Here is a 142,020-nt window from a genome sequence, read left to right as displayed (position 1 = left end):
CTGTAAAATGAAAAGAAGAAGATAAATCAGAATCTTGAGTTCTTAGAGCAATAATAATAATCATACATATGCACAGACCCTGCATATGTATGCAGGGTCTGTGCATATGTACAGTGCATATGTACAGTGCATATGTACAGTGAGTACAGTCACTGAACAAGTGACTGTACTCACTTGTTCAGTCACAAAAGGGAGGGGTCATTAACATGAAATTGTTAATAATGCTAGTAAAAACAATTACTATTTTATAGGACAGTTATTTTACAGTTTTTATGTGTTGTAAGAGACACAAATAGAGTTGTGTCCTATAGGCAGTACTAAAGCTTCATTGTTTAAAGAGATGTTCTTGATGTAAGGGTCTAAGTTGTCTCCACCTGCTGCGGCTGAGATCCAGGACTCTTCTAAGGACGTTTCACGACACTGTGGTGGCATCTCCTATTTTTTATGCTATGGTCTGCTGGAGTGGTGGAATGGCAGAGAGGGACAGGGGGAAACTTAATAAACTGGTCAAGAGGGCCAGGTCTGTCCTGGACTGTCTGCTGAAGTCCATTGAGCAGGTTGGGGAGGAGAGCATGTTATCTAAGCTAACATCCATCATGGACAACACCTCCCACCCCCTGCATGACACTGTATGAGCACTGAGCAGCTCATTCAGCAATAGACTTTTACACCCACAGTTTAGGAAAGAGCGCTACCACAGGTCATTCTTACCAGTAGCTGTTAGACTCTATAACACAGTTTAACATGGTTATTTTACTGATCACCAGTTTAATTGACATATCATATGTTTTTAATTGCTGCTACTCATTTGCATCTTGTTTGCACACTGTATATTTCACCAGTATTCATACATCCCCACACACACTTGTGTACATATCTCTGTACACTTTTATACATATCACGGTACATTTTTATTCATGCATACAAATTTCGGTTGCTTATGTATATAAGACTACTTTATGTCTATATTCCTCTTGCTATAAGAGATAATAAAGGTCTATTCTATTCTATTCTATTCGTTCTGCAGAAAAGCTCCAGGTTCTAAGTTGTCTTTAAAAGAGCTGTTCATAATTTGAGATAAATCTGCTGCTGTGAACAAGTGTCATTTTACGAATGAATTTATGGTCAGCTGGAGCTGTGAAAACTGGCTCCTCATCTCCTTACCACATGTCAGCCAGACAGTAAGCTGGACCTTATGATGGAACTGCAGTCGGTGAATATATGGAAACCAGGAAGGAGCCTGACTGGGAACTCGATAAGGGAGAGGCTGCCAGGTTTCAGGTTTCTGTCACAGACTGTTCCTCTTCCTGCCTTCATGCAAAAAGGTACCAGAGTGCAGCAAAAGTAAAGTGCCAAATACATACCATAAAGAGAAACAAAATTAACACAGAGACACACAATTAGCTGTTGATGTGCAACAATCAACACAATCTGTGAAGTGTGACAGAAAAATCACCCCTCAGACAGCCAAACCCATCTGTTCTCTGATTGGACTGTTAAATTTGTGATTGACATGACATTGGTCAATCAGCTGAAAGGAATAAAAATTAGGTCAAAATTCGTACTCATAAGTTGAAATCTACACACAGCCAGGAAACCTGAGCACAGAGTTTTACACATAGTTTTTTGCTTTGTATCTGTAACCAGACCTTAACAACAAAAAAAAAAATCGTAACGTGTAAATATTTTTTACAAATACAAATCTTTTTTCTACACACACAAATTCTCATCTATAGATGCACAAACATAAATTTTTCTGATATTTTGGTTTACAAGGTCACAAAACACAGTTCACAAATATGCATCTGATTTACAAGTACAAAATATTTATGACCACAATTTGAGCCCATAAATATCCACAAAATGTGGCTTTTTTGGCTACAAATTAATAAAAAATAAACATGAATACAAATTCAAAACTTCTGCAAATGAGGTGAATCCTAAATAGATCCTGAATACATGTACACAGAGGGGCTGAGACCTCTGTGTCACAGTCTAGCTGCGAAGCTGACTGTGTGGAGTGAGGAGGTGGACCCAAGAGCAACACACGAAGAGACAAAACAAAACTTGAGTGTGGCAAACGAGCACTTTATTAAGGCTGGCAAAAAATAAATAAATAAATACAAAAACAAAAGGAAAAGACAAAAACTAAACAATAACCTAAACTGGGTGATCTAAGATTGAAAAATGAAGAAACCTTGAACATGGGACCAGGCATGGCTACATGGAAAAAAACTGGAACCATGACGTGAACTTGGCAGACGACCTGACGACGAATGACTGGAAACACACAGACTAAATGCACACATGAGGTGATCAGGGGAAGTGGAAACACATGGGGAAACAGCTGATATGAATGAACAGGGGGAGAGTAAAACTAAACACATTTGAACGTAGAAACACAAGATCTCATCAAAATAAAACAGGAAACATAATGAGATGCAGACATGACAACAAGAACTTGACAACACAAGACATGCAGACATGAAACACATGAAGGGTGAGGGAGACTTAACACAGGGGTTGAAGACACAAGGGGAATCTAATAACAAAGAACTATAACAGCAACCTAGGCATAATAGAAATGAACTTAGAAAACCTTAATGGACTTAAACATAAACCATGAATATCAAAATACACTAAAACTCAAAATGCTGGGTCAAAAAAAAACCCAGGATAGTGACACTCTGAGGTTTTTAGACAGCACCAGATTACAAATCATCAGAGTTGCTGAAAGGAGGGGTGGTTTCATGTCTGTTTATTAAAGGGGGTAACTGCATCAGAGGCAGAGCCAGGCTGCTGACCTTGAGTACCAGCTGCAGCTGAAGTTTGGACATTTTTATTTCTGCCTGCCAGGAACTGAGATACTACGAATGAGAGGATTCAGGTTTATCAGAGGGACTATGTGGAGTGTGACCAAGCCACTGCTACAGGAGTGTACACTCACCTTTATTGTGAGTTGATGCAAAACAACTAGAAATAAAATTAAAATGTGATTAAAACCCAAATAAAGTGGCTTTTTTGTCTGTTTGTTTGCATCTAAATCTGTGCTTTTAATTCAGCTTAAACCTGAACGTCACTGACGGACCGACCTGTCACCGTTACTCACCTGTCACCTGTTCTCTCCACAGACTGCTCTCAGCCATGACACAGGCGGTTCCTCCGATCCTCTCCGTCACCCCGAGTCGGGCTTTGGTTGATGAGAAGTTTCAAGTGTTGGTGGAGAATCTTCCCCCAGGATGTCCGGTAACCCTCTGCTCCCTCCACCACTCTGAGCCAAGGACGACTGGGAGGCGTATGGGCACTACGTCAGCGACCACAGAGGCGTCGTATCAGGTGGGTCACCGCTGACTGCAGAAGACTTAGGATGCTGTCTCAGAGCTGATCTTTGGAGGGTGAACAAGCTAAAAATGTTTGTGTTTGACACTTTTTATTTGAATGTGAACTCGTCTCCCTATGTGAGCAACTTCCTGTCGTGCTCATCATGCTTAATGAGATTCTCACTCTTTTTTTATCTCAGTAAGCTTTAAAACTCTTACCTGATGTTTTAGTTTGGGGTTTTGGCAGTTTCTTTTTCTTGGTTGATGCAGATGACTTCACTAAAACCGCTTTATTAGATTTTCTTTAATACAAAAAAGGCACTGTTGAATTTGGAGTGTGCTTTCTGAATTAATATGCAGTGATGGGAATAACGGCGTTACAAGTAACGGCATTACTAGCGGCGTTACTTTTTTCAGTAACGAGTAATCTAACTAATTACTATTCCTATCGTTACAACGCCGTTACAGTTACTAACAAGGAAACGCGGTCCGTTACTATTTTTCAACAAACAGACGGTTGAAGCTGTGTTCAGCTTACCGCATCTTATATCAGTAGCACGGAAGTAGCTGACTACGTAAGTGCAGCTTTAAGCAGCTGCGCGCGCTCCCGCGGACGCGAAAATCCCGATCACTGTCTAGCACAACACCTGGAGCTAAGGGGGCAAAACAATCGCATGAGTGCTGCTGTTTGACTGAGGAAGAATAAAGTAGTCGTGGTAAGCCAATCACATGACCACTTAAAGACAAAGCAACAAGGTGATATATACCAGTTTTAAATTGTGTTGATAGGCCACGTAAAACCAGAGTCATGATAAACAAGATATACGCAGCGTTTTTTCCTCAATAGTTTCGTCACGTTTACTGTCTAAGGACAGCACTAGCAAGCACTCTCTGCTTATGACCAAAACAAAAAAAAACAGCGGAAGTTTTAGGAGTGAGAGAGAGAGAGAGAGAGAGCAGAAAAAGAGAGAGAGCGAGTTTTGAGATGTGAGAGATTTGTGACGTTTAGCGTGTTTGAAGTGTGTAGTTAATGTGTTGTCTTGTGTAGTTAGTGTGTAGTGTTGTGGATAGTTTTGTGTTGTGTGTCAGAACAATAAGGTGACTGCTGTCTCCAGGTAGAAAACAGGAGTGATACACCTGCTGCTGTCAGACCTGCAGGTTTCAGGCTGTGATGTTCTCCTTTATAGTGGACAGAAATATTTGGAGTGGCACAAATAATTTGTGTGGCATCTTATTGAATGCAGAACAGCTGATTGTTCTGTAAATAGTTTGAAATGGTTAAAAAAAAGGGTAAAAGTAAACTTGTGCATAGGATTTTAAAATTGACAATTTATAGTTGCATTTAAAGTTATGAAATATGATTCATTAAAGATGTTTGTGGTTGTTACAGTAAAGAATATAACTTTTTCTACTCGGATTTTATGATTTTTGTCTGATTTCTCATGAGCTGTTGGAAAGAAATCGCCATCTTAATGCGGCTACCCCTCCGGCGCCAGCTGCGGGCTCAAGGCTGGAGCCGAACAAAACAATCCCTGATAACGACTGTGTTGACACTGTTCCTCCCCATTCTATGGACACGCAAACACATACACTTACACTGATAACCACACACTCATCCCCCTCCCTTGCCAAACGCCTTCGATGCTTGTTTCCTGTGGGGGAACACGGCGGGTCTACGTGCCGCGCTGGATAAGATAGCGCTGTGCGAGGCCGCTGCTGGGTTCGCTTCAGATTACTCCTTACCCATCACCCTACCGTGTGGCTTGTTATGTCTTCCCAATGTTGTGTTGTGGACATTTATGTGCTTTTTGTGCAGAGGAGTTTTTTTGTTTCCTGTTCTCATGCTGTCCTACCATGGAAGCACAGCATGAGAAGGGGTCTCTTTTTTTCCTCTTGTACTTTCCCATTGTAATGTACATTTCAATGTTTTTCTCCAGTGCTACCAATCTCCGACTTGTATCCCCATGTAATGTCTGTGTGTGTATGTAAGGTCGGGGGGGTCCCATTTCACTGCAGGGCAACCTGCATGTGACGAATAAAGCCTTGATTGATTGATTGATTGATTGATTGATTGATTTTAGATTAATTGTGTTAATACAGTATGTCAAAATGAAAACATAACTGTAAATTCAGACACGTGAGGTTGTGCTGAAAAGAATGATACCAAACAAGGCAAAGTAAATAGTTTTTAAAGGTAAAATGTAGAGGGAAAATCAAAAGTAGTTAAAATGGCCAGTTATACCCTGGACCCCAGAGGGTTAAACTTTTCTATTCCTACTTCCTAGGTTTTGTTCTTGTGCCCTCGTGTTTAGTGCAGGTTTGGTTCAGTGTCTAGTCTGCATCTTTGTAAATTGTTTCTTGTTCTCTGTTTTATTTTGAAGGTCCATGTCTTATGGCAATGCTTCTAGTTTCGCTTCTTCTGTCTCGTTAGGTCTTATTTCTCCCGGCTGTGTTCCCACCTGTTTCTCGTTCCCTCATATTCTTCTCTGTGTATTTATGGTGTGTATCCTCCAGTGTTCAGCGTCGCGTCATCCCTCATTGCTGTGTTACTCTCCTGCTGTTTCCTCCTGAACTTAGATTTCCCAGTATAGTTTTGTTTTGTATGCTTTTCCCCTGTCAGCAAATAAAGCTGTGGGGTTTTTTTTGTTTGTTTGTTTAAGTTACCGCCTCTGTGAGTCCTGCGTTTGTGTCCTTTCCTGCCTGCCTTCACACAGCACATTCACCGTGACAGAACTTCAAATACAGTCTTGTGCACCCTGGAAGATTCCCTCCCTGTCTGCCTTGATTTAGATAAAAACCACTGAAAACTGAACCACATCTCGACCTTAATAATCAATAAACTAACTTGTTACATTGCTTGATTTCAATTACTCAAAATATCATGCTCATGTATCATAATTAGGGAGTACTACTAAAATACTAAGTTTATTATTATTATTATTAGTAGTAGTAGTAGTAGTAGTAGCTGTATTAATAATTGTTGAAATTATGATGCTTTCATTGCTGTGGGAATATTTAAATCCATTTATTGTACCTTCACACAACATTGATATATATGTATATGTGTGTCTGTGTCTCTTCAAGGTGAGTATCACCTGCTAGTCTCTTAACAAGTGTCACTGGGTGACCTTGATCAAGTCCTATTCGTGAATCCTAGGAGGTGGAAGGGCAGGACTATGGGCAGATGATCAGACCACTGACTTCGTTTACATTATATACAACACTGAAAATGAATTTACCCATGGCCACCTAATAAACAGGGTCTTTCTCAGGATATGGGGGCTATTTTTGATTTTTTTTTGGTAAAGGCCATCTTCTGGATCCTATTTCTGTGATATGGTTTGGAAGCAATTCTGAGATTTTAGTTTGTTATTTAATCTCCAAAGCAAATGACTGGCACCTGTTAAAACCAGAGAAGTCTATGTACCAGTGTGGAATGGTCTACAACTGAAACCCGTCCAACTATCCATAAGATGTGCCTGGTCAACCCCTCCTCCTTCTTTTGTGTAGTTGTGTGTGTGTGCGTGTGTGCGTGTGCGTGTGTGTATGTGTTCCTGTCTAGCTATCTTTGTGAGGACTGAATTCTGCATTCTAGTATACTTGTGAGAACCAACAGTCACTTGTGAGGACACACAACCCAGTCCTCACAAATTTGAAGGCATTTAAAGGAATTTTTGAGGCTCAAAATGTGGTTTTAGTGTCAGGGTTACAATTAGGTTATGGTTAGGTTTAGGGTTAGGGTTAGGCATTCATTTTTAATGGTTAGGGTTAGGGTAAGGGGCTAGGGAAAGCATTATGTCAGTGAAGGTCCTCACTAAGATAGCTGAACAGGGTTTTTTTTGTGTGTGTGTGTGTGTGTGTGTGTGTGTGTGTGTGTGTGTGTAGTTGTATATATCTTCTTTTTAAAAAATTATCATCACTATGAGGTATATGCATAGGTCAGTATATGGTAGTTTATATGTATACCTGTGATTGTAGGACATCAGAAGATTGTGACTGTGAGCATTTAATTTGTCCCATTTGATCACTGGCAGAATATAGTTAAACCCACTCACACAGCACACTCATTCTTATATTCTTTATGTTGATATCCTCCTGTTACAGTGATTGTTTTCCAGGTTGTGTTGTTCTTGTCAGTCTTCTGTGTCCTTGGCACAGATATACGTTGTTCAAATGCTGTCCTGTTTTGTTAATTTAAAAAAGGGTGGGAAAGAAATTAAGATGGTAACTGATTATTGTCAGTGTGAGCTCTGCTCACAGACTTTTTACTGTGGTATTAATCAGTAAAGTAAGTAAGTAAAACTCTAAATGAAAAACAGTAAAAGAAAACACTAGAAAGAGTTAATTATGATACAATCAGATGGACTAGTAATGTAAAACGATATGAAATAAAAATGAAACAAAGTCAAATGGAATAAAATGGTTTTTATTTTCTTGTAGTTACTGAGGATTTGAGTTTTGGAGGCACGTATACGGGAAAAGAGCCCATGGGCTTGCTGTGGAGCATGCGGCCGGTCCCAGGCAGCCGCGAAGGCCTCAGGTAAGGATTTGGTGGTCATCTAGCCGAGCCCGTGGCATGGCTCTCTAAATGACTTCATGCATGCTCAATCATCCAGCTAAGTAAATCCCAAAAGTTTGATTCTGTTCATCTGGACATAGCGTTTTCAGTGGGAGAAACATTTCATCACTCATCAAAGTGATTTCTCCATCCTCCGCTGACTGCAGGTTTCCCCAACCTGATAAATAGTACATTTGCATGACTGAAACAAGCCCACTGAATGAACAGCTCCTTGATCACTGATATGCAACTTATCATGACCATTGATCAACGACCATTGATCATTGATCAAAGACCACTGATCAGTTGCTATGAGCTTAAATTATCACATCAATTTCATTTATATTGTTGATATCTAAAGGGTTTTTCCTGACTTGCAGGCCTTTCCGACGGTAACAACAGACATCACTAGGATGCATAAATCAAAGGTCTTTGTTTAGGAAAAATCCTGTCTGCATCATAAAGAAACAGCAGCCTTTAATAATAAAATCCTTCACTGGGAGGCACCAGATAGCATTTTTGCCATATAATCATCTGACCGATTTAAATCTGTGTTATTCAATTCAATTCAATTTTATTTATATAGCGCCAAATCACAACAGCAGTCGCCTCAAGGCGCTTTATATTGTACAGTAGATCGTACAATAATAGATACATACAGTGGGAAGGAAAAACTCCCTTTTAACAGGAAGAAACCTCCGACAGAACCAGGCTCAGGGAGGGGCGGCCAACTGCTGCGACCGGTTGGGGTGAGAGAAGGAAGACAGGATAAAGACATGCTGTGGAAGAGAGACAGAGATTAATAACTGTCATGGTATTGGGTCAGTGATCCAGTGTTTTTGGTTGTGTACTTTTACTTTTGATAGTTTTATGTATTATGACTGTTGTGTTTTGGTTTCCCAGGGTTTAGTTGTGTTTCCTCTGTTGGTGTTATCCCTGCCTGTGTATCCCCTTTTATGTAATAAGGTCTCTGTGTTTAGTTCGCGTTTCTTAGTCTGTGTCTTTGCGTGTATGTGTTCCTGTTTTACTTTGAAGGTCCCTGTCTGATGTCAGTGCGTTCTGTTTACGTTCCCCTGCCTCATCAGCTGTGATGTCTTCCAGGTGTGTTTCCCTCCTGTTTTCCATCCCTTGATTCCTGGTGTGTGTATTTATAGTGTGTGTTACCTCGTCCTCGTTGCTGGTTCGTCTGTGTCTCTCTGTCCGTCATTCTGTGTATTTCCCTGTGCCTCCCTGCATCTCTGTTTCTGGTTAGTTTCTATTAGTTTTTCCCAGTTTAGGTCTTCTTAGTTTCATGTTCACCCTCGCCATCTCTGTTGTATCCACATTTGGTTAATAAACTCACTTGCACCAGAGCTGCCACTTCTTGGGTCCTAAATAATCCACACACGGCTTGCCCCAGCAACCCGTGACAATAACAGATATGATTCAATGCAAAGAGGTCTATTAACACATAGTGAGTGAGAAAGGTGACTGGAAAGGAAAAACTCAATGCATCATGGGAATCCCCCAGCAGCCTACGTCTATTGCAGCATAACTAAGGGAGGATTCAGGGTCACCTGGTCCAGCCCTAACTATATGCTTTAGCAAAAAGGAAAGTTTTAAGCCTAATCTTGAAAGTAGAGATAGTGTCTGTCTCCCGAATCCAAACTGGAAGCTGGTTCCACAGAAGAGGGGCTTGAAAACTGAAGGCTCTCCCTCCCATTCTACTTTTAAATACTCTAGGAACAACAAGTAAGCCTGCGGCGTGAGAGCGAAGTGCTCTAATAGGGTGATATGGTACTACAAGGTGATTAAGATAAGATGGGGCCTGATTATTTAAGACCTTGTATATGAGGAGGAGGATTTTGAATTCAATTCTGGATTGAGCACAGAAACAGCTTTAGTGAAGGTTACAAATGATCTTCTTATGGCCTCTGACAGTGGACTCATCTCTGTGCTTGTCCTGCTAGACCTTAGTGCAGTGTTCGATACTGTCAACCATAATATTCTATTAGCGCGATTAGAGCAGGTACTGCGTTGCAGTGGTTTGTAATGTATGTAAATGGAGAGTCCTCTTCACACACTAAGGTCAATTATGGTGTTCCACAGGGTTCTGTGCTAGGACCAATTCTGTTTACATTATACATGCTTCCCTTAGGCAGTATCATTAGAAGACATAGCATACATTTTCACTGCTATGCAGATGACACCCAGCTCTATCTGTCCATGAAGCCAGGTAACACACACCAATTAGTTAAACTGCAGGAATGTCTTAAAGACATAAAGACCTGGATGGCCGCCAACTTTCTGCTTCTTATTTCAGATAAAACTGAGGTTATTTTACTCGGCCCTGAAAATCTTAGAAATATGGTGTCTAACCAGATTCTTACTCTGGATGGCATTACCTTGGCCTCCAGTAACACTGTGAGGAACCTTGGAGTCATTTTTGACCAAGACATGTCCTTCAATGCACATATTAAACAAATATGTAAGACTGCTTTCTTCCATTTGCGCAACATCTCTAAAATTAGAAATATCCTGTCTCAGAGTGACGCTGAAAAACTAGTTCATTCATTTATTACTTCCAGGCTGGACTACTGTAATTCATTATTATCAGGATATCCTAAAAACTCACTGAAAAGCCTTCAGTTAATCCAAAATGCTGCAGCAAGAGTACTGACAGGGACTAAAAAGAGAGAGCATATTTCTCCTGTATTGGCTTCCCTTAATTGGCTCCCTGTTAAATCCAGAACTGAATTCAAAATCCTGCTCCTCACATACAAGGTCTTAAATAATAAAGCCCCATCTTATCTTAATGACCTTGTAGTACCATATCACCCTATTAGAGCACTTTGCTCTCGCACTGCAGGCTTACTTGTTCCTAGAGTATTTAAAACTAGAATGGGAGGCAGAGCCTTCAGTTTTCAGGCCCCTCTTCTGTGGAACCAGCTTCCAGTTTGGATTCAGGAGACAGAGACTATCTCTACTTTTAAGATTAGGCTTAAAACTTTCCTTTTTGCTAAAGCATATAGTTAGGGCTGGACCAGGTGACCCTGAATCCTCCCTTAGTTATGCTGTAATAGGTATAGGCTGCTGGGGGATTCCTGTGATGCACTGAGTATTTCTTTTTCAGTCACCTTTTTCACTCACTATGTGTTAATAGACTTCTCTGCACTGAATTATACTTGTTATTAATCTCTGGCTCTCTTCCACAGTATTTCTTTTATCCTGTCTTCCTTCTCTCAGGGAGAGACCCGGTTGGGTCGCCATCGCAGCAGATGGCCGCCCCTCCCTGAGCCTGGTTCTGCTGGAGGTTTCTTCCTGTTAAAAGGGTGTTTTTTCATCCCCCTGTCGCCAAAGTGCTTGCTTGTAAGGGGTCATATGATTGTTGGGTTTTTCTATGTATGTATTATTGTAGGGTCTACCTTACAATATAAAGCGCCTTGAGGTGACTGTGATTTGGTGCTATATAATTAAAATTGAATGAAATTCAATGAGGCTGAGGAGGTGGAGACAGATTCGGAACCACACGACTTTCCCCAGCTGAAAAAGAAAGTGAGTGAAAGATGCAATCCTCCACTCTGAAAGTGCAACACGATAAGATATGGAGTCTATTCTGATGTGATAGCTTGAAACTCGTACGCTCTGATAAACGAACCTGAGATATTTTCTGTGTGGAGGATAAATGGCAATGTGAAAATATGCGTCTGAGAGGTCCATTATAACAAACCAATCGCCTCTGTGAACTGAGCGACAGAGCGTTTTGTGTGTGAGCATTCTGAACGTGTACTTTCTGAAATGCTTTTTTAACAAACTGTAGTCTGTAACCATGGGAAATGGTTGCCAAGACCCAGGGATGAACTGTGGATGTGCGCCTAGCAACAAGAGGGCCCCTGAAGACGCAATAGTGTGACGTCACCCCTGTCTCCCAGAAGGAGCTGGCGCTGTCCCCCTCGGGAAGAGGGTGAGCTCCCCCCAATGGGGGCAAGAGGAAATGACAGTGATTTTCTTTTACCTTTGCTTTTATTTTGAAACTTGGGGGATATTATGCCCTTGGGAAACTGCCTGGCTGCAGGAATGCACACTTGAAACCTTCCGGAGACTCTGAACCTTGGAGTGCTTTGGTTACCCCTTCCAACACCTTCCTTCTCTTTGGGGGAGACGAGAGGGGTGACACAGAATTTTGCCGGTGTGCTAGGCTAACGGTTTTCTTTTTCCTCTCTCTGGGGTCGACGGCTTGTTTGGATACCTGTCCCAAGGTCTTTAATTTTCTACTTTGACTTGATGGGCAGACTGCAGGCCTCCCGCTCCTCTCTGCATTCTGGCCCCACCCTGTCTACCTTTCACAGCTGCTGCTGTCGCCAAAGTCAGCTCTTGGCGCCTGCCGGGGTTGTGTGTTAGGCTTTCTGGGTAAGCAGAGATTGAATACTTCTCCGTCTTACTTTCTGTGGGTGCTTGTCTCTCTCACTTTCTCCAGGGCTGGGCCAAAGAGACGCTTTATTGGGTCACAGCCTGCGTCCATGACCTCAGCCTTCTGAGCATCATCTAACTCTGAAAGGTTTAGCCACAAGGCTCTCTCACCAGGGACTGCAAGGCCCATTACACGCCCACAACCTTGGACTGCTCCCCTGGAGGATGAGATCATTGACCCCGCAGATTTCCTCCCAGAGGGCTGGGTTTGGGGAACTTGAGTCCAGCTGACGGCCCATGTCTTCCAGAATTTCTGCCTGATATGCCGACAGCAGTGTGACTGCATTAAGCAAGCATACTGACTGTGCAGCATATTTGTACATCCTTTGATAAACAGATGCAGTGAGGCGATCTATCTTACTGGGCAAAGACATGCTGGAAAAGCTGAGATTGCCCTGCGGTTTGGGTGAAGGTGATAAGCCACTGAAGGCTCCACAGCTGAGGGTTCGGTTAGCCCCAGTTCACCCATCCCTTGGATCCCAAGCTTAGAGCAGTCCTTGGTCGGAAGCGTGCTTTTAAAAGGGCTTGACCAAAAGCAACTCATTTCTACCGCTGGAACAGGTTGCCTGACACGATTGCTGTTCTTTCGAAGTACTTCCATAGTTGGTCATGCCAAAGCGATTCCCATAGTGAAACACTGAGCGAAGTTAGAAATAGAATTTCAGTTTTCTCATTTTATTTTTAAAGCTACAGGTCTTTAACGCCATGCTTGTAGTTTAACCAACTGATTAGTGTCATCTGCTTCTAGATAGATATAACTGAGTATCATCTGGATAGCAATTAAAATGTATGCTACGTCTTCTAATAACATTGCCTTGAACCCCTCTGGCATCAGCACTCACAGAGAGATGGTACATGGCTCCTGGCCTCCAAAGAATTGATTTTAATGAGGAAGGAGTGCAAGGAACCCTGTTTATACCCCCAGGTACACCTAAAATAACACATTTACTTCTTTCTTTTTTTTTCTTTTTTCTTTTTTTTTTTGATTATATTTAATTATTATATTTGCCAACTCAACCACCCAAACAAAACGTCAGTGTAGCTACAAATTCATAATAATTATAGTATTTCATGCCAAATTTTTCTAAAAGTTTGACAGTTCAGACATTTAAAATAGAAGCTTGGTAGTTATTTGTATATAGTAACAAATACACTGACACGTCCGCTTTAGAATAAAAGTTAAGATGAAGACTTTTTTTTTTTGAATCAGTACAAAAAAAAACAAACAATGATGATACTGACACTTCTCAGCCGAGTATCAAAAGTGAAGATGTCCAGGCATAGGAGTGGAGTCCAAGCAAAATGATGAACTGATATGTTTTAGCCTCATGTCATATAAACACAAGAAGCGAAGGAGAAGTCTTAGTATACTTGTTTCCAGCTCCATATTTATATTACTAGAGTAGCTTTACATGACTAACATTTTAAGATAATGGTCCTGATACCGGGCCCCGGTGGAGCCTCTTAGTTCATCAGTTACCAGAAACAAGCTGTTTTAGCTTCTCCCACTTTGAGGCAACTTTCTTCTGATTGGCTGCCCCTCATAAACAGATAGATGGGTGAAACTTCTCTGCTTGAAATTACTACATGAGAAATATAATCTTTTCTGACATAGTAGAAAAAACTGTAATACTGTTTTTGATTCTGTGTTGTCCCTTCAGGTCCTGGCCCCTTCCCCGCACTGCTGGACTTGTGGGGAGGCGGTGGAGGGCTAGTGGAGTATCGTTCTGCCTTGTTGGCATCTCATGGTTATGTTTCTTTCACACTGGATTACCTCAGTTCTGAACACCCGTCAGCAGATGTAGAGTTAAAGTACTTTGAGGTTTGTGTGATTTACATACTACTGTGTTTATTGTTTTTAGAGAAAATAAATACTTTTTCTTATGTTTGTTACTTATATTTCCAGTTTTACATTATAGTAATTAAACTCTGGGTGAAATAATATAAAATTTAAAAAAAAAAAGAAGGAAAAAAAAGAAAAACGTCTTTCAATCTTCACTGTGAGTGGATAGCACAATTTATTTTTTTCTTCAATACCGTAATATCTAACATATTAAAACAGGGTTTCATTATTTAATCTAATTAATTCTCAATATCAATCTCCTGTTAGACAGTGTTTAATATTATTAAGGACCATCCTCAAGTGATACCAGACAGAGTTGGAATTTTTGGACTTTCCATGGGCTCCACAGTAACCTTCAATTTAACAGCCAACAGCACCATTATCAAGGTAAGTGTGATGGGTAAGATGTCTGTGAAGGTTCTCAGTCATCCAGGTCATTGTAGTCTAAGGAGCTTGGAAAGAAAAGCATCTGGACTTCTTTAAGTTTCCTTGAAGACGTTTCACCTCTCAAGAAGCTTCTTCAGTTCTAATAGCAATTGGTGGAGAGTTCCAGATTTTAAGCTCTATGAGGGTCAAGGACCCCCTATTGATCCTTTACCTAATCACATGAGCCAAGGTGTGAAAATCGGTGTGGGTCACAATCAGCCAAGGTTTTGGGTGAACCCATTGTGAAACCTAGCCCCACCCTATCATGTGATTTAGTGAGGCCAAATGGCCCAGGATGTGAGTGGGCATTAAGACAACTGGGAAAGCATCTCAAGAGTGGATTATTGTCACGGCTGACAAGGCAAGCCGTGTGGTGGTGAGCTAAGGACCCAAATGCAGACAGAGGTTGTGATGAGAACGAGCTTTATTCACAGGGAGTGCAGGATTCAACAGGAATGGAGATGGCATTCACAGAAACTCAGGAAACTCTAAACTGGAAAAACTAATGAAACCGAACTGAAACCAGAATACATAGGGGGACACGGGGGCTGGGGGGGACTTCAGGAAGAAACGCAGGGAAGAAACGCAGGGAGACAACACAGACGAACCAGCAACAAGTAGGAGAAAATACAGGGCTTATATACTCACAGGAGCAATCAGGAAATGGGTGACAGGAGGGGAAAACAGCTGGGAGAAATCAGAGCTGACAAGACAAGGAAGCAAAGCAGAATACACTAACATGAGACATAGGCTGTGTCCCAATTCAGCGACCGCACGCTTTGAGTACGCATTTTGAGACCTATTATGTCCCAGCGACGCGACGACGGCTGTCCCAATTCGAAGTGTACTCCAAATGCGTACTCCAAATGCACCGTCGATTTCCCCAAATATCAAGCATGGTCTGGTGCACGCTTCGTGCTCCCATATATCCCACAATTCATAGCGCGGCGGTGGGTGTGGATAATTTTGCCGCAAAATACGGCAGACGGCAGAAGCGGAGCGGCCAAAGAGTAAACTTGTAAAAGTAAGTACTGAATATAATGTCACTCCTGGGTTTTAATTGCACCTTAGAACACACATACATCAACACTACATATGAGCGAGTGGAGGGAGGTTTGGAGTCTTCTCACACCCCCGGTCTCTGCGGCCTGCTGGAGCGGGGGGGCTAGGAGGAGGAGTTGGGCATCTTTCTTCGCCTTTAGACAATAATTCTGATGGCAAAAGAGCCAAACGGGACAGGCAAAAAAAAAGAAAAAAAAAAGTAAGTACTGAATATTATGTCACTTATTTATGTGCAAATGTTTAATAACAAAGAACATTAAAACATTACTGTTGGCCACATGTCGGCAAAGTTATGCGACATTAGTGATGTTTGTACTTTCAGCGTTTACTTGGTTTTAAAGCCTTTACTTTAAAATATACGCCGTTCAATAGTTGACCTTAATCCTACAGAGAATGTGATGATTTTATAGATAATTAAAGTCAGTCATATATTCACAAACACAACAAGCTGAAAGTCAGTGATGCTGCTCGGTTTGCAGTCCTGAATATCACGGCACAAGCAGGATTCACTGCACTGTTAATGTTAGCTATGTTATATTGCTGCCTCTGTTCGGTGGTGTCGAGCCAAACGGACTTTAATGTGTGTTTGAACGAGCTGACGGTTCACTCGTTAAGCTGAAAGAAAGATGCTTTAATCACAGGAGTCACACATGTGTCCACTGTACCATCTGGGAACTCCTCTTGTTTAGCACTCGTAATAACACAAACACTAAATCCTCCTTCTCTTTTGCTGTTTTGTAGCAGTGTATACACCTGAGACTGTCACCTGTCTGTCCTGCACTCTCTCTCTTTTTCCTTCTCTCTGATTGTGGAATAAAAGTATGAACATGTATTTATAAGTTACACTTGTGTTTGAATCCTGCAGCTTATCACACATTTGATTTCCATGTGTGACAACTGCAAGTGTCCAGAGTGAGGACAGACTGAGGGACCCACTGCTGCACATCATCTGTGAGGCTTTGCACCCCTGATGATCCACCAGGACAAACTCAGCAGTGTGTGAGGAAGAGGAGGAGGAAGAGCCAGCAGCAGCTGACAGATGGAGAGAATAGACAGACTGTTCCCTGTTTGTGAAGGACTGCTAGAAAAGTTTAAAAGAACTAATTGTCTGTCCTGAATCAGTCTTATTAGGTAATGTTCAAATAATTTGATCATTCCAGTGTTTTCAGTGTGTGAGAAAGTACTCAGAGCCTTCAAGTTACACACTATGAAAGGCAGCAACAAGTTTAATGTTCAGAAACCTAAAGTGTGTATCAGCAGCAGAATGGACCTAAAAATAAATGTTTGTTTCAGTTCTATGGACCTTTGAGTATTTTGGATTAGTAGTACTGCTGTGTTTGTTGCATCATATTGCTGTAATTGTTTATGTGCTTTATACATTCTGAGGTAAGTTGATCTATAGTGCAATGTTCCCTCTAATTTTTCATGTGTCTGAGCGAACACACAAACTCCCTGAGCGATCCCTTGGACCACTGTGAGCAACATCAGACGTGTGCACTGTGGTCACGCCAGCATCTAATCCATCCAAGTTACATGGTTTATTAAAATAATCAAGTTACAGCAATTACATTTATGTTAGACTACTTTTAAACTGCTTTAGCCCACTTACAATGAAAATGTAAAAAAAAAATCTAGCCATTGGCCTGTGTAGTATGTTAACACTATTGGAAGTAAAAATAACTTGAACTCCAATTTCGAAAACACAACTTTCTTTTCTTTCTTTCTTTTTTTTTTTTTTAAATAAAGCTCTGACTTGTATTATGAGTCTGTGGTCTGGGAGAGAGTCCTGTAACTCTCTGTCTGCAAAATACAGTATATAATGACCAATGCTGGGCAATTAATCATATAGTTACTCCTCAAAAAAGTAACTCAGTTTGGCAAACAACAAAGTTTTTTGCAGCAATTTTTTTTTAAATGCAGCCAAGGCGTTTTTAAATAAACATTTCAAACTATTTACAGAACAATCAGCTGTTCTGCATTAAATTTGATGCCACACAAATTATTTTTGCCACTCCAAAAAATAATTTCTGTCCACTATGAGATAAAGGAGAACAACAGCCTGATACCTGCAGGCCTGACAACAGGAGATGTATCACTCCTGTAACACCTGTAACATTCAGCAGTCGCCTCATTGTTCTGACACACACAACAAAACTATTGACTACACTACACACTAACTACACAAGATTTGCGCTAAACGTCTCAAATCTCTCACATCTCAAAATACGCCGGCACTCCTAAAACTTCCCCCCGTTTCTTAACAACTAGATGCCACGTTGCCATAGCATTTTTTGATTGGTCGACATGGTACTTTTTTTGGACGAATAGGAAAGAGAGAGGGGGGTGGGGGTTTGTTTTTGCTCACAGGTGGAGAGCGCTTTCGAGCCTTTTTTCTTATAAAACGCAGTTTTTACCGTTTCTTCCCGCAGTAAATATAAACAACGATAGTATTCAGGAAGAAAACCAAACATTGCATGTATTTTTATCATAACTCTGGTTTTACGTGGCCTATCAACACAATTTAAAAACTGATATAAAGTCCACACTTTTTCCGTCAATTGTTCCGTCTGTCCTGCTCACATCTCCAATGGTTGTCCACGTTGTCATTAACGTGGCTTCACTCCACATCAGCCACGCCGCTTTGCTAGCTAAAACTCCAGTGTCGGCACATAAGGACGCTGTCATAGCCTGTCAACGACGTTGATTGGCTACGTGAATGTGAATCGCATTATTGGCTGGACTATGGGATAAGGTGGCATCGTTCTAATCCCATACGGGAGCAGCCAGTCACTCACTGACTAACACTGAAAAACAGAATTGTTAAAGTATTAATTTTAATTTCAATTCACGTTAGATTTTTTTTTTGTGCGCAACGCAGATTTTCTGTGCGCAGAGACCGTGCCAGCAGTGCGCAATTGCGCACGTGCGCAGCTTAGAGGGAACATTGCTATAGTGTTACATCATATTTTATAAGGATGTTATGTGTTTGTATACTTTCTGCCCAGTTTGACCCATTTAGCAGAAGTCAGCCTGTTTAAGGCTCTGATATCTATTCTGTATGACTTAAAGCAGTTATAACATGGGATGATTTTCTCACCCAATAAAGGAATATTTAATATATCAGTCTACTCTTCATTCTATCAGAAACAGTTTTCACAGCTCATACATTTGCTTTTTACACATATATATATAAGCATTGAGCCAAATTTAGTAATGCCAACACATTAAAAGAACAATATTTGTCTCTTATATATAATACATCTATATATACACTGTCAAAGATACTTGTCTTTGAGTGAAGATTTAAGGTGATTGGAAATATAAATAAATGCAACTTGAATCTTTACTGAAGCTCAGTATTTGACACAGAGTTCAAACTCACTGCTGTAATAACTAATAATGATTAATATAATAACTATAATATTGGCCATATTATATTTACATTACCAAAGTGAGATGACTTTAGTCTCATGGACAACATTAGCTAATTGTTATTTACTAGCTAATCTTAAAATGACTGTTCAGTACAGAAATGAAGCCCAACAATCATGTTTTACAGTCCTGTGGTCTCAGCCTCAGATACTTATTAAATCACACAGAGCTCATGTAGAAACAAATGAACAAAATATGTTCTCCTTCATTTCTGTCAAACAAAGCTGTATGAAACGTTTCCAGCTGTTAGTATCATGGTTGCTAGTAGGGATGGGTACCGGTTCTGACATAAACGGTAGTAACCAGACCGAAAAGCAGCGCACATTTCGGTGCTTTATTTCGGTGCTTTTTTTTTCCCCTGAGATGTCATACACTTTGGATTCTAGCCAATCATTTTACCTTTGCAAGCGTAGTAGGCGGGCCCAGGTACGTACGTTCTTTTAGAACAGAGCTACAGATTAAAAATGCCCAAGGCGAAGCGGTCAAAAGTCTGGCTGTACTTCACAGCAAAATATGCAAACTCAGCAGCCTGCAACAAGTGCTTCAAGGTGATACTGTGATACTGTGCAAAGGAGGTAACTTCTTGAATCTGATGAAACACCTAGCGACGTATAGCACCGTATTTGATAGCTTGCTGCGAGACCTCACACCGAGCACATCTACTGCGGGTGTGGTACCTGTTATCGGACCCGGAGTTAGCAACATCCCCCAAGAACCCGAAGAGTAGAGTCCTGGCCCCTAGCCCTGCCAGTGTAGCAGAAATGATGACGGATGATGATGATGGCAGCAGCAGCCGTTCGTCTCTGGGTCAGTAGCTTATGTTATGTAGCTTATGTTGTTCGTGTGTAATTTACGTTGAGTACGCTAACCACGTTATTAAATTAACGCATGTAAGGTGAACTAGCAAACACCGTCGTAGTTACATGCGGCTGTCTTCTTGTTTGATGGCAGGTACTCCCTTCACCCTGGCCAAAAAGGCTAAAATGACCAAAGAAAAAGAGGGGAAACAGCTAAACGTGAGAGGTTTTTGGACAAAGTTTGTGTTTTTTTTCCCATTGTTTAAGCACTGCTTCCAGCCAAGAGTGATACCATATATGCCCTATAGCTGCAGAAAAGGCTAACATTGTTATCTTTTTACAAAAAAAACAGCTAAACATGAGAGGTTTTTGGACAAAGTGTGTGTTCTCCATTCTTTAAGCACCGGTTCGAGCACCGTTTAAGCACCGGCACCGTTTCAAAAGTATTGGTTTGGTACTGGTATCGGATAATACCTAAACGATACCCATCCCTAGTTGCTAGGCAACCTGGCCAGGGCGACGGAGGCTAGACCGTCCCATTTCACAAGCCTCGCACTTCCGACCTTAGCGGTCTTTGAGTACGCGGCCCTTGAGGACCGTTAAGGCTGCAGACCCTGAATTGGGATACAGCCATAGTATGCACCGTACGTAGTACGCGTACTGCGCGTACTCCGAAGCGTGCGGTCGCTGGATTGGGACACAGCCATAGACCTTCAAAGTAAAACAGGAAGTACACAGAGACAGCCTGGAGGGAGAAAGAGAACATGGAGGAGCACATGACGGGATGAGAAAACACAGAACACAAGGAGTGGGCACCAGAACTAACATCACAATATAAACACACAGAGGGGAACTACATGAACTAAACAGAGAATACAGGAAACCTAAACTAGAACACTGGACACTATAGAATAAACTAAGAATAACAAAGAGGATCTTAAAGATCAATCATAATACAAAATCACAAAGACACAAGGAACTCAAAAAGCTGGGTTGAGAGACCCAGGATCCAGACAGTTATAGATGGCAGACAGTTGGTGTCGTAAGCAGTGTTGGGTGTAATGCATTACTAAGTAACACGTTACTGTAATTAAATTACTTTTCCACTGAAAAAGTAGAGTAACTAATTACTGTTCATTTTTAGGTATTTTAATTACAGTTACTTACAATGTACTTGCGTTACATTGTAAAATAATTAAACTCGCTGAATATCATTATTTAATTTCAATAATTTATCTTCTAAACGTAGAAGTAAACTCTGCCTCTTTAACATCGCTGTAGTGCAGGTGCACGTCATTTCGCGCCAGTTTGCTGCATAGTCGTATTCTAAAGCGGAAGCTGTCGGACTCGGCTGAAGCGTGTGGCTGTTTTATGAAATGGACATATTCCCGTCTCTTCACTTTTCTGAAACAAGCAGACAAGAATATTACAGTAATATGTAAGCTATGTCCTGGGGAGAAAAAACTATCGGCTGCTGTTAATAGCACGAGTAATCTACTGAAGCGCCTGACACGAGAGCATAGACCAGGGGTGGGCAATCTCAGTCCACGAGGGCCGGTGTCCCTGCAGGTTTTAGATGTGTCCTCGAACCAACACAGCTGATTTAAATGGCTAAATTAGCTCCTCAACATGTCCTGAAGTTCTCCAGAGGCCTGGTAACGAACTAATCATGTGATTCAGGTGTGTTGACCCAAGGTGAGATCTAAAACCTGCAGGGACACCGGCCCTCGTGGACTGAGATTGCCCACCCCTGGCATAGACAAACACTTCTGAGTGATCCCTGTTCATCATCCATGGATAACACCGCGGCAACTCCTGCTAAGCAGGCAAAACTTGATTTTACTTCAGCAGCACAGAAAGCGTCTGAAGGTGAGCTTAAAAAATGATTGCAGGCTACATTGTGGAAGACATGCTACCGCTGCGTACTGTAGAGTCTCCGTCTTTAAAAAAAATTATTTATTATTTTAAGAGTTTAATTTCTGTTTGTCCACTCAAGATTTATAGGGATTTTAAGAAGTATTTAGTTTAATTACTTATTTAGTAATTAAGTTACTTTTCTGACACAGTAATTAGATAAGTATTTTAAATACAATATTGACTAAGTAATTAGTAATTAATTACTTTTTAAAAGTAACTTACCCAACACTGGTCGTAAGCCTCTGTTCAAAGATGATCGTTCACAGTGACCATAGATGGCTTCTTTCACTCCTCTTTCAAATCATCTGTTTTCTTCCATAGTGTCCTTTGATGTGGTCTCTCTCGTCACTTGCATACCTACAACTGAGGTATGCAGTGGAGACTGTCAGAAAATGACTACAAAAAGACAGCTCCTTGTAAAACAGACCCAGGTTCACCCCTGATCAGATTTGCACACTGTTAGACCTCTGCCTTACCACTACATATTTTAAATACAAGGAGGATTTTTAGAGACAAAAACATGGACATGCCATGGGCTCCCCGGTGTCACCTATTGTAGCCAAGCTTTACATGGAGGAAGTGGAAAGAAACGCTCTGGCGCAGAGCCATTGCAGGAGGGGTGCGGTATGAAAAGGAAAAAAAAACACTTGGACACTGCTAGCATAATGGACAGGTTTCTGACGGGGCGCCCACACAAACGCAAAGCAGGAGATGAAGCATCACTGAGTATGTTTCCAAACCAACTTCATTCTAAGCCAAATGCTAGAAAATCTGGTGAAGCATATCTTCCCTTTGGCTTCACCTGCACAAGTGCCAAGGTAGGTTTCCCCTGCAGAATTGGTTTTCCAAAGCATGCGCTGGGCTCTCCAAATCACAGGCAAACAGTATCCCACATTCTTGATTTTTAGTTCACAAACACTTGTTGTAATGACTAACTACTCCTGACATTTCGGAGATGTTAACTTGTTATACAGTAAAGTTACAGTGGGACACAAATAATATCAGGCTGATCCTGCCACGATTTGTTCCCCCGGTTCAAATCATGGACAAACAGTATCCCACAGTTGTTTATGTCTTTGAACCCATTTTGCACAGAAAAGCTTTTTTTTTGAAAAATGTATTGATAGCAATGTTGAATATTATTACACAGGAAAGAACAACTGCATGTAAAATAATTACAACAAACATTTTTCTTGTAAAACAAAGGGGGGCCTAGCAAAAAAAGTTTGGGAACCACTGACCTAGCCACTGGTACTGATATGTTGATGACACCTGGGTCAAAATCAAAACCCCATCAACTCTGTGGATAAAAACATAAAGTTCACCAGGGAAGACACAAAAGATAACAGTTTGCCATTTCTGTACTGTGCCGTGCGCATTGAGAAGAATGGAAACCTCAACATTGAAGTTTACCGAAGCCCACACACACGAACCAGTACCTCCTCTTCAACTTCCACCACCCTCTGGAACACAAACTCGGAGTAATCAGAACCCTACAACACTGGGCAGAAAATGTTCCCTCCAAGCCAGAAGAGAAAAAAAGGGAACACACACATGTAAAGAAAGCTCTTAAAACGTGGTTATCCTAATTTGGCTTTTGTCAAATCAGCAAAGATGCACAGAAAAGAAGGTCAGACGCCATCTAGGGAGAATCAATAAGACAAAAGCAACAATATTGTCATCCCCCATGTAGCAGGTTTATCAGAGAAACTCAGGAGAGTCTTCTCCAAGCACGGCATCCCAGTGTACTTCAGACCCAGCCACACATTCAAACAAAAACTGGTTCATCCCAAAGACAAAACTCCTAAACACAAACTTAAAACGTAATGTATACTATACAGCACATGTGTCAAAGTCAAGGCCCGCGTATCCGGCCCAGCGTACATTTATATCCGGCCCGCGAGATCATTTTATATAGATGTATTATTATTGTTATGCATGGCCCGGCGATATGAGGCGTTAATAATATACAAACTACAGATCCCATAATGCAGCGCTGCAGCCTCCTTTCTGAACGCTAGGCTAACTGGGAACATTCCCATGTCAATCAAGTCATCCGCTCACAATGGTGGAGAGAAAAGTTGATTCTGAAAGCAGAGCCTTTCAGCGCCAGTGGGTGACTGAATATATGTTTACAGACATTGCTGGTAAACCCGTGTGTCTTATTAGTGGAGCTAATGTGGCTGTAATTAAGGAATTTAATTTAAGACGGCACTACGAGACAAAACGTCAGGATAAGCTGAAAAACCTAAATGCAGAGCAGAAACTAAAGAAGGTAGAAGAGCTAAAGAAGAATCTGACATTTCAGCAGACTTTTTTCACAGGAGCAAAATCACAAAGTGAAGCTGTTGTGAAAGCAAGTTTTATTGTAGCAGAGGAGACAGCCAAATCAGCCCGGTACCACTCTGAAGAGCTGTGCGATGTCTTGTGTCCAGACAAAACGCAGATTTTGGCAAATGTGAGCCTGAGCAGAAATACGATTGCTGATCGGGTTTGTGAGATGGCCACTGATTTAAGAACACAGTTGTGTGAAAGAAGCAAAAACTTTATTGCATACTCTCTTACTGTGGATGAAAGTATAGACATGATGGACATTGCACAGCTGGCCATCTTCATCCGTGGAGTGGAAATATTGGACATTAAATCGATGCACGGGACAACGACAGGAAAAGACATTTTTTTAAAACATATGTCAAAGTGTAACCGACATGAAACTGCCCTGGGACAAACTTGTTGGACTTACAACAGATGGAGCGCCGGTGTTGTGCGGTGAAAAAAGCGGACTAATCAGCAGGATGCGAGTAAAGATGCAGGAGGAGAACTGTACTGGTGAGTTAACAGCATATCACTGCATCATACACCAGGAAAGGCTGTGTGTTAAAGTCCTAAAAATGGAGCATGTAATGATCACCGTAACGCAAAAAGTAAATTTTATCCGAGCTAAAAGTTTATATCACTGAAAATTTCAGTCTTTTATGTGGGAAATAGATTCAGAGTTTGCCAACATTCCTTATCATACAGAGGTCCGTTGGCTGAGTTGGGGAAAAGTTCTCAATCGAGTTTTTGAGCTCAGCAAGGAAATCTGTCAGTTCATGTACATGGCATGTATGATGCGGTGAAGGCATTTCAAGTGAAGCTGTCACAAATGCACCAGTGCAACTTGCCTCACTTTCCCTGTTGCCAAGTAATGTTGAACCAAGTCAGCACACTTTGCTGAACTGCACCTGTGCAGATTCAGATGGAGCTGCACTGTAATGATACACTCAAGGCAAAGTACGACACTGAATGCAGAGTTTATTAGTTCCATTCCTGAAGCAATGCCCAGCTCCATCTACATGCAGCTCCAACCTTGTGTATGCTTTCATTTATTTTTTTCTAGGGTATTTGACAGCATGTTCATATTTCTAACTTGCATAATTCTGACAGGATATATTTTTATGAAGAGCAAAATATTTAAAGTTTATTTTTTTAAGTTTATTTAATCTGGAATAGTATTCCTGTCTGTTTTTATTCATATTTATGTTTAAAAATAATCGTTTTAGTGTGTTCAATAAATGTTTATCTTGTTTGGCCCGCGACCTAAAGTGTGCCTTGAGTTTTGGCCCCCGGTGCAATTGAGTTTGACACCCCTGCTGTACAGGATAGTGAGAGATGTTCAAACCGCTACATTGGAGAGACCAAACACCCACTTCATAAACGCATGACACAACATAGAAGAGCCGCCTCGATGGGACAAGTCTCGGCTGTCCATCTGCATCTAAAGGACAAAGGTCACTCTTTCAGGGATGCCAATGTTCACATCGGATGTTGACATTGGAGAAGACAGATGGTTTGAAAGAGGAGTGAAAAGAAGCCATCTATGTCTACCATGAATGGCCATCTATGAACAGAGGCAAAGAGAGAGAACTGAAGGAGCTTCTTGGATGAGAGGTGAAATATCTTCAAGGAAACTTAAAGAAGTCCAGACACTTTTCTTCCGAAGCTCCTTAGACTGTGGTGGGTTCCTTCATTTTTGATGTCTGGAAGCAATGATGTCATGGATCAACAATGATCAAACTGATTGTCAGTCTTTCATAGCATTGCTGGTGCTGGCAGGCCACGCAGAGGGCAGCCCTGGAAGCCATGGAAGAAGAATTGCCTTGAAACAATTCTAGCAAACCATCAGGTGACTCGTGTAGAGGAGGCAATGCTCTACTCACACTGTGTACAGTAGAGATGAGGTGTTGCTAACTTCAACTAAGGACACAGTCGGGCAGTCGAAGGGGTAGTTCAAGGGTCATCAGAATCCCACCTATTCGCCTTCTTTAGAGAAAGCAGAGGCAAGAAATGACGGGGATGACTTGCTCACCACTGGGGGGAGAGGTCAACCTCTTGATTTTTAGATCTTTATCCTCTCAAAGACATTCAAGGGTCCTTTGCTCAAACAGTCTGTATGTGTTCGTAGACTTGGAGAGGATATCCCTTGGGACATCCTGAGGAGGTTGGGATATCTGTCCAATTGCTGCAGGCTGTTCAGTCCCTGCCCAACTGTAATGGGAGCTCGATGCTTATTTCCAGCAATGAGTTGGACTCACTCATGATTTGAACTGAAGTCAGGCAGGTCTGCCTTTTATAACACATTCCCTTCATAATTTATGAAAAGAAATTCTAGGTGGAAACAAGTGGCAGGCATACCCCCTTTCAGTGGTCTCAGAATCATGTCTCTGTTTTTTGCAGATGATATGGTTCTTCTGGGTTCATCACCTAATAAACTCCAGCATGACTTGGGAGGTTCACAGCTGAGTGTGAACTTTCCTACTTGGAAAACAATGCAAAAGGTTTTGGTTGAAGTGCAACCTAATTTAGTATTTCCCATTAATGTGTCTATATTGGTTATACTAGCTTTACTCACATGTGCAGTTGGGGGGAAAAAAGACTTGTCTACATTTTTCAGTTCGACTAAAATAAGCACATAATTGAGATCTTCAGTTAAAATGGCTGGTCCAGGAGATTTAAACATTCCATGTTTTGTTGAAACAAAGTTGGAAGCTGGTCTTTGGGTCTTTTAATTCAACGTGTAACATCAAACATTTTGATTTATCATTGTGTTCCAGCCTCGCTGCATTGTTTGCATCAGCAGCAATCACTATCAGCCACCTGGGAACACCATGATGGCCGGGTTTAAAAAACTGAGCAAGTACGTACTATTTGTCATTAGAATTTAATGATAATACAAATTATTGTTACTAATATGTATCATAGGCATTTTCACAAGGCACATTTCGATGAGAACAACTATATTAGCTGGAGAAGTTTTGCTCTGGATCTTATCGCTGACCCCTCAAACAACGTGGAAGTGAGTGCTGTATTATACTGCATTATACTACCAGTAGACCTAATGACCTCTCCAAGCCTGAGCTGGACCTCTTAGTTCCTGTGGGATTTTTAAATCTGCTTTGTTGACAGGTGGGGAGAATTAACTGCCCGATGCTGCTGGTTAATGGCTGTGACGATCAGAACTGGCCTACAGTGGAGACAGCGGAGGAGGTTAGCGATGCTCTAAGACAGGGGTCTCAAACTCGTGGCCTGGGGTCCACTTATGGCCCACGTCATCCCTGCTTGCAGGCCGTATATTGACATGAAGAAATATAATGCAATTTGGCCTTTGAAGTTACTTTTTTTGTTAGGAAGAATTTGTTTTTTGTTGAAAGCAATATTAAAAAAGGTTCTTTAAAAAGCAAAACATTATTTAATATAAAGGCAATATGGGCACAGAGCCCAAACATGTTGAGGGACTGGCTGTGTTAGTTCAGTGAGAGAGTTATTTGTAAAGAAAACAATTTTCACTAGTAGTCCAAAACTAATGCGTACACTTATTTCTGCACTTTCATTTTGTTAAATACAAACAAAATTATAGCAGAAGTGCTGCCACGTGTCTGGCCATTAAGAGAGAGTACCAGTTTGTTTATTTGGTAGTTTAATGAAAGGCTTCAGTTAGTTAAGAGTGAGGGGGGGGGAAATTGCGTTCACGTTTGAATTTATGGCTTGTTATACAGTATTTGAAATTTAAAAAAAAAAAAAAAACCCAAAATGCTACAAATTTCAGAAATATTTGTACGTGGTTTCTTGTTTTGTTTTTTTTCTTTAAATTTGTTTGTTTTCTACTTGAACACTAAAGTGGCCCTCCAATGAGATGACAGTGCCAGCAATGGACCACAGCTCATTTAAGCTTGAGACCCCTGTTCTAAGAGCATTGGTTTAAAAGATATGTTCACACTCCAAAAACAATAAAAATTTCAGAATATGAACTTCGTTAAATCATGATGTCAGCATAAAATTAAAGTTGGCCTCTGACCTACAGGTGGCCAGGTTGTTGCGTGAAGGTGGAAAGGAACACCTGCTGAGCAGATTAGCGTGTCCGGGTGCTGGACACCTGATTGAGCCGCCATTCTCTCCTCATTTTAGAGCTACGAAGTTTATCATACTAAACAGTAAAGAGAAGGGTCAGTTTCTTTCTCTCTCTCACACACACATAAAAAGAAAAGTGTCAGTATGGCTCAAAGTCATGCGACACCAAAGGGGTTTGCAATACTTGATTCACCGCGATATGGACCTCTCAGCAAAGTGCAAGGATCTCCAAAACAGATTGAGACGTAACAATATTAGGATCTCAAAAGGAAGTGAAGGAAAGGATACGGTCAGGTTTGTGAAACAGCTACTTCAAGAATGATAGTGACGTTCCTCAATGCAGCAATAAAAGATAAGATTATAGAGCAAGCATGGAGCCAGAGACAGGTCTTCTTCCAAGATAAACGGATCTTCTTCGATCAAGACCACACTACCAATGTAGAAAAGAAAAGAGCTAAGGTTCACGAAATCATAAAAAACTAAAATAAAAAGAAAGTGCAGGCGAAATGTCTGTACTTGGCAGAAGTGAAAATTAAATTGGATACCACAGAGAAGACCTTTGCAACACTAACAGAGGCTGCTGAAGGAACTCGAAGTCAAAATGTGCTGCAGAGAAAGAGGGGCACGGAGCTGTCAACGCATAGTTAGACAGTTAAATATGTTTATTGTTTAAATAAGGGAAGCATATATTATTGTACAGAGATTATGACTTATTTAAATTTTGTAAATTATAATGTAAGCAGAATCATTAAATGGTAAATGGCCTGTATTTGTATAGCGCTTTATTTAGTCCCTAAGGACCCCAAGGCGCTTTACACTACATTCAGTCATTCACCCATTCACACACACATTCACACACTGGTGAATCCAATCAAGAGAAAAAAGCCTAAAGAAATTGCAGTGCTCTGTAGCCTTGATCCAAGAAACTCACCTACCTGAGATAGAGCATCTCATGAAGGTCGTTTTGTCATGGTAACTGGAACAATAGCAGGCATAAAAATAAAAATTTTAAATGTGTAAGCCCAAAATGAAGACTGCACTTTTTAAAAGGGATTGCACCTTTTGTGGCAGATAAAGGAGGAGGAATTATACTTAGGGGAGGAGATTTTAATTTGTACTCTGAATACTAAACTAGACATATTACTGGTAATAATAAAACCTCAGTCCAAAATGACCTACTAGGTATGATGACTGAACTGGAACTGGTGGATGTCTGGTGTCATTTTCATCCTAACAACAGAAATCTTACATTCGTGTCCCAAATACATGGAAGGTACACAAGGGTAGACTTTTCATGTCAAAAAACGACATGTATAGGATAAAACAGATGACAATTGAATCAATCATTGTTTCTGACCATAGCCCAGTTATTATGAAAATGAATATAAGATCAAATGACAATTTAAAGATAAAGTAAAAAGACTAGAGAGAGAACATAAACAATATACATTTAAAAAGCTAAAAGAAGCTAGACAACAATTAGATGAGCTACTACCATACAAGACAGAAGAGGGTCTCAGATATATTAATAAAAACTGTTATTGGCGTTTCAGCTCAGAAAAGCACAGTTCCTAAGATCAGAAATCCAGAATTGAAACTCAAACTAAAGAAATATTCAGTACTTATGTAAAATATTACAGACAGTTGTAAAGAAGGAAGCACAAAAACCTCAGAAACAAAAAAAATTAGAGTTCCTTAAACCCCTTAAATTGGCTAAAATGTCAAAGATGGAAGAAACTAAATTAGTAGTACCTATCACAGAAGCTGAAATAAAATAAAAGAGTCAATGCTAAATTTAAAAACAATAAATAAACCCCCATATTATGCAAAGTATATAACTCTACACTAAACTCAGGAGAGCCGCCAAAATCATGGCTGGATGTAATTATTACAGTCATGCATAAGGAAGGAAAAGATCCTATGCATTAGGGCTGGGCCATATACCGTTCACAGTAATAGCGGTATAATGTTGGGCAACGATAAGAAAATGAAATATCGCGATAGAATATGGGTAAAACGCGCATGCGCAGTGCCTTTGTTTTCATACGCACATGGCGGAAAAAGTATGGCGGCGACGGAGAATGAGAAGGGCGAAAGCGGATCGTTAAATGAAACGGATGAACCAGAATTGGTTTATAAAAATGCGAAAACTTCAGTGGTGTGGAACTGGTTTAGCTTTCGTCCGTCAGATACACAACAAAGCACTATTTTTGGTAGAGCATACTAGCGGGCCGTCGTTATTACCGTGTTTTTTGGAAAATACTGCACACTTAAAATCTGAAAATCGACAGTGCCCCTTATAATCCTGTGTGCCTTATGTATGAATTCTGGTTGTGTTTACTGACCTCGAAACGATTTTATGTGGTACATGGCGCTCGAAAATCTGTCAAATGTTTTAGTACGACTTTGCTAAGCTACGAAGCCGCACCGCTTGATGGATTGTCGAAGCATTACGGCTATCGTAGGCAGGAGCCTGCGGAGTGATACGTACTGTGCTTCAACATAATATTACCGTATTGAGTGTGGATAACCTCTTTTTAAGTTTTGTGGATATTATAAATGGTTATGCTGAGAATATGTCGGCCAATTTCCACTGGAAATGCCTTTTGGTTAAACTGTCAGCAAGGAATTTGCACTGTTAAATTTTTATATAACTTTAATGCACATAAAAAACAGCTGCTTGTTTAAGTGAAAATACATTGATTTTTTTTTTTTGCACTAATAAAGTTGTGGAATTGTAAAGTATTTTGTCTATTGTCAATTATATCGTCAGATATATCGTTATCGCAAATTTTCAAATGTATATCGTGATAAATATTTTTGGTCATATTGCCCTGCTCTATTATGCATTGTACTAGCTATTGCCCAGTAAGACTAATATGTGTGGACTAAAACATTTTAACATCTATTTTAGCCAAAAGAACCAAAATTATATAAAGAAGTTGAATTGAGGGGAGCTTTGTTTGTATTATTTTAAACTGAATGGTCCTATATCAGCAAATGTTGTCTTTCTGTGTTAAAAATTAAAAGAATGAAATAAAAAGTTAAACAGACGGTCCAAGAAGTTAACTTCTGGCTTCAGGAAATCAAAATGGTGATGGGCAGACAGCTTCAAACCATGGAGTCCCTCACGGTGGTTCCTTTATTATGTGCTTAGGAAAGCCAAGTACAGAACTAAATAAAAGTTGCATTTAAAACAGCTTCAGGTTATTAGGAGTGCACATCATTTGAACAGTCTTTACAGGCCAAGCATATATCTCCATCTCTCTGTCTAACAGTAAGATGTCTGTGATAAATAATAATCCAGAAACTTTAAGCAGAGCATCCCGAGGACTCCAAATCCTGCTTCCTTCACTGAGGATGCCTGTGTGTAAAGTGAAGGCTAGGAGCACGCTGGTGTTCAGTCACCTGAGCAGCATAAGAGTTCGAATGTGCTCGACAAGCCTCAGAGTGGGTCTGCTGATAGGATAGTGAGGTGGCAGCTTCACTTCAGAGCCCGACGGCATCACAGAGTATCTGCAGGACCGAAACAGATCTGAGCTGTCAGACTTTGAAGCATTTACACATTTCTTCTTTATAATAAGAAGTTAACGTGAGCACGTATGTACTTAGTGACTGTCGTGGCTGTCCTGAGCATACCTGAACTCCTCTCTGAAATGCGAGCGCAGGTGCTGAGCCAGCTGGCTGTTGTACTGCAGACAGGCCAGCAGGAGGTGGAGGCGCTGGAACAGCAGGACGGACTGAACGGGACTGAGGACCGACACTTGCAGGCCCGTCAGAACCAACACCACTTGTTGGACCTGGTAACCAATGAAGGAGAGCTGCGGGGGCGGAGAGGGTCAGCGTTTGAGTTATTCTTATCATTCTGACAGAAATCACAGTTAAATCTGATGAGACCTTTACCAGGTGGGGATGAGGCTGCAGGACTCTGAGGATCCAACCAACAGACAGGAAGTTGTCAGCAGAGACACACCTGCTGGTCTGAAACACGAAGAGTTGAACAAAAACTGTGTTTGTTTCTTGTTATGTGGATATTCAGAGCTTTCTTGGACCATATCATAGCAAATAACAAATGTTTTAAAGCTATGCAATCTGTATATAGCAGTTGAACTGTTTAGATAAGTCTTTATTGATTAAATATACAGTTTCTTTATGAACTACTGTGTACACAAGAATAAGAATAACTTAATGTATTAAGCTAAACTGGCTGACACTTTCATATTATTCTTGTGATTTCTTATTGGCCCTGTTTATTTAATGCAGGCCAGGTGACCCTTTTTTGGTTTAAAAAGGATGGCGAGCCAACGAAGGGCTGGGAGCAGGATTCTTAACACAACATTTCCCCCGTTTATGGACAATAGCGCTTGGACATTTCTCATGGACACCCAGATAAAAATCATGGACTTTCTCTCATCAGTGTGGACCAGTGTTTTTGAATTGGTGGTGTGTTATTTATGGGGAATATTATTGAACTTGAGAAACTGTATTGCTTGATCTAAGCTACAAGACTATTTAGTTGTCTTTGTGCACTTTAAACCGGGCACCACTGCACCAGGAGTAATTATTTAAGTTTTTCCTTTTCTTTCCTTGTTATTTTTCCTTGGTTTTGTTTAAATACATTGTACCTGCAACAGCGTTCTGTGTTGTGTGTATTTATTGATTACTGACCATCAGCTTCAGTAGCCGTTCTTTAATCTTCTGATTAGTAATATTCTGCTTAATACCTGACGTGTATTAATTCATTAGCGCTTCATCAGTGTTACAACTGTTTAGTTTTTGTAATTCCCAGGAGAGCCTGAGGTGTTGCATAAACACATTTGACTCACAGCTGAGAAGCGCCCCCGTTGTACGCTTTATCAAACTCACCACGTGGCCTACGAGCAGCAGTTCAAAGAGCAGAGAGGCGGCGGTGTCCAGATACTCAGCGAGTAAGGCCTGAAGCTGTAAGAGGCACAAGGTTTAATGCATCGAAGGCACATGAAAGACACTTGATGTGAGCAGAGAGCAGCTCACCTCTGAGTCCGTCAGAGATCCTCCGCTGTGAGTTTGTGGCTGAGGGTCACATATTAAGGCAAGCAGCATTCGGGAGGCCAGAGCACCTCTGCAGGGAGACAACAGTTAATGCAGAAAAGGGAAGGTGTGCTAACATCTGGAAATGAGCTTTATAACTTTTGTCCGGGTTTCACCAGACTGCAACAAAGGAAAGCAGCTCCAGCTGCAACCAAAGAAATGATAGAAAATGTCCCATTTATTTTCTCACTTTTTCTATTGTTAATAGATAAACCCTCACAAACACACTGGAGACACATTCATTCTTGTACTGTTTTCTCCTGTTTATTTCAGTTAGGGAGTTAGGTGTAGCACGTGTCTTTTGTTTGGTTTTTGTTTCACATAGGGTTTTAGATAGCACCTCCTCTCCTGACTTAACTTGTTTTGTTTGTTCACCCCGGAGCTTAGTTTTCAGTGTAGACAATAAACCACCTTTCACTTAAGAAATTGTTTTTTCTGTGTATGGTTTTGGGGACCAGGGCAGGGTCACTTCATTTTTAACCCTTATGCTACGCTCCTGTACCCCCTAGACTGGGGCGTAACATAAGAAAAGAAATTAAAGACTTCTCTGGATCTCAGACTGAATTCAGTTTTTTCCATCACACTGGCGTCATTATCCATCTATCGTTCAAGCCTGTATGATTCAGATTTATATCAGTTTTTACAAGAATTTTTCTTTTGTAATATTTCACAAAGACACCAGTCTTCTTTTGTAACCACATCCTCTTTAAAAAGGCCGAAATCCTAAACTTCAGCAGTACGGGGAAACTCATATCTCAGCATTTTAACTTTTCCTCAGATACTTTGGTTTCTGCACTGCCTCCAATGACTCAGACAATCTACTCCTGATCTCTTCCCATTTAACTTAATGTGTCCAGTATTCATTTCATTTTGATCCTAAGCCCCTGGAGTAGTTCTATAGTACAGTTCGTCACAGTGTATCATCACTGTGTCAGTTAGTGTATTGACTTCCTTAGATGTGGATCCCTCACTTTATTCCAATCTAAGCTCCTTTTAGGCCTTTACAGGAGCTGCCAACAGATATTTCAACATACCTGAAATAAGGACTGTTTTACGAAAGGAACAAACATACACTGTGTTCTGTTTACTTTTTGGCAGAGAGCAGGCTGAGTCTGGCAGCTTCGACCTCCGTCTCTCTGAACATGATGGCGAGCGTGTCAACAATCAGAGAGCTCAGTCTGAAACACAAACAGCAGAGCTTCAGTCACATGCTCATCATCATCGTCATAGCAACACACAGCAAGGAAGATATGACCTGCAGTTAGTTATTATATTGTTACTATAAATATTATCACAGTCGCAGATGGATTCTTTCAGTGTTTTAGGTAATATTGCGGTCTTCATCCACTCACTCTGGATTTGTTCCTGAACAAACTGAATCCTGTGAATACTGTTGTTGTTGGTATAACCGCACGCAACAATAACAGGGCCTGTCCTCTCTGTCCTCAGTACCGATAAGTGCGAACATTAGTGGGACTATAATGTAAACTTCAGCTCTTTACATGTTCTTTATTATCTACTTTATGAATGAGGAGGTGAAACTGCTTCAGGCTCGACAGGAGGAGGCAGAGAGAGGAAACCTGCCAGTGAGCAGGTTAGGTTCACAGTGTGTTATGCTGTTAATGCAAACTAAGTTTAAATTAGCTTGTTTAAAAGTTTTCACTAAACCCACTTTCTGGAAACAGCTGTGAAATAATGGACATCATCTCTGTAATCGCCACGTTGAATACAGTCAGAGAAACACCTTAATGAATCTGAAATCTCGCCTCTGTGGAGCTATGAACACCTGCTAAGGGGCTTACAGGAGCTGATCTGCTGTGTAGAGTCCACCGAGGCTCTGGCGGCCGTGAAGACATCCCTCCAGAGTGCAGAGCAGGAAAGTACACACCTCACTGGACTGGAAAACAGAAAATTAGTATTCACTGCAACTCACAGGCATGTTCTGTACGTCAAACACACAGTGCCGAGCAGATTTTATAAACCTTACCCTCCAGAAGAGCTGGCGCAGCGTAATGCTGCGGTGCGCGGCGGTCCTCAGCTCCTGCAGCAGCAGGTACATACTCTCCACGCTGATCCCGTCCTGCAGGAGCTCGGAGCTCAGCTGGCCAAATAGGTGAGCCGTCCGCTCCCAGCTTAAATATAACATCATCATTAACACCGACGTTTGAGCCTGTTAGCAATAACAAGTTTAAATGAGCCTAAACTCGTCACAGCCCGCTGTGATGAACCTTCAGGGCTCAGATGAGGTTTCTCAGAGCAGGTCGAAATCTCTGGAAATGTTTTTATATAAATCTTTATATTGGAATATGAGCGCTACAGCTCAGCACAGCCAAGATAAAATAATATTTCAGTTCATTAAAAACATTTCATGGTCTCATTATTTAAGCTCCACTCAAATGTAAACTAAACAAATGTACATGTTTGCAAATATTAAATGTGCAGTGAAACATCTGGAGCTGATGCAAAAGAGCTGCAGTTCTCCTGAATGTGAACTTCTGCATGATTATTGGTGGCTGATGCAGGCGGCTGTAGCTGCCAGCTGTCTGATAGGCTTCACCTCAGCTAACTGCAGTCACTGAGCTGGAGCTTTGTGGGGAGCTACCATACTGTAATCTACAGCTACTCCAGGACGCCTCGGCTTCAGTCTCAGAGAGTATCCGCAGCACTAATCAGTAGAGTGGAGTCCAAAACCAGTGGGTGCCGTCACAGTGGCTATGTCCATTGTATTCTATGAGTGAATGATTTCTGTTTCCACAGTAACAAACTGACCTGTGACCTTTATTCTGACTGGACAAGCAGGAAGTTGTGTGTCTGCAGTCTGCACAGAACAGTTTATTACCTGATGGCAGGAGCAGACAATGAAACGCAGTTCCTCCTTCTGTAGAGCGGATCTAACAAAAGGGTGGACCTCTGAACACACACACACACACACACACACACACACACACACACACACACACACACACACACACACACCTCAGAAATCTGAGCAAGTACACCATCAGACACATGTTTTATACTTTTTCATTTTATACTTCCTGTTTTTTCTTATTTCGTATTTTCTTTGTGTTTATGAGCCTTTCTGATCTTCTGGTTCTTGGTATTAGTTCTTTATCGTTATAACTAAACTAGTTCTCAGTGTAGTTACAGATCACTTTAGGGTGATTAGTTCCCTTTAGTGCTCTCATTCTGTCCTTTTGTCTTTCTCGTCCCCCTTTCAGTTGTGCCTCACTTCCTGCTTTATTTTGATAGTTGTTCCTTGTGTTTGCTTTCAGTTTTGCTTCTTTTGTCTCATCCTCTGTGATTTAGCTCAGCTGTGTTTTGTTCTCCCAACTATCTCCACTTCCCTGATTACCTTTCTGTGTGTGTGTGTAACAAACAGCTTGTCTTTTGTTATATGCAAAAGTTAATCCCTGTTTTCTGTGTCTGCATTTAAAGTCCATATCATTACACAGGACACGCTCTGTATAACCTGCACACTGTGACATTGACTTATCTACTCCAAAAATCCACAGGGCATCTTTAAGCTCCACTTTCATATAAATAACCACAACATTTCTAAAGCTAACAGTCAATGTGTTAAATATTCTTCATAGACAGTCTTCACTCACAATACTGAAGCTGTTCCACAAGCTCTGCAGGTGGAGGTAAAGTCTGGACGTCTCTGAGACGGCGTACAGGTGGAGCTCCGCCTCCCGCTCCTCCTCGCTGTCCACGCAGCCTCGTCTCAGCAGGCGTGACAGGACCGAACCGATCCTCCTTTGTAACTGCAACAGCACAGCGGCGGGGTCATGACAGGAAACAGAGCTCGACTAAATTTACAGAGACGTGTGACCCTTGTCTAAGTTACTTCAAATTAAATTTGAGTAGATCTTCATCGGAACAACCGCAAGTTTATACCTGACCACTCTCGAGGGTCTTCAGGCTTTTCTCTGAGAGCAATGGCGATGAGGCAGGTGAGACTGAGGGGAAGTAAAAGGGGGGAGGCTGCGGGACTCTTATGAGGCCGAGAGTCTCTGGGTTTGGGCATGAGGCTGAGCGGGTGTACTTTAACACTGGGGGGAGCTCCTCCTTCCTCCATTGGCTGCTGGAGAGAAGAAACAGTGCAGACATCAGGTTCATGGTTTCTGTGAAGTGTCTGCATCAACAACTGTGTGAGTTTCATGTTGTATTCCAGCTTAAGTGCTGCATAAAACAATTAAAAACACTTTCCTGATCAGTTAATGGTCTCGGTTGCTAGTTTGAGGTCTACCTGAACACAACACAAGCACAAGGTTCATGTAGTAAATTAACGTCACATTAGAGCCAAATAAGGCTCTAAAACATGCTTTGCTTTGGGATAGAGTTCCCTCTGCAGGCCTCATGGTCTCAGAACTTCTTTACTGTTTTTCTGCACAAATGTTGCAGCTTAAAAACAGAAAGAGCTCTCAGGTAGATTCACACAGTCACGATAGTCGTGCTCCTGAGACTTCACGCTGTCAGCTCATCCTTAGGTTCAACTTTACAAGCAGTCTAAGGTTTGAGAGTGGCAGTGAAAGAAAAGTGTGTACGTTTAATAACCTCCCGGGGGTGAGCACAGCTGAGCAGCAGGGAACATTAGCGTGAGACAGCTTTTACATTTTATGCTGTTTGCGTCTGTTTTACAGCGCTTCGTCGTTACCAGGCAACAGTTCGGTGACAGTAAATCTGTTCCTTCCTCCCTCCATCTCCTGCCTCATTCACAGAAGAACTCAAGGAGGATCGGAGCCCCGCATGCAACCAAGTAAAAATGCAAACTGTCCAGCAGCGAACCAGCAGGTTCTCTTGCTGTGTGAATTTATAAAAACGTGTTTGGAAAACACATCTCTACATTTCAATCATCAGTGGGCACATTCTGCTGAAAGAGGATAAATTATGGACCAGCAATACCAGGTGGGTGTTACCTGCTGCCTGGTGCGTGGATGAAGCACTGCAGGTGTGATATTGAGGAGCAACACTGGAGTCACTCTGTGAACATGTTAATGAGCAGCAGGTAAACTAGTCCCTGGAGTAAATAAGTCATGAGCTACCTGAGACACTGAGGTGGTCATTACATACTCAGGTAAAGTGGCTCAGCTGTTAACACGTTCACAACAGACAACCACATTACAGTGTTGAAGTATCCCACACATAAACTTTCACTGTCTGCCTCACTCCTGCACACTCTGCAGCTTCTAAAATGATTATAACCAAATTCAACACTGGCGTTACGTAATGTGTTTGCAGGGAGGACTTAAAAGCCTTTATGTGTGAGTATCCTAAAATAAAACATGCTTCTGAAGTGTATCTGTGTTTTACTCACCTCTCTGTGGAAAATCCTGTGGAGGAAATGGACACACAGGATGGCTAGAGTTACACATAAAGAAACAAGACGACACATAAACCTCACTGGTGTCTTTCCAAAGGATCAAATCTCTGAAGAGACCATTCCACATGTCTCTGACGCGTCTTACAAAAAGCATAAACTTCAGTCTGATAGCATTGCGTAGCATCATTAAATCACATAAACTGTCTCAGTTACCTTGTAATGTGCTTGTTATTTCAGGACAGTGGCTGTTTCTGCGAGAGGGCGGGGCTGCAGGAGGAAGGCCCTCTTTCTTGTCTCTCTTTAACCAATTGCGTTGCTTCGCTGCAGGTTTTTTGGTGACGTAGACGATCCGTATGTGCTGGCAGTGTTCCTGATGCTTCCCACTGAGGAAATCTGGGAGGTCGTTCACCTGTAAACACAATGCTGTAAAGATTATAAAATGTGACAATATGAGGGAGCCGAATCAGAAATAAGACAAAACCAAGCGGTGCAGAAACGAGCCGACAGAAAACTGACATTAGCTCATCGATTCTGATGATTGAATATTTTTCAAGCAAATTTTGGTTTTGTAGAAACTATTAATCAAACTATTAATAAAAAGATGAATCTATACATTATCATGAGTTTCAGCCCTTAAAACAATATCGGATATTTACAGAATAACAAGATTAAATAAAGATAATGTTTATATTTTGTGCCATATACAACCTTTGAACATATATACTGTGCATTTATAGAATACCCACTATAAGTGGATATTCTATAGTGGGTATTCTCACATCTTTCATGGACATTGATCATCTGCTGTAGACTGATTTTGATTCTGTGTGTAATAAAAGGATGTAGGATAATCCCACACTGCTTCAGTGATCCTGAGGTCCGGGCACTGGGGGGTCCAATCCATGACTGATATCACTCTACTGTGTGTTTTTCCCTCCTGACAACATTTCATCTCTCCCTCAGATGTGGTTCAACAATTTTCAGTCCAGTTCTTGTGTAATTTTAATACATCAACCTTTTCTCTGTTTCCCTTCCTTAAGAACAGCTTCTTGACAGCTGCTCTTCCACTGAGACCTTTTCTGATGAGGCTTCAGTGATCAGCAGCTGATCAGCTGAAGGTCCAGGTCCTCCTCTCACATTTTTCATGGATATTGATCATCTGCTAAAGATAGATTTTAAATCTAAGTTTTCAGCTAACAGATCTTTGTGAATAATGTTGTTGGTGTAAAAATATTATTCTGTGCCTGTGAAACTGTGTCATCTTTGACAACTAAATGACAGAAAGAATGATTGTGTTTTTTTTATGACACACTGCTGTTGTCATAAAATAGTAAACTGGTTCTTTGCTAATATTCTGTTATGTGTGGAGACAACACTGGTTCATCTAAGTTAAGATCATTTTTTATGCTTGGATGATAGTTACTTTGAAAGCCTGGAGAAGTACTGCTAAAGAGCACTTACAAAAAACAGCAGAAACGTCTATAAAATACAAAGAAATCAAGGGTGGGTCAAAACTTCTGGATTGTATTTTGTCAGATTTTATTTTATTGAGTGACTCTAATTTATTTAACTGCTTTTTAAATGTTGCATTGAATATGTTGGCGGCTGCTTTGTCACAGGAACTTGAATAAAGCACGTCTCATCTTCTGAGCGGCTTTAATTTTGCGTTTGCCAAAGATCGCGTTACAAAAGACCTGATTTCTCTGTGTTAAAGTGAGCAGGTTCGAGTCCCAGTAAGTTTCCATCCCTTCATTGGGAGCGACACGCTTCATGTGCATCATTATTTATTCACTCAGACGGCTCCCAGTGCTCTGAGGATCCTCCACAAAGTGCCTAAAGGGTGGTGCTGAGGCCATGGAGAGGCCAGCACAGGTCATCAGGTGGTAATCTTAGAGTTAATGCAGACGGGCTTAACTCTGTTAGGGCCGAGTTAAACCTCTGACATAACGAGATGAAGTTAGAGGCTCAGCGCGACTTTTGCTGCATGTTATGCAGCTCTGTATTATGCGACGTTGGAACTATTTTAAGCTTTTAAAGTTTAATTAAAATCTGAGGATAACGGCTTCCTCATTAACGGTTTGTCTGTGCTGTTTCTGCTGCTCTTTTGCAGGTTGATATACATGAAGTACTTGAAACGGTCACATGGGCAGCCCTAACAATAAGTACATACCAACATTACTGACAGCTGTTAATCATACCTGAGTCCTGCTCCATGATTGGTTTCCAGGCTTCCTGCAACTCAGGTGCTCTGAGGCTCAGTGCAGCTCAGTATGAGCAGACATGAAATATGCAAACCAGAGCAGGTGTTACACTCTTGTTCTCGCCATCAGCAGTAAAGGTGAGAAGTGAAACCTATAAATCGAACTAACTCGTGTGTAATCTGAAGAGTTTAACAGGGATTAATCAGCAGAAGCCGGTTAGTCAGTGAACGCACTGTGTGACATGCATGTAATTTAACGTGCTTTAGTCGTGGTTTGGCTGTCACTGAAGGTTATGTCAGTTAAGTCTCCAAAAACCTAAACTTATTCAGTTTACTGTCAAATTAGACAGAAAAAGTTGAGCTTTAACATATTCTGCTAATAGAACTAGCTCTAAAGATCCACTAATTACCTCATTGGGTTCAGCTTTAAAGATGTCACAAGTCAAAAATAATAGAAACCTATGGGGTCCTAATTATAAACTGCAAACTTCATCCATATTTATCTCTAAATGTTCTTAAAAAATCTGGAGTTTGGTTTTAAACCTAAGCGTGAAGAGTTAAACGTCAATATGAAGTTTAGATTTAAAGTCTGACTGTAAATTCTCATCTTTACGGCTCTGGTCAGAAAAAAGCTAGACAAAAGGCCAGAGCCATTTAAATGTGTGTGATGCTTCTTCAGCCCTAGCTCTCAGCTGAACTTCACTGCAGGAATATCAACCAAAGTGCAAACAGGTCACAATCCTTCGGACTTTGTTTTGCTGTCTTCTCTGGTTTGTTCACAGTTTAGGTTTCAAAGATAACTGAGATTTTCCTTGACTCATCATCCACTCTGTGATGTCAGTCTGGAGATTATTTCATCTTGATGCATTCTCAATCATCCAGGTAAGTTAATCTCCAAAGGTTGATTCTGTTCATCTGGATGTAGCGTTTTCAGTGGGAGAAACGTTTCGTCACTCATCCAAGTGACTTCTTCAGTCGACTGAAGAAGTCACTTGGATGAGCAGAATCAACCAGTGGAGATCTGGAGAATATTTTTAAAAGAAATACAGATATTTTCTTCTACAGCCACTTCAAAATGTAGGCCTTGTCTTGTCCTCTTTCACCTGATGTGATACAAGTTGCAGTTTTGACACAAATCCCCCCTGAACACAGCCTGTAGACTCATTACAACACAGCTTCCAAATGCAATGTTAGGATTTAACTATTAAAGTTTTCGAGCATTTACTGAACAAACGAGACATGAACACTTCACAGTATGCTTATTTTCTCGATTAATTGATAAATATTTGGTCTACACAACAATATCCATGACAGACATTAAAACAGTCACGTCATCATTTAAGATAAAAATACTGGAAATGAGTGCTTTAACTCTGTACTGTTTCTTTTAAAAGTTTACTTTTATTTACCTTAAAAATAACTTACCTTAAACGCCAATTTAATAGAAAATCCATTAAATATGGTAGAATGTTTTTCTGTTGATTTTATATCAATATTAAAATTTATAATTTTTTTATCATTTATTGAAAAAACCCGACGTCTTAAGTCTTCACAGTATTTACACTTATTTTCTCCGATAATAACTATCTATTGACAAAATACTAATTTTTCTTTCAAAACATCGTATCTTATTTTATTAAAAGCAGGTTATAATAGGTCATGTTCAGATTTTTTGTTTGTTTTTTCGTTTAATAAAAACAGCTTTTGATGGATTTTGTGTCGGTTAATTAGGGCGGGATTAATGCAGTAGAAACAAAAATAAATACTCTTTTAAATTACTTTTTCCGTTCAAACTCACCAGCTCGATGTAACGCACGCGCCTGAAGCTAACGGCCGCCGTGAGAGTGCGCGGCGAGTACTCGGTGAGGTACACGCACTCGTCGCTGAGCACCACGTGCATGTACACCTTGTTGATGGACTCGGACAGCACCACGCACGGCTCGTAACCCCGGATCCGTTCGTACACCCTCCGCTCCAGCTTCCGCTGCAGGAACGAGTCCAGCCGCGCGTTCCGCCGGCACAGCAGCGACCCGGAGCCGCTGTGGGCCATGACGGGACCGCTCCGTGGAGCCGCCGGTAACACCTCTGAGATTTCAACCGCCGCTTTGTCGCGAGGCAGGTGCTCCCCGGTCCCGCTCCATCCGGTAAGTTTGAAAAGTCGAGTTAAGATGAACACACGCCGCTGGTTCTGTCCCGGCTCTGGACAGTGAGCTGTAGGTAAAGCGCCAATGACTCGAGCCGTCAGTGCGTCTGCTCTCTGATTGGTCAGCGAAGAGGCGCGGAACATTGCTGATTGGCCAAACGCAATAATTATGTAGTAATTACTGTACTTAAATAATATTTGTCATGATTAAATAAATAAGTATATATATATGTTTTACTGAGTGTTTTACTGAGCCGTCTGAGTGAATAAATAATGATGCACATGAAGCGTGTCGCTCCCAATGAAGGGATGGAAACTTACTAGGATTCGAACCTGCTCACTGTACCTCTTTTTTTTTACATGTTTTATACAAATAATGGTTTGATATGGAATTAAACCTCATTTGATATTTAACTTTAGTTATTAATTAAATGATTCTGTTTATTCACAATATTTTGGGGGAATATTTTGTTAATTTCTCACATTTTATTTGCTTAAAATAAATTACAGGTTGCAGTTTTATGAATTTCTTGTGATGGATATTAGCCTATAAATTAGATTGTTGTAATTTAATAGCAATATAAAATCATATACTCTGCGTTAAACCTTTTGAATGATAATAAAATATGTTTGCTTTTAATTTCGATGTTGTTGCACTTTCTGACTCTTACCACTAAGAGACGGCAGACTGCAGATTATCACAGTTTCTTCCTGTGTCTCTAACACGGTTCAGTGAAGAATAAATCGTTGTGCTGCTGCTGCGCAGGGACAGATTGCGTTTGTGTGAAGCATGAAAAATGCTGAAAATGTGGCATTGTCTCCTTCACCCTCCTTGTCCTCCTCATCTTCCTCGGGATGACCGTTTCAAACGCAAAGGCGGTTTGAAGGGAAGTGTTGTAACGGGATGAAAATATTAACGGAGGACCACACACACGCACGCACGCACGCACACACACACACACACAGCATGAAGGTTGTTGTTCTTGCAGTGTTGTTTCAGAGTCAATCTTTTTCACTCAAAGAGGTTTGGTAAAGATTCAAATTCATCTTAATCTGCTGTTTGATTTTGTCTTAAAAAAATTTCTAAATTTTGTGTTTTCAACATCCTCAACTCTGAATAGACTCCAAAACACCACAAAAAAGTGAATGTTTATAAAGACTAAATCATAAAAATGATGCCCTTTCTCCTGTTGGGTTACAGCTGTCACTGCTTGCAGTTTTAGTTTACTGGTCCTTGTGAGCCGAGCAGTACTGTACTCCTTTATCACCATCAGCACCATCTTCCTCACCATCACTGTGTCTGTGTGCAGCTGCAAAGAGCAGCGGTGGGCTGACCGCGCACACTACCGTCTTTGTTCTGCAGAAGAAGAAGTAAACACTTTGCCAGCAGACAGAGGGAGAATATAGCCTCATGACAAACACACACACACACACACACACACACACACTGGATTTGGTTGGTTATGACCTTTGTGGCATTTTGAAAGTATCAAGGATTGTAACATCTAGTCTTTTTACTGAATCAAAGGGAGATGCTGGAGTTTCATGAGTTTGTGCTTGTCCTTTAAATTCAGTCTTGCTTAATACACAATATTCAAATTACTGTCACCTTACAGTAATCCTGATACTTGTACTTGATGTGTTCAGTTTAGTTATTTGCACTCCCTTTCAAACTACTTCCAGTCTTCTTCTTCTTCTGGCATTGTTACAGCTGATGACCTGCCTCCATCTCCTCCTATCCCAGCATCCTTCTTCTGCCCGGCATTTCTATCTTCATCATCCTTCCTCCAGTATGTCTTCTCTCCCTCGTCTGCATATGTGCAAACCATCTAAGCCTCTCTGACTCCGAGCTGTCCCCCGTCCTCCGCTTGCTTCCAGTGAATATCTGAACATGTTCAGCTTGGCCTCCAAACCAACATCACAGCAGGGGGTTAAGGTGTAATTAATAACTACTACTAGTTAGCACCTCCACCCACTCCACCCTGCCAGCAATCTCTTCTTCTTGTGCACTCTGTTGCTTTGGATGGTTCTACTGACTTTCATTCCTCTTCTCTGCAGAGCATCCTTCCACTTCTCCAGGCTCTCCTCCACCTGCTCCCTACTTCCGCTGCAGATCAAAGTTTCATCTGCATCTGTATTCTCTATAGATGTTTGCAGATCTCCAGTAAATTGCCCAAATTGCTCAGAAATGTAAATTTTTACAGTTGCAGCATTAACAGACACCCCAGAGTTGCTTTTCGAAAGACAAGTGTAAACAGACTCACACGGCTTACAGTCAAACATTTGAATGTTTGAACTCTGATTTTGATTCACGGTTTTAATAAATATGAGAGAACACAGTGTTTATTTCTGACTGTGGTATTTATTTCAGTTTCTGAGGCTGTTCTCTGTAGATTTGACGGAAACGGGATTTTTGTCAGACTTGTGGTTTCGTTTTTAATAAATCTGGAGAATTGTTTTATTCAGAAGTTTGATGTTCGGTCCTGTGATGAACAAAAGTCCAAACAAAAGACAAAGACGGACAGAGATCTCTCTCTGTGTGTGGGTGTCGAGCAGTCGATGGTCTGTTTCCTCCCAGCAGCAGCTGATCTGATCGGAGGCTGTCCGAACTGAGCCGAGCAGAGCCGAGCAAACGGCGACAGGTCGACAGCAGGAACCACGAACATCACTGAGCGATAAATAGGAGATAATTTCAAGACTGAATTAGTCCGAACACGGCTGAACACTCCGCAGGGATGACGGCTCTAACTAGCTGGGAGCTGTGCGTAAAGTACGCGCTCTTCATCTTCAACTTCGTCTTCTGGGTAAGTTTAAACACGCGGGATGAAATATTGAAAGCTCCAGCCGCCCGTGTTTATTCATTTGCGCACAGAAATAAGTCTTCATCTCTCAAATTTGAGCCTGGAAAGATGAAAATGTATTTTTGTGTGATGTGATTTGTGTTTAACAGAGACGAACCGAGGAGCGTCTTGTTTTGATTTAGCCTATGGCATTTTGAACACTAGTGTGTTTTGTTTAAAGTCGTTCCGGTTTGTGTGTGCTCTTTTATATGAAGCTGATAATATTAATTTTGTGTTTGTGTAACTATCCACTAAAATCGCACTTCGCATTTTTCTGTTTTCTTGTTTCTGACATTCTGGGATCCTGTTGCAGCAGCTGTAGACAGCTGACAAATTAAAGGAAAAACCCACGGAAAGCGTCAATAAAGTGCAGAGACATGACAAACCACCGGAACAGCTTCGGTGCTCCTCAGAGTAATAAACGGCCTGCTAGTTGATGGTGTTCATTTCTGGTGACTTTAAAGTTTTGTTGGTTTTGCAGTAGTTCAGAAATCCAGTAGGGGGCGTAGATGAGCCTAACACGTCATTCAAAGACAGAGCGGTTGCGTAATCAAAAAAAAAAAAAACAATCTGCGCTTTCACCTCCTACTCAGGTGTCCTGTGCAGCGAGGAAGCTTAAGGCAGTCTGAAGGATGACTCCTTAAAAGTCTGAATGATTTCTCAGGGCAGAAGTCAAAGGGCCAGCCTCGGGTCCACACCTCCACCTCAGGAATGTAAAACACTCCTTTACATGTTAAAAGTCCTGATGTACATTTTAAATTCATTCATCAGTTCAAAGAAATAACTTATTTTTTATTATTAAAATGAAAAAACTCTCACAAATCTTATCGTTTTATAAAAAGTATTTTTACTACCACCTGCTACACTACAAACTCATATTGAAAATGAAAAAAGAAAAGGCTAAAAATCTGAAATAAATCAACCATCGATCAACCATCTTCTAATCTAGCTATCCATCTCAGGGTCTGAAAAGCAGGGTACACCCTGGACTATATGAACTGAGTTAAAGGGAATCAAACGTCTGATTTGTTCCATATGGGACATTAAAGTGGAATATTAAGTGCTTCCTTATTGACTCTGGTAAGCTATTGTTGATAAGCTTCATATCATTCAGCACACAGGACAGATGGGGATTATTTTGAAATGTGAATCATCCAAAGCTCCTCTGATGGAGTCTACAAATAAAAACATGGAGCTGAAAATGAGCAGAACAAATCTTTTTAAGGATTAAATTATTTGTACCAGTTTTTTCACTCATTTATGTTGAGCTGCTCACTCACTTTCTCTGATAAATGATCGAGTTCAGTCAAGCCATCAGAGTTTGAGCTCAACAAACAACAGCAGCTTATCACTAAAGACATCCTTAGAGAGAGCGAGAGTGACGAACAAAAGACAGGCAGGGAGAGATAACGGAGGCCGGAAACAAAGCCGGCGTTGTTGGTTTCACTGGGTCCACTGGGAGCCGATGCAGCGTTGAGTTACTGCAGCAAACAATGAGTCTCCCAAGAGGTGTGAGGATACACCTGTGGAGTTTTTGTTTGTGATTCCTCTGAAACAGCTCGTCTTTTTTTATCTGTTTTTAAAGCCAAACGCAGGAGTATGGAGGTAAAACGGGCAGCATGAGTCCAGCTGTGCAGCACAGAGGATAAACTGGAAGAGTTTTTATCTTAAAAACAGCACTCAACATGTTTGTTTCTCTTTGTTTCTTCTCAATCAAAGAGCATACTTTTAAAATGCTTTATTCCAATTAGAATCAGTTACGGCTAAGCAAGTCCCAGAAACTGCAGTCCTCTAGCATCCACTGGAGGCACTATAGAGTGAGGCAGTTTCCACAGACTCCAGTATTAAACTGCCCAACTTATCTGAGATCCCCATGTTGGTATTATTCCTGCATTGCAATAACGTGATTAAACTGCTGTGATATTATAGCTTTGAAATGTGAGGGATGAGAAAAAGAAGTGCCTTTGTTTACATAAACCTCTTCTGAAACAAACGCTAAGCATTTCAAGTGTTTCCTTTATTGATTTATATAATATAATAAATATATTATCAAGTTAGGTTTGCTGTTAGCTAAATTGTTGTTACTCATGTTGGTTTGCTAGAGATAGTTTTTAATAGCATAAGCCAAATTCTGGGCTAATTCTAACTGAACGCTGAGACAATGTGATTGGTTAGGTGCAGCGTCACCAACATTATTGTGATGATATAGTAGGGTGACCAACTGTTCTCTTTTTTTAGAAGTCACTTGCTGACTTCTAAAAGCTTATATGACATATTTTTATTTCACCATTCATTAACCGCACAGAGAAGGCATAGTTTAAATATGTTAAAGTTTTCTTTAAGCAAACTGTATTATTAAAGTTCTTTATGACTGGCGCAAGTGTCCTCTTTTTTGGAAATCAAAATGTGGTCACCCTATGATATAGGGATAACTTTAATGAGGCTTTGCAGACACTTGATGTTAACTTGGACACTTTGAGTCAAACGGACTTAGAGACCACGTGTCATGAGGGGAAACTGGGTTCCTTGACCAGTGGTTGCTGGGAATGTGATTGTTAAAGCTTCGGTCACACAGACCTAGAGACCAGTCAGTGACAACCACCCTGGCAGCCACGTGTTGCTAGGGAAAATTAAGTATTCCCCAACCTGTTGCCAAAAACCTTGTGGTTGCTTTGGAAGTTTGCATGTAGATTTCCTCTCCAGCTACTCTCTGAGCTGTAGTGAGACAGTGAAAAAAAGATTTCCCTTCAAATTAAAAGTTGTCCCCTTTGTAACACATTGGCTGCAGCGCTCAGACACAGCTTTTACTTTGAAGGCGAACCTTGTCCATTTCCCATTTTCCAACCTTTACTGCTTTAACTGCTTTAGCAGTTTAGAGTATTTGCAGACAAACTGCAGACAACCAAAAAAACCAGAAGGAGGTTTTTGGTGCAGCAGCTTCTTTAGAGCTGATTTCCCTCAGTGAGAGGCAGAAACCTCCAGGAACTACTGCCACATTTTTTCCCTAGCAACTGGCGGTTGTATCACGTCCAAATTGGCAGACTGCTCTTGAACAGTATGTGCATGATGTCACCTAAAAAAAGCAGAAATAAACATGTTTACAGCCTCTGTGCTCTCTATGGATGATTTAAACCTTTCTATGAATTGTACTGTGGGTGAATTTATTCATAATTCATCCCCATGGAAACTGACATTAGTGGTGTGGCCACTTTGATTTAAAGGCTGTTATTGAAGCCACATAAATGAAAGATAATCAAACTTTAAACTGAATCATTTGATATAAATCTTTGTTCTTCACACAGGAAGCAGATTTTCTCTCAGCCCCGAGTCTAGCAGCCAATCAAACTGGGAAACACAGTGTCGATTAACATTTATGAGCCACATGTGAGGTATGTGGAGGTTTTTATTAATGGTGGTCCACAGTGAGTTAGGAGTTGACATCTTGTTTCATAAAGGAAGTGTTAAAGGAGGTAATACAAGAAGCACTAAGGCACCTTTCCCGAGTATTTAGAAAAGTCAAGAGGTGTTAAATGCCTTCACCTGCGTTAGACAAGCTGGATTATGCAGCACACATCCACTCCCCCTCTAGCTCCTCCCTCAGCCAGGTGAGTGCTCAGCAGGGTGTGGCTCACAACAAAAGCTGCCTCTCTCTGTCACCTCTCTTCGTTCTCCTTCTCCTCCTCACTGTGTGACACTCAGGACGCTTTTTCTTCCATTTTTCTGCGTAAGAAGACATAAACAGATCTGAGCACCATGAAGGGACAACAGTGCATCAAGTACCTGGTGTTTATCTTCAACTTTCTCTTCTGGGTACGTAGCCTGGTTTGGTTTGGTTGGCTTTGGATTATGCTGCTTTGTTTGATTGTTTGATGGTTTCTGTGACTGGATCAGATTTCAGGAAAGACTCACAATCTAAAACACAGGCAGATTTTATGTTTGGCTGGAGCCACAAAATCTTTAATAATTTGACTATTTTTGATGTTTTGGGAGCTTCAAACCTCTAAAACCATCATTCGTGCTTTTGTCGTCGAGACTTTTTGAAAGAATCAAAGTGGCCTCACGCAAACCCACGCAGCACTTCCTTCTGGGGAGTTTCAGCTCACAAATCTTTGCTTTTAATTCGCTTCCAGTCTTTATTTTATGTCCCACACTAATCTCTGTAATCAGGATGGGGGGGGCTTGTGAATTGTGGTCAGACGGATGGATGACTCACTGTTGCAGGAGCTTAAGGAATTTTCTAGAGGGGGAACATTTCCTAAAAATGTTCCCCTTTATGGTCAGGTGGAACTGACATGGAATGACACAGCACATCTGAGTTTTGACATAATTGCTAAAACTGATTCAAAAGTTAATGCAGTTTAACGCGAAGGAACGAGGATGGGCAGGAGACCGAAGAATGTCATTTCTTTGACTGCAGACAGATGGACATGCTTGGAAAACATGTGCAGAGCGACTCAAAATGAAAGAGCAAGATAAACGAGTGGCTAATTTGCTCAAGAACTGCAGTGACTGTAGGGCAGCATGAAATTACAGCCTGACTTGGTGGTTTGGTGCAGTGCATGCAGCATGCAGGACAGAACAAAGAGAACCGGCCGGGTAGCTTTGAGCCACTTTTATGTTAAGGTGATGTCACACTCACACACATACAGGTGAGAGAGTGAATGATCCCCAAGCCTCCTGATTAATCTCCAGGATGAGGGATTTTTTTAAATGTATGTATTTATTGTGAAATTACAGAATCAAGTCTAAAAATCACAGATTTTAAACAGACTGTGAATAAATGGCATTAAATCTGCAAAGAAACTGCTTGCAAAGAAACAGTTCTCAAACTGTGGGGTGTGGACCACGAGGGGGAAAATATACAGGGACGCTAACAGCAGCTTCAACTAGTGCAGTTCAACTGGAATGCTTTTTAAATGGTTTTGATAAATGCAAATAAAAACAGGTTAGACATGAGGTAAAACCCGAGGTGTAGGTCTGACCTACTAAGTATATATTAAAAAAAGAAATGATTTGCATATGACTCAGGTGTGCTGAAGCTGCGCTGCTAGGATGTCAGGTCATTATTTTACTTTGTGCATCTGTCAGAAATTTATGCCAGCACTGATGAGAGGACTGGAGTGAGTGATAAACTTCCAGGGGACTGGACAATGTGTAGCTGTGTCTCTGCAGTGCGTCACCTCCGGCTGTTAAATGGTCTTTTGCCCTGTAGGACTCCATCTCATTGGTGGACCACCCTGCCCTCTAATTTAAGTTCGTCTATTGCCCCATAAAGGATGCTACTGTGATATGTGGAAGATTTTTATCTGTGAGTGTTTGAGTCCTCTGCATCCACGCTGCCTGCTGTCGTTGCTCTTGTTACCTCACAGTAGAGAGCACAAACAGCTGCTCTGAGCCTAATCGCTGTTTTGACGGTATGTGTCCATGGCTTTAGTGTGTAATGACACCAAAATCAGCTCTGACTCGACAAATGAGGCGACAGCGTGATCTGAGGCACGGCCCCCTCCTCCAAACACAAACGTGAGATTAGACTGATTTTACTTTGAGTCGGCCTCGAGTGTTTCTGATTATTAACCTGAAGAAGTTTCCGATAGTGTGAAGAGCTGTAGGTTCAACAGCACCACTACTTTTTTATCACACCTGGAATCAGTATTGCTTCACCTGTCCTCACAAGCAGTTACACTTCACCAGACTCCATTCACAAAAACTGCAGTTTTATTTTCCAAAACATGGGAGAAATTCTACTGTTTTGATTCGCTGTTAGGTGGCACCAGCCTGTGCATCGCCAGAACTCCCAAACACTAACCTCATCATGGTTATTGTTGTTTCTGCATGGCTAATAGTGCTGCAGAGCAGCTCTGTGGTTAATGAGAGCCAACATGAACCTCAGGGGAAAATGCTGTTTTCATCTCCTCCACACACAACACTCGAGTCCCTAGAGTGTTTGTGGTTCACTAATACCAACATCCCCAGCATTCAGAATGCCAGACTTCCTTTTTCTTTTTTCTATATCTTTTTTTTAATTTATTTTTTTAACAAAGTGTTTTTTATTGTTACAAATTAATGACAAAAAATGTTTATTTGGGTTAATTCATGTTAAATATTCTGAAAATGTTGGTAATGGTGCACTAGATGAGCGTGAGTGTGATGTGAGAAGGCTTCTCACTATGTTTGAACTCTGCTATTGTTCATAACCAGCGATCTTCACTTTAATTTACTGAAACTGAAACTGAAGTGGACTGTGCGTGCCCTATATGAAGCCGTATGATTTGTAAGATCGTTCCTCTAAACTTGGCTGAAAATCGAGTTTACTCCCTCAGATTAGTGTCTAGGAGGCTCATGGTTTGTGATAAAGTTACCACCTGCAGTTATGAAAGCTGAAACTACCCACAGAGACTAAAATAGTTTTCATAGCTGACTGTAAACATTTTTGCTTTTTTAAAGTAAAGCGTGATGTTTTAACCTGAGTGTAGACAGGGATCGACTCACTCATGGAGCCTCAAGTGGACAAGAGGAACTGCAGTTAATAGCGCATTGATAATGTCTCAATATTCATATACAGATACTGGAATTTAAATCTATTGATCTGTGGAGAGATTCATTTGACTATCTGCTGACTAGTCTGGACAATATACTATATATAATTAAATATGGATGATTAAATGAAGAATGAGTGGAAAGTTATCCATTATAGATTAACTAATACTTGCATTCAAACAGTAGCAGGTAAGATGTAGTACTTTACTTTCATGACATGTTGGGGTCATTTCTGACTTCTGCTGTCCATGACGGATATTTTAAAATGCTCTATTTTCATGTTAACATGGACTCCTGCTATTCTAGCCCTGTTTATTGCAACACAGTGTAGAGATGAGAAGTGGAAAGTTGCATTAAGACTGAGTGACACTAGTAAAAGATGCAGGGGCTTAAACCTCACTTAATTCTTTATAGAGCGAGTGGTTTGATCAAACAATGACTGCAAGGCAAATAAAGCAAACTGATCCTGCATTCTTTAAGCTCGAGGCTACGTTTGGAAAGATTTACTGATGATGATCATAAGGTGTGCCTGGCTGACTTAACGCTGACAAACCAGCGATGGGATGATGTCACATGCTGACAGTTACAGGTGTGGCTCTGATTGCTAGAAGATTTCTACTTTCAGTTTACTCACATTGAGGTCACACACAGGCTAAGTCGAGCAGCCCAAGGCATGTTATATTTGTCATGTTAATAGAAAATGACCCTCCTTATGATGTTTCAGGCAGGTCTGTGCATCCCAGTTTGGATGACTGACTTATAGGTAAATCTGACATGGAGCCAGAAACCCTGCTGAAACACACAGTTGTGTAATAAAAGTGAATGAAAGCAATGGTGTTTGCTTTTAGAGGTGTATGAATTATGCAGCTGATGCCTCTAATGCTCCTACATGTTTACAGCCTGATGCTGTTTTAGTCTCTGTAGGGAGATTAAACTTTTCTGTAAAGGCTTAAACTGAGTTCATGCCTGCTCTAGCTTGCAATTGACTACAGGCCTCGCCCACGAGTATTCATCTTCATGTTTTATCTGTTGGAGCATTTATTTGATAACCTGGCACTACAGTGTTCACAGTACAGTACAGCCAGTCAGCTTGTGCTGTGGGTTTAATGAAAGTCTAGTATTGTACAGAAAACAATGGCGTGATGATCCTCCAACTCAGTTGGGTATTTACAGCTGTGCTTCAGCATGTTAGCTAATACTTTTTAATGAATTAAATATTTGCTATTTGAAACATTTTAATAGATTATTATTTAACTCTAACCCTCTGTTGCCTCTAACGCCCATATTAAGGTGTTTCTTTGTTAAGGATTCTGGTTAACAACAATAAAAGGATGATACATTAGCTAATGCTAGCATACAAAACTAACAATGAAAGCGAATTTTTCCCAATGACATTAGAAAACAAGGTAAGCTAGCTGCTACGCTTGTTGTCATATTATTTGTATGCCTTGGTGAGCTAACGTTGGCTAGAAAAATAAAGCTGGCCAACAGGGTGGAATTGTCAGACAGAAGTAATTTAAAATTTTGAGTTGATATCTCAAAATTTTAATTTGCCAAATATTTTGGAATTGTATTTGGAGTTATATTTGAGTTAGTCAAACTTTCAAGAGAGAACTCAAGACCTTGATTTACAGACAGCACCCCCACCCCAAAAAACCAAAAACCTGAATCATGGTCAGCAGACTGTAGGAGGAACCAGACGGAGGACATGTTGGGGCAAAGTGTTGCCATTTGGCCTGAATGCTTCATGCTGTGTGCTTCATATACTCCCTGTTGCACAACAACAGACGTCAGCGTCATGCTGCAGGACATTATGGGAGTTATTTGGGTGGCAACAAAGAGTTGATGTAAACTGTTTTGTGGTTGGTGAGGTGATTCTGAGTCATGGTAGTGGGTAATTACTGTTTGAGACAAAGTATGGCTGTCATTTATTTATCTGTGGATGCCTTCATATCTAAGTCTCCGTTGTGCAGAGGCTCCACATGTACTGAAGTCATGTTTCCTGGATGGCTCCTCTGTGATTGGGTTGGTCTGGATTCAGGAGAATAAGCCGGGCAGCAAGTCGAACTTCATTCCTCAAATGTTAGCCTCATGTTCACCTTCAATGAAATGAATTCTTATTCATCCACACTAACATACTTTGATTTGAACATGAAACCATTGCATTCCATACTAGCTGCACATGGTTTTGCAACAGTGAAGCGTCACATCATCATACCTTACAAAAGCCAGTTGTTCTTTCATTTTGCCCTGAGCAGCTGTTTTCGAACACCTGTCTAAACGACTGTGATGGGTCCATAAGTTCAGTGATGATGAGCTCATGGTCTCAGTAGTTTTCTGTGTTTTTTTTTTTTTTTTAAACACAACATCAGTTGTAAATCACTGTAAAGCAGGATTAATCTGGTTATTGTCTAAGGTAGGATGCTTTATACTCGATCAGCTGCCACTGTGTGGGTGTCCACCTCTTCATGTCTCTGCATGCTGTTTAACCCCCAATCTCTAAATAATGTTCACATCAAACACTCTCCTTGTTCCTGCACGTCTCAGATTATCGTGCTGTTATAGTCTGTTTCTTATGAGTTAACTCGGATGTTTAGGATAAAGTTGCCTCTGATGTACTGTACACTGCAGCATCTTCTCCTTTGTTCTTTTGTTGTGTGCTTTATTTTTTTTCTACAGTCATCGTGCAAGTATAGTGTTAGGACAGTTGAGTGCTGTGAGGCAGGTCCAGGTGAACCCTGTGGTTTCAGTCAGGTGATACTTCTCAAATCCAGCCTCATTCGGGCTTTTCACTTCTTCTCTCTGTATCTAACCGGTGATGTGTTGCCTGTGTCTTAGACCCCCAGAATTATCCACCCGCGCCTACAGCTGTTGTTGGATTTGATGAAAGTGTCTGTTAATGCAACAGACTTGAGCTGTATGTGCCTTCATTATTTTAAGAGTGGATAATAACTCAATAACAATTTGAAAAAGTGCTCCGGTGCTGCTGGCTCTGTTAACTTACCTTGTTGTGAGCACAGTGTTCTTCCAAACATCAGGAACAAGTTCACGCGTGCTGTAATGCCTGCTTTAGAAGCATTTCTGCAGATTCAGACCACAGACATGGACATAGCCTCTGCTGGTATGAAAAATGAAGTCTGCGTCAAACTGCCTTTAGACCTGCATTGGGGGCTTTTATGCCCAACAGGGGGCGACCCTTGTGGTTGCATAGAAGTGTAGAGGCTCAGTTTCTCTCTGACTTCAGTCCTTTTCTTGGCTCAGTTGCTAGTTTTTTATCTTTTTTGCTTAAACCACAGAGAATCTGTAAATATCTGTAAATGAGGGCAAATGTGCAAAATGACATTAGTATTTGAATATTGTCTCACAGAGAGAACATTAAACCTCCTTCAGAGACAGTAAACATGTTTTTCGTCTTGCAGCTGGCAGGAACCGGCGTGCTCGCTGTGGGACTCTGGCTGCGTTTTGACTCCAGGACGGCAGGACTGTTCGAAGGGGAGGAGTCGCCCTCCGTCTTCTTTACGGGTAAGGCCTCTGCTGGTTAAACCCTGGATGCAAAACACTTACATGGAAACAAAAGACCATGAAGGAGAATAACCTTAAGGATGGCAAGAACCCTTTATAGAGCAGAGGTGAAGCATCTTAATCGCAGCAGCTTCACTTTTACATTTTTGGATATCTCACAACCATAAACCACAAAATAACAAAAAGAACATACAAAGATTCAAAGTGCACAGAAAGACGGGGAAATGATCAGCTCCTACTCCACTATCATGGTCTTTGAACCTGCCACGGAGTGATAGTAGTGATGGTGGTGGTGGGTGTTGTTGTAATTACAGCTGACGTGTCTGTAGTGTAGCTTTGACGCACATTACGAGCCTGCTCGTTTTATCATGCTGTCCTATCAATGTGAAGTCTCACACTGCTCATTTCACTCCAACCAGCAAAAACCGTGCCGAATAATCTGCAGCTGAAAATAGTCCCCAGTAACCGCTTCGTCCTGTTTATTAACAACCACAGTGTTGTGTTTCTAGAATGAAATCTTTATATTTGTGGAGGAAGTCATAATTTCAAATTAAATGCACTACAGCTGCATTTAGCTCTGTGGGGCTCTGGACGTGGATATAACCTGACCTCAGAGAGGCGGGACACTCGGAGGGCAGCTGAGGCCAAAGTTGGTCCACAGCGAGGCGGCTCGTCCAACCCGGCAGATCCCTCCACACATAGCGCTCATTCTTCCAGGCGCACAGGGACTCCTTTGTTCTCAGACTTCTGTATTCCCGGAGGAACTGTCCCACCCTCCCGTCTTTGTGCTTCACATCCATCAAACTGATAAGAGAAGTGGGCAGAGAGGAGACGGAGGACGGGCCTGACATGACAAACATCTTAATAACGGCTTCGGAGGAGTATTTGTGTGTGTGGCTCATGCGCTCACTGTTGTTGTTATCCGACAGCCTGTTTATGATTCATCCTCATGAAGTCACCATTGAAGTGTCGAATCACCGCTCTAAATCACCCTGCAGCTGATTCCCACTCACCAGATCGTGACTGAAGGTGTTTTTGATAAATAACTCCTCATTAAAAACAGCTTCTGGTGCCTCTCAGGCCTTCGTGTCTGTTCAAATCAGAGCGGCAGCAGCTCTATGAGCCAGAATGCAAATCACTGATGTACATTTACATTTTTAAAAGGCATGAGCAGGTAAATCAGGGCTGATTTCCAATCAGCCTTCCACATGCACCTGTACACTCACTGACACTTTATTAGAAACAAAGCATGGGTTCTGTTAGAGTTGATGCTTTTGAGATTGTCATTTGTGCTAAGATATACAGACGTGGACAAAATTGTTGGTACCCTTTGGTCAATGAAAGAAAAACTCACAATGGTCACAGAAATAACTTTAATCTGACAAAAGTAATAATAAATAAAAATTCCAACCAAATTAAAACCGATGAAAGTCAGATATTGCTTTTCAACCATGCTTCAACTGAATTATTTAAAAATAAATAAATAAATGCATGAAACAGGCCTGGAAAATGTGACCAAAGGGACATGTTAATCCAAGGTGTGTCAACTAATCAGCATCACAGGTGTCTACAATCTTGTAATCAGTCAGTGGGCCTATATGTGGGACTCCAGGTAGTCACTGTGTTGTTTGGTGACATGGTGTGTACCACACTCAACATGGACCAGAGAAAGTGAAGGAAAGAGTTGTCTCAGGAGATTAAAAAGAAAATCATAGACAACCATGTTAAAGGTAAAGGCTATAAGACCATCTCCAAGCAGCTAGATGTTCCTGTGACTACAGTTTAGGGCTGGGTATCGTCACTGATTTCTAGAATCGATTCGATTCCGATTCACAAGGTCCCAAATCGATTCGATTCGATTTGCCTCAGTCAGAAATATTAAAATTCTGATCACGTATCAGTACATTTCCATATTTTTATATCTATAAAAAGAAAGCTGACACTTGAGACTTTATCAAAAGTGTAAGCATCACAGCAGATGCCTTTGTGTCAAAGTAACTGAGGATAAAACACAGAAAAACATGAAGGCAACTTTCCTGGCCTGGGATTTTATAGCAGATAACCTTAAAAATATTCTGCAGTAGATCAAAAACGAAAGAAAGTCATTAATCAACATATGAACATTACCCGATGCTGCTGAAGTGAAGCAAAGTTACAGAGGTTTTATTAGAGACACAGCTAAGTGTTTTGCAATTTTGCATAATTTTAAAAAGTTTAAATTTGTTCAGTAGCCTGTTGAACAGCAGAAATGAGGCTTTCTTTTCGGAAGTAAGTAAAAGGAAAAAACAGCGGTCGACAGCGCTGTAAACAACGGTAGACTTGTGCGTAATAAGCAAGTGAATAATGCAGAAAACAGATTTTTAGATGGGAAACTGTTCTTGAAGTATACACACACACACAGAGAGAGAACGAGCTCTGCATGAAGTGTGATTTTTATCGTGGTGGAAGCAAAACAGCAAAACTAAGCGTGAATTTGTGACGATGTTTATGTGACGCAATACTGTGTTTACGCCCTTTTTGCAGAATCCGTGTACGTGCTCTCATTTACTGTTTTAGCTATTTGGTGGTCTAGAAAAGAACACTGTCCCAACTGTGAAACATGGAGGAGGCTTTGTTATGTTCTGGGGCTGCTTTGCTGCATCTGGCACAGGGTGTCTTGAATCTGTGCAGGGTACAATGAAATCTCAAGACTATCAAGGGATTATAGAGAGAAATGTGCTGGCCAGTGTCAGAAAGCTTGGTCTCAGTCGCAGTCATGGGTCTTACAACAGGACAATGACCCAAAACACACAGCTAAAAACACCCAAGAATGTCTAAGAGGTAAACATTGGACTATTTTAAAGTGGCCTTCTATGAGCCCTGACCTCAATCCTATTGAGCATCTTTGGAAGGAGCTGAAACATGCTGTCTGGAAAAGGCGCCCTTCAAACCGGAAACAACTGGAGCAGTTTGCTCATGAGGAGTGGGCCATAATACCTCCTGAGTGGTGCAGAAGTCTCATTGACAGTTACAGGAATCGTGTGATTGCAATGATTACCTCAAAAGCTTGTGCAACAAAATATTAATTTGTGGGTACCATCATTTTTGTACAGGCCTGTTTCATGCATTTATTTTTTAAATAATTCTATTGAAGCATGGTTGAAAAGAAATGTCTGACTTTCATTGGTTAACATTTATAGAATTTTTATTCATTATTACTTTTGTCAGATTAAAGTCATTGTGAGTTTTTCTTTCATTGACCGAAGGGTACCAATAATTTTGCGTGTGTGTGTGTGTGTGCTGATAAAATGTTTCTCGTTATTAGGTTTTATGCTTCTACGATGGAGGAAGCAGCCTCGTCGCTATAATCTTCCATTACACATTTAGAAACCACAAGGTTCTGTTCATCTAAGGTGCAAGACTGCTCACTTTTTACACACGTTAGTCCGTTGAAAGGTCGCAACCTGTACGGGGTGCGACTGGTTGATAAGTCATGCCTTGTATGCAGTGTTGGGAAGGTTACTTTTAAAATGTATTCCACTACAGATTACAGAATACATGCCCCAAAATGTATTTTGTAACGTATTCCGTTACGTTACTCAATGAGAGTAACGTATTCTGAATACTTTGGATTACTTAATATATTATCATGCTGTTTACAACTACATGAATGTCGGGCTCGTAGCCGAAAAATAGCTTTACTTTGTTGTCTGGGTCAACTTTGCTAGCGAGAGACAGAGAGAGGCGTTGAAAGGCTGCTCCAACGGAACTTATTGTTTCGGAGGAAAACACGAACACGGTGTACAGTCGAGTCTTAATAGCTTACTTACAACTGGGCTCGTCAGGCACTCTTCTTGGCTGCAGTGGTTATTATTATATTTACATGCTTCCAGCTCCCGTTTCTGCTGGATGTTAACTCGTACTTTTCCACTCTCCTTTTTCTCCCTCCTTGCGCTCACAGACACATAACGGGTATGGCAGTCCATTCTCCCTGCAGCACGGACTACACTGCCCATGAGGCTACATTCTTTAGGGCTATGCCTGTAGCATTCTGCCTATTAGCTTAGCACAACAACAACAACAAAAAGGCGCTCTCTCACCCAGGAAACACACAGTCGCAGAGAGAGCGCGTCGCCCTGTAACCATGGCAACCGTAACGCTGCCGCCTGGAACAACAGAACATAGCTGTCAAACAAAACCCAAACAGTCCTGACCCGTGACAATATGAAACAGGAAAATACCGCCGTGTAATCCATTTATTTCAACAAAGTAACTGTATTCTGAATACCACCTTTTTAAACGGTAACTGTAACGGAATACAGTTACTCATATTTTGTATTTTAAATACGTAACGGCGGTACATGTATTCCGTTACTCCCCAACACTGCTTGTATGGTATGGCGAGGGGCCACAGACACACGCACAGACAGACACACTCGCTCAGATACGCATTAAACAGTCACGTGGATAACTGAACCTGTTCTTAATCCTTTAATTTTTTAAAAATCTGTGTCAACAACAAACCTAAGAATGGAGCATCAAGTTCTAACGTTAAACTGTTGAATTGAACATCAAAGAGTGAATCGCATCCCATTTAACAAAACAAAAAAAAAATGAAATGACTAACAGTAACTTTGAACCAGGTGGTGCTGATATCACTGAGGTTGAGATCATGTGCATAAGTTTTAATTTAATCGTGTCTCCTTTGTTTGTAACTGGCCTTGGGAACTTAAAGGCACAGGTGACCCCAGAATGCTTGTTTCCTCTGGCCCATGCCACTTTAATCACCCACCATCTGAACGTTTTGTTGCAGGCGTGTACATCCTGATCGCAGCGGGGGCTCTGATGATGGTGGTGGGCTTCCTGGGATGCTGCGGAGCCATCAAAGAGTCGCCTTGCATGCTGGGACTGGTGAGTGATTTCTTTTGTGTTTTACTTCTCCACATTAAAGACTGGTGACTTTGCTGTGAATCATGAATTCATGCTCAGATTTTTCAGTCGGCACATTTCAGAGATGTTTGGGCTGTAATCACACCGATCACCAGGAAAGACTCCTCAATGTCACCACAAGCATGTTGGCTGCTGCAGCTCCATCGGTGTGATGTGACTGTTGGTGGCGATTCGCTGTTATGTTTTTACAAAATGTTTTTGTCCTGCGATTGAAATGGTCATATGAAATTGGTGGATGTGATCACATCTACTCTGAGCCGTCATTTTAAATATTAAATGGCTTTAGTTTTAACTTACATTTCAGGTCATCTCTTCCTTAGTCATCTGTTATTTGAGCTCTGTGCACAGAAAAGGTGAACAGCAGAGCTGGTGCACAACAACTTAAAAGTGTTGATGTTATGTTCACCACACATAAATCTATGGTTTTTATCACTGGCTGAGGAAACATTGGACAAAAGTGACAGATAAAAGTAAAAACCCACTCCGAGTTTCCCTTCAGGACTGATAACATTCCTGCTCACCAAATAAAATCATGTCTACACTCCAAATCTTCTTCTTGTTTTCCGGTTTAGTTCTTCTTCTTCCTGCTTCTCATCTTCGCTGCAGAAGTGGCTGCCGGGATCTGGGGTCTTTCCAACAGCGACCGGGTAACTAACTCTCCCTTTCTGTCTCTCGCATGCATGCACAAATTCTTTGTTGATTGACAGGTGTGTTGACTTTGTCCGTGTGTCTTCAGGTGGTGGAGGACATCACAGAGTTTTATAAACAGACTTACGCCAACTACAAGGACACCAAACAACCAGCGCTGAAGGAGACCCTCCGCCTCATCCACTTTGGAGTGAGAACACACACCTGGACATCTTTTATGCAACTTGTTTCCTCATTTTGAAACAGAACACATGGCTCTCTTAGATGACTGCCTAACCTGTGTGGGCTATTTCCCCCCCTGCAGCTCGACTGCTGCGGTCCAACAGGAACAGTGATCGATGCTGCCAGAGATATCTGCCCCAAGCAAGAGGGGCTGGAGGTCCTCGTCACCAAGGTAAGGCAGACTGCAACAAAAGGGAGATGACCTCTCATGTCACATCGTGTAAATTTTTACTTAAACATTTTAAGATCTAAGAGATTTGTACTAAAAAGTGCTACAGCTAACATTTTTCTCTAGGGTATTCTGGCTTTGTAGAAATCAAGCTCACATTTGCATCAGACATTTGGTTTAAAATAAGATGTGGAGCTCACACCTGTTTTTGCTTCACTGTCCTGCTTCCCTCCTGCAGAGCTGTCCCGCTGCTATTGACGAGGTGTTTAACAACAAGCTGCACATCATTGGTGGAGTCGGCATCGGCATTGGAGTCATTATGGTGAGTCTGCCACTAATGCACATGTACTGAAACCTTAAGTAAAGCTATCATATGGTTGTTAAATTGGCACAAAGCCTAGAAGTGGTAATAAATGAAATCCTTGTTGTTGTTGTTTTTTCTTCTTCTTTTTTTTTAAATGTGTCAGGACAGCTGGTTTAGAAAAAGCCAAGTGTCTCATTGTTCTAGTAGTGGGTCTGGCTCATGATTTATTTATTAAAAACAAAGCCAATTCACAAATGTTGTAAACCTGGCCCCAGTAGGGGCAACATCTGTGGTTGCAAAGACACTTTCATATGTGTAGAAATCTATGAAAAATGACATTACTACTTACTTCATATATGACATCAATAAACACTTTACTGCTGAGTTTATGGCTCAGTCATGAGTACAGAATGCTAAATATGAAGTCTGATGATGACTAGCTATGATTTTTGTTGGCTAGCTACCAAACGATGTGGTAGTTTCACACTAACTAGACATTCTACTTGGTTTGGCCCCTGAAATTTGACTGGCCTGCCCTGATGCCACCAAAAAATCAATCCCCAAGGACAATTTTCTTTCATAGAAGAACAAGAAAAATATTAAATATTTACATTCAAGAAGGTGGAATTAGTTATTTTTTTTCAGGGTTGGTCCATTTTTATCATAGAAAATACTTAAAATGAACTTATCAAGATTGTGAAATTTTAAATAACCAAAATACACAATTATGGAAACTTTGACACTTTTGTAAACAGTGTGGTTTATTTCTTAATGCCACATTCCTGTGTCCTGTGACTCTGCAGATCTTCGGGATGATCTTCAGCATGATGCTCTGCTGTGCCATTAAAAGGTCTAGGGACTATGTGTAAAAACCCATGAAACGCCATCCACCTTTAACTCTGCTGCTGCTTCAAATCATTTAAGTAAGAATAACAATATTTGTCCCTCCGTGTGCTGCTTGGGTCCGTACAGGATGGCCTCGTCGACCTGTGAGAGTATGGCTCCTTTTCAATGACGCCCCTTTAACTCCTCCACTCTGTGGGGTCTGCAGCAAGTTATTTATACCCAAAGTAACCTGATAAGTGATAACTGATACAATCTTTTAAATCAAAAACCTACTTTTCATAATAGGACAGGTTTGAGCATATGCAGGTGAAAGGAGACTTTTGCAACTCTGCTGCCCCCTGGTGGACGCCCCATTTTCTTTAAATCCTTTCTTTTTAAGTTATGTTTACAAAATCTGCTAAACGTTTGAGCTAACAGGGTTTTTGCAGCTAAATGAATGTTAATGACCCATGTTTTATTTTAAAGCTGCGTGTTAAAAGCTTTGATTATTTTTTTATTTTATAAGTTTTATGCAAATGATTTAATGACTGCAGTTCATGTCTTTAAGATGTCAAATAAATGAACTAAAACAAAGATTTGTCTTAAATGGAGTGCTTGCTTTGAGTGCTAAAGGGGTACAATACAGTCAAATGTACAAATGTTAAAATTGCATTAAATGTTTTCCTAACATACTCTAAAAAATTAAAAATGAGATTAATGGGTTATTCAATTTTATTTTATTTTTTTAATATAAGGTTTGGCTAACACTTGTGTACAACTGAATAAAAAATTACATTAAAAAAAATAACGAATAAAACAATTATCTGGACTTGAATTTTTGTATTTCTGTAGGGGCAATGCACCGTGGGAGATGTGTGTTAAACTACATGGTAATATTGAAAAAATGTGACCATCAATCCAAAATTATGTTTTAAATTTGATTTTATTTACAAAAAAATGAGGCATTAAAAGTAACTTTACCCATACGTGTGGTAGAAATAAGAAAATATTTCTGAGCTGGTTCAGAATTTTAAATATTTCATCAATCTCAAGATTTCTGCTCTTTTGTCAAGTATTTTTTTTCTAGCAGGGGGGGAAAAAAAAAACCCTAAACTATACTACAGACTGTTTTCGAAAACCATAACACGCGTGTTGATAAAGTTTTTTCAAACAAAAATAAAAACAGACAGCCCAGCAGTGAGGTTTACAGTTATACTCCCATTTCCTCACTGTGACTATTAAAAAGAAATACAGATGCTTTGTAAAACAAAATCTGATTTAAAAAAAATAGTTTGAGATATGATGCAAATTTTTACTGAGCATTACACCAGAGAATTGAACCCAGTTAGCTTAGCATAAAGACTGGTCACAGCTTTATCCAAAGGTAACAAAATCAACTCTAATGCTAACACACGGTACAAATGAGATGTTAATTAGTATCCAATCTCCGTACCAAGTTAAACTTTTAACTCTATGCAATCTCATTCCACCCGAAACAGTGGATTGATATAGTTAAGATGACAGTGAATATGTCATAAAAAAGTAGAAACAAAAGAAAGAAGACATTGTATTAAAAATGCTGTTTGACTCAATTTTGATGTTCAGGATGGATGAAGAGGAATGCATTATACCAACAACTGTCCTCACAATACATTGCATCATCCATGGTCCCCACAAAGCTAACTGTACAAGTGCAGGTGTGTGTGTGTGTAAATTATTCATCCCAGGTGAAATCATATGGCTGGAAGTCATCTCTCAGCTGTTTGCAGCTCTCCTCCTCCTCCTCTTTGCTTTGTTTACACTCTTTCCAGTCGGCTCGAGTCGGGATGTTTAGCACCGCCTCACTGGCCAGAACCTCCCTACGCACACACACAAAAACAAAAACCCCCACACCGTTACTCTGTGACACTGACATTATTCTCCCGCAGTGCAATTCTGACCTCCCATCAAGTTTTTTTCCCCTAAAATTTCATGACTGACATTTTGGAAACAGCAAGTTGTCATTTTTAGATCAGTGCATATTTATGTGAACAAAACACATTAACAGTGTGCAGAATTATTGGTAATAATTATTTACCAATATTACTGAATAACATGAGACTAAAAAATAATTTTCTGCCAACCAAGGCATCTTTTCCCTGACTTTTAAACAGGTTTGTAGGTATGTTTGTATATACATAACGGGTAATGGTAAGTCCTGACTGTCCAGCTCTCTGGCGCCCCCTGTGGAGGCTTTTGTTTTTACACTTTCTGATATAATGTAATTTTTCTGATGACGTTTTGATAATTCTGTTATTTTATAGAGAACCCAGGTATAAACAGAATGACCTGCTTTATCTTTTTATTTTAATAATCGAATCCAAATGTGACTAAAAACAGATCTGGACAACATTTGCATTTATACATAACATTTTATAAGAAACACAGCTTTATTTTAGCTTTAAAAGATGACACTGACAGTGCTGAAATTTTATGAGGCTCTTCTTTATATTTAAAGGTAAACAAAGGGTGTTTAATGGGGACTGATGCTCACCTTCCAAACTGCAGAGGAAAATGTTTTTGAATGCGGTAGAAGAGCTTCTCCCCCGAGTCCAACTCTACATAGAAATATGGAGTCCCTGGAGGAGCAATCTGAACACACACGTTTAATTCAGCTTTTCAAATAGATGTTAAAAATCCCAGAATAGCCAAACCACTGTACTCCTGGTGTGTTTACGGGTACCTGCTTGAGGTCAGTGTGTTCAGGAATCTCCATCATCTCCATCTGTTGCTCCTGAGCCTGGACCATGAACGCCTCCTTGATGTCCTCTGTGGCACAGCGGTTCAACGGCACCGGCACAACCTGAATGACAATAATAACAAGAAGATGATAAATAAAGTGATCAGCAAATGTGGCAGAAAATAAAAATCGTTTTACGTTTCTCTTCCTGCGCTTGGATCACAGGAATCATGGTCTAAATAAAGATACAAGGAGTTTAAATGTGCTAATTTATTGCCCAAGTGTGACTTACTTTGTGAATAACTGGCTTCTTGTATGTCAGCGATAGCAGACTTAAAAAAATATTTATCTAATTCTACGCTCAATCTCAAATTATTTTCGCAGCTTTGCATAAAGTGCCCAAGTTTACCACATCTTTGTTGACCTTTTTATTGTTTTAGTTTGTGTTGTTACTTCATTTATTACAGTGAAATATCTCGTGTACCTCCATAATCAAATTTAAAATACAAAAGCAAAAAAATAATTTATTAAAAAATAGAATTATGAAGCTTTAGTTAGTTATTTTAGATTAAAAGTGACACAAATGAAACACTCAACTTTTATCATTCTTTTCTTTTTTCTCAAATTTTGAAATGATAAAACCAAATATGTAAAATTTTGCACTCTATAAAGTGAAAAATATGACTTTTTACACTTCTACACACTGCATCTGTCAAAATTAGAAAATATTCACCTTACAGTATAATTGAAAAACAATACGAATAACACTGTGAATTAAAATATGTTTTCTTGGTCGTGTTTCTACCTGCAGCTGCAGATGCTGGCTCCTGTAGTTCCTCTCAAACAGCACACAGCGCTCTCCTTTGCTCTTGTAGAACTTCCTCAGGGCTGACTTGTACTTCTCCATCTCCTCCACCACCTCCGAGCTCAGGTCCACCACCGACTGGTAGTGTCCGATGGGGAGGATCAGCACATGGCGAGGAGTCAAACCGCCTTTGGCCAGCGCGAGGTAACACTGCAGAACAAATCATCATCCTCACTCGGCTCTAACGCTTTTACATGAAGTCTCGAAGGAGCTTCTGTGATGTGGATTTATGAACAGCATGAACTCACGTGTGTTCCTATGCTGATGACGAGGTGTTTCTCCACCTGAGGGCTGGCCAGACAGAACCAGCATGGACCCGAGGGCTGAGCTGCACGCAGAAAAACAAATTATCTGTGTGACCTCACAAAACCACACTAACTAATGAGTTCTTTCTTAAACCAGATCTAAACAGAGTGTGGTTGGACTCACGGTGCCGGCGGGGCTGCTTGGGCTGCCCCTGATGATGCTGCTGGTCTCGCCCTCGCCCATCTCCATCAGAGTGCCTCTTCCTGCCGTGGCCCCGAGAGCCTCCACCCTGCTTCTTGCTCAGGTCGAAGAAGTACTGATTGGCTGGCTCCTGGCACACATATAACAACATTTTGTACTTTAAAACCTCAAATACACATTCAAAGGTGATTTAGATAAGAGTCAAGGTGAATTCTAGTGACTGTGAATCTCCACAGAGAGGACTCCAAACAAACCTCCTCCTCTGTGGCGCTGAAGGCCGTCTTTTGTGTGTCCATCTTGTCTTTCGTGGGGCATCTGTACGGGTTTTCTGTGACGTCTTGCGGTTGCTTCACAAGCTCTGCAGGGTCTATGGTCTTCATGGGGATTATGTTGAAGGCGTACAGATACTGCAGACAGAAAGAAGGTTTTCACTTGTCATGACACATCTGGAGAATTTTCCACAGCAGGAACATTTTAGCACAGATCTGCTCTGTTACCTGCATTTCCTGCAGGAGAACCAGGGTCTACATTACAGTTTTAAAATAACAGGGAGGGTCTCCTGTGGGCTGCTGTCACCTAGAGTCTAAATTTAGTTCAGCTAAATTGGCTATTAGGGCTTCCTGTTTGCACTGGATTCATGCATGCACAGACAACAATCACCGGATTCATTGGTCAGTGAAGAAAACTAACTTCTCTGTGGTTTCTAAGCATTTTTTAAGGACTTTATTAATCACAGATTTTGACGTTTTCCCAACTTTTAAGAAAACCTTGACACAAAGTTTTAATAAATGCAGCTATGCACATAATCTCCATGTAACTGATTCTTTGTCTTGCAGGGAAACGCACCTTCTTCTTGGCGGGGTTGTTGACGGCCGCCAGAGCGATGAAGCGGCTGACGTGTTGAGCATTTTCTTGAAGAACAACGTGATTCCTGCCAATAGACACAGTGAGAGATGGACCTAACGTAAAACAAGAACCAAACAATTGCTTCTAATCAATCTGACTTCTACCAGAGGGGTCACCCCCTACTGGCCAATCAAAATAATGCAGGTATCCAGAAGAAATTAATTAACAGTGAGCTTCCTCACCGTTCTGCAGCTTACCTGTATGGGAGTCTTTCATAGTGAGCGCCCTCTAGTGCTGCAAAGTGGTATCGTGGTTTCAGTTTGTCTGCGAGGCTGGCTATCGAGTTGCTTCCACAAAGTTTTGTGTTCACTTCCTGCCGAACAGAGTTCAGAAGAATCCATTCAGCATCTCGTGGGGTCAGAGGCAGTAAAATTAAAGCAGCATAGACATCTTCATTACCGGGTTGTTTGCGTAGTGCCACACTCCTCGGGGCCACTGCGATGTCAGCAAGATGTCAACACCTTTAAATTTGGAGCTGCTGGTCAGAGGAGTCATGAGGGCCACCAGATCTTTGGAAGTGAAGCAATGAGCCGGCGCCGGTTCCTGCCGGGCTTCCTGACCGCTGACATAGGCGATCTGCAGTCCCGACACGCCGGTAAACACACCACGCCGGCCTGTAACGCACAGATGAGAGCGCTGAGACACATGTTGGTTTCATGTTTTTATTAAAAGGTCATGAATATGTGTGATCGCTTACCGAGATATGTGATGTTTTCAGCAAGCTCACAGCCATCGGCATTTGGGAAATTCTTTACCGTTTCCTGGCTTGCCGCTCCGAGGATGTAAGTGTGGATGGGAGCTGAGGAGGCACAAAAAAAAAAGAAAGAAAAAAAAAAAGAGGCTTTTGAGTTTCCTCAGAAAAGGCCAAAAAACATGCTTGCTTTCAGCATGAACATAGGAGGCGCTGTTGAGTTCTTATGCAATTCTATTAATGTAACAGTGCCCCCTGGTCAAAAGCAACAATAAAGATGAGCATCTGCCCGGATGTTCCAGATTTTTTCACCTTTCTTGGCTCCGGTTTTGTACAGCTGCCACTCGGCTTCAGCTTCCGGCGTTGTTCCAAAAAACTCTCCAACACACAGCAGCAACTGGTGGAAAACAGATGTGAAAAATACCACAACTTAAAGACGATTACAGGTGTTTTAATATGATAACTTAACACACAGTTCTATACAATGATGTACCAGGTCATTGAAGGTAACAAGAAAACATTTAAGGGGATGGATGGGAGGAAAACTTAGATGGAAAAAAAAGAATAAAAAGTTTTATGAGAAACAAAATGAGATATTTACCAGAAAAAGTCTGTAAGGACAAGTCTATAAACAAGTGTGAATTGAAAATAAATAAATAAACTGGTTGATTAAGAAGAAAAAACGCAAAATTGCCAGAAAAAAAAAAAAGAAACAGCTGACAAATTCATGTAAAAGCAACTGACAAACTTACAGAGGAAAACTGGTAAAAGAATAGAAAATGGCAAATTTCTAAGAAAAAGCTTACTGTAAAAAAGGCAAGTCTATGTGGAAAAAGGACATATATGAGGAAAAACAAATTATGATAAAAATGTAATAAATTAACCCTGGAGAACCCATGGGGTCAAATTTGACCCCATGGTTTCCCTAGAAAACCAATGGGATCGGATCTGACCCCATGGGTTCTCCAGGGTTAAAATAATTTTTAAAACAGAAAACATTTAAAATAAAATCATGGCTAGTATAACAAGAAAAAAACTGTCAAATATACATAAAAAAAAAACAGAAATAAAAACCCACAAATCATTAAAAAAATTTTTAAATGATAACTGGATAATGTGACGCATCTGACTCACATCAAACTGCCCAGTCTTCTTCTGGATGGCCTGGACTCGGTTGAACAAAGCGTTCAGACGGCCTTCAACGTCCCCACACGCCAAACTAGAAACACACACGTTTTAATATTTTAACAATCTAGAAAACTCATAGATGATTTCCTCTGGAAAACATCAGACAGTCTCCAAAGAACTGTTGTGTTTTTGGGACTTGAATGATGCCTTACAATGAGTAAGGCATGAGTAAGGCAGTAAGGTAAAGTTGGACAGTTGGTCACTGAAACATCAATAGCACAAAGTGCCTCTTACATTAAAATAAAATAAATTGGCAATAACAATGATAAAACAAATCAGAATTCATGGATATCATTCTGTTTAATTAAAATGACGTTAATATGTTCTGGTACAGTGCAGACTTTTCACCACAAACTGCAAATATCAAACATGCCTCTACGTCACATGGTATGACGTAAATAAATGTGGAGACTGTTTAATGCAACCTTGAATCATGCAAGTTTTTAACGAAGTTCTGTATATTTCAGTGTAATACATTATGCCGAAATAAAAGTGACGACCTCGTATATTTTCAAACCTTAAATGTGACACAATTTTAAACAGATTTTGCATTAGGCGGACGGCTTTAGAATGTATCCTGGGGGTGGATATGTATGCCGTATTTTTCACTGCTGAACACTGACGTTAAATGTGTGTCTATGACGCGTATTTATAACATATAAATCTGAAGATAATAAGAAACGCTTAAATTGTCTGAAATTTGTTTTAAGTCTGATGAGAGTGGTCACATTTTTGCATCTAAACAGTTCCGAAAAAGTCAACAATTACAAGACCCTGACCCGGTGAGGTTTACACGCCTGCTAACGGAAGGGTTTTCATATTTTTCTTTTATCAACGTGTTTGTATTAGAAACGGAGATCCTCTGACATCATAGCTGAAACAACATAATCAACATGGACAACATAAACAGCATCGATTTAACCAGAAGCTACATTTAACCGGACGCTGCGTCCTGCGTTCACTGAGCAGACTTACACTCTGAGCGGCTGCTCCTCCATGTCTCTGAGCAGATTTTTACTCTAAATATTAAAATGTGGGATTTGGATTTTAGCAGCTTCCATTAACCGCCCGTCGCTAGTAACTGTCCGATTAAAACAAAAGCGGAACAATTTGTAATTTACGAAGCGGGAGTAGCTGACGTACACGCGGTTGCGCGAGACACACTAAGAAAGACAAACATTTATTAAATTAAAATTGATAATTTTAATTTCTAAAAACTACAAGAGAAGTAGCTCAAACAGTAAGAAATATTCCATGTGGCTACCCGGACAGATTTCAGTGCGGAAATAGTTGTTGCCAGGTTTGATTTGAGTGGTTTGAAGAAGCTGCCGTGTTTCAGTACGTTGTTTCTGTTTTTTCGGTAGTTTACACCTGTTCTTAAATCCACTCAGCTCTGTAATCCTGATTTTACTCTGTTTTAATTATTAAATCTGCAGTGTGTTTGTTTTATTTATAATTCATATCAATAATGGGACAGAAGGCTAACGAATGAATGAATTAAAGGACTTCACCAAGGAGGTAAAATCAACTCCTTATCTGAGCATCTCTTCTAGAGTGGACACCATAAAAATGAATATGCTCCCAAGGATGTTGTACTTGTTCCAGTCTGTTTCTATAGAAAGCCCTGATAGATACTTTGCAGAATGGGATAGGATCCTCTCCAGATTTATATGGGCGGGTAAAAAGCCAAGAGTTAAGTTTAAAACACTTCAGCTTCCCAAGGATAGAGGAGGACTGGGCCTCCCTTGCCTACATGACTTATTATAGGACAACCCAAATAAGGACTCTGGTGGGCTGGTGTAAACCTGGATATTATTCAAGATGGAAGGAAGTGGAATTTTCCTAGGGAGGCAACTTCCCTGTCGGGGCACTGATAGGAGATCCCTCAAAGTTACGTCTCCTGGGAGACCCGGGCAACCCTTGGATGGTAAGCTCAATAAAGACATGGAAAAGAGTACTTAAAAAGTATCAATTAAATCAGAGAGCTGGATTTCTTAGGTGGTTTGCATATGACCCAGAATTTTTGCCTAGTAAGACCGACTTGACATTTAAAACATGGGCTAATAAAGGTCTCACCACATACAGTACCTTGTTGAAAGATGGAAAAGTGATGAGTTTCCAGGACCTTAAGAATAAGTTTGGGTTGCAAAATCAAGACTTTTTTAGATATTTGCAACTGAGGGACTTCCTGAATAAAAAGCTAAAACATCCCCAGTTATCGACTGGGAATGAAGAAATTATTTACATATTCGAGAATGCATTTAGAGATGCACCCTATCAAAAAATTATTTCCAAATTATATCGTTCACTGACCAACCTAAGGGGTCATGATACAAGATATGTTAAAGCAAGATGGGAAACAGAGGGTAATCTATCCCTAACAGGAGAGGAATGGGATGGGATCTGTAGGCAGCAGTGGTCGGTAACAAGCTCCCCCTCGTGGAGGGAATTCAGTTGGAAGAATGTAATTCGCTATTTTAATACCCCGGCTCAAAAATCCAATTATTCCCATAAGACAACATGCTGGAGGCAGTGTGGACATGCAGCAGCAAATCATTTCCACATTTTTTGGGAATGTCCTTGTGTGGCTCCATTTTTGAAGGAAATACATAAGGTCCTGGAAACAATCTTCCAAAAGAAAATACAATTTCATTTTGCAGTATTGTACCTAGGTAACTTACAGAGTCTTAATCTATGTAAACCGGATAAATATTTGTTCAGTGTGCTGTTGGTAGCTTCCAGAAAGGCCATAACCCGTCGTTGGCTTATTGAGGATACTCCTACTATAAATGAGTGGACTGACGTGATATATACTATTTTTGTTATGGAAAGAATAACTTTTAGGCTAAAGTTGCAGGCGGACTCATTTGACGAATACTGGTCGAAATGGTTGAACTACGTACAAAATGGGAGGCCCGATTTTGTATAATCTCGTTGTATTTTGTGGTTTGTTTGTTTTTGTTTTGTTTTTTTGTTTGTTTTTTTCCTTTTCTCTCCCCCCCCCCACTGTGATTAAGTTGTATTGTTGTACATGTTGTATAAATAAGAAAACCAATAAAACATAAATGAGAAAAAAAATAGTTAAATTAAAAAAAACAACAACAACTCATCACACATTTGCCAGAGAAAAATGCAAAATTCATGAGGGGAAAGACAACCTCATATTTTTTACTCTTACAACTTTGTTGTTTTAATCAAACAAAAATGTGTTTTCATTTTTACCTTTTTATGGCGCTTCAGTCGTAGATGTCGTTTATTAAAAACCATGAAATATAATTAACATAGGCATGAACTCCTCCAATTTACGGATACTGTACGGACCTGGCAACCCGCTGGCCTTCGCGCAGCCGAGCCTCCATCCTGGCACTTACCTTCATCCTGGTAACTTGCAAGTTCCCGGACTAAAAACAGGAAGTAAGTAGCCAAATCAAAAGTAAAATTCACCGTCTGTTTGGTAGTCGAAGCCAGTGAGAGGTGCGGAGAAAGCTCGGAGAAATAAAAACTGCACCAAAGCCGAGAATAAAGCGCAAAAACAGTGTCAAACTGCACAGACGCCATAAGCTGCAGCTTGTCGACTAACATGGCGCCGGAGAGTTTTCTTCTTTCATTCAGCTGCTTAGCTTTCAGCAGGCTAACGGTTAGCATGGAGTCAGCGTCACTGAGTGTTGGGGATGCCGGTCTTTGTTCGTATCACATTACAGCTTCTGTGTTAGAACAGCGCTGGTCTCTTTTCTAATATTCATGTAAGCGTACCATTAAAGATGCGTTAGTCTGCGCAGAATCGATCTTTTCATCAGTGTAAATAACGATGCACAGCAGCGTCCGCCAAACTCCGTTTAAAAACCTCCAAATTTTATAGAGTTTTGATAATTAAATGCCAGTAAACATATCATTGATCGTAAATTGAAGGAAAACATTAAAGACTTAAATTCTGTGCACTCACTGTCAAAGAAATGCGGAATATTTGAAAAAATGTACACCTTTCTTTGTTTGTCATATTTCCCCTCAAAACAGTGGGGGGCGGCAGCGAGCAGGGTAGAATTATTACATTTTATAAATCGCGTAAAAAATGATAGGTACTCCCCTGAATTTACCGGCCGCATCTGATAATAACAAATGTTATTATACTTTATTGTTGGGGAAAAGAAATGTCTGTCAGCATTCAATTTTTCTTTTAATCCTTCTGTTTTTCAAAGGAGCTTGGCGTGTACACAATAAAAGTAACACATGTTAACTTGTATGGTTTACAGTATTTATTGTCTTCATAAACCGGTGTAAGATCACATGAATGACACATCTACAGTGACACTGCTGGAACTGAGTTACAGTGATGGCGCTTAGCTTAAAGTGACAGATTTCAGAAGGGAGTTCTGACTGTGATTTTTAGTTTTGTTGCCTATGAGCTCTTTTTCATTATAAAAACATCTGCTAAAACATTTGATACTTTCATTTTTGCAAACTCAGCATCATACGATGTCTGAAAAATTACAAAAGCAGCACTTCTATACCTCACCTAAAATTAATAAATCATGTTTTATTTACCGTGTTGTGCTTCTTTTTATTAAGAGGGTGCTAACTGTGCCATGCATCTTATTATTATTATTGTTGTTGTTATTATTTTATCACTGTCAGTGAAATTTGAGTTTTAGGCAGTTAGTATGATTTTTTTCTGTATATAATATATGTACATATTTATAAAATATAATTATGTGATCAATCACCCAAATGACCCATTTGGAGCTAGAAAAACCCTGATGGTGGGACAGAAAAATGACTCACTTGGAAAGTGTGACATTTTATTACTATTTTTTTTTAAAGAAGCAAATAATTAACAAGCTTAATCAGGACTGAGATTAGTCATTAGTCAGATTTAGTGTGTAGAAATCTTGATTTTCCCATCTTCAGGCACCCACAGAGTCTAAATCCGTCCCAGTCCTTGCAGATCTTTGCTGTAAATAGTTTTTCTTATGAAGGTTTCTAGCCGAGTGAGGTGACCCTGAGGTGTTTGATGCCAAAATAACAGCCGGTTGAACCCTGTAAATACCAAAGAAGCTGCTTCAGCACATCTTCTATTATATCATTGAGTATAGCAGACTCTGGAGCATCGCTGATCGAGAAAAAAGAGAATAATCCTATATAGGGCGCCTCTAACCTACAAGCCGCTTTGCAGCCTACTACAAACACACCAAATTGTGATAATTTGGTGTGGTCGTAGAGAAATTAGTACCTGGGAACACCTGTGGCTGTAAAATCGCTCTGAGTTCGTCTTTGTGTCTCTCTGCAGCTGCAGGATGAGTTCAGCAGCAGAGGACGACGACGCCGGTGCTTTAGAAACCGTCAAATCTGTCACACTCACTCAGGACAGTGATGGAAGCATCATACTGCACTGTCCTCCCTCTGGTGGGTCTACACACACAACACTAATAAATTTGACACTTCTTAAAACGTATACGTAATGTAAATTAATATAAAAGTGAAACTAAAAATAACAACAAAAATTTTAAATGATGTTTTTGTCAGATTAAGGCTATAGAAATAATTGTGTGTGTGTGCAGACGAGGACTCGGAGCCACTCCAGAAGAAGCTGCGACTCTCCACAGACGAGCAGGAAAACTCGGACACGCCTCAGTTCTCCGTCGTCACGTTGCCAGGTCAGACGAGCTCTGGACCGTTCCCCGTTCATGACTACAGTGAGTCACACTGAAATCACCTCACACAGTTCCTGGTAACAGCTGCTGCAGCTGCATCCTGATCAGAGGGTTTTCATTTACTCAAATCCAGCAAAAATATCAGAAAATACAAGTGAGTTAACTCAGATTGTTCAGATCCTGGTCTCCTTAGCCAGAAAGTACATCAGAAATCATCCTCATCCTGGTTTATGGTGTTTGCTGTTAATGTCTGCATTAAATGGCACAAATAAAGCTTCAGATATGTGAAGTTGTTTGGGTTTCTGGCGGGATAATAAGGTTCGAGGGTAAAAGATTTTCCGTGTCGTTTCTCAGTGTCGGACACTCAGGCTGAGACCTTTGAGGTGACGATGACGCCCACGGCGGACGAGCTCTCTGAGGACAGCGTCACTCAGATTCAGGTGGTGCTCAGGCTCCTTTTTTTTTTTTATTCTAAGCGTTCTGTGTTTGCTCTGTGTAGTTTCCTGTAAGGATGAGCCACCAGTTAAAAGTGAGCTGTTTCTGCTTTAATAAAAGCAAAGTGACGGAAAACAAAAAGGAGCTTTATTTATATGAAATGGATTAAATGTAAGAGAACGGGGTGTGACTGAACAGAGGTTTTCATTTTGATCACTTTGTGTTTGCAGATCCTACAGGAAGATGAAGACTCCCTCTCAGCCAATCAGAAGACGGAGGTGTCGCCCGTCAGTCAGGCCTGGTTCACGACTAAAGAAGACAAAGACACGCTGGCTAATAAAGGTACCAACGAGGCCGGAACCTCTGTAGCAGACAGTGAATGCAGCTCACTCAGAGGCTTAGAGAAAACAGCACGGCCCAAAAGAAGTCGGACTGTATGGAAGTCTGTGTGAAAATGAGCTCAGTTAACTCTTTCCTGATGACTTCATGGTGTCAGACTCTAGTTTAGAGTCCTGTTGAAGACAGCATGATGTTTATTTAGGACTCCTACTGCACACCTCGTAGTCCGCCTCGATGGATGTTGGAGTCCGTTAGTAGCAGCAAAGTACACAATAAAAAGTTCTAATAAAGCCAAACTTAACAAAGGAAAAAAAGTCTGGTTAAAAGTTGATTTTTCTTCTCCTTTTTGACTTTAAATGAAACCAGAATGTATAAAATAAACATAATTTTTTACTCAAACCAGCGACTGGGACCATGAACTCCTCAGGAAAGACTTTCATATGGCTGGAGTCCAGACGAGTCGCCCCCTGCTGTTCATTAGAAACAATGCAGGTTTTCGTGTCTCTTCCCTTTCAGGTCATAAGTGGAAACAGGGCATGTGGTCTAAAGAGGAGATCGACATCCTCATGAGGAACATCGACCAGTACGTGAAGGTACGTGGGGTTGGTCCCTGACATAATTTCTGCCTCTGTGACGTCTGATGACGTTAAACTGTTCTTGTGGCCACGATCTCAGGGCCGCGGCATCGAGGACCCGGCAGAGATCATCTTTGAGATGTCCAAAGAGGAGAGGAAGGACTTCTACCGCTCCGTGGCGTTGGGGTTGAACAGGCCGCTGTTCGCCGTCTACAGACGAGTCCTCCGGATGTACGACAACCGCAACCATGTCGGCAAGTGAGTGCACAGAGAAAAGCTGGTGTAAGAAAGGCAGTGCAGGTTTGTTGGTTTCTGTGTTTAAGGAGTGGTTTGTGTCTTAGGTACACTCCTGATGAGATCGAGAAGCTGAAGGCGTAAGTATAACTTTGTTTTTAATGAGCGCTTGACGACGGTGTAAAATGGATTTCACACTAACCCGTGTTTATATGTGATGCGTTTAGGTTGAGGGAGAAACACGGGAACGACTGGGCGACTATCGGTGCTGCACTAGGTCGCAGCGCATCCTCTGTGAAAGATCGCTGCCGGCTAATGAAGGACACGTGCAACACAGGTACTGCACAGCAACCGTTTGTACTTGTAGAGATATTTAAATGCTTGCTTTTATTTTGAAATTCGCTCTGTTTTTAAAAACCAGGTAAATGGAGCGAGGACGAGGAGCGACGGCTTGCCGAGGTCGTATACGAGATGGCAGGGGTGTCGCCGGGGTCGGCGGTCACAGGAGGCGTGTCATGGGCGACGGTGGCTGATCGAGTCCGCACACGCTCAGAAAAGCAGTGTCGGTCTAAATGGCTGAACTACCTGAACTGGAAGCACAGTGGAGGAACTGAGTGGACGAAGGAAGATGACTTGAATCTTGTACGCAGGTACGGCGGTGTGGGCGTGCACACATGTGTGTGAGCGAGCATAGTAAACCATGTGTAAGCTTGATGCCGTGTTTCAGGATATCAGAGCTTGACGTGGATGATGAGAATGAAATTAAGTGGGAGGATCTCGCCGGCGGATGGAGCAGCGTCCGATCGCCCCAGTGGCTCCGATCCAAGTGGTGGAGCATCAAGAGACAAGTGGCCAATCACAAGGACATCCCCTTCAGTGGTATGGATACACACATACACACACACACAAATTAATACCGTCATTTATTTCCTCATGTTTCTGATTCTCTTCTTCTATTAATAAAATCTGGTGATGTGGTTTCCGTCTCTAGTCCTCCTGAAGGGCCTCCAGGAGCTCATGGCCTCCTCGCAGTCGGCATCTGTTCCGGGCAGCCCCTCCTCCTCCTCCTCCCTTCAGATCCGACTCACCCGATTAGACGAGAACAGCGGGGGAGCCAGCCCCGCCCCTAGCTCTGTGGCCGCACTGCAGATTCCCTTACAGATCCCGCTGCAGATCACACACCTGGGTGAGCCTCGCACGCCTGCACTACACCACCCACATGTTCGCTTCTTCTGCGTGTTCTGCTGCTGTGGCCACACTATTTTTTTTTTTTATGGAGATACTAAACCACCATAGAAGAAGAAGAATTAGAACCAGACTGTGCTGATGAATCAGAGAAGGTGGTGACTGAGGTTTACCTGTTGGACAGCGTGTAACAGGTGTGCTGCCTGCAGCTGCAGATGTTCTTGTCCTGACAGCGAGACCTCTGACTGGTGCTGTTTGTGTTTCTGTGTTAGCGTCAGATTCAGCGGCAGCAGCCAGCGACAGTGAGACCATCACACTGAATGCTGGAGCGCTGCAGACCTTTGAGATCCTGCCGGTAAGCACCACGAGCTCCTTTCACAATAAAACACATGAATATGAATGAATTTAAAACCTTTTCTTTGTGCAGTCGTTCCACCTGCAACCCACCGGCACCCCGGGAACCTACTACCTCCAGACGACACCCAATCAGGGCCTTCCGTTGAGCTTAGCCAATAACAGCACTGTTACCCTGACGACGAGCTCCTCGCCCTCGTCTCATGAACACATTATCCTCCACAGTCTGTCGGTCAGTTTATTGCCCTGCTGAGGGTAAACGTGTGTGTGTGTGTGTGTGCGCGTCTTTTCAAATGCTTTCCATCTCCAGGCCGACAGTCTCTGCTCCAGCGATGGCGTCATCATCCAGACTGTCACCTCTGACCCCGCCTCCTCCTCCTCTGAAGCCCTCAGCCAGCAGCAGCTGGTGGTGGAGACGGAGACCCGGGGCCAGGACGATCGTCTCGACGCCGCAAGTCTGTTGGAGGGGTCGGAGAGTATCGTCACGGAATCTCAGGAGCCAATGACGAATGGCTTCAGTGACACAGACAAAGTAGAAGCTTCTGTTTTTCCTCACACGTTGTTTGCATGCTTTTAATTCGAAAAGCTTCCGTTAGTATCGTTCTGTTTTTGTTGAGAAATAAAGGGGTGGACAAAATAATAGAAGCCAGTTTTGTGGATTAAAACTTTTTTATGACCAGAATATGTAAGAATTTTAACTTAAACAAAACAAATAAATATATTTGTACAGTGAGAAAAAACAAGGGGGGAGGGTGGGGTCACAACACAACCAAGTCAGCTGTGTTGTCCTCATACCCAGAGGGAGCACACAATGATGACTGAACAGTACAACAGTGTGTGTGTTTGTGTGTGTGTCAGGGCCTGCGTTCCCCCCCGGTGGAGGCTCCAATGGTGCATTCTGGGATAACGTCTGGGAGCGCCGTGCTGATCGTGTCTCCTCCCAACATCAGCAGCACACTAACGGGTAACACGCACACATAGTTAAAGTAGAACGTAACTGCGAATCTATGCTCTGTCTCTTGTCAGTGAAACTATGGCAACCGTGACCCATGAGGCTCAGCATCTCCTTTACTGCTCAGAGACGGGTCCCTGTGTGCTGGGACACGAGCGCTGCTTTAAATTCAAACTGTTTGATTGGGTTTTTAAGCCTTCGTGTCTTTTAAATGATGAGGTTGTGCTTTAGTGTCCACGCCGCCCATCTGTATGGCAGGGTGGTGAAAATACCCAGGCTTCCAAATCTGACGCCCTCTACCCCTGTGGTGCACTTGGAAATTCTGATGATTAAAAATAGAAAAATAAATTAAAGAAACATGAATTCTTTAACATGAAAAATGTAGCCTGAAGTTTCTCTCTGAGTGTGTAATCAGAGTATTCATACTGCTGCACGAATTTCTCAGAGCACACACCTGAGCATCACTTCCTTTCTGTTTTTCATCAGATCCCATCTTGGAAAACCAGGAAGTCTCTGACTGAGTCGGACTTCCCGCTGCAGCTGTCGCTCAGGGGGACACCTCCACCCTTGGGCTTGGCCCGGCATGTCAGACTGTGATACTCCCTCCTCTCCTGCTTCCCGTTTCCTCTTTAACGGATGCAAGCACTTTAAAACTAAACTGAACATTTTTGGAGTCCCTGAATGAAATGACCGCAGTGCCAAAGAGACTCTAAAGCCTGGACACTTTAATGTGAATGGACCCTTGGATCTGAAAAATCATCCTTTTTCATTTTACATGAAGCTGTTTTGTCGGGCTGGTGACAAAGCAATACTCAAAGCAATAGTTCAATGTTACACATTTTCCACCTGTTTTTTCATGACTTAAGTACACCTTTATTTATTTATGCTCATTTTTGAAGACTTTAAATCGTAAACCTGCTGTTTTCAGCAGGAACTTCTGTGAAATTTTAAAGTAAAAAAACAAATAATCCTGAAGCTGTGGTCAGGTTGGCTTTTATTGTGAAAGGCTGGGCTTATTTGCCCTAAAGATGTTTATCCTGTTCCTCTGTAACACACAGCTCTGTTTCTATTGTTTCACAGCTGTTAACGCCTGTAACACCCGCTGGATTTATCCGCAGCTGAAAATAGTCCCTCAGAGAGCATTCATTCCAACAGATGGCGCAGAGATGGGAGTGCTGCTGGTTTTGGTGTTTTTTGTGAGTTTTGCTTGAACTGGTCAGAAGTCAGAGCTGCCCACAGAGGCAGTGATTTCTTACGGTCGGTGTAAACAAAAGCAGCCTTGCATGATTAATGAGGAATCCAGTTTATAGTCTGGTTTGGTAATTCTGGGCGAACTGGCCCTTTAAACAGGCCGGTTGGAAGATTTACTCCAAACTAATTAAGCACTAGGGTTCTTTTTGCCATTGTTCCCTGGTTGCTAATGCTGCCTCGTGCTGTGGACGGATCAGATTCTACCTGATCATCGTTCAACCTACCAAACGTCACTACTAGTTAGTTTTCTGTTAGACTCAGGTTTATTTATTTATTTTTTTTTTAACCAGGTTAAAAAAAAAAAAAAAAAAAGACTCAGGTTTATTATCTTTAGATGGAAAATAACCTCCCGCTCCTGTTTTTTTTTTTTTGTTTGTTTTTAAATCAATTCCTGGATGCTAAACTTTATTGTAAAAGAGGATCTGAAGGCTTTTAAACCCTCGATGGTGTCTTTTGGAAAATTGGAAAACTGAAAACCTTATATGAATAACAGGTCATAAAGCAGGAGCAGCAGGAGGAATGGATGCTTGAGGACTGAATGGATCTGAAACAGCCAGATTAATAACAGTGACACAGCTTTATGGGTAAAGCCATTTACAAAGCTTTCATTCATTTCCACTGGTGCTACAGCTGGCCTGAGAGAGAAAAAGGGAGAGAGAGAGAGAGTGTGTGATTTAGAAATGCTTAGTGCAAAGAATTGGCAGTCGGTGTAATTCGGCATTTAAATCCAACTTAAAATCCTCTCAGCTACATGTGGACAGTAATTACATACACGGTTATCAGAAGCCGACAGACGGAGAAAACACAGGTTTGCATATTTCCGATGTGCTGCTACAGCCGCCTGCTAACGTCTACAGTACTGAACAGCTGCTTCCCTCCATGCTCACAGCCTGCATCCAGGTTAAAGTAAAAGCTCACCTGGTTCTCACCTGAGCAGGTAACAGCAGCAGAATACATCTGAATTTGGGCTGAGGACAGAAAGCCCCCTGAATGCACCACTATGGGTTTTTATATTAATTAATGGTACCAGACCACACACCACCATTAGCTTCCGTTTGCTCTCCTGAGAAGGGGGGGTGGTGCCATGGCATACTATAATCCATAATTAGCAGATTCTCAGACTAACAGATAAGATGAGGTTATGGTATGACAGTGGCCTGGTCCTTTGTTCCCTTTGTGAGCTTCTCTATGTTTGAATGTTTGAATTGTTCTGATAAGTCCACTTTGGAAGAAGATTTAGGATAAAACATGTTTATGCCTTCATAATGTCCACAGTCTGTATATAAAAGATGGACATGGCCATTGTGACGTCACAGGTTTGTTGGGCACCACCATGGTTCATCTCTGCTGCAGCTGTTAAAGGTTTGAACAATGTTTGTACAGGATAAAAATATGTTTATTTCTGTGTTTTAACAAGGGAGTCTATGGAGACCGACTCACTGCTGGTGCCAGCCTCTAGTGGCCACTAGAGGAACTACAGGTTTTGTTTTCGGACACTTCCTCTCTGGTGTTGTCGTCATTCCATCACCCTCTAAACATCTTTATCCAGCCTGTAACTCTATCGCCCTCCAGTGAAGTGGCCCCTTAAATATGAGTGGGGTGGGAAAAAAACAGAGCGAAGCTGGTGAGTAAAGGAGCTCTCTGACATCCAGCCTGCATTCCTGCCTCCTGCTGTCCTGTTAATGGGACCTTTGATGGCGTTTTGTTGGAGTTTAATGATCAAAACTCATATCTTTAAAGAACTGCAGATCAAACGTGAGAGTGAAGGAAAGATGAATGTAAAAGACGTCAGATTTAAAGCGACTGAGAATCAGAGGTGGATTTTTCGTGCGTGTAAACACAGTCGACTGTGTGTTGTGCTCCAGCAGTTTGTCGCCTCTTACAGTACATCATCATCCCACACTGAGTCCAGTCTCTGTGCACAGTTCCCACTGGTGCTGATTCCACACCAGGTTCAAGTTTGTGTAACAGTTATTATTTTGGTCATGTGACTCCTTCACGCTGGTCCTGCTCATGAAGGCCACATGTTCCCTTGTTCCCGCTCGCCTTCCTTGGCCCTGCCTTTACCTGACGTCGTGGAAGTAGAGGTTGGCACATATACACAGCAGCACGATGGACGCCAGCATGAAGTAGATCAGATTCCTGAATTTGGGCTCCAGGTCGCCCTGCCGGTACCAGAATATCTGCAAGACAGAGCACAGACATTTAAAGGCTCCCTTCTGTGACCCGGCGACCTTTGCGTGAGCATTTGGCCATGTTTGTTTACCAGCACTAACGTGGAGCTGCAGGTCAGCAGGATGCACACGGCGAAGAAGATGTTCAGCGGCCGCGGAGGCATCGTGGGAAACACAAAGGAACAGATGACAGTCACCTGCAAAACAAATGCTCATGAATAAAAATACATGCTAGTGAAGATACGTCACTCTTTGTACGTTCTTTTGAGCACAACCTGCATGAAGCGACAGTTGCAGCCAGAGATGGTAAAGACTTCTGATAGCTGCGGTTGCTAACACTTTTGGTCGTACAACTGTTTTGCAGTCAGCTGACATGAACTTGTCCATTCTGGTCATGTGACACAAAGTGAAAGCGTTGTCCTTCAAAGTAAGGGTTTCATCTCAGGGCTGGCAACATGTTTCAAAATGTGCAACTTTTACTTTTAAAGGTGAATGTTCCATTTTCTGTTTGCGCCCCACTTTTTGGGGTTTTAATGCCGTTCCACTCAGTGAGTGTTTGCAGATATGCTGATGTCACGTGTGCAGCCTACAGGAAACCATAGACAGCTGTGATTTCACCTAGCAACACCAGGTCTGGGAACAACATTCTCCCCTCACGACCTGTTTTTAATATCACATCCAATATGGCCGATAGCTCCAGAGCGAGATGTCGCTGACCCTCGGGAAACACTTTTCTGATAAACTTACTGGCTCAGTCCCTCGTTTTTAGGCACACTGAAGAAAAGATAAAAGCTGGTGAATTTTGGTTTGGTTTGGTTTGGTTGAAAGGAGGGTTACCTGAGGTATGCTCATTGGTTCACAGCTTGTGATTATCAAATCATTAGCCGGTAAGGATATCCAGCTACCTGGTGGATAATTTAGCTGCACAAATGTTAAATGATGCCGTAACAGTTATGAAAATAATCCCAAGGTTGAGTTCCTTTATTCTACTCCTTACTCTGAGCTTCAGACAGACAGGCAAGGTTAGGCTTTGTAATTCTGTCTCAGGACACCAGCAGCATGGGTTTTAAATCAAAGAGGTCTCTGGCTGATGGACAGATGTGTTCAGGGACGAAAAAAAATTTAGACACTGCACTGAGGAGAAAAGCAGCAGCTGCCAGACTGGCTGGTTTCACCTCCGCCCACTCAGAAGCGGCTTCTTCCTGTGTGCCAGAGCAGGTGTGGTGACATTTTTTAGGTCTGTATGAACGATGCGGAACTTACCAGAACCACCACAGACGTAAATCCCCCCACCGCCGTGTTGATGATTCGATCCTGCAAGAAACAGATCAGATGAGTGCATCGCCCCGAGGATTACGCACTGCTGATCAGAACTGATCATTTTCAGCTAAAGTGACTCTAATGAATTACTTCAGTACAAGCATCAGTTAATAAATATTCAGATTAATCCGCCTCTGAAAGTAGTCCTCAGCAGCTTTTGCTCTTTATAAACAGCCCAGTCGCTCTCCTGTAGAAACATCAGTAATAATGAAAAAAGAAAAAAAAAGAAAAGAAACATCAGTAATGGCTGACATCATACCCGAGCGGACGTCTCTCCAAACAGCGGTCTGTTGTCCGGGCCGCTCGTGCCATATGTCCTTGTAGTGAAGTCATCCATGGCGGCGCCAGCAGTACAGCCCCGACTGATCGTTTCTCAGCAGCGCCACTTCGTGGAAAAACTGCGACAGTTCTGCTGCATACTAGCCGTCTCTTTCTGCACGGAGAAGGCGGTCAGTGTGGGCAGAGCCGTGGGGACATTATAGAGGTGTGGGCTAAAAGGACCAGGTAGGCTGCTGCTGCTCCTCCTTCACTTTAGTGACAGAAAACAGAGACTGTTAACAAGAGGCAGCGTGGGCAGAGCTCCCTGAAAAGCATTAAATATCAGAGTGTCAAAGTTTCTCTCAGAGGAACGACGTGATTGTCTGTCAGTAGCGGTCAGCCGCTGCCGCCACCGCCGATCAAAGGATACGTCAGAAAGATTTACACTGTAGTTCCTCTTGCTTCACTTCCTCTTTGTTTAGGATAGATAACAAACCACAGCTGCTGATATCGATACAGTGAATGGTGCAGAAAGAGGAAGCTCAAATCAAAACCTCACAGACTCATTTAAAGAGCTGTGAGCTTCAGCGTGTCGTTAGTCTGACGGTTCACAGGCCGCTCAGTCAGATCATGAGCCTGTCGCTGCTTGCTCACACGCTGACCTCACTACTTTACAGTGTGACGGAAAACCGGGAGGAGAAGCAGAAAACGTCGCTCTGCTTCTGCAGTGAAACTGAAACAAACACCTGCTGCTGCACAGTTCTTATGAACACCATTAATATTTCATACACAGCAGAATTCACTTTATATAGAAAACAAAGTGACAGCTGTGGCTGAGGCACAGAGAAGCCAGCCACATCTGGAAGAAAATTCCACCTGATCCCCTCAGAAGCAGCAATGCATGTTCTCTATAACAGAAGCTTTGAAACCCCGTGAGGGATGCAGTGATATGAGTTTGGGCAATGAGGCTGCAGGATGGTTTATAAGTCGGGAGACCCGAGGTTCCATTTTATTTTCTGTTTTTATAAAAACACCAATAAGGACACATTTACCGCTGAATCTTTACACTGGTGACACAGCGGCCTCCTCCAGGCTCTCCCAGGCTGCAGATTTTCCTGTGTTGCACCTTGGTAAAGCCTTTAAAAACACTTAAAGTGTTTATTAGAGAATTCCATCTATAAAGCACGCAGCAGCTTGGCGTTTCTTCTCTGAGTGCTCGGATTTTAATTTTATCCTGTTTGTTCTCGTTATCTTTGATAACGTTACAAAAATAAAGAGAGTTTCATCTCAGGAGAGTTCCTGACTAAACAAAAAACACAAATATAGTTCATGAGTGTTTAAAAAAGGATGAGCATATTAGGAAATGATTTTAACTCAGGAGGAGTCGCAATACTTATCGTATTGTTTTATTACTTGTTATTCTGTTTGTTAAAAAAACAAATCAACAACTATTTATTTATTACTTTTTAAAAAAAAATTCTGTTTCTTCATTATTTTGTTTCTTTTAGCTCCGGGACCCTGTGTACATAATTTCGTTCCACCTCATGTTAACATGTGATGCAAATGACAATAAAGCTCCTTGAATCCTGGAAGAGGAGTCTGGTGTCAAAGGTCGGCGGCACCAGCGCACGTTTCTGTCACAGATTTTACCCGATGTAGTTTCTTCAGACTCCGATATCAAAGCTGGTTTTAGAAAAATGAACAAAAGCCAGATGTGGACGTCAGACTGTGGTGCCCACAGTGGCTGTCCCACTGATCACTGAGTCACTCACAGGAAATACTGGCAATGTGGAGCTAAACTTTACTAAAGCTATAAAATGTGAGCCTGCAGAGAGAGCCTGCAGGGTGACGACATCACCACACGGGCACAGATGCATCCTCTCAGCAGATTCAGGCACCACTTTCATAAAGGCGGCTGCAGACATTTCTTCTTTTCTGGGTGAGAAGGCGGCAGGAAAGGAAATAAAACCCTCAGCAGAGCTTTCTCAGCAGAAAAAACAAGAGTGCAAAACAACAGCTCCTTTATCACCGAGCGTACGGTCGGCCCAAGGCGACATTCCTCCTAAGCCTTGTGATTCACTAGGCCGCTTAACAAGAAACCCTGAGTCTGAACAGAGGCACCGAAAAACAAAAATTACACCCCGATAAATCCAGAAGGAAGAACGCAAACACAGCAGCTTCATACTGGCACAAATCAGAGGAAAATATCTAAATCTGCACTTTAAAACACATGAAGACACGCCAGGGCTGATACAGGCAAAACTAAGGAGGAGAGAGAGGCTGTGTAGTCATAAAACTGTGGTCATTCTCAGAGTACAGCGACAATTTGCCAGGAAAAAGTATAAGGCTATAACATCAGATTTATGAGCAGAAAAACTGTAAAATCTTTGTCAAATGTGTGCTGCTCTAATATGTACAATTTTCTAACAAACCTCTGACTTTAGAAAGATTTTAAAGTCATCAAACATGATTAAAACTGATTTTTAAACTCTATTCCACTGTAAATGCCACGTTTCTGAGAATACTTGTTTCGATCTCAGACAAAATGTGGCGCGACGTGAGTTGGGTGCGCCTGCGTTTTCACGGTACAAACACACCAGTGTTATCTGATGATCTGATGTCCTTTCTTTGCTTGTGTCGGGCACACTTCAATCATCCTGCTCTTGTGCAACTGTGGCACCAGCAGAAAGGTGCCACGGAGCACTCTCGATAGGAACCACAGCTGTGATCCATCAGCTTTAACCTGGACAAATGTTTGTAGGGTGCTACACGTTTTACAGAGCTCAGAGCTTAATAAATGTAACAACAGTGTGTTACTGTAATGGGACATAAAACCACAGACAAGCTGTATAAAAATAAACAATAAAAACATCACAGGAAATTACTGAAAAGAACTTGTTAGTAATCATTATTGTTTCAGTAAATACCAATTTCCAGAAATCTCAAAGTCTTTAGCATTGAACTGTCCTCCAACACACAGAAATTAAAGAGCTTTAATCTGCTTTGAAAACATAGTCTGACTCAAATTGATGCTGTGCACTCTGCGGGCTCAGTATATAGCTTATCGTGTCTGTAATCGCTCAAGTTCACTCAAAACAGCTCATTAGCTTCACCTGAGGGTTAACGACCATATGTTAGCACTGCGAGGAGAAAACGCTGGAGAAGAGCTCGTATCTTAGCCATTAATATTAGAATGCATGCTATTACATGCATAGAAATGGAAAGAAGACGGTAACCTTAAAGCTGCCTTCAGTAGTGTAAGCTAACCTGAGATTTACCCGTGATAGGGCCAGCACCGAAGCGGGTGATCTGAGCTAAGCTAACTCCAAACAACTGCTCCCCGGCTGCTCGAGAAGAGCCCACAAATTTACCAAAAAATCTTCCTCTAATCTAAATCTTCCAGTGAAACATACCTGCCTCCCACTTCTGTGTTGACTCTACTGGAATCAACTTCAGAGCGATCAGGGTCACAGTTAAAGGGAATTAAAGCCCGGCAGGTCCGCATCGAGCTGTTATCAGAGCCGATCTGTAAGATAGCCATTCCACTTCCTGTCGGTCCCACTGTACACAAAATGGCTGCACTTCACCCTGGAGCGCAACAGGGGGCGCTCCTCAGTGAGCAGGAGTGAGTGGAGGTACACGGCTAAAATAGTTACTTAGACTTGCTTATAGCTTTAAAAGGTCACATTTTATTGTATTATTAGCTAACACAGTATTTATTCTGCGTCTGCATTGAAATAAAACGACACTACGTTTTAGTTTTTCACGCTGTGAAACAAATTTACCTATTCTGCCAATGCTTGCTGAGTTGCCTGGTAAGGTATTTACGACAGTAGGCAACTCTTGATGGCACATATTTATATTATATATATATATTTATGGACGATAAACATGCGTACATAAAACATAGTGGAAACGTTTAAGTGTTCAGAATATATAGTTGACTGAGATGAATGAACGTAATGGTACAAAGAGGTAGCTGCTACAAATTCTCTGATGCTGCCGCCTTCTTGCCTGAAATCAAAATGGCAGCTGCCGTAAAGTTGGTAATGGTGCTGTGACGTCCCTAATAAGCACATAAATGCTTTTTTAACTGCACGTGAAACCTGTGAAAAATTAAAGTAGAATGATGTTTGTCATTGTAAAAACATATTTGTTTAAAAATACGATGAAAATTTGCAGAAGATAATTGTAACAACGCAACATTTACATTTTTGTGTCGCCGTCCATTGCGGACTATCTCGCGAGCGCCCTCTAAGAAACAGCAAATACAAAATGGCGGGAGTTCCAGTTTCCATTGAAAGCTCTCTGCTGTTAAAGGCGAGTGGAATTATTGTTGGGCCGACGCTTAGGCCGAACTCCATAAAAACCAACAAAACAAACAAACACACAAACAAAACTGGCAATTTGAAAGCCGTTTATAACCAAAAGCGCCGTGTCTAAAAAAAGTAGCTTTTTAAATTAAGTTTTTTTGCAGTTTAACCCGGTAAATATATTATTTTATACAAAACATTTCAAAAAAAAAAAAAAACAAACAAAAAAAAAAACGATTTTAGGTCAACAAAAACGATTTTTTAAAAATTGGATAATTAAAAACAAAAATTTCCCGTAACAGTTTCAGCGCCCTGCTAAGTTAAATCACTCAAACTCTGAATGGAGTTCGGTGTGAAGAATAAAAGACTTCTGTCATAGCAGCTTAAAGCAGTCATAAGTAATGGTATTTCACTCACCTGCTGCCTGTAGCAAGGCCGGATCAACTTTCTTTAATTATAAGTTAATAAGCATAAACACACTCCAGTGGCAGCTAAATAACCACTGGGTTTGATTTTAGGTGGGGGAAGCCTGAGATTTGAGAAGCAGTGGGCCCATACATAATCTCACCCCTCATGTTAGCATCACATGAGGGCAATGTGACAGGCCCTGAGATTAACCCCAGCAAAACAGACCCAAAGAAAGAGAAACTCATGAGTGAGCTTGCTTGAAATCTGTTCTAGAAAAAAAAGTTCCTGCATTGACGTAACTGAAGCATTTTCTCAGAATACAACTTCACTTCAAGATAACGTGACTCACTTTCGGGCCTTGAGTCTAACATACTTCTTACACAAGCATTATTATCTATAAACCATCAGTAAAACTGATTGTTTGATAATTAAATCGGTTTTTCTAACTACTGTCTAACTCCCATGGAAATAAAAACCATATTATTTTCATATTATATCCGCTCTGATGATTTACAGGGTTAGAAAACTGTGTGCTCAGCGCGGAATTTATTAATCTGTTATGGAATATATGATTATGATTAAATTACTAAAATATCTGATTTGTACCCTTTGGTGCTCCGTTTTTCCAGATTTGCAGCTACAGTCAGCGTCCTTCCGCTCTGCACATGGACTTTGGCTCAGTTATCAGTGTAGAACACGACAGGTCACAGTAAGGCTCCAGCCTGATGTAAACAAAAGCACAAGGGCCCAGGTTTTAAGTCCATACAAACAGATCTCCCCGCTAGTTATCGGATTTTGCTGGAAGTAAGTTATATCGATTTAATACCTACAAGCAGAATTTTAAATACTGTATTTTGTAAGTTTAAGTTTGTATTATTTATGTAAGTATGTATGTATATATGTATGTATGTATGTATTTATTTATACAAATGCAATAAAAAATATTATGTTGGACTTTCTTGAAAACTGGTATCAGCTTAACAAAGTGGTTAAATATCATTTTAGTTCATTTTAGATTTTATTAAAAAGTAGCTACTTAGATACTGCAGAAGATGTTAAACGTATCATTCGGTTCCTCCGGTAAATTCGGCATTGAAATCATCCCAAAAGCTCAATTTTATTAAAAAAATATATTTTAAATAATTTAAAACCCTTTGCCTCTCGCTCGTAGCTGGGATACCCCCCCCCCCCCCCCCCCCCAAACTATTACATTTTTGTTTTTGTATTACATGTAAGTACGGAAGAGGATTAGGGCCACCGGGGAAAAAAGTGGCCACGTCTTTTTTTCTTCTTTTGGAGAATTCTGAGAAAAAAGTCAGAATTATGAGATTAAAGTCAGAATTCTGACTTTAATCTCACAATTCTGACTTTAATCTCAGAAATATTAATGTCCATATGAGAACCATGCTGAAAGATCGAGATAAAAAACAACAACAAGTAAATAAAAATATAAAATTCATTTGCATTTAGAAAAATGTTATAGTTTGGCTTTTTTAAATGGAGTTCTGCCTATAGACGTGCCACAGATACCAAAACTTTTTATTTTAAGTAAAAGATCTGTAAAAGTGTTGTTTGTTCATTTACATTGTTTTGTAATTAATTTGCTTCGAAATCTTTTAGACGACTTTTGGACGGACCCTGCGCTTGTTGGTTACCTGGTAACCATGAATTTTCTTCTTCTACGTTGGAGGGCAGCGGTCACAAAGTTTCATTAGATGGCCACTAACGACATACCATCTCACTGGTGATAATAATATTAAGAAAAGAGAGTCTGGGAAGGTGGCTGAGAAATTATATTAATGTTAAATGAGAAACTGGAGCATCTTAAACTCACTCTGATAAAATACCACTGGATAAGAGTTCACTAGCTCGACAGGAATATAGGACTTCGTGTTGACACTGGGTGGCGGTAGTACTGGCTAAATGGTTTTAAAAACAAAGCGAAGAAGAGGAGCTCAGTTCCGTGGGCGGGACAAACAAACAAACCGGTATTGGAAATAAAAATATGTTGGTTTCGTTAAAAAGTACGCATGAACAATTAACAGGAGACTGAAATAAAAGAGTCGCAGTGAAGATGAGTTCGTTTGCGGGTCGGATGAAGGAGTACCCCACCATCTCTCTGGACCGGTTCGACAGGGAGAACCTACATGCCCGGGCATATTTCCTCTCCCACTGTCACAAAGGTGAGCCTGGCGCCTGCACATCATCGGAGGAGTTGTTAGAAACGGTACATATTACATGTGTGGCCTCCTGATGGCGGGTGTCCTCTCTGTTTCACTGAACAGATCACATGAAGGGGCTGAAAGGACCTCTGCTGAAGAGGAAGCTGCAGTTCAGGTGAAGCCTGGGTGCTGTTAAACTGATATTCAATCCAGTGATGCTCAGATATTTGAGTCAAAGTTGAGATTTGTCTCAGACTTCGGGTGAAGAATTACAATTGTGACCTTTCTGCACTAATTTACCATCTTTTAAACTTACTGTGAAACGTTACTATGTCACAGAGGGTGCAGTTCAGCTGCTTGTTGTGGGCGTTATGGGCATCAAGCAGCCCCATGGTTGATTGGAAAGATGAATTGTTCCTGCTGTGAAACTAATCAATTTCTGAAACCCTGAAATTAAAACCTAAAACTGCTTTAATGAGCGTGTAACTCAGGGCTGAATATAAGTTTGTTGTTTGCAGTCGCACTGTGAGGCTTTACTGCTCCTTTGTAACCAAAGAGCTGCTGCTGAACAATCCAAAGTACGCTTTTTGGGAGGAATACATCGTGAGTACATATCTCTGCTGTTATCAGATTGTTCTTTAAATATTTAAACAGAAGATATATAACATGAGTTATCTCTCCTGATGAATCATCTGTTCAGGTTCCTCTTGAGCTCGAGAGCCCGACTCAGATTTCTCTCGTGGACGAAGCATCAGGAGAGGTACTGGGCTCATCGGTTTGAGTCTGGCTCTGTGTCAAATTTGAAACTACTAAAAGTCAGACATGTAGCTGTAGATGCAACCTGTCATCCATATGTGTTAGTTTGTTGTTTTTAACCCTGACAGAAAGAAGAGGTCGTGGTGACGTTGCTTCCAGCAGGTCACTGTCCCGGCTCCGTTATGTGAGTTTAATTTTCCACCAACATTTGTATGTTTGGAGGATTTCACTCTTCCCAAGCTTCAAGCGGATCCTTTACATAACACCCAAAACTTTAATCACAACTCAGAACACAACTCACACAGAGAAATCTATTGTTTAGATCTTCTGATCTTTTACTTATTGAGGTTTTGTTACAGCTGGTCAGGAAATATATGATATAAGGTGACTTCAGGGTCAAATATAAGTCAGTAAAGCTAGAATCAGAGAAAGTATGTAACCTTGTGGGTTTGTTACAGAGTATAACAAACACCAGGAGACCCAGGAGAACTTAAACACGTCTCTTCTACAAACATTTCAGTTTCACCTCCCCTCCCACCTGCTCAGTCTGAAGCTCCCGTTTTTGTTAATTTTTCCATAATCGGCTAAATAAACTTCACTCTTTAACGTCTGTGACTTTGAGGAATTCAAAATGCGTTCTGTGTACACTTTAAAGGGGTCACATGATCAGGTGAGAAAATCGGACACCAAACAAATTGGTAGTTTGTGTGTATCACAGGTTCCTGTTTGAGGGTTCCCATGGAAACGTGTTGTATACAGGAGACTTCAGGTTGCCTGTCGGAGACGTGTCCAGAATGGAGCACCTACACTCGGGCAGCAGGTCAGTCACCAAACATCGCCATCATCCTCGTTTCATCCTGAGTTTCTCTGATTCGCTGTGTCTGGAATGCGTTTTCTTCTTGAGCTGTGATTGGACAGCTCACGTAAGCTTCAGATGTGGATTGTTTTGGAGCGCTAAGTTCACGCCGCTGTGTCGCGCTTCACAGGGTCAAAGACATTCAGAGCATCTATCTGGACTCCACCTTCTACGACCCGCGCTTCTACCAGATCCCATCGCGGGTACGTGCTGGTTTTCAGTCACTGCTGAGATATACAGTTAACACACAGGGACAGGTGCCAGTTCATTAAGTACACCTCGCTCAAACTTAATATTTAGTACATGAACCTTTTATTGTAAATAAGTCATAACCTCACTGAAATTTCCTCCATTAAAAAATCTTGTTTGTTATAACTTATGTTATAACTCAGGATGATTATGATGAATTAGAAGCAGTCAGTTTTCTATGATTTTAATCGGTATTTGAGCCTGTGTGTGTGTGTGTGTGTTCGTTCGTTTGTTCGTAGGAGGTCTGTTTATCCGGAATCTCTGAGTTGGTTGGAAACTGGATCAGTCAGAGTCCTCATCACGTTGTGTGGCTCAACTGCAAAGCTGCGTATGGATACGAGTACCTGTTTATCAACCTGGGAGAGGAGTTCAACATACAGGTCTCTTTTGTCAGCCTTCTTTCCTTCATCACCATGCCATACCATACCATGCCATGCCATGCCATACCAGCTTTATTTATAAAGCACTTTCACATAAAACAAGGGTTCACAAAGTGCTGTACATATACAAATAGCATAAGCAAAGTAAAAAAAAAAAAAAAAAAAAGATTAAATAAATAAATAAAATAAAATAAAACATGTTAAAACACAGTTATGGAAGCTACACTGAGTATTTATTAATGAAAAGTTTAGAGGCATGGTGGGTAAAACTTCAGTAGCTGGTAAACCACAGACATCAAATATGGGGAGAAACTGATGCATGGATGGAAATATTAACCTCATAATCATCACTGTAACATGAAGTCCACTGTTTTTTCTGCAGATTCACGTCAACACTCTGGCAATGTTCAAGAAGATGCCGGAGATCCTAAGCTACGTGACAACCGACCGCAGGACTCAGATACACGCCTGTCGACACCCAAAGGTCCCGTTTTAGTCTCTCACAAACAAATTCGTGGTTCCTTTACTTCAGAAGTTTAGATTTGTTTTCCTGAACCTCCAATATTTCTGAAAAACAACTTTGTGGTAGTTCTGCGTTTATGATAATGAACCATTTCCACTTCTGATACAAAACCTAAATCTTTTCTTCTTTCATTCTTTCCATTCCTGTGACACTATGCTTTCTCTGGGATTTTTGTTTGTAGGACGAAGAGTTTTTCCAAGGAAACCGGCTGCCGTGTGGATGCACGGCTGCTGATGGGACACCTCTTCGCATCATCAGCATCAAACCGTCCACGATGTGGTTTGGAGAAAGAACCAAGAAGACCAGCGTCATAATAAAGTAAGAACAGCTCCAGCGTCATGCACTCATTAGAAATAAAGTTTGGTTTTGTGCTCCAAATGTATTTTTGTGTGTTAATGCAGGACAGGAGGCAGTTCATACCGAGCTTGTTTCAGCTTCCACTCCTCCTACTCCGAGGTAAACGCACTTCCACTCACACAGTATTGTATTTGGACCTTTTTGTTTGAAGTCATTAAAGATGTGTGCTAAACAACCATTCCATTCTGGTTCGGAGAATTAAAAACCCCAAATTATCCCAATATTCCTTGCCCATGATGAGTAGATATATACTTGTGTCGCATCAGTGCTAATGTTTCAGGCCATGTTTATTTCTGTTTGGACAATGAAACCAAAGCCCCACCCATTTGCTGTTCAAACCTTCTGTTTATGAGGGGCAGCCAATCAGAAGAAGACTGCATTAAGAACTACTATGATATCAGTAAGAATTATTTTGAACTGTGAATCATGCAAAGCTGCTGGATCAGAGTCAAAGCTGGAAGAGTAATCCACTTTAAAAGGACTTCATGTTGTTTTTGTTGCTATGCTTCTCCTGATTTTCAGATTAAGGACTTCCTGTCATACCTCCGGCCGGTGAATATCTACCCCAGTGTCATCCCCATTGGTCGAACACTGACTGAAGTCACACAGATGTGAGTCGACTTCATTTTAATTGTACAAATGTAAAAGTCTAAACTTACTTTTACTTGATTTATAATCAAATGTAACTTGGGGTAACTTTAAAGGGTTTTACTGCTGTCTTTATTCAATAATCTAACAGTTTAACACGACGCCATTTCTGCATGTCTGATCAGGTTAAAGCTGATGTGCAGGAAGCAGTCTGATGAGGCGGCGTCCGTTTACAAACCTCTGGGAGTCCTCAAACGCAGCAGGGTGCAGCGACCTACTTATGGTAACACAAACACACTCGTAATGACAGGTGCTCTCCATAACAGCACGCGGGCCTGCCGAGACACGCTTGTTTACAGATCACTGCTTGGCCCAGTTTGTGCCTCTCACGCGTTGCCCTTCATTCAGCTTCTTCACACAAACACAGGAGGCGACGCTTTTATAAGCGCTTGAACAACAGGCAGGAATGTGCCGTGGTGCTTCAATAAGCTAGACCAGTCAGTAAAACGAGGCTGATGTGTGTTTGTGTGTTCAGACTCAGAGAGCGATGACGAGCTGTTTGATGGGCTCGATGTGGCACCAGTGAGGAAGAAGTTGGGAGTACAAAAAGGTAAACCTGCAAGTCACTTGCTGTCACTTTGATTTGCACCAAAGCAGCTGACATGGATTCACGGGGTCTGAGGAAGTTCAGCTGAGATGATCGAGTAGGCCCTTTAATTTTCCTGAGCGCTGTAGGATATGAATGTCACGACAGGAAGTGATGCCCTTAGTACTTCACTGTTACTGTTTGTTTGATTTGTTTCTTTTGTTCTATAAGTAGAGGGAACTCCTGAAACAACAGCACTCCCTGTGTGTGTGGAGGAGTCTTTACCGCTGACCATCACCGATGCCCAGCCTGCTGCTCATAACTACGTCGACTGCACCGAGTCCAACGGCGAGGAGGAGGAGGAGGAGGAGGAGCAGCAAGGTGACGAGGAAAAGGTTGGAGCTGGACAGCCGGAGGACATTTCATCTCAGCCTCCGAGGTGGGAGGACTTCTTCACCACCGAGACTCTGACCGACAGCCAGAACAGCCTCAGGAGCCAACCACAGTCCTGCTGCTCTGAGATGACGGGCTCGCAGACCCCCGATCTGTTCAGCGACGAAGAAACTGCCCCCGATGGCTTCAGTCTGACACTGTCCAATCATTCCTCCCAGAACATGGACTCGTGTTTACCTGACACCCTGATCATCCAACCAGAGCTGGATGGGCAGAAACAGAGGGAGGAGGGGGATGATGGAATCATCCAATCGGAGTCTCAGCAGTCGTCAGACTTCGATATTCCCTGCACGCCGGAGTCGAAGGTGCCGCGGCCTGATGAGCTGTCTCAGCTGTACAGGAAGCTGGCTGCAGGAGAGGACATCAGGGCTCTGGACTACAGGACCGAACATTAATGGGGAGCTCCTAAAAAAACTGTGCAAACTAGAAAAGTGAAGCCTTAAAAAGCAGCCGGACGGGGCCAAAACAAGCAAACCACACAGCTACCTCCGTTTTAGTGATGAACCTCCAGCTCTGAGATCCCCCACTAGCACCCTGGGGCAGGAGGAGAGGTTAACATGCATTCAGTACCTGCTTCCAGCATGAAGAGTTTCTCAGCCTAATTAGAGAGCATAAATAGACCAAACTTTAACGTAATTTTCTTCAGACCTGTCGTTCTCAGTTAGACCTGTAAGCCGTCACATTCCTTCTGCAGGCTGAGCTGAAACGTCCTCTCCTCCAGCGTCAGTGTTGGCCTCCAAACCCCACAGACCTCAGTTTGTTAAACCACACACTCGTTCCTGCGCACTTTAAGCCTATTGGTGGATTCTTGCACCTGTGCAGGTCACAGCTGACACTCGTTCCCTCTCTGCTGGCAGTTTGTGGTTTGTTCTGCTTCAGCTGCTGACAGCAGGAGGGGAATGTTTGCATTAAAGCTAAACTTTTGTTCCAGAAACAAATAAAATATTTATTTTTAACTCGGGTGTTATGGCTGATTATTCAAATCAAAATGTTGTGTTTGATGGGAAAATGCTAGACATTGCGAGGTTTTTTTTTGACAATTCCTAAAATAAGTGGAAGAATTGCTTGACCAAAGCTGTGATTGTGAAATACACTGCAGCTCAAACTGAATCATTTTTACTGTCCATGATGACATCATCAAAAATTCCAAAACTACAAATATATTCTGTATAACAATAATAAAGCAAATCTTTATTCTATAGAAACTGAGTTGGAATCATTTTAGCTTTAAACCAGGTTTTTCCAGCTGCATGTGAAACAGCTGCTAGCTGTCTGCTCAGCTTCACTTCAGCTTACTGAAGTCCCAGAACTGGACGTCTGCACCTTGTTGGTGCTGTTGAAGGATTTTTAATGCAACTGTCTGACCAATAATTCTAGTTTCTAGGCTAATTTAGCAGGTAACCAAGTGAGGACTCTCACTCAAAGGGCTTTTTTGCTACCAGCCTTATTCACTCAGTGTGTTCAAGTGCTTTTTTTTCTGCGTTTCAGCACTTTTGCACAGTGCTGAGTACCGCTGCTGGGGTTTGAATCCAGCCTTTGTCTTGATGTGTGGAGTTGTGCTCCACCTATTATCTGGATGGATATCTCCAAGTACTCTGGCTTCTTTCCAGGGTCCAAACACATACATGGATCAGATTAACGCCCCTTATCTTTCCAGCCCTGGAGTTTTCCTCTCTGTTTCTCCAGAAGCCACAGTGGAAATAAAGGAAAGGAACCAACTTACCTGAAGCTTTTGTCCTTCAAAAATTACATGCTTCATAAAATCTGCTTGGAATTCAGAAAAATAATTATCGACTGTCAGAGCGACAGTCGGACAGTTATCGTCGGTATGCATCGTCTGTATCGTGCTTCTAACATATAACGCGGGGGGTTAAAAGTGAACGTAACTGCTGGTTTTCTCCTGATGGCTTTAGACACATGGTCGTCTGATTTATTTACAGACAGAAACAAAAAAGCTTTTTACAGTTGATCTAAAACTCAAAGGTAATTAACAGCATGAATGAATGCAGTTCATAAGGTTTACAGTGAATGCTAGAAATGTTTTCATCACGACTACCACCACACTTTGCCCAACATCAAAGATTTGTAGCAGATTTTCACACTTTAGAAGCTGGAAGAGCTGCGTTAGAAAATAAAAATAATAACTGCCGTATGTGGATCAAGATGTCGTCCACTGAAACTCTGAGGAGAAGGAGAGAGCCGGTGTTGTGCCAAAAAGTGATTGTCTGCCAAAAACTGATTTCCCGTATTTGCCAAAAACTGATTGCTTGTATTTAAACTGCTATAAATAACTTGTTGGTGTATAATATGTGAAACATATGTCAAATGTATCCCTCATGAATGATATCACGTCATCTTGAGCAACAAACAACATTCCTGTAACAAGGTAGAAGCCGCAATCAGTTTTTGGCAGTGACTTTTATGTATCCTTTATGTATGCAATTAAAAAAAAATATTGTTGACTTTAAAAATGTCTCTTTTAAGAGTAATCTGACCAAGAGGACAGCTGAAATTGCAACAAATGTGAAAATAGTTCTGTAAATATATTTTAAGTGGACAAAAGGGAGCTGATTGATTATAATGTAAGTGCAATAACACAGTCACAAAGATACTTGAGAAACAGGTAATTTTTAAATTTTTTATATAACCCCTTTGTAATACCTGTTCACCAAAATCTATTTAGCAACATAAGTAACGATATTACACATAAAAAAAACACACGCAAACATTGGAAATCAGTTTTTGGCACAACACCGGCACCACTGAAGCTGGATGACGGCAGGTTTCCTGCTCAGTTTCATTTATGTGTGAATACTCTGAGGAGGCGTATAAATTCCAGGGAATTTCCTTGAACTTATATGGTATGGTTTTTAGGTAAGTAAGGTATTATTCAAGTAAGATAGACAGCAACTTCTTACTCACAGGTCGTAGACTGCACCATTTTTACCCCAATCGGATCAAATCCTATATAAAATGAGCATCATGTTTTATTCAGTCACACTTTAGGCTTGCAACTGAGACCATAAAATCATCAGCAGGTCATAAAGGAAGTGTGAAGTGGAGCAATTTCCCCCTAAACTTCATTTTCCCCTACAAGATGGGTTGCCCCCTGCTGGCCATAAGAAAAAATACAGGTTTATTCCACTTTTTGTTCCTGGGGAGCCACGCCCATTCTTTATAGTTTACATCTGTGGTTACAACAACTGGTGAAGGCAACATTTACGTCATTGTATGCCAAAGTTTGGTTCGAGTCCACAGCAAGGCCAGAATTACTGTGGCCGTGTGCAGTGAACTTTAAAATGAAATCATGAAAATAAGATGGGCTTAAGTTGCTGAAGTTGGCAATTACATGCAGTCTGTTTGTGCTGATAAGGCAGTTAACTGCGGTGAAGCATTAAAAATCTGTTGCCACATAGGCACTTCATAGACTTCAAACAGAAAATCTTCCACAAATAGTGACGTAGTTGCTGCAGGACGGCAATTTAACAGCAGAATGAAACAGGCGCTGAGCAACCTGGTATTTGTATAGGAACATAACCAGTCTGCAACCAGCTGAGTCGAGTCCCGTGCTGCTTTGAGATGCATTGCAGATGAATTGCACTAAGTGGTGCAAAATGACTGAATGATAGCATTGTATTGGCAATCGGTCAAATTATTTGCAAACCTTCGCCAATCAATCCAAGAGCAACTGCAGACAGTCTGAGTCAAACTGGAACTGTTTGTAGACAGTCCCCAAAAGTTGATTCTGTTCATCTGGACGTAGCGTTTTCAGTGGGAGAAACGTTTCGTCACTCATCCAAGTGATTTCTTCAGTCTCAGCTGACTGACTGCAGGTTTCTCCAACCTTAAAGACAATACATTTACATAATGACTGAAACTAGCACCACTGAAGTAACAATGGACTGTGAGGTCAGTTCGTTAATCATTAATATGCAAATTCTCATGACAACAACCACTGATCAAAGATCACGGATTAAAGACCACTGATCAATGGCCATGAGTACCATACTGTTTATAATGTTGGGGAAACCTGCAGTCAGCTGAGACTGAAGAACTCATGAAACGTTTCTCCCACTGAAAACGCTACATCCAGATAAACAGAATCAACTTTTGGGGATTTACTTACCTGGATGATTGAGCATACATCAAGATGTTTGCAGACAGGTTCATCCCACAAGGCTACCTGTGCAATTGCATTGGGATCAAATGTAATTGCCCAGAGGTTGAGAGTGTTGTATGCTCAACTTATGGGTAGTCTTTTAGTTTGCAACGAACAATTCAACCAACAAATTTCCCTATCTGCCAGATGGTTGCCGTCCTTTTTCCTCTAATGTGACTGAGCTGTAAGCTGCATATCGTGTTCTGCGAGCAGTTTAATCTCATGTGAATCATTCAAAATCTTGAAGCCATTGGCTGACAATACAAAAACATATAAAGCATACCTAATGACTTAATTTTTCAATGACAAGAGGAGCTATGCCATAATATTCACAAAAACTGTACAAATGTAATAGGGACAGCTGGCAGCTACCAATCACTCCAATGAGGCCAAATGCTGAGCTCCCTCTGGTGCATCTGCCTGGAATAAAAAGCCTGCAGCGTTACGTCGCCTGAGCAGCAAACTGTGACCAATTTGAATGTCCAGGTCCAAATCTACGTCCGGACTCTCTAACCAGTTTGTCAGGGTCGCCGCAGTCAGCTGAATCAGGTGGAGTTGATCCCATTCAAGCCTCTGAGGGGACGCTGAGAGATGAAATTGGCTCTGCTGGGTGCTGCTGCTGCTCAGTGGAGACTCGGTGGGTTCCTGATGACAACACAGAGGAGCTGATGAACGCCTGCAGGGTTTCTTTTTCCTCACTCGACAAACTCTCTCACGCTGTGTCATTCTTCCTCTGTACCTATCAGTTCACAGAGAAGCACAGACTGAAATAGGCTTTGATGGGCACCATTTGATGTATACAGAGCTCTTAGTTTGGATGTCAGTGTGTCCTAAAGGTCATTACTGGTATTTTCTTTCTTATTTTAGTCTGTTTGCCATTTTTGCACCTTTTTGCCATGTCTTTATATTTCAAAGTGTGTTTTTCCATACTTTTCAGGTCTTTACTGGTGTCATTTTATTTTTATACCTTACAAATACAGTATAAAGTATAAAAAGCAGTTTTTCTATATTTTATATATGTTGTTTTTTAAAATATTTTTTTAACACTTTATTAAACCTGGAATACTCTTGAACAGTTCACCTCTTATACTTTGTTCACAAGTCTTTCACAGCTTACTGAGCTCAGCTGTGGTGTTACTGCCCTCTGATGGTGTTTTCATGCACTACAGTGCATAACACTGTGTCCATATCTGTTTTTTGGCTGCATTAAAATGTTTTAACCCTGGAGAACCCATGGGGTCAAATTTGACCCCATGGTTTCCCTAGAAAACCAATGGGGTCGGATCTGACCCCATGGGTTCTCCAGGGTTAAATACCCTAATGTACCATCATACTGCCCGAGCCTTGAGTTGAGGATCCACGTCACTCTTTAATGGTGCATGATGGGAAAATTGTACAATGCAAAGACACACTGGTATGGCCCTTTTACCACTGATGTAACATCTCAGCTCTCATTAATGAGACTGTGGAGAGGAACCAGAGGAGGTCGTCACTCACACAGTGAAGCATGCACAGGCTTGGCTCTTCATTAAAACCAGAGTCAGTCCCCCCACAGCGGTTTCCTGAGGGACAGCGAGTCTCTCGGAGGCTCTGCAGCAGAGGATGAGTTCATTAATTAACTTCCACACACACTCAAACAATATGTTAAATGCACTCATAGCATCACTACATTATATAATACGGGGCTGACATCGCACACACACACACAGACACACACATTAATAATAAAATGCTAACGAGCACACAGCGTGTCCAGAGTTCTCTCTCTCCCAGGCTCTCGTGACCCTGAAGATTCAACAGGAAATTGAGGATGTGCTTGTTTACTTGTCATGAGTTCTGATCATATTTGGGATATAATGTGGGCAGAGACATTAAGTTTATGGCACTGTGGTTCCTCCTTGTTTATGTGTTCAGACTTTGCATTGCACTCAGTTTTTTTGCTCCTACTCAAAACAGAACAACAGCTCCATCTTAACCCGGACCCCACAGCAAACAAACCAGGACGCAGAGCATAGAAACTCATACAAGGTCAAAGGAGGTCAGACTTAGTCTGGTAATCATTTATGTCATTATATTCAATTGGTTTAGATCACCTGTATGTCACAGTTTATTGGATTTGAACACGCCTGGTTTTGAAACAGCTTCCATTATGTTCTGTTCAAAAGTCTTGAGCCACCCCTCATTTCTTTATATTTTCCTTCCAAGCAGTCAGACTTGTAATTTTTTAAAGTGCCCTTTACCAGTAGTTCTCCAGGTTTTCTGCGAGTCTTTCAAAATTTTTCTTTGGACATTGGCTTCTTTTTTCCTCATTTTCAGTCCACTTCTTGTACCTGAACATTTTCAGAGGAATTGTTTTGTTTGTTAAGCCTCTGAAATCTGACCTATTAATCATTTAAGCATAAAAAGCCACCTAACTCATGAGACAACTTAGCAAGAAACCAATCTTTAGACACCTCTTTACTAGCAGCCTGTTACAGAGACACATTCGTTTTCATTTATTTAGTTCAGTTTACAAAAAATGCCAAAGATAACACAATTTAACAGACATAAAATAATATTTTTACATCAACTAGGTGATTCCCAAAGAACTGATAGCTGAAGACTTGCATACCTCATCAGAAGGGTGCAGTTTGTCCTTAAACAAGAAGAATAAACTGTAGAAGTGTAGGACTATGTGAAACCATTTAAGCCCTGATGGAGAGATGAACCCAAATCAGAAAGTTTTGATTCTAATCGTCATCAGTATGTACAGAGGAGGTCAGGAGAGAGAGGTGTAACAGTGATCAGCCACTGGTGTTGGAGTATGGTGGAATAATGAATACAGAAAAGTACCATTAGACTTTGATTCACCATCCAAGATCATATGGAAAGCTTCTAATTGGCAGTGAGCATGACAATGATCCTAAATACACACCTAAACACAGTAAAATCATACCTGGATAGAAAAACACACAGTGGAACACAATCAGTCATGCATTGGCCTCCCTAGCCTGGACCTCAACTTTATTAAAGCAATTATCTTGACAGAGAACAGAAAAATGAGGAGCCAACATCGAAAGAAGAGCTTTGATTACTAAAGAACCATTCCTCAAGACTACTTCAAGAAATTAGTAGAACGCTACCTTAGATAGTTCAGGCTGTGTTGAAGAATAAAGTTGACGATAAAATAAATAATTGCACCCATTTTCCTATCAGAACAAATAAATGAGGGGTGGCTCAAAACTTTTGCACAGTACTGTATTTAGCAAGCACTTCAGCTGTAGACCATTGAAAACTAAATCCAGGTGTGGAAAACCATTTAAGTTAATCCAATTTAAATGAATGAAATGCAATGTGACACTCCTGTGGGATAGATGAAACATGTCTATAAATGGGAGTATCAGCTTAGAGGTGTCTTTCTGCTTGAACGTCCTTACTCAAATCCAAAAAATAGGAAATGAAAGAGGTCCCAAAGTAGATTCCCGTGGGAAAACTTTAGCTTAGATCTGGATGTCTTGAGGTTGCTAAACTGCAAAGACAAACTAGTTCTACAGTCTGAGTTCTCTACACGAATTTTATCCAGTTTAAAAAGAGTGCTTCCTCCTCACTTTCACCAGGTGCTGCTCATGGGTGAGATCATTGGAGTTCTGATGTTGCAGAATCTACCCCTTACTATAGAAAGTGTCTGGAGATCACTGCTGATGTGAAATGGTGCTGTATAAGTATAAAAAATGAAATTGCTATCAGCTGATACCGTGGATGTGTTACCTCTGAGTGAGCCAATCTGGACTTGGGGTATGCTGCTCAGGTCTGTAGGCAACCCCACGTACACACCTCCATAGTTCCTGATCTCTCTCACACACACACACACACACACACACACACACACACACACACACACACACACACACACACACACACACACACACACACACACACACACACACACAAAGTCAGCTCATTAGACAAATATATTGGATAACTGTGACGAATGAGATAAAAAGATTTTATAATGAAAAAATGAATGACTGACTTCCGTTTGTCATCTTCTGGCACTGACTCAACTGATCTGTCGACACACACGCACACACAGAGTCAGCTGATTTATGTTAACAGACAACATGAGAGAAAGGTCAAACAACAGTGACATGTTTCAAGATGAAAATATGTTTGAAACTTTACTCACAGCTTTGATGAAAACTCAGCAGGATCTGAAGTCAGTGACAGAAACGAGATCAATCGAGAGTTAAATTCATTCCTGCTCACTGAAATCACTTTGTAAAAAAACAACTTTGATGTTTTCACACACTGAAAATTCAGTATTTGTTTTATATAGAGCAAAGAGACACGGTGAGAAAGTAGACAGGCATGAAAACTTTACTTTGGGTATTTGTGGTGAAAACTTTGTAAAATTGGAAAAACTGATGATTTGTTTTTCAAAAGTCAGATTCAAACAGCTGTGACAGCTCAACAATCATCAATAATTTCCTCACCAGATAAATGATCTTTGACACTTTGATTCATCTTTGTGTCGTGTTTTATAAACTTTTCTCATTAAATCTTGATTATTAAAAGTTTATCCAGCCTTTCCTAAAAAATAATATTCTCAGAAAAAAAAGTCTCCGTCGTTGTTCCTGACTGGCAGCGAGTCGCTGTTCCCCTCTCGTTTCTCTCCGTCCGTCCTTCTCTACCTTCTTTCTCTCTTCCCTTTATTTTATTCTTTTTCTTCATTTGCTTCTTGCAATCCTTGTTTCCTTCCTTTTTCCTTTTCTTCCTTGTTCCTGTCCTTCCATGTTTCCTTTCTTTCTTTTTTCCTTCTTTCTTTCCTTGTTCCCTTCCCCATTACCTTGTTTTTTCCTTTCCAATGTTCTTATGTTCAAAATTTAGGGTATAAAGTCCCCATACTTAATCCTCAGATAATTCTAATATTTTATTAGGAATAAAAATGGGAAGCATTTCACATTAAACTGTTGTATAACATGTGCATCAGTAGCAAAGATGCCCAACAACAAAAAGGAGACACAACAAGATCACAAAAAAAAAAAAAAAATAGAAAAATGACTCAATGGATGAGCCAGTTTGTAAATCCACCTGAAAGTGGCCCGGAAACAACCAGGAGGAGACAAATTAGTTTAAAGACAACACCAAGCCACCCCCACCTACCCACCCCACGAAGGACAAAGGTTATATCAAAACTGTTTCATGACAACATCAGCCTGTTTTCTAAAAAACACACTGATGTCTGACCTTTGACCTATGACCTTGAAGCTCTATATACTTAAAAGGTATATTTTTTATTATCTTTACCCAGATGATTGAGCAGAACTGGCTTCGAGATTTTAATCTATATTCATGCAGTGCGTGACTCTGTGAAAGTCTGACATCACTGTGACGTCATAGGATGTCTTATTAAAAAAATGAAAAAGTGTGTTGCACAGCTCCCACCATGCCCTTTAATATGATATATTACTCGATATTGTTTCTTGAATTCTTTTTTTCAAGGTCAACTTTGACCTTGGGCACTAACAATCAAGGTCAAATCCTTAGCCAACTTAACTACTCAAGTTCTCCAAGACCTCGTATATTGTTGTGAAGTTTGAAGACGATCTTTGAAAAATTGTGGGTAATATACAGTTGTTACAGATTTTTACATCTGGTGTGACCTCGACTAGATTTTCACCAAAATTAAATCAGCTCGAGCTGTTATTGGTATCGATCATCAGATAAAACCTGAACATAATATCTTGAAAACTACAGACGCTAGACTTCTAACAAACAGACAGACAGACATAAACAAATGGAAATGATTCTCCCTCCCTTCAGAGAACAAACCAGGAGATTCAAAAAATGCACAAGAAGCAAAAAAACAAAACAAAACCCCAACCCAAAATGAGATGGAAAATGAGGTTAGTCATCAAGAGATATCAGTCCATCAGATAGTGACTCACATGATGCTTAAAAACAACCAGCATGGGAGACGAATCAGCAGAAAGAGACTGAAAACAAATAATAATAATAATAATAATAAAAACAGACACTAACAGAAACTTACTCACAAAACCAAAACCATCCTGAAGACTAATGACTAAAATCACACACTAAATTATTTTGAAACAGCCCAAATGATAACAATAAAAAAGTACAATCAGTCGATCCTGATTGCTTTTAATTATAGTTAAGTAAAAGCACAAGTGAACTTTGAAACAGCAAAACACCACAAACTGCAACTTAAACCTTACAGATGAATTGCTTTCCAGCGTTTCCAGGAGTGTCAGAAATCCCTGAAAACTTTAATTGATTTTGAGCAGACAGACATGGACTCTGCTTTCACCTCCTACAGCTTCCAAAGTCAAAAACTCTACAGACTGGACCGCTAACACCTGCAGGACATAAAAAAGTTACTAAAGCACCTTTAGTAACTCTAAAGGCAAAATAAGACACCTTAAACCTGCCAGCTGCTCCATATGACTAACAGTATGTTCAGTTTTTCAGTGTCCTCACCTCTGCTGCGCTTGCTGCTGCTGTTGTTGTTAGTCATGTGTTTGGCTGGAGAGGAATTTCCACATCCCATTTCAGAAAGAAAAGGAAAAAACAGTAGCGAGAGGAGAAATGGAGCGAGAAGAGTGAGCTCGAACAGAGAGGACAAAAACGTCTCTTATCTCGCTCTTACTCTCAGCTGAAGCTCCCAGTGTGGAGAGGATTAGATGATGGCAAGGGAGGGAGGGAGGGAGGAGAGATGGAGAGTGTGTTGACCCCTGCTGCTGAGGGAGTAGAACTTCAAGTGTGTGTTTCAGAGTGTGTGTGCTTTGAAATCTCTGCGCAGTTTTGGAGGAAGCAGATCAAAGTCAGCTAGAATTGATTTAATTGGTGCATTTCTGCTCAAATGGAGCTGAAACAGGATTAGAGGAAAGTGGTGACAGAAAAGCGGGAAGCACACCTAAAGCATAGATCGGTTACTGATCAGGCCAACCAGGAACAGGACTGGGGAACCTGATCTGAAAAATATACAAGGACAACTCACGAAAGGGAAACAAGATAAGACAACAAAGTATGAGGAATATACAAAAATTAATACCACAAACAGACAGAAAATGACCACAGAGACCACAAAGAGATGCAATTTATAACCAAAACTGCCAAAATAAAACCTCAAACCAGCACATTGTGCAAAACAAACTTCAGGCCTTAAACAAAAATGGAGGACACTGTAAAGTTGTTTTTTGTGTTGTGAAGTCCACAAGTACGACAGCTTTTTTTTACTAGAACCTGTTAAAACAACCTGGAAGATGGAATTTTATCACCTCAGCTCCAAGATGTCAAAAACATTTAGGACATTTTGGGACCCTCCATTCATTCTGATGTTTGTTGTGAATGCTCCTCATTACCACCCAAAGGTCACAGAGTGGGAGATAAAAACTTCCACTAAAAATAAAGCCAACAATAAGTCTGCAGTGAGTGTTTAGCGTTCCCTGAGCAGGTCGGATCTGTGGTGTCTGGCTCTTGACGACAGCTGTTATCGAGAAGAAAGCAGTCTGTTCGAAAGTACTTTTATTATTGTTCTTGGCCTCCAGCCTCCTTCCTCACTGCTCCTTCTGTGCTTAAACCTACAATGAGTCATGCCACCCACACTCTAACCTCACATCCAGCCTCGCTGCTGCTCTCACCTCAATTATAGGCGACAGCAAAGTGACTTTCAGGAAATAATTGATTGTTCTCGCCGTCTCCAGCAGGAAGTGGAAAATGACTTCTGGACTCATGCTGAGAGTTTTTCATCTTCACCAAAAAGTTTCAGCATGCTGAGTTTGGAAGATTTGATGATAAGATTTTGCTACTATAATAAAACAAGGATGACACGTTCCTTCAGCGGCTGCATTAGAGTGAACCAGAGAAACAGGTCAGAACAATTAAAAATAAAAGGAAGGAAGGATGTCTTAAGGGTGAATAATTTGGAATTACAAGCTCTATTGTATGTTCACTGATGAAAACACTCTTTCTCTGCAGATCTGAAACAAACAACCTTCAGACCTGCAAAATGAAGCCAAAGCTGCAGTTCCTATAATGACCACTTGAGGGCTACAGCAGAATAAACATGTTTACAGCCCGATACCCAAACTGTTTTAACCTCTGTGGACAGTTCTCTTCATAACAACTGTTCAGAGAGCAAATTTATTTTATAATGCATCTTTTTGGATTTTGTGTAAAATAATGTGCAGCTGCAGCTGAGCGCTGTCTGTAAGGCTTCTGCTTAAAAATTCAACATGGCCGACGCCATCAATGCTAACGCTCAGGCTGCAAAGATGATGTCATGCTGGCTACATCCACCAGGCTTTCATCTGACACACAAATTTTTTGTATGATCTTTTATTTATACACGAATTGATGTCATGCATCATTCTTGGGCTTGTCTGCAAAACTCGTCCAATGCAGAAGACATTCAGGTATCGATACAAAGAGTTCAACATTGTTTAAGCAGAGAAATAATAATCAATCATAAAGTTTTCCAGCTGCACAAATCTGCCTAATTCCAGGAAACAGAGGCTGTAAATGAGAGTAGGGTGCAGAACAATCTGAGGTACAAAAGGAAAATTGACCAAACAATAGAAATTTAGTGTAATTCCACATTAAGGACACAGGTGGGCAGTATTGTCATGAATGTGCTGCAGTGGGAAGTAGGAGTGAGTCAGAAAGAACCAGCATTTCCATCAACTGTTGAAAAAATAAATCAATAAAAAGTTTTTTTTTATTTCTATCTCTGCTCCATTTTCTTTTAGGGAAGAAAAAGTGCAAAATCATATTTCAGATTTCTTCATGAATCCTTTGCCTAACATTTATTAAAATCAACAAGCTGCTCCTGAAGTGCTCACGATGACATCATCAGCAGCAGGTAACCAGCAGTGATTATTTTGATAGTCGACTAGTCACCGATTATTTTTGCAATTAGTCGAATAATCAGATCATGCATCAATTGAGCGTAAAACGTACAGCTTATTGCACCAGCATACACCTGCTCTTATATAACTATCACTCGCTTACAGCTTTAAGTGTTTAAGGTACAGTGGCTTGCAAAAGTATTCGGCCCCCTTGAACTTTTCCACATTTTGTGGTGGTTCTACAAAGTATTGACTCAGGGGGCTGAATAATTACGCACACCCCACTTTTCAGTTATTTATTTGTAAAAAATGTTTGGAATCATGTATGATTTTCGTTCCACTTCTCACTTGTACATCACTTTGTATTGGTCTTTCACGTGGAATTCCAATAAAATTGATTCATGTTTGTGGCTGTAATGTGACAAAATGTGGAAAAGTTCAAGGGGGCCGAATACTTTTGCAAGCCACTGTATGTGCTAACTAAAAATAAAGACAAGATGATAAAACTTTTAATGAAATTTGCAGATTGTCTCGGTGGAGTTGAATAAACTCAGCTGTATGCTCTTTGGTCCCTCTACCATCTCACACTTCTGTTTAATCAGTTTTCTGTTTGACGTTTATTCAGTTGTGTGAAAACTATAAGTTTAATCTCAGCCAAACCGATTTATTGGGGAACAAATAAAACACTGAAAAAATGCCAAACAATAACATTTTTAAGTTATCTAAGTGACTTATATATCATGTTTAACCTGAGTAGCGAAAGACCGCGGGGGGTTTAAAAACAATGTGCTGGGAGTTCGCTGTTCTTGCTGCTCTGGTGAGCCTTGACCTCCCGGTCTGCTATTGAGGTGGTGGGTAACAGACGTCTCTGAAAACGTCAGAGCACTTTTGCAAAAATGTGATATCTTGATAAATCGAGCAGATATTTGAAGTTTACACAGATACATTCTCACCTGAAAATATCTTAAAAGTGTATTTTGTGACCCAGAAAGAGTAATATTAAAACTATGCAGCTGCTGCCATCGTTGTTTTCCCAAAGATTCCAAACTTACTTGAATTTTCTAAAAATGATATTATCTTTGGATCTCTAAGAAAAGAAGCTTGAAAATGTTTTAAATGTAATAATTATTATGGGTAAATTCTTTTTTTTTTTTTTTTGTCTGTCCCATTTGGTTCTTTAGCCATCAGAATTGTTGTCTGAAGACCAACAAGGATACCAAATGGATTTATTTTGCCAAATGGATCATCATGGCATTGCCGTATTGGTCCATTTGATCAAACTTTGTTGTTATTATTTATTTTATTTTCAGTTGTTACAGATGGGACAGACATGACTGGGGGATGGGAAAGGGAGAAAGAAAGAGAGGAAGGAAAAGAAAAACAGAAGGGAAAAGGGACAGTGAGAAAGGGCACTTACAAAGACAAAGAGAAAAAAAAAATCTCCTGGATCACCTGTTGAGAGAAAAAGAAGAGAAAACAAGCAAAAAAAAACCAAACAAAAACAAAGCAACATACTAAACTCAACACCATCACATTAATCTGGCTAAGTGTGAACAGCAGTAAATACTAAATATTGAATGTTGTTGTGCAGCACGCAGGACAGACAGCGCACAATGTGCTTTGAAGTAGCAGCTAAGAAAGGTGTAGTTTATGTCTACGAACAGTGAACACCCGTGTGCACACCTGTGTGGATCAGCGCGCTTGTATACAAAAGGTTTCCCCATGTAACGGTCTGCTAGAGGGTGTGGAGGGCCATAGCCCCGTCCCCCAGGGCATGAAGCAGGCATGGAGGAGATCCAGGCTCCAGACATCCAGAGGTCCCAGAGTGCGAGAGCCCAAGGAGGACCACCGGAGGGTCATCCGTGCCACCCTCCTGGGAAGGGCTGAGGAGATCCCCAGACGAGGGGTCACCCGGTAGCCACGGAGCAGAAGCTGGATCTGTATCATATGATTATGAACTAGTTTTTTTTGTTTGTTTGTTTTCTTTGCTTTTGTTTGGGATTTGTTTTTGTTTTATTTATTTATTTGTTGTTGTTTGTACTTCCTGTTCATTATCTATCTTCTATACGTTGGAATACAGCCTGTTCTGATACTATTTCAAGGGAAAAAAATCTTTGTAGAGATTGCCATATTTGTTGTACATTATATTTTGTGCAATGAAAAAAAAAAAAAAAAAATTCCCCCCCACAAGAGCACCTGGCTGCAGCCACTGGGGAGCGCCATATTGTGACCTCCACAGTAACCGGAAACACGTAACTTCAGTTAAATCGACTTTCACAGCGAAAACTAAATTGCGTTTTTGTTACTATTGATGCTGCTAAGAAATAAACATGGTTCTAAATGTTTTTTAACACTCTGGGTTTGTTAAAAAAAATCACCATCTCTTCAGCTTGTTCATGGCCAAAAGTGTCCATGTGTTAGTTTTTTGTTTTTGTTTCTTTGCAGCTTCTTCTGCATAAGGTTTTTTCATAAATATAAAATATTCATTACTTTTTACATTTTTAATCCTTCAAACACCTTTTTCTGGTACAATGCAAATGTTTGAAGACAACCTCAAAACTCACCATTTCATATATCAGCAGTGCTACTGCTGATATATGAACCGCTGCTGTACAGTACAGAATGTGTTTAGCTTGTCGAATTTATATAAATCTTTAATCGCTAGCAGTGTAACTCTGAAGTGCTGTACTGTATGTTTGTAAGTTTTCTCCCCAACAAACACAACAATGCCGACGAAACGTTTTGCACCGTCTTTTCATTCTATAATACTGGACTTATTTTCCTACGAAGGTTTGAACTTTAAGAGTGTTTAAACAAGAGAGAAAAGTGTGAAAATGTTCATGCCTGTCTGAGAAAAGTGTATAAAGCATGTAGTGAGGGGTTTTACAGTCTTAAAACATCTATAATAATTGTAAAAAATAAAGTTGGCTACTTCGTGGATTTCACCTACAGCGGGGTATTTTTAGAACGTAACACCAGCGATAAACGAGGGACCACTATATCATTAATAGTAGAGTCTGGGACATCTAATTGATTAATGTCAACATTGATTATTATGCACTATTATTTTTGTTCAAAGAGAGCAAAAAATATAAAACTCTCTCTCAGGTTGTTCGTTGCCAAAAATGGCCACTTTTGTGTATGTTCACAAAATGCTATAAAATGTATATTTATTAAAACATTATCTACTTTTACCGCCTTGACTCTTTAAATTAGCACCAGTCCTTTTCATCAAAACCAAAATTTTATCTACAGTCTTTTTTTACTCTTTAAATGCCAGTTAGGCTATATATTACCAGTAACTTTTCAGATAAAAAGGTGATAAAGTCCTAATGGTTTCATAAATCTTCCCATTTATTTATTTTTTTTCATATGAGCATCGGGGACAAGGCTGTCTTGCAATTGTTGAGGTCACTAGTGTGCACCCTATTTCTTCCAGGATCACTCTTCATTTGTAGGTTTTAGTGGACTCCTACTACTGTGAAGTGGTTTTCATGGGACAAAGGCATTGTATTCCAAGATTTGGGAGACTGTAGAAATGAGCAGTAATGCCCTTCTTGCCATCTTTACAGAAAAAAAGTGATCTGGAAGCTGTTAGGCTTACTTACAGCAGTAGCACTTTCTGCACCTGTATAAACTCCAGGACACATTTACTAACAGTGTTTGTTGCTGCAGCTTTGAATTTTTTTTGAGAGTTAATATTTTGGCTATGGTGTCTTGTTATGAAAAGTACCTGAGTAAAAGTGTTTTTAGCATGTGCTTCAGAGATAAGTTTGACTGGGAAACTCAAAGCTCAATAGCCCGTATCAACAAAAATTCACTGCAGCCTGTGTAATATTTGATGCGTCATAATTAGTTCCAGTCTATCTTGCAAATACATATTTGCGTTGCAATGTCATGCACAAACACACACAACTATTAGATCCTTAAGATCAAACCTGTGTCATTCTTTTGGTCCACTGCAGTGTAGTAAGCCATCAAACGCCCCTATTTGAACTAAGAATATTACATGAAATTGGTTGTTTGGCCAAAAATGGGTAAATGATGTAATTTGGTAAAAAAAAAAAAAAAACAACCCAAAACAACAACCATAATTTTTATGTGTTGAGTTTAGAATAAAAGCAATTTTACCTAAATTGCATGATTTAGCACTGTCAATAACAAGGAATTTAAAAATGTCATAATGCTTTTCAAGTATCCAAAAGCTGAAAACAATCTAGACCCTTTCATTCCATTTGCATTAACACAGCAAAAATGGTAAAAAAAGAAAAAGAAAAAAGAAGAAGTGGCCACAGATGGCCAGGATAGAGCCCAGAGGGTTAATGCGTAGTCAATGGTTTCCACTGTATCCATGCCGGTCACGTGTTTCCGGCTACTGTGGAGGTCACGTGTTTCCGGTTACTGTGGCGGTTGCAATATGGCGCTCCCCAGTGGCTGGGCTGCGCTATGAATTCTGGGATAGGTTGGGCCACGAAGGATACACCCGACTCATCCTTCAAATCTGGGGAAATGGAGGACACATTTGTCGGCCGCATTTGGAGGAGTCTTCGAATTTGGACAGTCGCTGTCAATCGGCCTACAAATGCGTCCTCCGAAGGATGCAGCCTCTGAATTTAGACATAGCTACGATACCGGAGACTGCTTCTTCTTCTTCTTTGGCTTTTAATGGCAGCTGGCATCCTTGTAGATGCATTGCTGCCATCTTCTGTTTTATTCCGTTATTACACTCTTAAATCCTACTACTTATTGCTGTGTCTTTCAGGATCTTACAAAGCTTCAAACGACGTGTCATCTATGAAATTAGTCATCGATGATTTTGACAGTCGACTAATTGTGGCACTCGTAGCCAGCAGGCAGCCCGTCAGCACAGTTCCCGCAGCTTTACTTTGATTTCTCCTTCAGCAGCTTAAAGCGATAAAAATTCAACACAAAGAAATTTCACTTAATGTGAACAAAGATCTGAGTGAACAGAGGTCCCGTCTCCACAAATATCCTCACAGACAAAAACATAAATCATAAAACAAGAAGCTTCAGAAGTTGCTTGGAAATCATCACATTTCTAAGTTTTCTGCTGCTGGGGTCCACAGACAGCTGTCTACGCATGCACGGATACACTGCAGGCTAATTTTGACTAATTCAGCATATTTTAGTTTCAAAGAAGTAGCAGCAGAGCAGGATGAGTTACTCCTGAATGTTCATTTCATCTTTCAACCTAAAATATAGGTCAGATAAACCAGTGTGTTCACCAAGTTTAATGTTTTCTTTTTTTTATGTTTCAGTAAATTGTGTTCAAATATAGACGGCTAAACTCACCTGTGCCAGAGACGCCATATTGCTCCTCACCTGCCCCCGCCCACCCTGTAGTTTTAATTAAAGCAGATTAAAAGAAGACTTTTGTTGAGTGGATTAAACTGAACATTTTTTGAACCAAAAATGAAGAAATGGACCTCAAATGTCTGAAATATTTAAATAAATTTTAAAATTGTAACCACATAGTTAAACTTTTCTTAACTAAGTTAAATTATCATGCAGTTAAGTAAAATATAATTCTAAAATTATGTAATTTTGTTTATTTTTATTTTATTAGGCAATTTACATCAAAGTATTACCTCTTCTAACTATACAATAATAATAATAATTATATCTTTTAATTTTGTAATGAGGGCCACACAAGAGCCACACAAGAGAACGAAGATGATAAGAATGAAGCTAGCAGATGACGTAAAAACGAAGCACACAATTATTTTGTTATACATTTTAATCATTTTTATATTAAAATCATATTTCCATCAAGAACCAGTTTGACTGAGCAGTGGGTTTGCTTCAGGTCGGCTTTGAGACAGAATTTACTTTTTAATTTTATTGAAACAGAAGAAACATAAAAAAAGTGACCGAAGCCTGCAGTCACAACACTCCCAACATGGCACAGAGGACTGTTATAAAGCATGTTTAATATAAAACAGTACAAAAGTGAAAAAAAAAAGAAAGACATTTGGCAAGAATAATGTTTAAATCTGGGGAAAAAAAACCTGCAGAAGGATGCTGAGTTTGTGTCCTGAGGGTGGGTACAAGGACTCGGAGCTGCTCTGTGTGGAGTTTAAATCGATTTACAGTCTTTGTTGTGTCACAGACTGTATATAAATATATAAATATAAACGGTGTACTGATACAGTATGTGCTGAGGCTGATGGTTCAGGTTTAAATCCTGGGGTTTTAGATAGAACTCTGGGTCCCAACCTTCTAATATTTATATTAAAAAGCAACATAATTTGGTTGCTTTAGGGATACAAACAGGAAGTGTAATGTTTGGGCTAAAGTCTGAGCCATGTTATGCTGTATTTCTTGAAATTTGGGCCATCAAAAATGTGCCAAATTAGCTTTTAACACTTCCTGTTTGCAGTGCTGTCATGGCTGTGAGCACAAGTATCTCGGGTTTACTCTGATCCAGAAGAAAATCTAAAATGTGGATTATTTTAAGGCAAGTTCTGCATTTATAAGGAGTATCATTTTTTCTTTCATTTGCAAGAGGATTTCTTCATCTTTGCTTACTGTGTGTTATGAGTCGGAGAAGGACAGCTTTATGGAAGCAGTGCTGCAAATATAATTGCCAACTGTGTCACTGAGCAGCCAAATCAGCATCACTAACCTCCTGTTGGTTTTCAAAGAGGACAACTGGCATAAGTCTTTATGTCTTTATGTAAAATAAACCTCATCATAACCGACACAGTAAGAGAATTTGAAGTTGACAGATTTGCTGCGCATTGGCTCCACCAGGTGGTGCTTTTGAATTGTTTGCTCTTCAGGTTATACTTCATACTTCCTCCACCTAACTCTTCATCTAATCTCTTAATCTAATATTAAAACAAATAAATAGATTAAATAATACACGATAAATAAAAGAAATAAAGAGGCCAGTGAAATAAGCATAAAACTCATAGAATTGAATTTGAATTGTTTTACATATATTATAAATCATCTTGTGACACCTTAATTTTGCCTCTGCTTTGGTAACAATGAATGGAATAAGCAGAAAAAAATGAAAACAGCCTGACCATCTGAGTAATGCGCAGCGTCACTGGAAACACTTCAGCTCACACCATCATCATTTCCACACTGCCATGTCCTGAACACTGCCCCCTTTCTAAAAACAGCATTTAGTCCCTGCAAGTGCTAATTTTAAAGTGCCCCTGCACCTCCTCGTATATAAAATTACAGTCACATAAAAAATAAAAATCACATCTTACCAGAGAGGTTGAATCCTCCTGCTTTGTTCTGCTGTGTAAATGTTAAATGTTAAAAAAACCCAGAAAGCTGCCATTTGAATAAATCTACATTTAAAAGCTGTTTATTCCTGTCGAAGTGCAGGAAATATTTTTTGCTACTCTGTCTTCTTTTTAAAATCTTAATAAAAACACCCATTTCTCTTTAATCCCATCTCACTGACCAATTACCCTTCATAAGAATTTTTTTTACCATTTTCTCCATTATTATTAAGGCTATAAAAAGATACTTTAAAGTATTTACAGATATTTATTACTCGTTTAAAACATCCTTGAGGTGTGAAAACTGTGTAAATCTGTGCAAGTGTTTGCTTTGATATGAACAACAACATATGAACTGAAAGCTCAGTTGCCTTACTCAAAGTAAGGCAAACTTTCGGTTGCCTTACTTTGAGTAAGGCAACCGAAAGTATAAAACTGAAGAAACTATTGTGCCTTGTTAGCTGCATTTTAGAGTCTTCCAAGATGAAACATAAACTGTTCCAAAAGGTCTAGTTATTTTTTTATATTAAATGTGAAATTATTGTGTTTTTAATGACCAAGCTAAGTCAGCTATCTGAGGGGCGCATTCACTTCTGGCTAGACAGTTAGCTATTAGCTTTTAGAGTTGTAACAGTGGTGCAAACAGAGGTGTTACTAATGGCATGGTGGTTAAAGTGCCAGTTAGCCATGAAATTGTTATTTTTGGATTTTTCATATATTAAATTTCCATATATCTAAAAGCTGAAGTCAATCTGATATGCCTTGAATAGTACTTCAAGATATCTACAAAAGCATTGAAAAGGAAAACACAAATAACAGTCAGCACTTTGAAACATAGCTTAGCACCCATATTCAAGTTTTGTGTGACATTTTTGATATGTGGTGTTTTTAGGGTTGAGTGAATAAGGCCTGTGTAAAGAGGTTTATGCTGCTGCACCAAAAACCTCCTTGCAATTGCTTTGGTCTTCCATAGCTTGCGTGAAAGATGCCAATTTGTCTGCAAACAATTGCCAACTACTCTGTGAGCAAACTGTTAACAATGTGACACACACTTGGTAGTTGCTGAATGTTTGCAGACCATTTGGTGTCCTCCATGAAAAATACAGGTGACCATGTCAAATACAAATCAAAGCAATATCAAGGAGAGTTTTTTTTGTACAGGCCTCTTTTTGGAACCAATGTGACTGCCAGCAACATGCAGAAACCGCTTGCCAGCCAATCATGCAATACACATTTTCCCTTTGCGTACAATAGCAGACAAGTTATGTGCGTATAATGCACGTGAATAGCTAATTGATGATTTATGCCATTGTACACTTTGTAAGGAAAAGCTATGTATAATAAGGGGCCTTGAGGCACCACCCATTAGTGATCTTAACAAAGCAGCCATTTGGGTTGTTGGGGTCTTTGGTTAAAATTTGTGCTAGCATATAACATAAAGGCTCATATAAGTTTTTAACTTCTAAGCTGGTCCTCATTCTACTGCTACATGTGAAAATGTCTTTTGCAAATTATTCCTGTTATCCATATCAGAAGTATGTAACTTCTATGCTTATGAACCTGGGTGCTCCACTTTTGTTCTGACCATCACAGTATTCTCCACTAAATTTCATCTCATGGTTTCATGGTCTCAGATTTGTTTGTGGCAACAAAGCTTGCAGGAATTGTTAAACTCCTGCTCCATGTGTCTCCTCAGAAGGCTGCAGTTGACATTGTGTCACAGTTTTGCTGTACGTGTTTGGTTTGATGTCGATAGGAACTGAACCTGCAAATGCTGGCTGGCAATTTCACTTCAGTCGATCAGGGATCGCAGCACTGCCGCCATGCTGAGCCCTATAGCTAGGCTGCACCACGTGGGCCTGTTCATAGCTCCGCCCGCCTTCTGTTGTAAAGTGTAGTTACAGGTAGGGGTGGGATCAGTTTGGGTAGTGCTACCCACAGTCCGTCTAGTCGTTCGGGCTATGCGTCGTAACAGGAAGTCGTGTTTAAGGGCAGAGTATTGATCCGGACCATACGGGACACTGAGAGTCTTTGTCAAAACCTCGTGACCAGGATATGTTACCTACAATAAAAGATATGAGAGAGCAGGACATACATTATGCATGCTTCCTTGGCAATATCATTAGAAACACAGTATACATTTTCATTGCTATGCAGCTGATACCCAGCTTTATTTATGCATTTAACCAGGCGATATAAATCAACTAGTTAAACTACAGGCATGTCTTAAAATACATTAAGACCTGGAAAATCTCCAATTACCTGATTCTATTTTCAGACAAAACTAAGGTTACTGTACTGTACCTTAAAAATCTTAGAAATATGGTATCTAACCATATGCTTTCTCTGGATAACATTTCCTTGACCTTCAGTAACACTGTGAGGTTGTCATTTTTGACCAAGATATCTCCACATTAAACAAATATGTAGGACTTCCTTCATTTATTTGCATAATATCTTCAAAAATGGAACCATCCTGTCTAAAGTGACGCTGAAAAACTATTTCATATTATTTCTAAGCTGGATTATTGTAATTCATTATTATCAGGTTGCTGTCATCACTTAGTGAGATCCAGTGAGTGAGTTAGTGAACATTTGTGAAGCAGCTAAAAAGCCAAAGACACTGCAAACTCACAGGTTAACATGTCAGTCACATGGTATGCCCAACCTTAAGTACACCCTGCTTTATTGTGTTTTTAATTTTAACTCTAACATGACCATAACTCACAAAACAAACATCATGTGGCAGTGAATGTTTATTTGGGTTGAAGAATAAGCTGCACTGGGCTGTAAAGTCTTACTGTGAATGTGTAGCTCCCAGGTAGCAGCAGACGGTAGTATTCCCCATGTTGATTGGTTCTGAATGGACATATATTCCTGCGACCTCTGACCTCCACCACTGCGTTCTCCACTGGCTCGCCTGAACCATCAAACACTTGACCTTTGACACCTGAACACCACATACCGGGTTATTATCAAGTACTGATACTGCTTCAATAGAGACAGGTGGCCTCAAAGACAGAGACATACTGACCCAGGTGGACTTGCTGGATGTAGGCCAGCAGAGCCTTTTTGTTGTCGTTCCACAAAGCAGGAAGCTCTCTGGCTGGAGGATACTTGCAGCAGGACAGTTCCAGAGTGATCTCCAAACACTGCCCCCACACATAGTTGTAATCCTGCATCCCACCTGATGCACACAATCAAACACATTCAGGTTCACACTGATGCTGAGACTAAGCTGCAGCAGCACAGATGGTCAGATGCTACTCTTACAAATATTTCACTGACCATTTTAAACATCAGTTAATACGTTTGGTCCATGAACTGTCAGAAGATTAAGGAAATTCAAAATCCCTTTAAACGTGATTCTAAAGGGCATTTGATCTTTATGTCTTAATTTTGAGTAACCTCAGATAAGGTGTCTATTGCAGTAGTCCTGACTGAATAACCAGGTTTCTGGACTGTAAAACAGGATCCCTGTCAGTTTCTAATGAATGCCCACAACAAGAGTCAAATCTCCATTGTGACCATCAAATGAACCCCTCGAGCCGTGCACAGTTCCCACATACGTGATAAGGTTGCTGCGATCAGGTTTCTGCAGGACGACACCAGAGTGGGCTGCGCGGGCGCTGAGCACTCAGCAGCTCCTCATCGAGTTTCTGTCGTCAGAAACTGTCTCCAAATATGAGGAGATTATTTTAAAATGAAGATTATGTTTGAAAAATCGCAGGAAGTTCTTTTTTAGTTGTGAGAGATGCATTCTGGGTTGTTCCTAGTCTTAAAGCTGCTTAGCTAGGGGATTTTTGTTTATTTTATGGTGACTTGGCGTATTTGTTTGGCCTTGTTTAACCTGCAGTAGTTTCCAAAGGTTCCGGTAACGAGTTTCAAATTCATGACAATTAAAGAAAAAAAAAAGTTTCTCTACTGCTGAAATTAAGCATGAAGTTTGTCACAGATTAAGAGCTCAAAAACAGTCTACCAAAAGTTTAATGTGAGGCAATATATGAGTTTATCCAAGATTTAAGAGGATTTATTTTAGAAGTGATTCTTTATGTGTCACTCAGAGATGTTAATGCCAGGGACTCTCTTCTCCTTTGAGGTATTAGAAAATTTTAGGGAAGCTAAAGTGATGAGTGTAAGAGTATTTCCTGTCCTGTAGTTTTGCTGGGATGCTTGTCCTCCACTTTCACAATAAACCTCACATTCCCACTATCTTGGAATATTTTTACAGTGTAAGCTGTAAAAATATTCCAAGATAGGATTTAAAGTTGAAATTCACCCAACTTTCCAAGCAACACAAGCAATGAATGTCTTGCTTTATTAAAATAGGAAAAAAGCTGCTTTGCTCAGGTTTTCAGTTTGATCAAACAACTGCAATAGAAAATTAAAGAAATTGGCTATTATTTATTTTCAAGATAATAACTCAAAGAGTGAAGATGGAGAACCTGTAAAAGCTTTGTACAGTCATGACTCTTTGCACTGTGAAAAAACAAGTGCACTCTGTGATTCAGCAGCTTGTAGAGCTGTTTTGTGGCAAAAGTTTGAAGTAATGGTTCTCTGTATGACTTTATCAGACTCTGTCATTACTATAGATAAATTTTGGTCCACACTTCTTTACAGCGTTGCTTAGGTTCATTCATTTGCAGCCTTCATGTGTGCATAGGTCTTTGAAGGCCCCACCACAGCACCTGAGTCAAGCTGAGGTCTGGACTTTGACTGGACCATTGCAGCACCTTGATTATTATCATTATTATAATTATTTTTTTGTCATTCTGTTGGAGATTTGCTGCTGGTCTTGGGATAATTATCCCGTTGATCCAATTTGGGGAAAAGTTGATGGTCGACTCAGTGACTGCAAGGTGCCCAAACCATCATTCTTCCACCACTGTGCTGACAGCTGGTATGAGGTGTTTGGTTTGTGCATCATGGATAAACATTTCCACTTTGTAACAGTCTTGTGTCTTGTCTTGTGTTTTGTTCAGATGATACTTTACAAACTTTAACCTTTATCATGCTAACTGAGGCCTGTAGGATCTGAGATGGCGTGCGTGGGTTTTGCACGGTCTTAACTTCTTCACTTCTGAGAGGAATTAAAGAGTAAATACAAAAATATGGGGTAAATCTGATCAGACGTCCACTTCTGGGGAGATTGTGGTACTGAATTAACACAAACCTGAATTTTCCAGACCTGCAACCTGCAAAAACTTCAGCTTTTACTGTGGTGCTTATTTCGCAGATGATCAGGTAATAAAGTCGATTTGATTATCAGCACCTGGCTGTTACTAACAGTAATAATTCCTATTGGCGCAGTGAGGATGCACTTAATTTTTCACAGGACTGCACTTCAATATAAATAAATCATGGAGCAAAGCTAGTAGTGGTTATTGTAGTGGTTTTTCTACAATGCTAATCAGAAGCTAATCTTCTGTATGTTCTCTATAGTATCACAAATCCCTATGTGATCATTTTGCTATCCTTCTCTAAACACTTCAGTAGTAAATGAACTATTTGACAGAACCAGATGAACGTTTCCCGTTTCCAGTCTCTCTGTAAGCTAAGCTTAGCCAAACTCGCTGACCTTCCAGACGATACCACTGGAATCCGTTGGTGATGCCCTCCAGGAACGGCCTGCTGTCCATACAGAAGTTACCTTGGTACATGGAGGCGTGATTGTGGGAGTACTCCTTAGCCAGGTGAACAAACACGTCATTATCAGGAGCGATGCTAGCCCCGCCCACCAGTTCGCTACCTGTTTAAATGATGAGAGCAAAAGCCCGTGACTGGTGGTGATTCTTTGAGCTTTAAAATTATTTTGTTTCCAGTAGCACTTCCTGTTGCCTTTTCCTGAAGTTTTCCCCAAGTTTTTCTGTGTGTGAGTTTGCAGGCTGGTAAAGTTAAGGCAGTAACTCTGACTAAATGACTGTTTTTAATCAAATAGTTCTACTGAGCAGTTATAAATCTGATTATCTCGATTAACACACTTCCTTTTCTGCATTTTGAAGTCAAAACAACAAATTCAAACAATACAAATACAAAACAAACAGGCTTTAAGCCATAGCTTTATGTGTTCCCACATAAACATCTGAAGTACAGGACTTAAAGAGTTTTAGCCGTTCAAATAAGAGATTAAGAGAAGCTAGATTTATTCAAACTCAAAATCTCTTTTCTTTCTTTTTCAGAACAAGAGAATGAGCTTTTTATGAGCCGCACATTTTTTTTCTGCAGCTTATCCGAGTCCTGAAAGTATCCTAGTGCCTAAAATACCTCAACTGATTCCTCCAACAGCTTTTTAAAGCTCAGGTCTTTTATTAGATTTTTATTATTATTATTTCAGATAAAGGGAGAATGGCAAACAAATATTTTATTTCATGCTGAAAACTGGTGTTTAATATTCCTGTGAATATACCTTCTGGTCTGAGCCTCCCCTAATGATTGAGCGCTCCCTTTCTCTGCATTTGTAGTTTCATTCTTCCTGTCAGTACCCTGAGCCCGTGGCCATGAGGTAACAAACTGTTAAATTAATATCTTTTCTTATTATTACAGCTCTATCTTTGAAAATTATAAATATTCCACATCTAGCACATGCAGGAAAGCTACGCTCTTCTGTAGAGGTGCACTCATCACACATTCTCTGTACTTGTATATTTGTCTGGTGGGTCTGAGGGCCTATTTCCTGCTTTGCACTTTCCATTTCACATGCTGATATGAAGCAAATAAGAAGCTCCAAAAACATTCTACAAAGATCCACAAAAACGCGACTGTGGGACCGTTGTGGACGACCAGCTAAAGTCAGACTGCTGGATCTGCCGCTTACCGCCGTTGCTGTTGTCATAGGGGTAACTGGCCACCACAGCACCTCCATGAAGGTTTGCAGAGAGAACAAAACTCTCCGTCCTCAACCAGCCAATCACTGCTTGGACCTGAAACACATGATGGCATCCTGATGACAGATGAAACTTAAAAACGCTGTCTCGTTCCAAAGTGAAACCAACCTCAGCTTCCCTTCTCTCCTCAAAGAGCTGCTGACTTTGGAGACCAGCGAAAGCATCCGGGAAGTCCCTGTTCAGATCAATGCCATTGCCGTTGTACCTGACGGAGAAAAACGGTCACATCACGCATGAAAATGCTGTTTTCATTTCTGTATCAGGTCAGAGCACACAGCCTTCTTGGGTGGACTTCCCCCCTTGCCTGGGCAATTACAGTGAAATCAGGAGGGGTGTGACTTCACCTCTTAGACTTCTGTGCTAATCATAGTTTACCTCTTATATTTCTTGTCTATTTAAAAAACAAACTTTGAAAACTTTTTAAAACTTACAGTAAATTATAAGTCATTTAGTGTATATAGCTGCTGCTAAGGCTCCCTTGAGCAAGGTACACGTGTTAAAAATAGTTCCCATGATACTCTGAGTGTGCAGGATGAGAGTGTCTCTATTTAAAGAGCAGCTGCTGAGACACAAAATGATTTCTGTGCACAGACAGGCTGCCATCAGTTCACTGTTAATTACTGACGATAAGAGATCACAAACATCTTTTTCATTGCGATCAGGCTGTTCTTGTCACTGCCGTCTTCTGCTGCTGTTTTCAGATATTTACAGAAGGATCTGATTTTGTCAAGTTTATTTGAACACTACACAAAGGAAATCCAAACTCACAAACATCCTGTGTTCTACTGGGATTTGTTATATTTCAGATCAGAGCGAGGGCCGTCGAGGGGATCTCGATCGCATGACCCAATGACATCACGAGTCATGATTGACCTCACAGGACTCTAACGGAACCCAGAGCACTGACTTATTTAGAAGCACATTTCTCTCACATCACAATTTGTCATTGTGCTGTCCCTTATTTTCTGTCATATCAATGGTGGAAGTTCATATTAAACGGGGCGATTGTGGCTCAAGAGTTGGCAGTTCGTCTTGTAATCGGAAGGTTGCCGGTTCGAGCCCCGGCTCCCACAGTCTCGGTTGTTGTGTCCTTGGGCAAGACACTTCACCCGTTGCCTACTGGTGGCGCCATTGTCCGGCAGCCTTGCCTCTGCCAGTGCGCCCCAGGGCAGCTGTGGCTACAATGTAGCTTGCCATCACCAGTGTGTGAATGTGTATGTGAATGGGTGGATTACTGGATGTAGTGTAAAGCGCTTTGGGGTCCTTAGGGACTAAGTAAAGCGCTATACAAATACAGGCCATTTACCATTTACCATGATAAGTCAGGGTTTGTATAATACATTTTTTTTCTTTTGGCTCTGTATGATGTCGCATATATATACTGAGGTTTGTGACAATAACTAGTTACTCTCGCCCGTCTTTCTCAAACCTAACCGCTTGCGGCCCCTCTCTGAGCCTGTTTCTGCTTGAGGTTTCTTCCTGTTAAAAAAACGGTTTTCCTTCCGACTGTTGCCAAAGTAAGACAAATGTACAAATACATTATAGAGCCTCTAATTTGTCACTTAGCACTAATTAGCAGATATTAGCTGCTTTGTTTATATTGTTCATATTGCATCTGCACAGTTTAGTTTAGCTAGCATTAGTGATAGGTTAGCACTAAAACCCCAAATGGTCACTTCTCACAAAAACCAACATGGAAGCAACAAAAATGCCAAAGCTGAGCCTTCAAAATGCCAGAGTCTGAAACCATTCAGTGATGTCACTATGGTCGCGTTGATCGTTTATTTACTGACTATAGTTTCAGACCGTGGATGAGCGAAGTAGCTGCACTGAGGCTCAGTATGAGATAAATAAGGATTATTTTGATCTGTCAGTCATGTAAAGCCGCTGTAGTGAAGTCCAAGAGTAAAAATATGTACCTTTTATCATAAAAGGCCTGCTCTGAGTGTCTTATCTCCAAATAATGATCCAATTCTTCTTTGAAAACTCAAAAGTGAACTTCTTCCCTCATCTACCTGAACTCTAGAAGAAAAGTAATCCATCCAATGGGACGACCCGAATCTTCTGGCACCTTTCTGTAGGAATTAGTGCCAGCATATTAAAACAAGACTTCACCATCTCATTTGTCATCTCACTCACTTTCATGTGCTTAAGTGAAATGTTTCCTTATAAGGTTTGGAAAGCAGTAACCCCAAAGAGACCACACACACACACACGGACTAAACCTATATGGGAGACAAGTCCACATAATGAGACTGTTCCCACAAGCAGTTACTGCAGACATGAGTCTACTGTAAACAGAATATACGAAGACGACGAAACAATCATAATTAGATGCTTACAGGGTATAATTGTGTGTGCATATGTGTGATATAGATCTACAGTGTGTGTGTGTGTTTCTCTTGCTAATCAAAGTATTTTGGGTGCAGCAATGTAGCTTAGGCTTTACAAAACAAACAAGCTGTGACTGCAAGATTATGTCTGTGTGTCAACTTGGCATTTAATCTCTCTCACTCATACACACACACACACACGCACACACAAAATTATTCTTTGCAAACGTTAAAGTATGAGAAATATTTTCCAGCGTTCATGTTTTGTTATCAATGTGTTTATGCTAACAGTGGATCCCATGAAGAGGGCTGCTGATGGTGCGTAGCCTCACTAATCCGAGGAACTTTACACCCAGTCAGCTGTAACTAAGTGGTTTAAGTCAAGTACTGCCCTTAAGCACGTTCCTCACAAATTTGAGGAATGTAAACTTTTAATACTACTTCATAGTTATTAAATGCTGCATAAATTTGTAGCTTTGCCTCTAAAAATATGAAATAAGACAGCCTCTCATTAGTCACCATAGTCACGGGCTATTTCAGTTTGGAATCTGCCATTATTCATTTGGACTACAAACCTAATCAACTGGAGATGGTGCAGGAAAACAACAGGATGTCCTGAAAGACAGTGCACATCGTGGTGACAGGTGGTGTTCCTGCACTCAATGCTCTGCTGCTGATTGAGGAAGAAAACTGCAATTGCAGATCTGTTGATACCAGACTTGGAATGTCTCCATGTGTCTGTGGATGAGACAGCTCCTGGCTGTGGAAGTGCATATAAAAACAGACTGCCTTTCAAGATACGCTGTTACACCTTCCCAGAATCACAGTGACAGAAGATGCATTTACAGAGGCCAGCTCAGTCGCTGGGCAGCCTTTACTTTACAGGGGATAGTATTATATTTTCTACATATTCATTTTGTTTTGTGCAGTAAAAACAAGTGCAAGCTGTGCCTTTTAAAATCTGAAATCCATTTTAATATATCTGACATAATTTTGGGTGCAGTTATTTTTATTTATGTGGCACTAATTTTACTGTTTAGTAAAATTCTAAAATTTTTAATGTTAAACTTTATTTTTCTTCCTTCAGTGATATTTTTTTAATCTAAGCCCTTTTTACCGTGCTGTCAGTACTTTAATTACAGAAGAGGATCTGAATACTTCGTCCATCAATGTTTTTAGCCAGTTTTAATTCACTATCTCGATGTTGCATCCCACAGCAGGCAGCTGCTTTCAGTTGTCGAGGCTCTAAAAAGCCACCGTACGTGACCTGCTGAGCAGTCAATAGCAGGCAGGCTACATCAAAAACGAGCAGGTGAACAAAGCAGAGCATTTAGCAGCTACAGAAGCAGATATGTCCCTCAGGAGGGAGTCATGCATATTGCATGAGCATGCAGCAAATAAAGCTCTGAGTCCTCAACAATGGCTCATTTGTTCTCTTGTACAATTTCACTTCCTACTGCTTAACTTAAGAGGTTAGTTCATGCTTTTGAGTTCATCATTAGGGGTTTTTGCTAAAATACACACTGCACACAGAGAGCAACACTATCGACAGTGTTCAATCTCTCTTTTAGTTCTGTTTTTGGTCTCCACCTCTCAGTCAGGAAATGTCTCTTTGCTGTCTTAATGTTTTACCAGCTGCTGATGAGCATAGGGTGTGCTTAAAACAGAGGTAAAGCTGTTTGCGTTACCTGCCCTGGCTGTTGTAGCAGTCCTTGTCTGCTACGTCAAAGCCGTCTGGGTTCATTGTCGGCAGGATGTGGATGCGTGTGCTGTTCAGCAACCGCAAGGACCATGTTTCGTTGCTACGGTAACTGCGCACCAGCTCATCTATTAGCTGAAGGAGCAGCACTCGCCCAAGAACCTGAAAGCACACGAACACAAACACACAGAAAGAAATTTAGGTAAAAACAAATGTTGCGATGGAATTTATGGCTTGTCCTCACACATAAGTCATAAGTGAACAGCACAAAGTTTAGATTATGCATTATGCAAGATTCATATTCAGGAAAATGGGTGAATAGATGTTAGTGCAGGTATGGTCAACCAACTGTGAAGTAATCGCTTCCACTTCCGCCAATATAACATAATGTCTTTCCACCATAGTGAAAGACATTATGTTATTCACCTCCTACATGCAGCTGGGCCATCCCCATGGCTCATCGTAGAGCTAAAACACCCGTCAAGGTCAGTCCTCCTAAATACTCCACTGAGACTAACCTTTGACTAACCCACGAAAAACATGACTACATATGAAAAACAGTAGAAAAGATGATGTTTCCAGGGTTAATCTGAGTATCTGAATGGGTTAATGAATGGAATAGAATAGAATAATCCTTTAATTGTCCCACAAAGGGAAATTTGGTTGTATCAGCAGCAAAAACACACATATACAAACAGAACAGGACACAGAACAGAAACACAATTTTTACATATTTACATTATGGACAATAGTTACCAAAGCAGAGTACTGTACAGTTATTAAAAATAGAGTACAGATAAGTGGCAAACCCAGGTTGTAGTGTGCAAACAGAGCAGGATACTGAAAGATGTTTAAATAGTTAAGAATATTTACAATAATTAGAAAAGTGCAGATTGTGTATTGTACCTGTGCATTAAAAAGTAGACATGTAACTTCCAATAAGTTAGTGTATAGATAAACTGAGAAAAGTAATGTGCAAGTTATAACAGTAGAAGTTGTTACAGCACTGATGTAAACATCTATGTTTGTAGGGAGCAGTTTTGATTGTACAGCCTGACAGCTGCAGGGAGGAAGGACCTGCGGAAACACTCCTTCATGCATCTAGGATGCAGCAGTCTGTCACTGAAGGAGCTCTGCAGTTCAGCAACAATTACATGCGTGGGGTGGGAGACTGTGTCCATCAGAGAAGTTATTTTGGCCAGAGTCCTTCTGTCTCCCACCACCTGCACTGGATCCAGGTTACATCCCAGAACAGAGCTGGCCTTCCTGAAGATCCAACCTCTTCCTCTCAGCTGTCCATAAACTGCTGCTCCAACATACAACACTGTAAAAAATGACGGATGCCACCACAGAGTCATACAAGGTCTTTAAAAGCACCCCCTGCACTCCAAATGACCTCAGCCGCCTCAGCAGGTAGAGTCTGCTCTGACCCTTCCTGTAAAGAGCATCAGTGTTGTGGCTCCAGTCCAGTTTATTATGAACGCCAAGTTTACGCCAAGTTTACGGGTGTCCAGGGTCCATTTTGGCTGAATGGATGGTTTGCAAAGTGTGAAAACTGCAGTGAAGTCCATAAATATTCCAATTAGTTCAGCTTTCCTTTAGTGATATGTGTGGAAAGTTTAAGTATTTCCAGATGAGGACATTAAGTTTAGTTGCAAAATTGTAATTGTGCTTTCAGTATAGTGACAGCAGACTCAGTTAATGTGGATAACTGACATATTTACTAAAACTGAGCTTTTGAGCTTTTGACATCTCAGATTGTTTGCCATCGGTTTAGTAAGTGGATTGTCACTTAAATAAATTATTTCAAGATGAAATATTCTCTGACTTTAAGGAGATGGAGTACTGTGCGCACTGCATGTCTTTCACTCAGGCTACAGCTTTTAAATTCTTGGCTATGGCTCAGATATTACCAGGTAGAGTTCTGCTCTAGTTGAATTTTTGATATTTCCACCATATTAAGTAACAATGTGCTTTTGATGTTTTTCATGGTTAAATAAAGGCTACATCGACTCAACACGCCATCTTTTGGTATAAACTGGTATCACATGAAAGTACAGGCAGACACAGTCATTATTTTCAGTTGTTAGCTCTTCAATAATTATATAAGTTTCTTTAACATGAAGAAATGTTTATTTTCATTGTTTAACAGCTTTAGTTATTTTTTTTTTTAAATTAGAGTGGTTTATTTTTCATAAACTTTACAGTGCATTGCTTTCACTTTATTGGGCTAACAGTGAGTTTAACATTTAATTTCACTCCACCATTCTTTGTTTTCTGTGTGTTGACCCTGCATGTTCCTGCATGAAGAAAACAGCGGGGGAGGAAGTGATGTCGTGAGTCAGCAAGGAATTGAAATGCAATCCAGGGACGAGTCACGATGAGGCATTTTTGCCTGATACAGGCAGCTTATTGGACGATGAAGACAGCATAGGGAGGAGGAAGAAAAACATCTTTGTGAATGAATGAGAGCCTTGGGAGTGGGAATGACAGAAGGGTGGGAAAGGTGTGTATCCAAAACCACATCACTCACACACACACACACACACACACAAACACACACATACACACACACACGTCAGGACTAGCGCTGCCTCCAGCCATCATATTGCTTTCCTCCGTCAAACTCCCTCCATCTTTTGTCTCTGTTGCCATCACATGAAAACACACATTTTTATTTTTATTTTTGCATCTTTAAACTGTGATTAATCTTTTTACTTTATATCAGCCGAATATCACTGACGCGCTCTGTTAGGTTAGGCAACTGTTCGTTCATCAGGGTCGGCGTGGAGCCAGTTTTCAGTGCGGGAAATTTCATCCACCAACACTTTTTTCATGGTTGAAGAAATTCGATAAAGTAAGCTACTGTTAGCTCTGGCTTTACTGTGTTTTGTACAATCAACATGTTCCTTATCAGTCTCTACAGCAACACTACCTCGGGGATAATTGGCCTTGGACGAGCTGCTCTTTGCTGCTCTTCTTTCTGTGCTAAATGGCGCTAAAAAGTCAGAAAGCAGAAACCATCACATAGCAGCTGCTGATTCAAGCACTCAGGAGGCCCAGGTCAGTCTCCACAGAGAGGAGGGGACGCCCTGCAGCTGTGAGCGGCCACGTCTCGAACAGCAACTGTTGGTGCTATATAAATAAAACTGAACTGAACTGAACAACCAAATGGAAGAGTTATAAAAAAATCCCCTATGAAGATGATGTGATAGAGGACAAAACAGGTTTTTTTTCAGCAGGGTATTAACTTGTCTGTAAATAAGGGCATTTTAACATCGAAGTTTATTCATCCAGTCACCCCCAAGCAGTCGCGGCAGATGGCCACCCTCCCCTAGCCTGGTTCTGCTGGAGGAGTTTTTCCTTCTCACCATCGCCAAAGCGCTTGCGTTGATTGTTGGGGTTTTGTCTTTTTTCTTTGTATTATTGTACGATCTTTTCCTGACAATATAAAGTGCCCTGAAGCAATTGTTGTTGTGTTGTTGTTGTTCAGTGCTATATAAATAAAATTGAATTTAACACTGGAACTGACTCTCTGCTAGACCCTCAAATAGTCATTAGAGGAACAGATTTCGGCTTCCCTTCATCCCTCTCTGTGGGCACAGGTGATATCAGCAGTTGACAGCGGATCTACTCCAGATTGTGTTTCTTAGGCTTCACTTGAGCAGTGTTGCATGTTTCACAGTTCCCTTCACATTCTGTCTTAAGTAGGCTGTGTTTAAATGGACGCCCCTTGAAGTTTTATTCTCTCCCTATGACATCATCCAGATCCATGAGTAGAAAAAACATCTGAAATGAAGCAGTGTGAGGCTTGAGCTTTTGGCTTACACACACTGACCTCATTATTTGAAACTCTGCCCCCCCATATCTCTGCAGTTTAGAAAATGGGAAATAAGGGCAGTGATTTACTGAACTGGGTAAATGTAAAGGAAAATATCCCAAGTAAGTATATGCTTAAAAAAGTCAAAGGTAGGTCCAATCTAATTACTGATATCTTCAAATCTAGCAGCCATTACTGGATGAAACCAAAATATATGGTGGTGTTTGCCACCCATACAGTCCATGTGTCACTGAACAATTCCTCCAACAAGTTTAGATAACAAGATTAAAGCCGTCCAGCCATGTTTATGTGACCTAATGTTGAGTGAAGCTGAGGTGAACCTCAGTGTTTGTCTACAACTTGCAGCTGAGCTTCCCTGGAAGACAAGGGGAACATGAACACCGGAGGCAAATTCATCAGGATTCATCCTTCAGGGAACAGAAATGTCCAAAATCACACAGACATCGATCCAAGAGTAGAAATCACATTTGAGGAGAGAAACGTGAACTCTCAGTGACACTGTAGGAAAATACTTTCACTTTAAAATCAGGATCTATCCACTGGGGAACATGAACATCTGTGCAAAAGCTGTTGAGTCATTTACGATACGACAGATGTTGTCATTAAAAGAGTCAAAAAATAGAATTAGAACAAACAGGCTTCCAAGTGAATCCAAAGAAAGGTCAGTGCAGCACACTCAGAGTATGAGGTTAATGTGTGAAAGGAGGAAGTGCCTCCTGTTTAAATTTTTATTATTGTCCTTCAGGCGAAGTTTAAAGCCGCTGAAAGTTCTCTGTTTGATTTAGTGTTACTAAACATTTCTAACACGCAAGACTGCATTCCTGCTGCTGACATCATTCTGCCATGCCATGATGGCTGTTTGTATTTTGCACATCTGAGCACTGATGACAGAAACATCCTCCGACCTCTTGCTCGCTCACTCAGAGTTTCTGTCATGCGGTGGATATACAATGGATGTTCTTTGCTTCCTGCACTGCAAACTTTACTAAACAACTGTTTCCAACTTAAAGCGCAGCTTAAAATAAATAGGACGTGAAAAAGAAAGTACACCCTCTTTCACTTTAAGCCCTAGGTTAATAAAAACAGTCATCTGGTCCTTAAGTCTGTCATTCTACACCTCAAAGATCAGACAGTGCAACACTCAGAGATACTGCAACAAACTCCAAGAGCTCCACCTCAGACTATAAGGCCTCAGTTAGCATGCTAAATGTTAAAGTTCATGACAACACAAGTTAGAAACAAACTGAGCAAGTATGTTTTGTTTGGAAGGGTTGCAGAAGAAAGCCTCTTCTCTCTAAAACAAACATGAAAGCACGGCTTTGGTGTGGAAAAACACATCAGGACAAACTGCAACACTTCTAAGTGGAAATCTTTGTCCATGATGCAAAGCACCCGAGGAAGCAAAACACCTCATACCAGTTCTCAGCACGGTAGTGTGGGGATGATTTGGGCACCTTACAGTCATTGAGTGGACCGTAAACTCGTATAGCAAAGTATTCTAGAGTCAGCGTGAGACCCACAGCAGTCATTATTGCTAAAAGCGTCTCAACAAGGTGCAGGGTGTAGTTTGTTTCTCACACACTGATTCTGCATTGTAATTTAGTTTTGTTAAATAAATGATGACACAATGTAAAATGTTGGGTTGTTGCTAATCTGAGGTTATTTTTAAATAACTTCATATTTACACTTTTAATATAATTTTCTCCTCCTATGCTTTTCCTTTTAGCTCTATAACGTGGTTTTTTGTTGTTGTTGTTTTTGTACACATTTTGCATCAAATACACTAAATATGTAATAATAAATATGTTTCAATTTCAGAATGCTTCAACCTGCCCCTGTGCTATGTGATACAGAAATTAGCTGGAAGTCAGTGTGGGGAAAATAAAGATGCGATAAAATGAAGATACAATAAAATTTGTCTGCCTGCCTGATCAAGCAAGTCAGAGTTTCTCAATGTTAATCAGTAGAAGCTGTGGCAGAAAGCATGTGAGCCTCACAGGAAATAAACTCTAGTCAGAAACTCCTGAGTACTCACAGACAGTGTACGCTACATGACACCTTTTCAGCGTTCCCATTCGCCACCCTGCTGTTTCCATGTATGTATGGGGAGACTTGGAGAAAGGGCCGTGTTCCTCTGAGCCGATACACTCCACTGGTTCTGTTTGTGCGTGTGTGTCCAGGCGTAACGTGTCTATTTAAGGACACTTCCATTGACTTTCACACACATTTGCAGTGTGATCAGCTGTCCACTGTCACCATGGCAACCTGACACTAGTCAAAGGTTTTAGTCTGGTTTTTAAGGACATTCATGCAGACTCAATTTGTCTCATCTCAATGGAATTATCAGACTATTAAATGATGGTTGTGATTATATTGTGTTATTAGAAGAACCTTTGTGTTAACAGTTTGAATGTCTTCTGTTTTTTCCAGTCAGAACAAGTTTTGTTCTGACTGGAATAAACAGAGCATGTCTATTTGTTGATTAGTGGTGCCACAGATTTCATCACACTGATGACCTAACTCTGGCTGAATGTGCTGTAACACCACAGATCAAGCAAATCAGTTTCCTCTAAGAACAAAAGTTTGAAACCTTTGCACAAAATCTGAGAATTGTCAGGTTAAAAATGCAGATAAGGTGTTTTAGTTTGTAAAAATGTCTCTCAAAGGTCAAACACTCAAATACTGCATACTGTCAATAAGAATAAAAGCTAACTGAGTTACCTGTGTACTCTTGCGAAGAAGCAAATACAATAAAAAGTCAACTGTAATTTTTTTTATCTGCAGAACTGCACAGATTAAAGGTCTCAGTGCCCTGCTGAGCTTTTCATCTGTACACTTCTACATGGGCGCAGCGTCAACTCTTCTCAGTTTTTAAGTGGTAGAATCTGGTATTAGGTACTGTTTTAGTACTACTGGGGTTCCAAGTGAGCTGAGTCGGGCCAAAGATGTGATGTCAACAGAATGCACACCACTGATTAGCCAAAGAGTGACATCACTGGATGATCATGAAAGTGACTCCTTCACATCATGGCACAATTTTCATTTTGAACCATTCCTTGATCGTGACTAGATGTCAAAAAAGACTACCAGGTCAATGTCAAAGTGTTTGCTGGGTTTAATAAGAAACTTTTAAAGAAATATATAATATTATATTAAAGTTTCCATAAACCACTTCTGTCTGTGCTCAAAGAGCTGTGCGACCAAAAATCCTGCATAATGCTGTTTTCCTGTTTAGGTTGTTGCTAGACTGAATCACCTGAGGGATGCTGTGCTGTGATTAGCTTACATGCTGTTTGCTGCACTTCACTCTCTCCTGATCCGAGTTTGGTGTAATCAATCCACCTGTGCATACAGTTGTAATTATGAGTGTTGCTTTGTGATGTGGTTAAAAGGAGGTTGTTCATTCTTGTTTTGTGGTCAGAAGAAGTGAAGCATCATATAGGGTTGTTTTTCTCTAAACATCCACCAGGTCATTGAGACGCCGACTAAGGGTGGAGTTGGGTTTTGGCCACATGCTAAATGAGCAAATCTTCAAAAACTTGAAAATGCCATCTTTCAGATCATGTGTGTTACATGGTGTGACAGACAGAAGCCACGCCTCCAATACATTTCTGTTATAAAACAGATGAGTGAGGCATTCAAAGTCAACTAACTGTCAAATCCTTATGTTCTCTATACTATGAGCTTCATTCAGATGTACAATAGCCATTCATATACATATAATAAGAGACACTTTTTTCCATTACAGGTATTCCCAGTTACTAACTGACCTGCCTAAGTATACAAAGAACCTGAGATTAGTGTTTCTTTGCTGTGCCAGCTGATCGATTGTTTCTTTCCGTTGTTAAGTTTTTTTCATGACAGTTATTTATGTTGAATTCATATTTATATTATATGTCTTCATATTTGTTTTATTGCCCTGTAACGCTGTAATGTTGATTCGGCACACTGTCCATTTCTATCTGAGAATTATGCAGGTCATCACACACAAAGGAATCCACGGGCTCTGGACTCTGAATGGCTTTTGTCGATCTCTTTTGTCCTCCTTTAGTCCTGCTTCCTGTTAAAAGGGAGTGGCACTCTTCTGTGTGTGTGTGTGTGTGTGTGTGTGTGTGTATTGTCTTACCTCATTTCCATGCATGTTACCCACATATTTGAACTCTGGGATGCCAACTGTGTGCTGGTGAGGACTGACACCCAAAGCCAACACCCACAGCTGCTGACCTGAGAGACACGCAGAGCAAACAGAGTCTTCAGGAGAAAGCTAAGAGTTACAGTTTGTGCTGCTCACATCTACTTAATTGAACATGATGTGCACTGGGAGATAAAAATATGTAATTAGGTAATGGTTCATTGTCACCTGGGTTAGTTAAGAATGCTAAGAAACGCACACCAGCATGCACAAAAATATTTGCTACAGCAAAGCTTTTCACACTTAAGAGTGACAACATGTGCAATAAAAGCAAGTACACACAAAATATGACAGAAACCAACAATAAAAACAACAAAACAAATAAAACTCTGAATGTCCACCCGGTCTCCAGAGACCTGCTTCTCTAAATTCGCTGTGAGCGTTCACAGCTGACAGACTGACTGAGGAGAAAAATGAATTACAATATTCAATATGGTCAACATTCAGTACTAAGAAAGTAAGCAGCAATTCAAAACATGTGAACGTGAAAGTGATCTCTCTCTTCACATCCAGTGACTCTGTTCTGTCCACATAAGTATTCCATGATGCCTTTCTGCCTGCATCCTGTGAATTACTGCTATCTGTTGTCTTTGGAGGTCAGTTTGATGATAAGCCGCCAGAATCCATCCTTGCAGGGCTCTCCCTGTGTCCTGTTAACAAATTCTGGAGCCTTCAGATTAGTATGCACTACTGTGTAAAAGTCCACTCCTTATTTCTTTATATTATTAATGGTACAGTTATGTATTAAAAATTACAAGGTCCACAGTCCAGTTAAGTAAACAGTAGAAAGTTAATTATCACTCAACCAGATCTGTTTCACTGACTTTCAGTCCAGTTTTTTATATTTTAACAATTTTTATATCAGGCTGTAAGCGTGATTATTTCTGCTGTAAAGTTGGACATTTTAAGAGTTTATGGGAACTAGAGAAACTACAGCTGTGCAGTTCCCCTGTTCACTTCCATTTTATTTCTGGAAACATCTGGAATACCATTTTACTTTAAGGTCAGTTTCAGATACGTTGAAGGGAGGAGGAACACTAAATGTTCAGCTTGTCCATCACCACATGTCCATGCCAAACAGCACTTTGCTTTATCACACATTTGACCTTATATGGAGACAAAATTTACAAAATGAGAGTTGTGATTTGTTAAAAAACGTGAAACTGAGGCTCATAATGGGATATGAGGAAGTGGGAATCGGGCTCATTTTCTCATGTTTCAAAATATATATATGTTTTTTTCTTGTTTTGAAACCAGAGGAGTTGCCCCCTGCTGGTTAGAAAGAATCATATCAATGCATCTTTCACGTGTTTACATGAAACTTTTTTCATGTTTGCAGTAAACTAAAGGTCAATAAATAATCTTTATCTGTTGTATTAGAAGAAACTAAAATAAGTTAATATTTTTAATTAAAGGCTTCAATTTCCTCTTTGCTCTTTCAGTGTCTTTGAACTCTGTGCTTTGGTTTGGCAGCCTGCAGTTTTGAGGTTTAAATTTTGCCTCTGTCAGTTAGTCAGTTTCCTCACAGGCACACACACCCACCCACACACACGTCTGTAACTGTACTGCCAGTACTACTGGTTACTCAATGAATGAAACTACAAGTCTCAACAAGCCAGGAACACACACTCACGTAAATCACGGCAAAGTGTGACTCAGTCATCAGAGCAGCAGCCTGAGGGAAAAACTGACTCGTTGCACAAAGACAAGATGAGACTGAAAAATGCACAAACACCTTTGGGCTGGACGGAGGCCAGCTGGTGTCCCAGATTAGCTCAGATTAGCTCTGTGTGTGTGTCAGATTAAGCAGTCTGGGATTAAATTAGAAACTATATACTGTCCAGTCATACGATCCACCAACAGACAGAGTCAGGTCAGTCAATCATTGGTGGTGGGTATAGAGGCGGATGCCCGATGCTTCATCAATTATCCATCATTGCTATTGTGGCGTCTACCTGTAAGGGAATCGGTCTAAGAACAGGTTGTGTTTCAAAGCTTTATGATCACCTAAATCTACATCTGCTGTACTGTATTTCCTGCAGTCGCCTCAAACGGAATTCATTGTTACTCACTTTTTGTCAGACATTTAATGTTACATGGATGAAATTGTCATTTTCTTTTTCCAAACCAATAAGAATTGCACAAATCGTGGTCTGGGATAATTGTCCTGCTGAAAAATGAAGGTGCTGGCAATCAGATGCTCTCCAGATGGTATTGAAAGCTGGATCAAAATCTGGTGGTACTGCATTTGTAATTTCATTAATTTTGAAAAGATCAACATCACTGGTTGAAATGAAGCCTCAAACTGAGTCACACAGAGTGTCCATTGTTTTGTACAGATGGCTGTAGACTCTCACTGTTGGATCTCTCTCCTGACCTCCTCTGTACATACTCACATGTCCCTGCTGCAGATCACCTGAATAAAATTAGTAGGTCATTAGCAAGACTCTATAGAACTTGACTGCATGCTGAGGTGGCAACCCGTAACCCTACCTACTCAAATAAATGTAAGTAAATGTAAGTGTTTGGAAATTTGTACTTCTAAAAGTACAGTTATTGCAACATGTTAATTCACTCACGAGCTGCTGTAACACAAATCAAATGGCTAAACTGCCACCTCAGCATGCAGTCAAGATCTATAGTCTTGCTAATGACCTACTAATTTTATTCAGGGGTGTTGTAGCAGGGACACATGTTAAAGTTTAAGGACACCGGCCCTCGAGGACTGGAGTTTGACCCGTGTGCTTTAGAGCAAGTCTGGCTTTTTAGCAGCAAGTCCAAGACTTGCACAGCACAATATATGATACCCACACAAGAGAAAATTGTTAAGAGGGTGTTGTGTTGCAGGATTATGAAAGGTTGTCTTCTAATATTTGGAAAGTAGGAAGTCCCATTATGACCTAATGTCTCATCTCAGAATGTAAGAAAAACTGAATTTGCTTCAGAAGTGAAAGTTTAGTAGATGAAGATTTAAAGTAGTCAGGTTTCAAATGTTCAAATGCAGATGACTGTGATTAGACAGTGGCACAGCTTCACACAGACTGATTTTGCTCATACTTTTAGAAATATAAAGCCAGCCAGCGATATTCATTTATGAGGCATTTTTCACAGACAGGAGGATAAGCAGCAATGAATAATAAACAGGACAAATATATACAAAACAAAAGAAAAGGCTACGGAGCCCTGCAAGGGACATTGGAGGAAAAAAAATTAAGATGAACTTTTGCAAGATCCCGCAAAACTTTTGCGAGATCCAGAGTTAATTTGGCGAAATCCTGCAAAAGGTTTTGCGAGATCTCGCAAAAGTAACTCGGGAGCTATGTCCCAATCCCGAGGCCGCATCTGCTTGATTTATCAAGACATCACATATTTGCAAAAGTGCTCCAAAGTTTTTGGAGATGTCTGTTACCCACCAGCTTGATAGCTAGCCGGGGGTTCAAGGTTTACTAAAGCCGGCGAGAACAGTGGACTTCCAGCACACCATTTTCAAAACCCCTGCAACCTTTCGCTACTCAGATTATGATATATAAGTCACTTAGGGAACTTAAAAATGTTATTGTTTGGCTTTTTTCAGTTTTTTTTTGTTCCTCAGTAAAACAGTTTGGCTGAGATTAAACTTATAGTTTTCACACAGCTAAATAAACGTCAAACAGAAAACTGATTAAACAGAAGTGTGAGATGGTAGAGAATTTACTCCAGTGTCCTGTTATATTTTAGATAGCAAGGAGCAGATAACTGACACAGCTGGTGACACAAATCTGAAGGCTAGACCGTCCCATTTCACAGCCTCGCACTTCCAGCCTTGTCGGTCTTCGGAGGAACTGGCCTTCGCGGTCTACGTGGGCCGTGTCCTTCGAAGGATGCGGCCGGGATCTCGCTGTAACTCAGGCAGTGACCTTAGCACGTCGGAGCAGCACATGATATCACTTTTGTGAGATCCCGCAAAAGTTTTGCAGGATCTTGCAAAACTTCATCTTCATTTTTTTTCTCCAATTGTCCCTTGTGGGGCTCCGTAAAAGGCACACAGTAGAGGACAGGTGCAAAGTGTTCGGAAGTAGTGAAAAAGGACTCCATGTGTGGTTGTGCAAGTCATTAATGCAAGACATTAATGTATGCAGTTTTGTATATCAAATGTAATGAAATATAGAGAAAGAAGCATTTCTTGATCTTGACAAACTGAATCATGAAGAGAACAAAAAAGTGTGCAGCAGATTACTGCAGCAGAAATAAAACATCCCAGTCTGTCAGTCGAGCTGAGAAAGCTGAAAGGGTTCACTTTTTAACCAGATTCAGTTCATTTTCATTTCTGCAGCACCGGCTTATAGCAGCAGCTGCCTCAGCCTCAAACCTCAACACTGTTTACACATTTGGCAAAATTACCTTTTTAGATTCTTTCACTGAGCTGTTGCTGGGTGGTTATTCCTTAAATAAAGCTCCTCGTCTCAAAAAGCCCCAAGACATTGGCGCAGGAACAATAACCTCCTTTATTCTTTTTTCATCGTATCTGATAATGGCTATCAAAACAAAATGACGTTAATAAAAATATGCTAAACACATGCTGTGGGGGAAGTCTTCACGAGGAACACATCCGCCCAGGAAATCTTGTTATTGTGATCATCACAAGTTGTCATTTCACACCTTTTGTCATTTCAACTCCCAACTAAGTCTCAGAATTACAGGTGGGACAGGAAGCGGCAGGAGCAGGGTTACCTTTTGAAGACTGGCCGATGCTGTACAGGTGTGTGATGTCGGGATTTGAGGTGCTGACCTGCTTGAGGTACTGCTCAATCTCATGGTTGTTGTGATACCGAAACTCCAACGTCCAGGCGGGTGTGAAGAGGAAGAAGGGAGGGAGGAGGAAGAGGAGGAGTGATAACATCACTGCAGTAAGACCTGTGGAGGGAAACAAAAATATTTTTAAAGTAAATGAAATAATTTAAACATCTTCACTGACATTCTACTCATTTTTAAAAGTTTTTATAACTCTACATAAACAGATAATCAATGATGTTCATGCACAGAGTCCTTCTTGAAACAAGTCTCACCACATTTAAATGTCTCTGGGCAATTATTTGGGTAGTTAAGTTTAAGCTTTCTGTAAATTAACTGTAATTTCAGTGGTTGCCTCCACATAAAAATGCATGTATATAATCATAATACGGTTTGATTAAAAACTGCATTAAAAATTAGCTGACTTTGTCAAAAAATTAGCTTTTGAAATTTTTTCCTCCTGGATGTTGTACTTCCAGAAGAAAAAACAGCTTTGCTGCTGCATAATCCTCCTGTTCCTCGAGAGCCATACCTCCCACTTATAAAGTCTTTGCTTGAAAATAAAGGACTCCAACACCCTGAATTTTAAGGGATTTTGTTAGCATCACATCACTGTTCAGTATTAATTCTCAATCTCAAGAGAAAGAAGCAGGTAAGTCTTCATGTACACAACTAGTTAAACCAGTCATATAAAACACTGGTAATGTTTTATCTCAGTAGATCATTAATCCAGTGAGGAGACGCTTTGTAGGATTACATTAGATTACTCTGTATATTTCTTGTTGACTAAGTTGTGCCATTTAAAGATTTTTGGTAGAATTAAAAAGGAATTTTTGAGTTTAAATGCAACAAAACACTGAAACCTACCAAATAAAACACTTAATAAGACAATATCAGGGAGCAAATAACCCGTGAATTATTATTATTATTGTTATTATTATTATTGTTGTTATTGTTAATAATAATAATACATATTATCAGATGATTAGCGAGACACAGTGAAGTTAAACTGCAATTTATACATTTTATAAATTTCCTTATTAATCTAATAAACATAAGAGAAACAAATATTAAAAAAAATATTTTTGTGAAAACATTAGCAACAAAACAAGTAAGAAATAAACAATTTAAAATATTAATATATTTAAAAATACATTCTAGTCAAATTCTGAAGGTACTGTTAGTTGTGAAAACCACCCCCGTGAAAGTGCTGTTTAAAAGAGAAGTAACACAGAGCGTGAACGCGTTTGAGGTCAAGTCTGGGACTGTCAGGTGAGCAGAGACGGTCACGGGTCTTACCTGTCCCCGCGGCTCCGAGCAACACCGGCAGAAAGACGAACAGAGAGCTGCTGTCTGTCGCTCCTCTCAATGAGTGTTACTCATTCACCACCGGGTCTTCGTCTCGCTCCGCGGGAGGGGCGGAGCTTGGAGAAGTGTGTGCGTATGTGTGTTGGGCGCAGGCGCAGGTTGTCGGCAGGTTTGTGAATGAAACAGAGCGCTGATTCATGCAGTCTGCTCAAAGAGGCTCACATGAGTAGATCTGAAAGTGTGGTTGACAGCGACGGAAGCAAAAAATATCCAAATGCATTCAAATGAAGAGGAAATGACAGAGGAAGTAGGCGTCCAGCAAAGAGAGAGGAGGCAAAGGAAAAGGCTGCTAGTGAGCTGTGTGTTAGGATGGACACCGAAGAAGGAGAAAAGGAACACGTGTTAAAGTTTAAGGACACCGGCCCTCGAGGACTGGAGTTTGACCCGTGTGCTTTAGAGCAAGTCTGGCTTTTTAGCAGCAAGTCCAAGACTTGCACAGCACAATATATGATACCCACACAAGAGAAAATTGTTAAGAGGGTGTTATGTTGCAGGATTACGAAAGGTTGTCTACTAATATTCGGAAAGTAGGAAGTCCCATTATGACCTAACGTCTCATCTTAGA

The 142,020-nt window shown here is 40.8% G+C and overlaps 8 protein-coding genes and 1 pseudogene across 21 annotated transcripts; 4 read left to right on the top strand and 5 right to left on the bottom strand.

Moving 5' to 3' along the window:
• Positions 1-28,674, top strand: part of LOC134615942 (peroxisomal succinyl-coenzyme A thioesterase-like) — a 29,839-nt pseudogene extending 1,165 nt beyond the window's left edge.
• A 161-nt stretch (positions 28,675-28,835) lies between these two features.
• On the bottom strand, positions 28,836-43,004 carry lg17h12orf56 (linkage group 17 C12orf56 homolog). Its single transcript, XM_063460300.1, is given in 13 exon segments — positions 28,836-31,707; positions 31,831-32,012; positions 32,095-32,172; positions 33,058-33,292; positions 34,350-34,439; positions 35,064-35,158; positions 35,249-35,393; positions 36,101-36,171; positions 36,873-37,028; positions 37,162-37,348; positions 38,582-38,597; positions 38,801-38,996; positions 42,586-43,004. Coding segments are annotated over 13 exon segments (1,815 nt in total). The 5' UTR covers positions 42,838-43,004; the 3' UTR covers positions 28,836-31,595.
• A 2,473-nt stretch (positions 43,005-45,477) lies between these two features.
• Positions 45,478-63,520, top strand: LOC134615688 (CD9 antigen-like). Its single transcript, XM_063460273.1, has 8 exons — positions 45,478-45,734; positions 55,727-55,829; positions 60,622-60,719; positions 61,331-61,405; positions 61,495-61,596; positions 61,711-61,800; positions 62,036-62,119; positions 62,905-63,520. The coding sequence occupies exons 1-8, from the start codon at positions 45,666-45,668 to the stop codon at positions 62,968-62,970; spliced, it is 687 nt and encodes a 228-aa protein (XP_063316343.1). The 5' UTR covers positions 45,478-45,665; the 3' UTR covers positions 62,971-63,520.
• A 344-nt stretch (positions 63,521-63,864) lies between these two features.
• On the bottom strand, positions 63,865-73,287 carry cwf19l1 (CWF19 like cell cycle control factor 1). 3 transcript variants are annotated; one of them, XM_063460271.2, is made up of 14 exons: positions 73,187-73,287; positions 69,689-69,773; positions 68,867-68,951; positions 68,561-68,662; positions 68,263-68,477; positions 68,061-68,176; positions 67,804-67,888; positions 67,212-67,364; positions 66,940-67,087; positions 66,759-66,838; positions 66,451-66,660; positions 65,649-65,768; positions 65,460-65,557; positions 63,865-64,785 (listed from the first exon to the last, which is right to left on the bottom strand). In XM_063460271.2, the coding sequence occupies exons 5-14, from the start codon at positions 68,356-68,358 to the stop codon at positions 64,641-64,643; spliced, it is 1,251 nt and encodes a 416-aa protein (XP_063316341.1). In that variant the 5' UTR covers positions 68,359-68,477; positions 68,561-68,662; positions 68,867-68,951; positions 69,689-69,773; positions 73,187-73,287; the 3' UTR covers positions 63,865-64,640. The 3 variants fall into 3 exon arrangements, with proteins under 3 accessions (XP_063316341.1, XP_063316340.1, XP_063316342.1); XM_063460270.1 differs by lacking the exon at positions 73,187-73,287 and adding an exon at positions 70,718-70,883; XM_063460272.1 differs by lacking the exons at positions 68,561-68,662; positions 68,867-68,951; positions 69,689-69,773; positions 73,187-73,287 and having other exon boundaries at positions 67,804-67,916; positions 68,263-68,371.
• Positions 72,991-81,165, top strand: dmtf1 (cyclin D binding myb-like transcription factor 1). 3 transcript variants are annotated; one of them, XM_063460269.1, is made up of 17 exons: positions 72,991-73,156; positions 75,027-75,142; positions 75,298-75,393; positions 75,745-75,830; positions 76,056-76,167; positions 76,681-76,757; positions 76,840-76,997; positions 77,081-77,113; positions 77,201-77,310; positions 77,395-77,623; positions 77,701-77,852; positions 77,965-78,159; positions 78,431-78,513; positions 78,586-78,744; positions 78,823-79,044; positions 79,371-79,476; positions 79,951-81,165. In XM_063460269.1, exons 2-17 carry the CDS (start codon positions 75,034-75,036, stop codon positions 79,983-79,985), a joined length of 1,962 nt encoding a protein of 653 aa, XP_063316339.1. In that variant the 5' UTR covers positions 72,991-73,156; positions 75,027-75,033; the 3' UTR covers positions 79,986-81,165. The 3 variants fall into 3 exon arrangements, with proteins under 3 accessions (XP_063316339.1, XP_063316337.1, XP_063316338.1); XM_063460267.1 differs by having other exon boundaries at positions 75,298-75,432; XM_063460268.1 differs by lacking the exon at positions 72,991-73,156 and adding an exon at positions 73,297-73,379 and having other exon boundaries at positions 75,298-75,432.
• A 112-nt stretch (positions 81,166-81,277) lies between these two features.
• On the bottom strand, positions 81,278-89,291 carry tmem243b (transmembrane protein 243, mitochondrial b). Of its 4 annotated transcripts, none has more exons than XM_063460277.1 (5): positions 89,198-89,291; positions 84,469-84,738; positions 84,153-84,203; positions 82,982-83,086; positions 81,278-82,898 (listed from the first exon to the last, which is right to left on the bottom strand). In XM_063460277.1, exons 2-5 carry the CDS (start codon positions 84,544-84,546, stop codon positions 82,779-82,781), a joined length of 354 nt encoding a protein of 117 aa, XP_063316347.1. In that variant the 5' UTR covers positions 84,547-84,738; positions 89,198-89,291; the 3' UTR covers positions 81,278-82,778. The 4 variants fall into 4 exon arrangements, with proteins under 4 accessions (XP_063316347.1, XP_063316348.1, XP_063316346.1 ...); XM_063460278.1 differs by having other exon boundaries at positions 84,469-84,642; XM_063460276.1 differs by lacking the exon at positions 89,198-89,291 and adding an exon at positions 87,881-88,011 and having other exon boundaries at positions 84,469-84,642.
• Positions 89,292-91,148: 1,857 nt separating this feature from the next.
• Positions 91,149-97,073, top strand: dclre1c (DNA cross-link repair 1C, PSO2 homolog (S. cerevisiae)). 2 transcript variants are annotated; one of them, XM_063500861.1, is made up of 15 exons: positions 91,149-91,371; positions 91,474-91,525; positions 91,869-91,953; positions 92,051-92,110; positions 92,235-92,290; positions 92,825-92,926; positions 93,093-93,165; positions 93,451-93,591; positions 93,974-94,075; positions 94,296-94,432; positions 94,516-94,570; positions 94,994-95,082; positions 95,245-95,342; positions 95,595-95,669; positions 95,880-97,073. In XM_063500861.1, exons 1-15 carry the CDS (start codon positions 91,263-91,265, stop codon positions 96,491-96,493), a joined length of 1,848 nt encoding a protein of 615 aa, XP_063356931.1. In that variant the 5' UTR covers positions 91,149-91,262; the 3' UTR covers positions 96,494-97,073. The 2 variants fall into 2 exon arrangements, with proteins under 2 accessions (XP_063356931.1, XP_063356930.1); XM_063500860.1 differs by having other exon boundaries at positions 95,877-97,073.
• A 959-nt stretch (positions 97,074-98,032) lies between these two features.
• Positions 98,033-106,895, bottom strand: LOC134646967 (overexpressed in colon carcinoma 1 protein-like). 3 transcript variants are annotated; one of them, XM_065469480.1, is made up of 6 exons: positions 106,738-106,895; positions 104,423-104,447; positions 104,270-104,305; positions 104,005-104,081; positions 101,755-101,847; positions 98,033-100,996 (listed from the first exon to the last, which is right to left on the bottom strand). In XM_065469480.1, exons 1-5 carry the CDS (start codon positions 106,805-106,807, stop codon positions 101,798-101,800), a joined length of 258 nt encoding a protein of 85 aa, XP_065325552.1. In that variant the 5' UTR covers positions 106,808-106,895; the 3' UTR covers positions 98,033-100,996; positions 101,755-101,797. The 3 variants fall into 3 exon arrangements, with proteins under 3 accessions (XP_065325552.1, XP_065325553.1, XP_065325554.1); XM_065469481.1 differs by having other exon boundaries at positions 98,033-100,990; XM_065469482.1 differs by having other exon boundaries at positions 98,033-100,902.
• An 8,001-nt stretch (positions 106,896-114,896) lies between these two features.
• Positions 114,897-141,480, bottom strand: cpm (carboxypeptidase M). Of its 4 annotated transcripts, none has more exons than XM_063460603.1 (10): positions 141,387-141,480; positions 140,028-140,210; positions 135,252-135,349; positions 127,274-127,446; positions 123,361-123,457; positions 123,183-123,288; positions 121,947-122,117; positions 119,403-119,555; positions 119,170-119,318; positions 114,897-118,430 (listed from the first exon to the last, which is right to left on the bottom strand). In XM_063460603.1, exons 2-10 carry the CDS (start codon positions 140,194-140,196, stop codon positions 118,161-118,163), a joined length of 1,386 nt encoding a protein of 461 aa, XP_063316673.1. In that variant the 5' UTR covers positions 140,197-140,210; positions 141,387-141,480; the 3' UTR covers positions 114,897-118,160. The 4 variants fall into 4 exon arrangements, with proteins under 4 accessions (XP_063316673.1, XP_063316674.1, XP_063316675.1 ...); XM_063460604.1 differs by having other exon boundaries at positions 119,170-119,288; XM_063460605.1 differs by having other exon boundaries at positions 122,019-122,117.
• Between the last annotated feature and the right edge of the window lie 540 nt (positions 141,481-142,020).

The sequence above is a fragment of the Pelmatolapia mariae genome, linkage group LG17 (genome assembly GCF_036321145.2).
Source record: "Pelmatolapia mariae isolate MD_Pm_ZW linkage group LG17, Pm_UMD_F_2, whole genome shotgun sequence".
In the NCBI taxonomy this organism is placed as follows: Eukaryota; Metazoa; Chordata; class Actinopteri; order Cichliformes; family Cichlidae; genus Pelmatolapia; species Pelmatolapia mariae.
This window is presented reverse-complemented; position numbering and strand designations above follow the sequence as displayed.

Bases quoted from the DNA above. Each gene is read 5' to 3' on its own strand.
- LOC134615688 (XM_063460273.1), top strand. From the start codon at position 45,666: ATGACGGCTCTAACTAGCTGGGAGCTGTGCGTAAAGTACGCGCTCTTC. The intron at 60,720-61,330 runs GTGAGTGATTTC...TTTCCGGTTTAG, and splicing joins CGCCTTGCATGCTGGGACTG to TTCTTCTTCTTCCTGCTTCT. The intron at 62,120-62,904 runs GTGAGTCTGCCA...GTGACTCTGCAG, and splicing joins TCGGCATTGGAGTCATTATG to ATCTTCGGGATGATCTTCAG.
- cwf19l1 (XM_063460270.1), bottom strand. From the start codon at position 70,740: ATGGAGGAGCAGCCGCTCAGAGT. The intron at 68,663-68,866 runs GTGAAAAAATCT...GTGCCTCCTCAG, and splicing joins CAAAACCGGAGCCAAGAAAG to CTCCCATCCACACTTACATC. The intron at 68,177-68,262 runs GTAATGAAGATG...TCTGTTCGGCAG, and splicing joins GGCACTACGCAAACAACCCG to GAAGTGAACACAAAACTTTG.
- dmtf1 (XM_063460267.1), top strand. From the start codon at position 75,034: ATGAGTTCAGCAGCAGAGGACGACGACGCCGGTGCTTTAGAAACCGTC. The intron at 76,998-77,080 runs GTGAGTGCACAG...TTTGTGTCTTAG, and splicing joins AACCGCAACCATGTCGGCAA to GTACACTCCTGATGAGATCG. The intron at 79,477-79,950 runs GTAACACGCACA...GTTTTTCATCAG, and splicing joins CATCAGCAGCACACTAACGG to ATCCCATCTTGGAAAACCAG.
- tmem243b (XM_063460277.1), bottom strand. From the start codon at position 84,546: ATGGATGACTTCACTACAAGGACATATGGCACGAGCGGCCCGGACAAC. The intron at 84,204-84,468 runs GTATGATGTCAG...TGTTTCTTGCAG, and splicing joins TTGGAGAGACGTCCGCTCGG to GATCGAATCATCAACACGGC. The intron at 82,899-82,981 runs GTAAACAAACAT...TCTGTCTTGCAG, and splicing joins GCAGCTCCACGTTAGTGCTG to ATATTCTGGTACCGGCAGGG.
- dclre1c (XM_063500860.1), top strand. From the start codon at position 91,263: ATGAGTTCGTTTGCGGGTCGGATGAAGGAGTACCCCACCATCTCTCTG. The intron at 93,166-93,450 runs GTACGTGCTGGT...GTTTGTTCGTAG, and splicing joins TCTACCAGATCCCATCGCGG to GAGGTCTGTTTATCCGGAAT. The intron at 94,433-94,515 runs GTAAGAACAGCT...GTGTTAATGCAG, and splicing joins AAGACCAGCGTCATAATAAA to GACAGGAGGCAGTTCATACC.
- LOC134646967 (XM_065469480.1), bottom strand. From the start codon at position 106,807: ATGGGATGTGGAAATTCCTCTCCAGCCAAACACATGACTAACAACAAC. The intron at 104,448-106,737 runs GTGAGGACACTG...CACTGACTTCAG, and splicing joins CAGCAGCAAGCGCAGCAGAG to ATCCTGCTGAGTTTTCATCA. The intron at 104,306-104,422 runs GTGAGTAAAGTT...GTGTGTCGACAG, and splicing joins GCTGAGTTTTCATCAAAGCT to ATCAGTTGAGTCAGTGCCAG.
- cpm (XM_063460603.1), bottom strand. From the start codon at position 140,196: ATGTTATCACTCCTCCTCTTCCTCCTCCCTCCCTTCTTCCTCTTCACA. The intron at 135,350-140,027 runs GTAACCCTGCTC...CGTGTCTCTCAG, and splicing joins CATCGGCCAGTCTTCAAAAG to GTCAGCAGCTGTGGGTGTTG. The intron at 118,431-119,169 runs GTAAGACTTTAC...CTTTTATTGTAG, and splicing joins CTGGGAGCTACACATTCACA to GTAACATATCCTGGTCACGA.